We start from the raw sequence: 144,179 nt of genomic DNA, 5'->3' as shown, positions 1-144,179 counted from the left end.
GGTCTCCATACCAACGTTGACTCCGTTTTATCCCAAGGTTGAGCTGTTATATTATTGCTTGTCTTCCTTATCCAATGTTGAGAGTTCCTCGTCGACGAGCAATCCAGTTGTGTAGAAACTTTTGGTTGCCATTGCTTCATCTTTTTCTCTGTTTGTTGTTTGCCCTTGTCCGTGGATTCTTCCTTTGGAGTTGGCTCTGCTCCTTTGGTGAACTTAACTGATTGACTTTCACCTTCGTATTTGATAAGCACTGATTTAGAACTCCAGTCAATCATTGCATTATATTGCTTCTGCCATGGTTGTCCTAGCAATAATGGATGTTGTGTAGCTTGGTCTTCAACCACGTAAAACATATGAGGATACACATATTGGTTAATCTGTATATGTAAAACTGTGCATCCGACAGTTTTGATTGAATTCTCAGAGTAACTCTTTAACTCTTGCTTGGCAGTTTGTAATTTTGTGTCATTTGTCAATTGTCTATACAAACTGAGTGAAAGTAGGTTAGCTTGAGCTCCTGAATCCAATAGTGCTTTGGCTTTGATTTGGTTGGTCCCTACTTTGCATTCAATGATGGGTTCTTCTTTGTCATTCCCCATTTCTGTTATACTGACTGCGTTTATTCGTATTGCTCCTTCATTGCGCTGTTTCTGACGCAGTAGTCTTCTTTTCTCCATTCTTTCCTTCGCCTCGGCTTGAGCTTCCTCTACAATCTTTTTCTTTTTTTGGACACGCAGCTTTTCTTGATGTATTTTGAGAAGCATGTCTTGTGTTAGCGGCAACAGATACTTTTTCACTCTGCATCCACTAATCCAATTGGGCATTTCTTCTCCGTCTAATGTAGCAAGCTTGACGGCTCCACTTGGTGATAGATCTTTAATCACCAGAGGTCCCATCCCTCGCTTTTTAAGCTTCTTAGCATGCTGTTTCAGAGTGTAAACTAGGACATAGTCCCCAACTTTAAACTCTTTAGTCCGCACATGCTTATCAAAAAATTCCTTTTGTCGCCTTTTTTGAGCGTAGATGGAAGCTACTGCTTTTAGGCGAAGCTCATCTAGCTTTTCCAGGTCATCTATTCTATCAGAGAGCTCGTGCCCTGTCCACTCTAGATCCTTAGCCACCCTTAATGTTGAAATCAAGAATTCTATTGGTAAGATAGCATTTAGCCCAAAAACCATGTTATATGGGCTCGTTCCTATTGATGTTTTATATGCTACCCTATATGCCCATAATGTTGAATGCAACTTCTGGTCCCAGTCAGTTCTCGACTCAGATACAATCTTCGTAAGGACTGTGCATATGGTTTTGTTTGTTGCTTCAGCTTGTCCGTTTGCTTGTGGATGATACGGGGCTGATTTCCTATGGATTACCATGAATTCATCTAGAAGAATCTTTATCACTTCATTTATAAAATGTGTGCCTCGATCACTCACAATTTCTATTGGCAATCCATATCGTACAAAGACGTATTCATATAGAAATTGTGCCGTGGTCCTGGCATCTGCTTTTTGAGTTGCCTTTGCTTTGACCCACTTTGTTAGATAGTCTGTAGCCACAATGATGTATTGTGCATGAGTCTTATATGCCGGAGGTGAAATGGATCCGACATAATCAATCCCCCATTTTGCAAAAGCTCTTGCCCGCATCATTGGTCTAAGCGGCATATCATCTCTTTTAAGTGGTACTTTGGTCCGCTGACAGTCATCACACCGTTTAACGTATTCCTCAGCGTCCATATGTAATGTTGGCCACCATATTCCTGCGCCTAAGACAAGTTTTGTTGTCTTATCACCTGAGAAATGGCCTCCACCTACTCCTCCATGAGCTTGCTCCAGGATTATCACATACTCAGACTCTGATGCGCAAATCCTAAGGTGGTTGTCTTTACCTCTCTTATAGAGTTGATCTCCTATTAAAGCGTAATCTCTAGCTTCTGTCTCTACAGATTTCTGACGAGCTTTTGACGTTCCTTCTGGGAAAGTTCTATTTGTGAGATATTCAACAATATACTGACTCCATTCTGGAGCGATCATTATCTGATATAATGTCGAATACTCGGCTTGCGGTTTTGATGAACATACAATACATACAGTGACATATTCATGTACGCTTTCTTTCATTCCTGGCCAATAGACTCCCAATTGTAACAAATTCCTATATGTGTTCCTTCTTGAACAATGAAATGCACATTCCTGAACATGTGCTTCGCGCAGATATATACTATATTCCTCAGGATTGATGCATAGTCGTAAAACATGATCATTTCCCAATTGATACAACCTTCCTGCAACCAATTGAAGATTCTTGGATTGCTGAATAGCAATATGTTTCAGGTTGCATTCTCTTCTATCGAACTCTCCTCCATAGGTTAATAGGTTAACGACCTTTTGAGACCACTTAGGTATCATTTCTATGTTGAACAAGTACGCGTCTGGCATGTCGTCATCTACTCCTATAGGGTCTTCTCCATTCGTCAATCGCGAAAGATGATCAGCTCTAAGATGTGTTTTTCCTTTCTTTACTACTACCGTGAAGTCGAATTCCAGTAAGATAATGAACCATCTCACTATTCTCCCGGTATTGCATGGTTTATTCACTAGGTAGAGCAAGGCTTGGTGATCCGTAAAAAACACAAACTTGTTGGCTAGAAGATAATGCCGAAATTTCTTCACAGCATAGATCATTCCTAATCCTTCTCGCTCTGTTGTGGTGTAATTCTTCTCTGCATGGTTGAGCTGTCGACTGGCGTAACAGATAGGAAAATCCATGTTTCCTTCTTCTGGCTGAGCCAGAATACATCCTATTGCATATGCCGAAGCATCTATGTGCACATGGAATATCTTCTCCCAATCTGGTGATTTCAAGACTGGAGCAGTAATGAGTGCCTCTTTCAATTTCTTGAATGATTCCTCACACTCCTCTGTCCATTCAAAGTTCACTATTAGCCTGTAAAGTGGTTGGCCTATTATAGCGTACATGTAAATGAATCGTCTATAATATCCACAATGTCCCATAAAGCTCTGTACTTGTTTCGCATTGGTTGGTCTAGGCATATCCACTATAACTTTTATCTTCTCTAAATCCGTGGATATTCCGTTTTGTGAGACAATATGTCCCAGAATTCTGCCCTGTCGGACCATAAACACACATTTCTCAGGATTGAGACAAATGCGATATGTCCTACATTTCTCAAATACTTTTCTTAGGTGTTCTAGATGCTCATCTCTCAGTAGAGAATGTACACATAAGTCATCCATGTATATTTCGAGAAACAACCTTAAGTATTCTTTGAAAGCATGCGTCATCAGCCTCTGGAAGGTTGCGGGAGCATTGGTTAGACCAAAAGGCATAACCCGATAAGCATAAATTCCCCACTCCGTTGCAAAAGCTGTTTTATGTTGATCTTCCAGTGCTATGGCTAGCTGGTTATATCCTGAAAAACCATCAAGAAAGGAGTATGCTGTTTTCCCTGATACACGCTCTAGAACATGATCAGTTATCGGCAGGGGATAATTGTCCCTGATTGTTGCAGCATTCACTTTCTTTAAGTTGACACACACTCGGAGTTTTCCGTTCTTCTTAGGTACTACCACAATCGGAGATACCCAATCAGTGTGTTCAATCTCGTATATGAATTCAGCTTCCATTAGCTTATCTATCTCTCCTTGATTCGCTTAGCAAAAGTATCATTATATGTGTATGGTCTCTGTCTGCTAGGCTTTGCGTCTTGTTTCAGTGGGATTGAGTGTTGGCATATCGATGGGTCAACTCCCTTTAAGTCCTTATAAGACCATGCAAACACATCCCTGTACTCTCTGAGAAGACTCAAAAGTCTCTCTTCCTCGCTTGGAGACAAATCTGTGGCTATGTACACCGGTCTAGGCGTCTCACCTGGAGCTGCTAAATCAACTTTTTTTGCATCCTCCGGTCCGTCATAAGATTCGTTCTCCTTCCTCTCTCGAATAGGTGGGGTTAATATCACCTTCCTATCCTCTATTGTGAATTTCCTATAGTGAGAGGGAACATCCATGTTTTCCTTGATTTTGACGTTTTCGTCCTCTCCACTCTCAATTTCTGTCGTCCAAACTTCCTTCAGAGTTTTCTTGAGCTCTCTGTACTTGTTTCTACGTTCTAACTTGGACTCCGTGTATTCTCTGTTGCGCTTGTTCTTTTCTGATTTTTCTGTTTCAGTTTTCGTTCCATTCTTTTGAACTTGATTTCTTGAGCCTCTTTTGTCTTTTCGTAAGCTCTTTTGATCACTGCCTCTCATTCTTCCAGAAATCTTATCCTTAACACAATCTTCAGCCTTTACTAGCATTAGGAATTGATTTTTTCCTCTTATTCTAGGCATCGGATTGGTTCTAACCCCTTTTGTTTTTTTCTTTGCTCTATAGTGTTTCTGGCGTTGTTTAGTTTGGTTCGGAAAATCATAAAATCGGACATCCGTTATAGTTTCTTCGTTTCCGCTTGAATTGTCCGTTGACTCGTTGTCTGCTTCATTTCCCCACTCTGGATGATTGGAATGTCGTGAAACACCTCTTCTTCATCTTCTTTTTCCAGTGTATCGTTCTTTTCAATTTCATTTTCGAGTACAGTTCTCAACATGAAATACGGAACCACGTCGTACCCGTCCTTATCGCAAAATTGCGTTGTGGGACCATCTGGAATTGCACAAACATCTAGGGTTGCTAGAATGTGTGTCCATTCTAATGGTTCAAACGTGTCCTCTGGAAAGGGTTCTCCTACATAAGTTTCGTCTTCGATAGCCCTTTCTAAAACACATTCTTCTCGTTTCAGACTTCCACATTTCGAAGCTCCACACATCCATAACTCCTTGGGTTTACCTAACCAAGCTGGAAATTCGGATCCCGCCAAAGTAGCTGAATCAAACTCCTCTACCAGTGTTCGGTTCACATCTTTGTAGCTATGGTCTTTCAGGTTCACACGTGTAGTGGTTTCCATATTTCTCAGGTATATATGATCGTAGCCCCAATCTTGGACCATTTTCAACTGTCTCATGAATGGTCTTCCCAGTATGATATCATAGTTATTCTCCTTGCCAAAATCGACAATAGCAAAAGTATGTTCGTATTCAATGCCGCAAGAAGTCACTACGACTTTCTCTAATAAACCCACAGGTTTCTCCATGTGTCCATCTGCTAATTGGAGTTTCAACCTAGTCTTCCTTATTGCTGGTTTCCCCCATTTTTTCCAGATTTCTTTTGTAGCAATGGCTACCCCTGCTCCACTGTCTAGTATTGCCATCGTCTTCACTCCTTGGAATTCAACTGGTAAGGTTGTATTCCCCTCTTCACCTTCGCAATACTCTCCGACCTTGTTTAAGGGTACAGGCTTAGCGTTCTTTTGTGGCTTGCTCAGCTCCTCTATGCTCTCTTGCAATCTCGATGTTGGATCTTTTATCCCGAATTTCTCCAAGCATTTTCCTACAGTGGTCCACATATGTGGTCTTAGCCTCAAAAGCTCAGCTAGAGTGATAGTGCATGTCACTGGTGTTGACAAAATCTCTATCAATCCTTGCGAGTCCATGACTTTTTCTGATGAGATTTTTCGTGAGGGAAGTGCTCTAATCTCGGATTTTGCTTCATACTCTCCTAAGTATGAAGGTAAGGTTTTCAGTGAATGAGGTTTGCTCTCCATTGTTCTAACAGAGCCCCCATCTCCCCAGTAAGATTGCAGATCCAAGTCCACTTGAGATCCTGCCTCAAATTCCACTATGGGAGGATTCCTGATGTCCTTTTCCCAATTTGTCTGATTAGCTTGGCAACTTAGCTCGTTTGCAAAGTTTGCCTCTCTCACTTGTTTCCAAAATTCATTGTAATCCTCATCTTTTCCGTAAATCCTCTGTATGACTGGATGAAAACTCTCTATCTCCTGATCGGTTGTGTTCAATACTATGCGGTCATCCTTTTGTGTATTTTCAGGCTTTTGTGCACTGGGAGTCTTTTCAGCTACCCGTGAAACGATAGTCTCTTGCTGAATTGGGTTTTCCTTCCACAATTCATTGTTTCTTTTGGTGGTTCTAATAAGGCTTGTGCAGTCTCGATCATTCTCTGGCACATTTCAAGTCTCTGCTTTTCCAATTCCGCGTTTGGGTATGTCATCCACCTCTGTTCTTGTGTTTGGTTGTTCTTTAACCTAGCTTCGTAAGCTCTCATCAGTGCGTCCAATGGTTCGTGTACTTTGTCGACTAGCACTGATCCCCCTGAGCTTAAGCTCGTTGTTTCTTTGATACTCTTTTGTTTCGTTCTTTCCGGGCTCATCTCTCGTTTCCCGTTTTGACTCTCAAGTTTTTCTAATCTAGCTTTAGTTTGCTTTAGTTCCTCAGCTAGAATAGCGTCTTCACGTTCTTTTCTCAACTTCATGCGTGCTTTTCTAGCTTTCCATGTGTTTTTCTGACTCCGCGGTCCTTGACTAACCACTTCAGTCGCTAACTTTCCATTCTCAGGTTCTCTAGTGGTTTTCTTAGCTTGAGCTCTAGTAACAACTTGCGTTGGTATCAGAGTTTCATTTTCAGACCCACTGCTGGTAGGAATAGTTTCTAGCATATTCAATGTCGTCTTTTGCACTTTGTTTGGATTCTTTGAACAATCCTCAATGAAGTGAGTAACCCCACACTCAGTGCAATAAGCGTTAATTCTAATGATTTCCGTATGTGGGCAAACATTCATCAGATGGTCACCTCCACACTTGTAACAGGGTCCTAGTGCTGGTCTTGGTCCCATTTGATTCGTCCTTTGTGGATAGGATGGTCTTTGTCCTGTTAACCCTCCATGAGCTATGAACATCAATGTTCTTGCGTCCAAATTGTATCTCTCTTCATCAGAAGCACTTGTAACTGTTGGTGTTCCAACATTCCCCATCATGCCCCATGGTTCTGGTTGTTTTGGTTCTTCTGGTGGGTAATACACTGTTGGAGACATGTGTGCACCAATTCTTCATAATAGGCTTGAACAGGCACTAAGGCTTGTTCTTCCTGATTCTCTAAGGTTGGTGCATATCTAATGCCCACTGGTCTTGCTCCTGGTAAAGGTGGTTGTTGTCCCAATACCGGTTGCGGTCTTTCTATCCCCATAGGTCCTGGTACATTTCCCGTTGGGTATCGAGGTACTGGATGTACCTGAGGTGGTGCTAATTGAGCAGGAGGTGCATACTGGCGCTCCCTTACATACCCTTTGTTGTAATAACACTCCTCTGTTGGATGATTTGTCCATTTTTGTTCAATAGCACACCATTTCAGTGGTTTTGGCAATGGTTTTTGGTATGGTGCCATCCTTTTTAGAGCATCTTCTATCATTTGCTCTACATTTGGCATGGTTGTTGTTTGAACATTCTTTTTAGTGGTAGTCTCGCTCGCTACGGAGGAGGAGCTACTGGATGCAAAATCTGTATCCGCTGACACCTCTCCATAAACCGTACAGTTATCCACTAAGTACAATGCCTCTCTCGTTACTTGCTCGAAACTTGTACAAGCTTTCAAGTGCAAGTCCTTCTTGAGAGTGTCGTTCCTCAGTCCCTCAATAAAGAGAACAGATAGTCTGTCATCTTGTGGTCGTTCACGTACTGGACATCTCTCAATGTATTGTTTGAAGCGAAGTGAAGCTTCCTTCACTTTTTCGTGTTCTCTCTGTTTAAAAGCATATATTTGTGAGACCGTATTGTGCTTAATCCCTCGTTTTGAGAATTCCTCAGCAAACTCTCTTAGCAAATGGTCAATGTCATGGAATCCCCCTATGTTCATTGGTTGAAACCATGTCAATGCAGTACCTTCTAGAGTAAGACCAAATCCCTCGTATTGTGTATGGAAATCTGTTATCTGCTCAGCTCTTAAGACTTGCTTAAAGAGTGACACATGTGCATACGGATCTCCTGAACCACCATACTTCTTTGGCATACACTTGGCTACTTGAGATGGTCTCATACGTCTATGGTCTGCTACCAATCTCATTGCTCCTGTGTCCCGGCTAAAGCTTTCTCTAGCATCATGGACTTCATGGGTTACCCTTGTCGGTTCCCCTGCCCTGAATCTACTACTGGGAGGTAAATGTGATGGTTCCGCTTCAAACCTTGGACCTGGAGTGGTATAGGTGGGGATTGGAACTGCACTACCTCGATTCGTCTCCATTGACTCTCTGGAATGTAATGATCCCATTGGTCCGAGCTTCGAGTCCCAAGGTTGACTGAAAGAGTCAGCAACCTGAGTTCTTTGTCCTCCTGTTGTCATTGAGTTTTGCACTCCATTTGTTGGTGCTGGTCTATGTGAGCTAGAAGTAACATAATACTGATGTAGTGGTCCCCCAAAGTATGTATATCCTTCTAATTCTTTCTTGCCCATTGTTGAGTATTGCCTGCCATACTTATCGTAAGCGGCAATTTTCAATTTTCCGATCCCTCTGTGTAGGTGTAGGTAAAGACATAGAGTCTTTTTTTGTCTGTCAACTCTCCGGTGTAGGGTTCTTCACATCTATAATAGAGATTTGCTCCCCATTATTATATTTGTATAGCCCCACATAGATGTTATCAGTGTTGATCCTTGTAGTTTCATTCTCTCTTCTTAACCTCGCATTAGGGAAGTTCATTATTGGTGCTTTCTCCTCGAGTTCTTCATCTATTTTGGCTTTGGTGCCCATCAATCCCCACTTGTCCACAATGTTAGGGTTTAGGACTACCAAGTACATGGTACCCTCGTCATCTAGATATCTATCTCCGCTATAGCTCACAGGCACTAAGTCCTTGAACTCACTAGGTCTATCTTCTATCTTTACACAATAGCGGTCCATTCCATCTTTGTAGATCTTTGCACCTTGCTCATTGTCGTACTGATATTTTATGAACAATAGCTTCATTGTGGCGGAAGGGTTTGATGATCCTGCTGCCATATTTTCTTTGTTGTTCCTGTTCCAGTGTTCGGTGAAAATCTCGTAAGACCTCCGAAGAAGTATCAGAAACACTTCCTTCAAAGATCGGCTCTAATGGTTGCACCCAACTTTGGTTTACACTTCCCTCGGTTGATATGACACTTGCTGGTTCCCCTTGTTTTGGTTGATTATTCCGGAGATTCCTGCCCGATCTCAAATTCATCAATTCCCCTAAAGGACTATAACTTTTCCGTCTCGGCAATTTGTTTTCCCCAAGTTTTTGTGGTCAGAATTGATCCAAACTGATTGATACTTGGTCAACTGTTTAATCTTGTCAGTTGGACATCTTCTGTTTCATCAAGTGAGAATTTTGTTACTGTTATGCTGAAAAAGACATTATACGAGTATGATGTCTTTTTTTCACAGATTTTGACTATTTTGGTTATGCTCACTCTCAGTGGCCCCTTTATGCTCTGTTCACTCACAAAATTCAGTTTGAACTCTGTTTGAGCAAGTTATGGCTAGTTCAGGCTTTTCTTGGCAATTTTCTGCTTTTGACTTGTTTTTGGGTCAATTGTTATCCAAATGGGATGAAACTTAAAATATAACCTCTAGACAGCTATTACAATGGATCTGTGTTAGCAATGTATCAAAATATGTCCAAAATTAGGTCAAAGACATCATACGCGTATGATGTCTTTTTCATCAATTTGGGTCCAAACTTGATATTTATGCTTCCTACAGTGTTTGTAACAATCTTGTCAGGTCAGATTTCAAAAATAAGCAGTGGAAGTGCCAAAAGACATTATACGCGTATGATGTCTTTTGTCCTAGATTTTGACTATTTTTGGTTTTAAGCCTTCTCCAATGTTTATAATTGAGTTTCAAGTGTTTTTGTCAGGTTTGAATGTAAAAACAAGATTTGAATCCAAAATTTCCTATTCTTTGCGTTTCTTGGACTCCGACTTGTCTTTTTGGGTTTCTTTGAGTGTTAATGCTCTTGTTTTAAGTTGATCATAGGGTAAAACCCCCCTTCTAAACACTCTGGCAATGTCAAATTTTCAATTTTAGTCTCTGTTTAGGTCCTAAGACATCATACACGTATGATGTCTAAAGTTGCAGATTTCCAGTTTTTCAGCACAGAACTCTTCCAATAGCTCTTTTAAGTGCTCAGCAACAATCAGTTACTCAGAAAATTTTTCTGAACTTTGTTTATTGCATATTTCACTACCAAAGCGACTTTTTCAGTGATCTAACATGCAATCAAACACATCAAGCAAATAGAACACCAATTGATAGCTCTGGATCAGCATCAAATCAGGCCCTACCTAAGCTACTTCTAATCATAAAATGGATTTTTTTGCAATTGAAAATATAAAGAGATTTACTACCACACAAGGAGTAGCAAATGCTTTTTATGTCAACAACCACTTAAACACCATCAAAAACAATCTAATCTAAGCTAAACTAAAATTACTATCAACACGGAAGACCCAGGAACACCCCACTTCCTAGTATCTCTCGAGACCTTCGGAGTCCACCACTCCTAGATCTTTTCTAACTAAAGTATACAAAGTAGTTTATACGACTCACCTCGTAGGATTAGTCTAAGGTCACCTACATAGGGCTCTCGTCCCCGGCAGCGGCGCCAAATGTTAAGGCGGTTACGCCGCTAGCGGAAGCTAAATAGCGAGAACTCAACCAACAACAGAATTTGTCAGACGAGGACGGAGCTTGACCCGCAGGCGCATGGAAACAACTAGGTGGGTGTCAAATCACCTACTCGACCTTCTAATGACAATCACTACTAAGGAAATCAAATCTAAGTTCTAAAATACGCATGTGACTGAAATCTGTACTACGAACGAATGCTATACGAAACAGGATCTAGAATCATTGAATCGATCTCAAACTCAAGGGGAAGTCTATACACTAGGTAAGAACAACACCCTAAAGACTTGAACTGCAAAATCAACCTATAACCACTCCGTGCGGCAAACGCGTATGAAGACAGGCCGAAAAATACAGGTGACCGAAACTTGACCCCGATGGTACTAATGTGTAGCTCTACTCGTTGTGGTTCTATAGATATGCTGCACGCTCTATTCCGACACACGAGTTGGAAGAAAACTCACACCGAAGCTCGTAGGAACTTACCACACATAGAAGCCGATAGCGCGCACTCTTGGTATCTGTGCATAGCTCTCACCGTTGCTAACACAATGGCGGTGTCGCTTCTCCAATGGCGGACCCGTAGCTCGCGTAGCAAGAAGATAAGACTCTCTCTCTCTCTCTCTCTCTCTCTCTCTCTCTCTCTCTCTCTCTCTCTCTCTCTCTCTCTCTCTCTCTCTCTCTCTCTCTCTCTCTCAGACACAGTCACGGCGCTCCAAAACTCACTTTGATTAATAATTGAATGTCTCCCTAGGTTACAAAACTTTGGCTTATATACCTCAGCCTTGGAGGTGAGAACATCTCTAATTATTTACATCAACAGGTGAAATTACTTCGGGATTACAAGCTGGAAACTCAATTGAGTCCCGTTACTTAATGAATGGCTCAAATCAAAATTAATGTCGGAAAGACATTTATTACAATCAATGGTTACAAAATGATGGGTGTGAGCAAAAATGTGGGTGTGATCCTCTGCTGGCTCAACACCCACCTATGACAAAGTCATTTCAAGTGCTCGCCTGCACTCCTCTCGCTATGACTCTGGCTCCATGTTCCATGCATAATTTATGTGGAGCATTAGCAGCTTGTCGAGAATTCTAAGTCTCAAATGCAAGGAGCACACATGTACTCAATTAAGGGGAATGGAAAAAACGGGATGCCAATCTGGATCGTCCTCTGCACAAGATGGTGGCTTTCTTTGGTTGCAAGTCATGATGCCATTGAACCACACGTGCCCCCCACTTGCCTTTTAATTCTCGTTCAGGCTCCTAGCACCTGCTTGCTTACAGACTTTTGATCTTCTAACCCTCTTGCCCTTCCTCAATGCATCTCCAAGAATCTTTGCATGGCAATAGAAAATGCATGGAAATAAACTATTTGCACCGCCCTTAATGCCCAACATGCATTTTAGGGTCTTCAAGTCGCCACCAAGGTGCCATAGTGCAACTCTATTTCAAAGTCGCAAATGCTAGGGACATTGAAGAGTTCCCCATTTCCTTGTCATCTATTGCCTCTTCAATACTTGAACGGTTGAAATACCACCTCAAACTATCATGGTCCTTGTGTGGGAGTGCCCATGCCGCTTGCCACCATATGTTCTTCTCTGATTGTACCCCATAAAAATCTTGCCTTTGCCGCTTTCTACCAAGCAACTAGGCCACCTCTTCGCATTCTAATACCTTTCCCACCAGTGCCCTGCTCATGAGTGTGAGGCTTGTGCACTCCACCCTATAGCCTTTGACAACCTGACATTCATCTAATTTTAACACAAATATAGCTTTTCCACATGTTTCCTCCATTGTGATATCGTAATATTGGATCATAGCTTGCTGCAGTGCTTCTACTTCAACATAAACACTGTTGAACTTGTTGTAAACAAGACTCTTTGAGGAAATTGGCATGTTTCCATCCACCCACTTGTACATGCCTAGCAAGATTGAAACATCATTGTTAGCGGGTCGCCGTGACGGATGTCTGAAACATAGCTATCTAGCACTAACATAATGTCACATTGTAGCAGAAATACAGCTCTCAGTCGACGTCCAGTAATTCCCCAAGGTAATATTATTGTTTCTTTCAAAACTAAGGGTTTTGACTCAAAAAATTGGGACCCTTTTCCATGGCCATTATCCACTGTACAAGGCTTGTAGGTTTTGAGTGGGTAATAGAGAATAACAAACTAGATTACACTTTAAGGATCATTCATAGCAGAATTACAAGGCTTCTTTTGGAAAAAAGGATTGAATATAGAAAAGTTTGGCATGTATCCGGGTTTTTAGGTGACAGTCCGTTGTATCCACCAAACATTCCCCCCTTCCTATTCATTGCACATCCTCATGCAATTGCATTTGAATGTTGCCTTTAGTAGTTTATCAGTCTTTTTTCCAGCCTCCATGTGAGTCGCCTGAATTTCTCTGCACGTGCTTCGATCTCCATCCTTGTTTCCAGCTCTCTGAATGGGTTATTGTTGAGAGTGCTCTGATATGCGATATGCCTAGCCGGTAAATCCTTAGTCATGGGATTAAATATGGAGGAGTCAACTTCAAAGAATCCTTTCATGAATGCCTCCTCGAAAGCTTGCATGTAGTGTGAGGGCAAAAACATGACTCTTGTATATAATCCCGTGATGATGTTTCTGTTGGGAACTTCAGTTTCCAGATTCCAGCATAAGCCTCTGGTTCCTTCTACAAATACCTGCCAGGTATGCTCCGCTGGTTGAATATCATTGAAAGTCATTATGCAGGTGATTAGCATTTTTGCAATCTTTACAAGCATTTCGCATGCAAGATCTGGCACTTCCTTCATGGTGATGATGACTCTTTTGAGTGTGTGAATGATATACTTCTCTAAGGGAAAGAAATTATTGTCTAGATTTGTTATTACTGGGTAGTTGAGAACAGCTGGTCTCTTGCTTTTTCAAGAATGAAGCTATCCCAGGATCACCTTCTGTTGATGGGACAATAGGTCGGGTCAATCTGGAGATGTTGTGGAGCATTTTTGTAATAGGTTTCATGTGTTCGACGCTCCTTGAACCATTTCTTTTTCCAGGTTGGTTGATTCTTGATGATTGTTTGTACCTGTACAGTATACATCCCTGTAATCACCTTTGTGGTTGGGCTCGATGGTAGGCAACATTTTTCTTTTCCATAAGAGAGCCTTCTGCCTCATCAGTGGAAGCACAATCATTTCATGCCCTAGATTCTTCACCACTTCGTCTGGTGTGATCATGAGAAGGGCAGCTGACTCCAACACCTTGAGTTCATATTACAAAAACTCATTGTGTGCAGGATCTCTCACTTCTGATATCCATCGGTTGAATTTCATCTTTGGTAGTGTTGGAGATTGATGTATTGGCTGAATCTTCAAACTCGTGCATTGATGTTTCTGTGCTTGTACTTGGCATATTTGCATGGTGAGTTTCCAGATTCAGATGTCCGTGTCCTATTGTTTCAGTGACTTCTATAGGGACTGGTTGGGCTTGCTTCGGCTGTGTTGTGCTATGAGCAACCAACTCTTCCTTTGCCTTGGAAAGTTGTTTCTATAGCTCTTCAATCTCCTCATCTTTAGCTTTTTGTAAATCTCTACCCTGCTATTAGGATTTGCATGTCATACTATCCTTGAGCAAGGGCAGTCTTTAGATCATGTACCTCTTTTGTCAGCAAAGGTTGTTTAGCTGACATACTTGTTGAGGTTGGATGAGTCTTGCTCACCACAACATACGACTCTCTGAGCTTTTTGTTCTGATGCTTCTTTGTGGTCAACTCATCCTCTAGTCGTTGCTACTATACCTGCAAAGTTGTGTTTGTTTCATTAAATGCTTGAACTTCCTTGTAGTAATAAGCAGCATTCTCTTGTTCTTTTTGTAGTTTTGACTAGAGTTGTAATTGAACTGTTTGTAACTCCTCTATCCTGTTTTGAAGTTCCAGATTGCATTTGGCTTCTTTGGCTTCCTCCTTCTTGGTGTCCTCCAATTCTAATTTGTGCAGGTTGTACAGTGCTCTTTGGCATTGAAATTGGAGCTTGATTTGGCCCAAATGTGTGTCGATGTCAAAAGACCTGACCAATTGTGCCCCTTCATCTACCACAGCCTGTGAAGGAGGCAACCTTGGCTTTTGTTGATCTTTTTGACCTTGATCGGAAGTTCCAACCTCCATCATTATTGTTTCTTCTGTTATCTTTGCTTTTTCATTGTTTCATCCATGACCTTGTGTGGTATCTGGAACTGTTTAAATTTTGACAACAACTATCCCTTAAAACAAATTATTTTCCAAACCAAATACCCTTTTTTTCCCTTTCTAAGATGATTCAAGATCATCGATGGGTGGGCGTTTTCTTTCTTCTCTTTCCCTTTGTTCCATCTTGCATTTAAGCTCATTTTGAATTTGTTGCCGCATCTCATTGGCAATATTCAAATTTTTCGCTGCCTCTCTTCTTTTCTGCTGTTTGATTCTTTCTAGAGCTTTAGCTTCTTTGTGTTGCAAAGGCATGTCCTCCTCATCCTCTCTTTCATCGTCTGCATCCGTTCCAAGACTGTTTTTTTTGTCATTCTTTTGGTGGCAAAGTCTTTCCCTTTGTGCTTGAGCTTCTTCTATAGTCCTCCGTGCTTTTGTAATGAAAATTACCTTTGTGTCCCTGGTTGACCTCATCTTTAGTCTTGTTTGTCTAATTGTAAACGCATCTTTTGTCCTTCGTCTGAAGTTTGATACTCTAAGGGAGTTACTCTATCCCTTGATTTAGCTTCATCACTATTTGGCACATCTGATTCTGTTTCCTCGCTATCAGAGTTATGGTTTCTTGAGCTTTGCCTTGTTTGCTTTATCTTTGGTAGCGGTCTTGTAGATGGTCCTGCCACTGGCTTCATTGCTCTTTTGGATTTATGGATTAGATCCAACTATGCTTCAATAGGTGGTAACTCATCAATCATGCCTAAATCCTGGTAGGCAATTCTAATTAGCATTGGTCTAGCATTCATATATGACTTGCTTTTGTGACTTCCTTTGATATTTGCTTCCACTATATTGTCAAGGAGTAATTGCCAAAGTCACAACTGACCACCCTTCTTTCTGCCAACCCGGGCAATTGCCATGACCACTGCCATATGCAAAATTGGTTCCGTGTAGCATGGTGGCTTTTGCACTTTGAAATGTTGCAATATCAACCGTAGTGGCAGCTCTGTCTCAGAGTAGATCAGATCTTGATAGGTCAGTTTGTGTCCCCGCTGCTTCAAAAATGCCTCGTCATTATCTATTGTTTTGCTTTTGCACAATAAATTGTGGGTTCTGTGCTGCAAGTGAAGAGCTTCATTGATGATTTCTGCAGTGATTTTTACATTGACTATAGCTCTGTCTTCGTTGGTTAGAGTTGCTTCCCCATTGTATTGAATGGAGCTAATTAGTTCATGGGCTCTTTGGAAATCTGTTCCCCATGGTGGTAGTCTCAAGAAGCTATCCAACTATAGACATCTAGCCCCTGCTAGCACTTCTGATCTTTGGTGTAGCGTCCACAGTTCCTTTGGAAATAAGGTGGCCTTCACTATCACTCCATCTGCTGCATGGAATTTCCTGATGAAAATGTTTGCGGGTATCGTTTCCAGTTCCTGTTCCATGATGTGAGCTTTCTCATTTGATGAGATATCAGTGATCTCGTAAGGTGCCACCTCCCACTCTTTTTGTGCTTTCCTACGGGGCATCCTGTCAGATCTAGTGGACTAAGGGCTACTGTAGTAGTCGCAGCTGGCAAAAACACGACAAAATTCTCTAAGCTTCTATGGCTCTCTCTCTCTCTCTCTCTCTCTCTCTCTCTCTCTCTCTCTCTCTCTCTCTCTCTCTCTCTCTCTCTCTCTCTCTCTCTCTCTCTCTCTCCTCCTCTCTCTCTCTCTCTCTCTCTCTCTCTCTCTCTCTCTCTCTCTCTCTCTCTATGATTCTAGAAAATATAAGACTCTACATCCATAGGTTTATCCGATGGTTTGCTTTCACCTTTAGGAATCATTGACTGAGAGAATTGATTCACCTGCTTGTGATCCTGCTCTCAATATACCATCCAACCATGGCAATTGGTGGTTTTAGGTGGGAAAAGCCACTTGGCTGTAGTTGTCTTGTAAATTCCTTTTTTTCATTATAATTTTACATCATTTAAACTGGCCAGGCGTGACGGGTAGTCTTGAATGCCATTATGAATGAGAATGAGGGGTTCTTCTCAAATCTGACGCGCGCTACTTTTGGGCATTCTCTAAGTTGTATCACCGCCCGGATTCATGGGGGTTTGGTGGAGTTTGATGAGGGCTCTGCTGCGGTGAATCCTCTTTCCTGGTTAGCTGCTTTCATGGTGGGCTCCGCGGCTAGCTGGGGGTGGCTCTAGGATGAATGGAATCTTCTGCAATCTATACATAAGGTGAGCACTTGCTCACTTAGTTTTCATTCAGCATTTTTTCTTTGTTTTCTCCTTGGTAGTATCTGTTGATCTGTTTTGGCTCCCTGCCCCTATCAAGTGCACTCAAGCTTTATGGCTCCCAGCAAAAAAGCCACTGCTGAATCATCTGAGGTAGCATTATACTCGGTTACTGGTTTTTTCAAATTTGTCATTATCAATTGCCTCTTGGAAATTTCTATAGGACTTATGATGGTCATGTTGTTTCTGGATGTTTAAACCATACTGTTGTAGCAAAGAAAGAAACTCTGTCACTGCTGCTCTTTTTGAGGTTTTGGTTTGGAAAGAAGAAGATGTTACAGTAATGGTTTTTGTTAAAATCGTACTGGCCGATTGGTCCTTAGACAAAAGCTGGCTCAAATCTCTTACTAATGTTACTTTGGTTCTGATTATTTTCGGCCGGTTGAAGGTGACTGGTGTTCTTTGGCGGCAGCTAGTTCTCACTTTACGTTTGATATCTTGATGATTCCACACTGTTTTACCGTATCATGGTAATGATGGTACCACTGTTTTATGGCTACAACAAGAGCCGGTAGTATTAGGAATGAATGGAATTAAGAAAATAGATTTAGGAAATGAGTAATATTAATTTCATACTACTGCTTTTTAAGCTCTTTTCCATGAAAATAAGTTGCATGGAGGGGTTGAGTTGGGGTTGTCTTGCCAACCGATCTATTGCCAATTAACTTGGGATTATCTAACTGGTTACTAATTTGTTGGGCTTTTTTCGTCTCTGGTGCTTCTTAGAGATAATGCGAGCTGGCTTACATGCTATAGTTACTATTGATAAAACATGTCGGGCTAGGAATGGATGGATATGGATATAATATGGCAGCTGGAGCTGTGAATAACAAATTATGTTTGGTTATTGGCATTGATCTCTTTTGCTGGTGCTATTTTTGAGGTTGACCTACTGTTCAAAGCAGTGACTGATGTCGGTTAAATATCTCACCTATGCTCTTTTTATACTAGCCTTCTCGGAATTCTTGAGGTAAGTATACTGGTTGTTCTTTGGTGGATGACAAAAATGTGTTCCAGTTGGTAATACCCATTACTGACCTGATATTGGTGGCCTTTGAATATGGGTATTGGGTGGAGTAGTATTGGGAACTATGATATATTGGATAGGGCTTTATTGTTGCTGTTCAGGGACTGGGAACTAGCATCATTTGTTGTTTCCTCACTTAAGAAGGATGATACATGTGGTACTTAGATACGATATTCGGCCGGAATCTGAGAGGGGATTAACCTTGTATCCAGCCATGTTGGGTAGATTTGACCCGCCCATTATGCAGTTATGCTCCTACTTTTGGCTTAAAGGTGCTTGTGTGTACCGGTTCTACACTCCTATATATGATAAATATGGTAAAATAATTGGGTTGGGATTTGTTATACCTCCTGCTTGGTATATAAGCAACTTAAATACTTTGCTGTTGATGCTACAGCTCGTAGTGATTTTTTACTGGATGTATATGGTTAGATTTGGTCACTTTTTGCAAATATCTACCACCTATATGTATTTACATCTCCTGGTTATGGGCTATATGGGCTCATAATCAATCTAGTGTGTATTTTGAAACTTGTGTTAATGAACTACTCTCTGTTGGTTCACCTGGCTTGGAATACCAGGGAAGTATTACTCATATGTATTGGTTTGCAGGTCGGTTGGATAACTTACTCACAACTCAGATCGAAGTGAATCTCTTTTATTTCTTATCTAGGAGATATTCTCTTTACTGCTGATGATACAGCTGATTTTTTACTAGATATATATGGTTTGGTTCGGTCACTTTTCGTAAATATCTATCGCCTATATGTATTTACATCTAATTGGCTACTAATTAGTGTGGCTTTTTTCATCTCTGGTGCTATTTAGAGGTAATGTGAGCTGGCTCACAAGCTATAGTTACTATTGGTAAAACAGGTTGACTAGGAAATGGATGGCTATGGATACAATATGATAGCTAGAGCTGTATATTACAAATTGTGTTTTGATTATTGGCATTGATCTCTTTTACTGGTGCTCTTTTTGAGGTTTCGGTTAGGGCTTGACCTACTGTTCAAAGTATTGACTGATGACGGTGAAAACTCTCACCTAAGCTCTTTTTATACTAGCCTTCTCGGAACTTAAAGGTAAGTATACTGGCTGCTCTTTGGTGACTGACAAAAATGTGTTCCAGTTAGTAAATACCAATTACTGACCTGATATTGGTGGCCCTTCAACATGGGTATTGGGTGGTGTGATATTGGGAACTATGGTATGTTGAATAAGGCTTTATTGTTGCTGTTCAGATATCGGCAACTAACATTATTTGTTGTTGCCTCACGTGAGAGGGGTGATACATTTGGTACTTAGATACGGTATTCAGCCTGAATTAGAGAGGGGAGTGAACTTGTATCCAGCCATGTTGGGTAGATTTGACCCGCCTTTTGTGCAATTCTGCTATTTTAGGCCTATTATCGAACATCACCGGTTCTGACCCAATTGACATCTTAAGGATAATTGTCCGATGGTAAAATACAAAATGCCTAAAATTTGAAAGATTATTATCCTGTTAGTCTAAGGAAGATTTTGACTTCAAAAACTGCATTAACTCACTTTCAAAAAAATGTTTTTAAGGAGAATGAGCGCTTTTATAAGATGGAATGTAAGGAGCAATTGAAAAATAATCCTTTTTGGCCTTATTTCACAGTGAAGTAACAAACTCTATACTGGGAATTAAAATATACGTTTCAAAATTTTGAGCTAACACTTTGATTATATCTGGTTCTTTAAAATCAAAGAAAATTTACACATCATTATGATTTGCACAACATGGTTTTCTTCCTAGGATAGTACCAGGGTGACATGGATGACAACTAGGTCACCCCAGTTACCTGTTATGCGGTTTGAAAACTAATGAACAGTTTGTTTTCTTACTTTGGATGCAGGTAAGGGTGTCCTTTCCTTGGTTGTTGTTTGAGGGGATGTTATGTTGTACACTGATATTGTAACACTAATCAAGACCTTCTTTCCCTAATATGGCCTGATACTGTGATGTATTGTTTTTTATATTCAGTCAAAAGGAATACATGATTTGTACTATATACTGTAGACATAGGTCTTTGAAGTTTGTCTCATGTGTTATGTATATTGTAAATAGTTTAAACCCTCTCTCTCTCTCTCTCTCTCTCAAATGAATGCAAATGAGCTTAACTTGCCCCATTTTGATTATATGTTTCCTACCTACTTTGATGCTTCATTCATACTTACCTCCGTCGCTGATATCTTCATGTTCATATCACCTGCGGTTCGAACCATTTCTCATTTGGGTATTCGATCGACCAATGGCATTTAATCTGTAGTTTTGATTCTTCAGAAGTTGGCTCAAAATCCGTCCGGTGCCAAACCTTTTTATATTTGACATGTTTGAATCCCTTGCTTTGAAGATTTGGTGTTTGCTCTCAGAAGTCATTTCCAACTTTTTTGGCTTGCCTTAATAATTTTTGTTGATTATTTATCCTTTTTAGTTTTTTAGCGTTTAAAAATAAAAGAAAATTACCCACAATTATTATTAATTGGCCAAAATTATTGTAATCGCTCATATATACATATTCTCAGCTTGGCATCTTATTTTTCATAAATGGTCTCAATATGGCTCATTATTATGCCTGTTAAGAGCTAACTAGCTCTGAAAATTTGTTAAAATAAAATGAATAACAAGAAAATATTATATACAAAATAATGATTATCTTGCTGCTAGTTTTTTCCTCTTCACTTAGTGAGTCGTCCCAAACGAACATGTGTCAAGGTGCATGGGTATGAAGTAAGTGTCTATGCATACACATATATTGTGGCTCTAGGATGCGAATGGAAGATGTACATGGGGTAACAAAATGGGGTGCAAGATGTGGGTTGTGAATCGTATGTTCAGGGGCTGTTGATGATGAGGTTAGTTTGAAGCTTAGTGGTCCAAACAAAAGAAGTTGAAGAAGACGCGCCATGTCTTTGACAGTGAAACCTCGTAGTTTTGACACTGCATCTTCTTTAGATTGATGGATCTTTTTTGGATGCCATTGAAATTTCTTTGATGTGGATTTTGAAGACTTTGAGTTATCTCATTGGCGAGTTAGTTTTGGTCTCCATTTCCAAATGACTTCTTTTGGTTGTTGATGGTTTGATTGTATTGGCGTTGTTGTCTTGACAAAAGTTGTAGCTTTTTTGGTTTGGGTGTGGTTTTGGTTTGGTGTTGGTTGGTGTTGCATAGGTAGAATTTTAGTACAACATCGTTTGGGTATCCATATTTTCTTTGGATGGCATTGCATAATGGATTTTTTAACCCATATTTTCCTGATCACCTTTGTAGAATATTGTGGTAGAGGTTCAGGTGCTTGTAGAAGAGGTTCCCACAGGTGATCTGACTGTGCAAATGGTGTGGCGAAAGATGTGTCATCTACCAAGAATTGTAACGTATCATTTTTCCAATTTGGTGTGGCTTTATAAGTGCGTATCCACGGCACTCCCAGAATTACTGCCTCATTAAGGTTTATATCAGCAACTACATGAAATTGATGAGGATAAGCATTGCCATCAACAATTATTGATAAATTGACGTGACCCAGGCTGTTCATTGTTGCTTGGTTTGCCACCTTGAACCCAATATTATTTTGCATTAGAGGCTCCCTTGTTAGTTTTAAAAATCTTGAGTAGTTGATGACATTTTCTCGTGCTCCAGTGTCCACTAATGCGCGCTCGATGGAACCATCATGAAGTTGAAGTAAATTTTGTAGATCTATGCCACCTAACCATGTAGGCTCCGTTTGCACTGATGTTATTGGAGGAGGATTGATGCCTTTGTTTTGCCAGAAATTTTCCTGACGGTTTGCTTGTTCCTTCCGCTTTAATATTTTGATCCTAGCTTCTTCTTTAGCATGTTCCTGAATAGCATGGGCTCGATTTTTTCGCTAGTCTGCTGCATGAATTCTTTGTAGCTCTTCTAGTGTCAATGGGAGAATATATTTTTTTAACCTGCATCCATTTTTCCAATTAGGCATCTCCTCACTTACCAATGTTGCAAGCTTGATGGCGCCACTTTGCAATATATCATGTATTACAAAAGACCCCATCCCTCGCTTTTTGAGTTTTTTGGAGTGTTGCTTTAGGGTATACACCAAAACATAATCCCCTTTTTGGAACTCCTTGCTAATTACATGTTGGTCATGGAAAGCTTTCATTTGTCATTTATGAGCATATATTCCTGCTACCGCCCTCAGTCTAGTTTCATCTAGTTGTTCCAAGATGTCTAGTCTTTCAGATAGTTCATGTCCCGTCCATCCTAACTGTGTTGCAACTCAAAGCATGGGAATTAATAATTCCATGGGTAGAATCGCATTAATCTTGAACACAAGGTTAAATGGAGAGGTTCCTATGGAAGTTTTAAATGGTACCCTGTAAGCCCATAATGTTGAGTGTAGCTTTAAGTCCCAATCAGTTCTTAAGTCACTCACTATTTTGGTTAGCACCATGCGTAGGATTTTATTGGTACTATCGGCTTGTCCATTAGCTTGGGGGTGGTAGGGTGCTGATTTGCAATGGACCACAATGAATTCTTCGAGTAAGCTTTCAATGACGGTGTTTACAAAGTGTGTTCCTCTATCGCTCACAATCTCAATGGGTAGACCGTAACTGGTAAATATACTTTTGAAGAGGAATTGCATTGAAGTCCGTGCATTGTTTTTTTTGTGTTTCTTTTGCTTCCATTCATTTGGTCAAATAATATGTGGCTACTACAATATATTGTGCGTGCGTGCGGTATGCAGGAGGTATGATGGGGCCTATAAAATCTATGCCCCACTTGGAAAAGGCTTGAACTCCAATCATCCGTCGTAATGGCAATTCATCTCGCCGCAATGGTGCTTTTTTTCGTTGGCATTCATCACACCGTTTTACATATATCTCCACATCTCTGAACAATGTTGGCCACCATATTCCTGCATGAAGTACTAGCTTTGCAGTTTTGTCAGCAGAAAAATATCCACCTGGCTAGCCTGAGTGTGCTTGTTCTAGGATGAAGAAATCTTCACTTTCAGTAGCACAAAATCTTAATTGGTTGTCCTTTCCCCGCCGGTATAGTTGGTTTGAAATCAGCAAATAGTGATTTTCTTCCTCCTCTACAGTTCTCATTCGTGCCTTACTCCATCCCTCTTGAAAGGTCTTGGATTTTAAGTACTCGATAATGTAGATACTCCATTTGGATGCTCCCATTACTCTAAAGAGTGTAGCATGTTCCACTGGCGGTTGCTTTTTACAGGCTTCACATGATTTTATGTAATTATGTACAATGTTCTCCATGTTTTGCCAGTAGACCCCAAGTCTCATTAATCTCTGTTATATTTGTGTTTTCCCATTATGAAACCCATGTGTTGTATATGAGCAGGTTTCAGGTAGTATTCGTTCTCGTCCGGCTGTACACATAGTCTCAAAATCTCGTCCTTGCCTTTCTTGTAAAGTCGTCCAGCTAAAAGTTGGAAATTTCTTGTCTGATGAATGATCGATGGTTGTCTTTCTACTTGTAATGATCCTATGGTGAGTAGAGGGATGACCTCTTCACTCCACCTTGGAACCATTTCAATGTTAAACAAATACAAACTTGGAAGATCCTCATCAACACCATCAGGTGCTTCTCCGTGGAACAATCTCGAAAGACTATCTGCTCTCTTGTGTGTCGTTCCTTTTTTTACGACTACGGTGAAATCAAACTCAAGCGATATTATAAACTAGCGAACAATCCTTCTAGTGTTGCAAGGTTTGTTTTTGTTTACAAAAAAAAAAACAGTGCTTGGTGACCTACGAAGAAAACAAACTTGTTCGCAAGAAGGCAGTGCCTAAATTTTTTGACAGCATATATTATCCCTAGACCTTCTCCCTCCGTAGTGGTATAATTTTTCTCTGCGTTGTTTAGCTGCCTACTAGAGTAGCAAATTGGAAATTCCATTATTTTCTCTCCCGGTTGGGCTAATATACACCCTATGACATAGGTTGATGCATCTACATGTACATGGAAGATCTTGTTCCAATCAGGGCTTGCCAAATTGGAGCGGAAATTACTCCCTGCTTCAATTTGTGAAAATCCTTCTCACATTCCTCTGTCCACTCAAATTTGACAATGAGAGCATACAGAGGCTTAGATATTGCATCATAAATGTATATAAAGCGCCTGTAATACCCACAATGACCCATAAATGCATGTACTTCCTTTATCCTCATTGGCCTCAGCAGTACCAATTACCTGTATCTTATCTTGATCGGCTGAAATCCATTTTTGGACACAATGTGGCCCAAGAGTTTACCTTGCCTTACCATGAAGATACATTTTTTAGGATTTAAGCATATACGGTAAGATCTACACTTTTCAAAGACTTTTCCAAGTGTGTTATGTGCTCACTTCTCAACTGAGAATGCACACATAGATCATCCATGTATATCTCCAAAAATTGTCTCAGATACTCCTTGAATGCATGACTCATTAGTCTCTAAAAAGTGGCAGGGCATTGGTCAGACCAAAAGGAATCACCGTGTATGCAAATATGCCCCCCTCTATTGCAAAAGATATTTTATGTTGTGTTAGGAAATAGGATGTAGCTAAATAGATATTTGAGTAGCTTACTTAATGGAGAGAGATAATTTTTCACACACGAGAGATTATAGATTAGAGAGAGAGCACGATATATGTGGTTCACCCAATGTGAGCTACATACACGGGAAAGCAGCCACTTAATGGCTTTAGTACTTCAAATAAGAAGTAGGTTACAAAGGAATTATACCCTTAATTGAGCTCCCACCTTGCTTCACTCTCATCACCTCACACCCACCTTGTTGCATCCACTTCACAGTCCAAAATGTGTTTAGAAATGACCTCCTTTTATAGGCCAAAAGGGCTACCCTCTCTCATGAGAGACATTCATGTGTAGCCGCCCTTGTGTAGACAAGTCCAAATTGGACTATCCAATCCACCCATGTGTGGCTGCCTTTAAGAAGAAAAATATGCCTTTGAAATTGGCCACCAGCCATTGAATTTGGCCATCGGCCAACCGGCCAAATGAACGGCCGTTTTTTGACCACTTTCTGGCCGTCGTCCGGCCATAATATTTCAGCGAAAAGGAATATCGATGAAAATTTAGGTTTCCGGTGAGTGATTTTTCTTCACGCACAATGGCTTCTCCTCATAACAAGGGCCTTACAAATGTGCGTTTTTAATACAAAAAATTACAAGGGGTAAATCAGGCTCCATACTTAACATGTTGATCTTCTAGTTTTATGGTCAACTGGTTGTAGTCTGAGAACCCATCTAAAAAACTATAAGCCTCCTTCCCTACAGCTCTCTCAACAATAACATGGTCTGTTGTTGGTAGTGGATAGTTGTCCCTGATGGTAGCAGCATTTACCTGTTTGAGGTTCACACATAACCGTAACTTCCCATTCTTTTTGGGCACTACCACAATTGGGGACACCCAATCGGTGTGTTCAATCACATGGATAAACTCCACATCCTTGAGTTTGTCTATCTCTTCCTTAATCTTTTTGGCAAAAGTCTCATTATACGTGTAAGGATGTTGTCTACGTGGTCTGCCATCACTCTTAAGGGGTATCGTGTGTTGACAGATCTTTGGATCTATTCCCTTTAGGTCTTTGTATGACCATGCAAACACGTCTTTGTATTGTTGGAGTGTTGCTATCAATAGCCGCTTTTCTTCTTCCTTGAGGTCCATGGCAACATATTTGGGCTTAGGTTCCCTACCTGGTTTTGCTAGGTTTATACACTTGGCTTTTTCGGGCCCATCATATGAGGTTCCAGGCTCCTTTGGGTTACGTTTGGGCTACTAAACTACAATTTTTCTGTCTTGAATAGTGTACCTTTTGTAGTGGGAAGGTGTGTCAAACTTATCATTATCTGATTCATCGTTTATCTCCCCTCAATCTCCAACTCCGTTGTCCAAACTTCTTTCAAAGTTCATTGTAATTCGTTTTATTTGTGTTTGCGCTCTGTTTTTTATAAGTTCATTGAATTTTCAGATATATTTTTGGCTTGTGATTTTTGTTTGCTTTCCTTTTTTAAGTTTTTTCCTGTTGAGTCGAGTTTCATGAACCCCCGGGGCAGTCACTTATCAAAAGACCCCTATATCACGTGCGTTCAAGAGGTAATTAATAATACCCCAATATACATACTATACTTACACTGTGAGCCTATTTAAAAAACCCCCACCCCCCTCTGTATGTATACATTTTGGTCTTTTAATAATCCTCTCCAGTTAAGTCACATGATATCATACACATTCTAAAAAGTGACCGCCCTGAGCATGAACCTCTTCAATATCTCATCTTTAAGGCAATCAGTTGCTTCAACCAGCCTCAAATACTGCGTTTTGTTGTTTAAAAGAGGTACAAATTTTTATTTTCTTCTATTTAATTTGTTCATGCGTCTATTTAGATATCTTCCTTGTCTTTGTGGTTTTTGGTTGGGAAACTTGTAATAGCCGCTTGTCGATCCCTCTGTTCGATTTCCTTGTCTGAGCTACTAGAAAGCTTGTCGTCCACCACGACATCTTCTAAAGGCTTGTCAATGGAGTCTTGGAATGCTTCCTCATCAGTTTCATCAAGGTCCCTTATTGAGATCTCATACACTATGCGTCAACAATTCGTAACTCCCTCCATGTCAAGTCCTTCTGATCCCGATTTTGGATGAAAATGACACTCATCATTTGGACTATGTAATTATATCATATCCTTCCTCATCACAAAATTTATTCAGTGCTACCTCATTCACACATACATCAAGGGTGGCTAGTATCTTCTACCATCCAAAAGGTTCGAACATCTCTTTCGAAAAAGGCTATGGTACATATGCCTCGTCTTGTAATGGTCTGTCGTAAATATAATCTTCTTTTTTTCAAACTTCTACTCTCAGAAGCTCCACACATCCAAATGTGCACTTTGTTTTGCATCCAATTGGGTATTTCTCCTTCCTACTCAGTTATGGAGTTTAACTCTTCTCCTAGGGTTTGTTCAACATCTCTATAACTATGATCTTTGACACTGATCTTTGTAGTGACATCCTTGTGTCTTAAGTAGATATAGTCATAGCCTCAGTCTTGTACCATTTTGAGCTGACACATGAATGGTCTACCCAATATGATATTAAAATTGTTGCTCTCATCAAAATTCATAATAGCGAAGGTGTGTATATATGCCATCCTCGTATCCAAAGGTGTTTCAACTACCGATTCTTTTTGGTCTTTGTTTTTGATACCTCGATTCTCTAACTCTTGGATTTTTTTCGTGGATCAATACCTCAATCCTTGGAGCGATAGGAATAGGTGGTTCCATAAGAGCTTGGTCCGCCTAGATGAGCTCCTTCTACATGTGCAACCTCTCTTTTTCATACCCTAGGTGAGGATACATTAACCATCTATGCTCCTCGATTTGGTTGGACTTTAGCCTAGCTTCATAAACTTTCAAGATCACATCTAATGGATCAAAGACCTTGTCCACCAAGACCGAACCTCCCGAAGGTATAACTGATGGATTTACTACCTCAATATTTTCTTTATGGTCTCTTTCCACTCTCAATTGTTCTTATGTTTGTTGCAATTTGGTTTCTGCAGCTGATTTTTCTTTTATGCTTTTGGCTTTCATCTTGTCACTTTTTGCCTTCCAAGATTTCCTAGGGGTTCTAACCGACAAATTTTATATCTCGGTTTGGCTGGGTGGGATGTTTTTGTCACCCATACCTATGTTCCTTGATGTTTCATGTGCATGCTCTCATTACAGCATTCAATGGAACTATTGGTTTTGGAGTCTTACCAAGCATCGAGCAAACACAAAAACCAAACAAAATTCACGTGAAACAGAGAGAGAGAGAGAGAGAGAGAGAGAGAGAGAGAGAGAGAGAGCCGTAGAAGAAAGAATTATTTTTTGTCTTGATATAAATCAAGAGCTACACTCTAGTTAGTGTTCACTAGAGCTACACTCTAGTGAACACTAACTAACATCATTTCTTAACAACAAAGCAACTTACACATTTGGTACCATCAAGTACAAAACATGATAATCTACCATGAATCATAATCCTCATTGTTGAACGCATTTCTTTCTTGTGCAAAATGGATGGGTGGGAGAGAGAGAGAGAGAGAGAGAGAGAGAGAGAGAGAGAGAGAGAGAGAGAGAGAGAGAGAGAGAGACTATAAGAGAAGAAATTATTTGTTTCCGTATCCAAGTCAAGAGTAACACTTTACTGAACACTAACTAACATCATATCTTTAAAACAAAACAATTCGCGCATTTTGTTTCATAAGGAAAAAATCATGATACTTTACCATGAAAACATGTAACTTACCGAACAATGCAAGCCATGTTGCCAATAACATGGAAGAAATAATGATATTAGAAAGTCATAGGTTCATAGAAAAGTCTATACAAAAAGCACGACAAGATTAATAAACCTTTGTGAGTTTAGCTAACACTATTCTTTTATTGACACACATGTCATGTCAGGCTCCTCGTCTATCTCATGCTACTTTTCTTTATCTTTGGTCATCAAAGCTATCATGAAATTATCTCGACCATATGGATCAATAAGCCAAAAAATATATATAAACATCACCGAGATTTTTAAACCTTTGATAAGAATCATAAGTCATACACTATATGCTCATACAAAATACTATACATAAACAACATAGTAATTAGTGAAAACCCTTGTAAGAAAAGCAGACCACAAACAATATAGACTCGACACTAAGATTAGTTAATCTTTACTTTATGTTCACTCATAAATTTAAGAAAGATTGTGTTGTATCTATATTCATAAACAAAATCATGAAGAGCCACTCACATGTATGGTCGGGTCTACTATCATGTTGAGTCTCCCTATGTGTATCTCCACCTAGGGTGTCAGGAGTTGTGGAGGGATTTTTTGTCCTCCGTGCACTATGGATGCATCTCTCATGAACAAGCAGATAGTTCTGATCCATGTCTATCCACCAAGGAAAATGATCTAGCTCCCATTGTTATTGATGATGCATAGTGGGTGGATATATGCTATCCTAACTGTCATTCAATAGCAAATGCCATATAAAAAATAAAAATGGTAGCACCCAACAAACTTTCAATTCAATATACACAATTTACCCAATAGTGATCGCTACTTTCGTACATTGGAATAAAGCATTCACGTATAAATACATATTTTTTCTCTCAGCTCTAGACATGGCAATGTATTTGTCTCCTTAAGTTTCAATATACCAAGCTTTTGGCTCAATCAAGCTATCCACTCGGACATTGCCCTTAGCTGTCCTATGCCGACATGGGATAGGTAGGGGTAGTGTCCCGAAAGGACTTGCAATAGATAGAATCGATTATTGAAAGAAAAAAAAGGATAATAACATTCATTAAAGCTTAGAAAAACTTGATTTGTAGAGCAAGACAATAACTCTAAAGCCTATGATACCATTGAGGATGCCATTACTTGTCTTCACATGGACATTGCCTTTATGCATCCTGCATTGGCGCGGAACCATTTAGGGAAGTGTCATGATCATTATATTGACATATTAAGGCACTCAAACTATAAACTATTCTAATTCCCTTCATGTGCAGGTTGAGTAGCTCAAGAGCATAGCAACAGAGTGAGGCCATGCAGTAACCTATACCACGCCAATGTAGTACACCTTAGGACCATGTCTTAAAATTGAAACAAAAAGAATTTTTTTTCCTTTTCAAGCTCAACAAACAACCTATTAACCCTATCGTGCAGAGTGGTTCATGCCCATGTGAGAATTGCAATTTCACATGGCCATAATATTTTCTACCCTTAACCCTCCCGTGTCGACGTGGTACTGATCAAGGAAATGTCCCATTTGAAGCATAAAAATCTGCATCATGAGCGAACTTGATCAGATTGGATTTTTTCTTCACTTGATCTTCCCACACCGACATAGAGTTCATAGACATTGTAGAAACATCCCATTCTAAAATATGTTTCCTTGAAACGTCCGAGTTGCAACTCCCCCTCTCTTGCTCGTAACACTCCCGTGCCGACACGATACTACTTAGGGCAATCTCCCACACTATTAGAAATTTTTGCAGGATAAACACTATGTGAAGAATCAAGATTAATTATCTTTAGTAGCAAAATAGATCTACCGTTTGAGTCTCATCCAATTTTTGCAGGTACTAGACAGGGCAAAGCCCTTTCTAAACAAGGCGAGCTACCGTTTTCTAATACCGCGCCTACAAGTACTACAGAGGGAAATTCCCTTTATTGGGTTTTATTTTCTTACGTTTTTTGCAGGGTCTTACATAGGGCAATGCATTTAGGTTGCAAGTAGAATTGCCGTTTTTTGCTATAAAGCATATTGCACCAACGCGGGATGCTTAAGGGCATTGACCAAGCTTGAACGGCCAGACATCGGGCACTCATGTAGATATTGAAGGGCTACTATTATGGGGCCTATAGTGGAGTTGTCTTAAGGGTTTTTTTTTAGGGGACTGACCAGGCTTGCACGGCCAAACAGTCTATCAAACGAATTGCCATTTTCTACTATAAGACATACTGCACCGATGCGGGATGCTAAGGGCATTGACCAGGCTTGTACAAACAAACATGGTCTATCAAATTTGATGCCATTTACAGCAATACCAAATGGGGAAATTCCCATATAAAGGCTTCATATGCTTCAAAAGAAAACTACCGTTTTTTGTAGTGTTCAAGAAAAATCATTTTCATAGGCATACAAAATTCCCTTCAGGATAGATTCAAAAGGATTTTTAGCCAAGTAATTGGCATTTTTCACAATTAAATTCTATTTTCTTGAGTTTTTGTCGTAGATTTTCTCTTTTTCCCCCTCCCTTCAACCGACTATTCTAATTTTTTCAACCGGCTCACGGCTAAATTGAGGCAAACATTTCCCAAACACTAGCTCTAAGTCCTACCGCACTGACGTGGTGCTTGTTAGGGCATTGACCTAGCTTGTACTACTAGGGATGGTGTACTTCATCTACTCAGCTATAGATTGCCTGAAATGTCTCGTGCCGACGTGGTATAGTGTAGGCCAATGCCTCACCTTTATGCTATTTAGAGACAAATGAGGGAAAATGACACATGACCTATCTAAACCTTAGTTGAAAGTTTTTTCAAAGACATAATTTTTTTGAGCTTTTGTTATTGCTTTTCTCTCTTACAAAAATCGCCAAATAATTGTGAAATAGTTGCATCTATTAAAATTGCTTGAATTTTTTTGCATATATTTATTTCTTTTTGGTTGTGTATAGACTTGAGAATTAGGGTTAGAAGGTTGTACTAGAAGAGTAAAAGACAAAAAGTATGTCCTTACCCTTTTTGGTCCTAGCTTTTATCATTTTCATAAGTAACATCGAAAAGTGTGTGGCATAGATAAGAAAGCACTGTTAGTTTTTTTCCCCAAGAGATTGTCTCTTCTACCAAAAGTAGTCTCTGTTTTTCTCTTGGATTATTGTGGTGCAGCCTGTACAATGGGTCGTCATATCACTATATTTTGCTCCAAGTAAAGGCCATTTGGATGTAGATAATGAAAGACTTGCATGATTTCACTGTAGTCAAATGCATGAGTGCATCAACACTTGTCTGGAAGTTATATAATATTGTATTCCTACTACTAAAGAGATCAGAGTTACAAGATGTGTGTTACAAGATTGTATTCCTACTGCTGAAGAGACCAGTGTTACAAGATGTGTATTGCATTTAGGTTTTCATAAACACCCTGTCACATAGGGGAAGAGCAATAGTGCAGGGATGCGGGTTGCCTGCTTTCATGGGAGGTTGATATGCTGCAAAAAAATGGATTTGTGTTGCAAGGTAATAATGCAACAGTACGTTCAAACAACCGTCATGTTGGGAAATGTGGACCACAACCTAGTTTTTTTGTGCTAAATTTAGAGATGGAAAGAATGTTATATGGAACTGAAAATTAACCAAAGACTTCAATGAGAGGATAGAATTGGGCCGAAGCATGCAGGCACAGCTAGTGAGAGTTATTATATTGGTACCTAATGCATCATATGTTTTTCATGTTAGCACTCCTGGCTCCGTTCAAAAGGGGTGATGTATGTTGTGACTATTGTAGACTTCTCTCATTGTACTTGCAAGGATTTCCAAAAAAGGAACAACCAATGTCTCACATATGTGCCTTGCAAACACATGTACATTGTGTATTTCCTATCCTTGGGTTGGACTCTATAGCTCACGAGTTTGTGCATAAGGTTGCACTAACAAAAGTGGAGCTATTCCGGGGATTGGGTGGGGACAGAGTTTTAAGCATAGCATCGGTGACTTGAGCTAAGGTTTTTGATCCTCTATGGATTAATCATTTTTTGGATTCCTTGCAATTGCACCCCATCGCAAGAGGGGTGTCTGGAGTTTTGATAGCTTATGTTACTTAATCAAGTATGGATTTATACAATGATCACCTTCATGCGTTGGAGTTTTCAATCCTTTACAGATTGACCATTTTGTTGGAATGCCTGCACTTGACATTATCGGCAAGGCTTAATCAAAAAAGAAATTTTTGGTACAATTCTCTTTACTTTCACTCAAAAAAATGACATGCTCGGTTTTTTTTGCTCGGTGTTTGGATTTCCTCTTGGTTTTGTTTTTGATCCACTTGAGCTTGATACGATTCCGATTTTGTTCATGGTTTCCTTCCCTTTGTTATCAAGGTTTTTTGGACAGTATGGAATTAGATGGTCATTTGTACAACCCTCATAGTACCCAAAGAGTTTGATGCGCTCTTCTTTGTGTGGTCAACTTCTTGCCCAATGATCACCGCCCCATTCATAGCATGGTCCTATTGGTGGTGGAGAAGCATGTGGAGCCCGCACCGGTTGTCTGGTTCTAGGAGGGTATCCCATAGGTTTGTAGTTTTGATTTTCCATGAACATGAGCATATTTTCATCGACCAGGTAATGGTTTTTTGTTGGTTGTGCTATGTATGATGATTCTAACATCCCTTCAGAACCTATCCATGTAATTTTTCCTTCAGAAGCATAGGCACTACTATCTAACCCTCTCTCATAGGAGCTGTCAAGTTCTTCTCTATATGAAACTACATGTATCATACTTTGATCTGCAAGTGGCTCTATGGGTTGTGAAACTCTTACCATGGCTGTGTTTTCCCAAGGTAAAGGAGGCTGATGTCCCAACACAGGTTGAGGTTTTTCCTGCCCTTGGATTGCATTATTTTGTCCTACTTGGTATCTTGGAGGTGGTGGTAACTGTTGCCCTCCAGGTGGCCCATATGGTCTTTCTGTAACATAGTTTATATTGTAGAAACATTCGTGGGTCTCATGGTTTGTCCATTTTTGTTAATAGCACACCACTTCAATACACACTATACATTTTCTCATGGCCTTGGCTGCATGTTGCACCACTAAGTTGGATGGTCTCCTCCACAAGTGTCACGTTTTTGTGTGAGATATTGTCATGTGTTTGGGTTCATCCTGTTTCCTTGGTTCATCCTTCTGATCACTTCCTCGATCATTTGATCAACGTTCGGCACAGTTGGGTTATGCCCACCCAATTTCATCATGGATTCACTAGTGGTTGAAGAGGTGCTGCTTGTCCCTTGGTTTATATCCTCAGTCACCTTCCCATATGCCTTACAATTGTCTACCAAATACAATGCCTCTTTTGTGACTTGCTCAAAAGTAACACATGCCTTTACGTGCAAATATTTTTTGAGAATATCATTTTGCAATCCCTCTATGAAAAGGAATGACAGCCTCTCATCCTGAGGTAGCTCTCTAGTAAGACATCTTTCTATGTATTGTTTAAATCAAAGTGAGGCTTCCTTCATCTTTTCTTTCTCCTTTTGTCTAAATGCATAGATTTGGGAGATTGTATTATGCTTAATTCCTCTCTTTGAGAATTCCTTTGCAAATTCTCAAAGAAGTTTCTCTATGCTTGGGAATTCTTTGTTGTTTAATGGTTGGAACCAGGTCAAGGTTGTTCATCCTAGGATCAATCAAAATCCTTCGTATTGACTATGAAAATTTGTTACCTGTTCAACCCTCAACACTTGTTTGAAGATTGAAACATGAGCGTACGGATCCCTCGATCCACAATACTTTTTGGGTACACACTTAGCCACTTGAGATGGTCGCATGCGTCTAGGCTTTGCAACCATCCTAGCCATCCGTGGTCCTCCTGAGATGGTCTCTCTAGTTTTGTATTCTCCCCTTGGCACTACAATCCATGTCCTCTCCTCCATACATTCATCCGATCATTTTGTTTGATCTCGTGTAATAGTCATAGGGATTCTAGTTGCATAAGTCAAATCATGTGTGTGTTCAAAGAAACCTTAGGCCCATTGATCCCATGGGTCCTAAATTTGAGAAACGTTGGTGCCCAAATGAATCTTCCACTCTCGTTCTTACTGTACTCACATACCCAGTTCTGGTCTCATTTAAGTCGTCATGTGTTTAATTAGCTTGGGGTTTACATAATATTGGTGGAGTGGTCCACCAAAGTATGTATACCACTCTAGCTCCTTACGGTCTATAGGAGAGTATTTATGGTCATGCTTATCCATCACGACCACTTGGATACTTCTCCCATATAGTCTCTTGTGGTCAGTCAGCTCCTCATCGATTCATCACATCTATAATAGAGTGTATGTTCTCAATTATTGAATTTATATAGCCCCATGTAAGTGTTGCCTGTATTAAGCCGCTCCGTCTCGTTAATGCACCTGAGCACAGCATTTTGCTTGTCCATCTTGGTTGTTCATCTACTAACTCTTCATCTACCTTGTCCTTGGTGCCAGTCAATCCCCATTTGTCCACAATAAAGGGATTGTGAACAACTAGGTACATCATTCACTCCTGGTCAAAGTATCTGTCTCCGTTATAGTCCACATATACAAGGTCCTTGAACTCGCTTGGCTTGTTTTCCAACTTAACACAGTAGCGGTCCATTCTATCCTTATAGATTTTGGCTTTAAGCTCATTCTCAAATTAAAATTTTAGATACTATAGTTTGACGTCAGATGCAGGTCGAGAAGGACCAACCCCCATGGAAGTTCCTTCCTTGAAGTTCACCTTGTTGAATTCCTCAGTCATTATGGTGTATGATCTTTCTGATGAGGTATCAAAGAAACTTTCCTCTAGAATGGCTTCTAGCGGATGTAGTGGATTTTGATTCACACTACCTTCAGTTGAGTAGTTTCTCACTTGGTCTCTGATGCTTAGATTCTTATTTTGGTACAATCTTCCTGATTGCAAATACATGAAGAATTGATCTTACAAAATCCAAACCTTGTTACCTCATTGTCTAACTTGTATTCCCCGATTTGGTCTTACTTGTTGGGTCGTACTCTCTAGCACTTGCAACCTGTCAAAAAATGCTTGATGGCTATGAGTTTACAGCCAATCTTGTTAGTTCAAGCTTACAATCGGCAAAATTTTATCTCATACTTTCAATAACTTCACAATTTTGCTCGTAACATCCACAATTTCAATTTTGAAAAGACCATTAGGGTCTTGGAGACTATCTCTATCTGTGGTGAAATTTTGCTCTTATTATGTCTCAGAGGAACATGGATCGCTATCCATGTTGGGAGGCCAAACTGACTTTTCTTTGTACCAACAGAATCAACATGATTAGTAGATCATTTGGCACTAAAATTTTTGGATTGAAATTTAGGTCAATTTTTCACTTGCCCTGAATGCTTGGCAATATTGGGCTTTTGATTTGTTTTTTTTTTAATATTCCAATTCAGTTTTGAAATGATCACTAGAGCCCTTGTAATGTGTTCTAGCTATGGTGTAAGTTTGGTATCAATCTGTGACAGAGGAACATGGATCGTGATCCATGTACCTAGTTGCCAAATTGCATGGAAACTTGGCACACAGCTTCTCTTTGGTCCACTAATGTCTGCTTTAAGGTTTTTGTGGGATTTGGACTCTTTTAGGCCAACCAAAAGTCAATCCTTAGGTCTGTTCTAGGGTTTTCACCTTGAACTGTTTTTTGCCCTTTTAACCCACTTTTTGAACTTTTTTCACAATAGTTGTTTTGGGAAATGTTCTTTGAATCTTACCAATTATCCACCTGTCAAATATCAACTCAAAATCCCAATGAGATGGCGATCCATGTTGGGCCTCATTTTGATATGAAAATTGATCACCTTATAATCTTCAGTATGGTGATACTTTTCCCTAAATCTTTTTGGATTTGAACCACTTTTTCCTATCCAAAATCAAGATTTTGTGTCTGCTTTGCGGGTTTTTGCTATCAACTATTTTTTGGTGTTTTGATCATGTTTTTGCACCCTTTTTTTGTGGACTCTTTTGAAAAGTTGTTCCCTCAGCTCTCAAGAATGTACATGTCAATTATCATGTCTAGATGTCAACCTGGTACATGGATCGTGATCTATGTTGGGCAACATCAGGTCATGAAATTTGTCTTGATGGTTCCTTGCCTTTTGTTGAACCCATTTCTCACCCCTTTTTTATATTAGACAGCTACAAGGTTAGTTCCCGCAAATTTTACTTAATTTTCAAGGTTTTGTAAAGATTAGCCCAATTTATTGATTTGGATGTTCTTTTAGCAACCTATTTTTGGCCAAACTCAGGATTTTGGTGTCTGAGAGTCAGTTTTGACAAATGTGGATAGTTTCTACTCAATTGGTGAGAAGGGTACACGGATCACGATCCATGTTGGGCAGGCAATCTGGGAAAAAACTATTCAATTTTTCTCCTACAAGCTGTTATATCCCTTTCTTCTGGGTTTTGTTGAGTTTAATTCATCTTTAAATCTTTGACCGTCAACTTTGCAAATTTTTAGAGTTATGGTCATTGGTACCATAATAAGGTTTCGGACAGTTTGTACCCTGATTTTTTTGGCCTTGATTGATGGTGGAAATTGTTACTTAATCTACTCCTATAATTTGAAATGTATCTACAAACATAAATAAGTTTAACCGTGTAGAAATGACAACAAAATGTATGGTGAAACGGTCCTTTTCAAGCATAGGGAATATCAAAGAACGAAATACTTTTTGTACTTCACTCATAGCTCTCTTTGCTTATAAGGAGTAGAACTGGTTGGTCCTTGACTCCACCTTCTACTAAGCACTAAACCTACGTCTAGCTACTTTACTGTCTAAGTGTAAATAGAATGGGTGTCAAAATCTTTGGAAAGGATTTTTTGTACAACTGGGTCACTCACCACCTAAGGATCGACTTTCCCGATAGTGGTGCCAATGTTAGTGGGTCACCGCGATGAATGTATGTAGCATAGCTATCTAGAACTAACATAATGTCAGTACACAAGGAAGCGAGTCGGGATGGGGCACACAAACTCAATGAGATGGTCAATCTCAATGAAGTGAACCTAAAGATATGTTCATGCATTTACAATAGCAAATCAATCACTTCCTAGTCGAAAAATCAGCATATGTCCAGTCTCACCGCTCTAGGTCATCACCTTTTCGGTATCCAAACAAATTCGGAATTCAAACAAACTTAAGGAGGGGTGTTACAACACCTAAGGGCATAATCCTACCAAGTTTTGCAGTCATCTAGGAAGGTACATAAATCACAATCCATCCCACAAAAATGTATAGAAAACTAAAACAGAACTACACGGAAAGGTTCCCTTCAGGCTTAGAAACACTCTTCTAAGGTCAAAACATCAAAAAATAACCATTTAAGACCTCAAATCAATGCATTTAGCTCACAAACAAGACATCACGAACCACAACAGAATTGAGAGTGATTACATTTAGATTGAAGAGCAAGAGACAAGGAACACAATGTGCTATTCAAAATCGAATTTTGATTACCAGACAAGGAGAAAGGTTGATTACAAATTGTAGGAGAAATATAGCTCTCAATCGACAGCCACTAATTCCCCAAGATAATGATAATGTGTCTTTCAAAACTAAGGGTTTTGACTCAAGAACTTGGGACCCTTTCCCACATCCATTGGCCACTTTACAAGGCTTGTAGGTTCTGAGTGGGTAATAGAGAATAACATGTTAGATTACACTTTGAGAATTATTAATAGAAGATTTACAAGGCTTCTTTTGGAAAAAAGGATTGAATACGAAGTTTGGAGTGTATCCGGGTTTTTAGCTAACAGTCCGTTATATCCACCAAACAGTTGTTGTTTGCGGTTTTTCTTGCCATAGCCATATTGTATGGGGTTGTTAACATTGATCAAGCCATTCCCTTACTACTTAGATGCCCTGTTACGCATGTATACAAATGCTCTATACCCCTTATCATTGATCCCACCTGAGTCGCACATTGTAAGCATGTTGCAAGGGGGAATAATATTTTTGAAAGTCCTTCAGTAGTAGTTTCTAAAGGGAATGTCACAATGTAGCAAATCGAAGATCAGAGATCATATTTAGAATTTCTTTCTCATCAACCACAGGCCAAAGTATGGACGCCTTGACCGACTCCCTGGTATTGTTGTAACCTAGAATTGCTTTCGCACATTCTTTGCAAAAAGCAAATAGAAAAGGAGTCAATTACTATATTCTACTAACAAATTACACTCTTATAACCTGCAAATACCTTGCTTGGCGCACATGTCTCTTATGAGCACCTCCAAGGTTAACAAGGAGCCCCATAGCCTTGCACTTTTGTTGTCTCTTTTTGAATCCCATAGGAAGGTGAGTAAACAGGTCGATGTGTCGTCTAAGATTTCGAGCTGAATGCCAAGTTGCATGTAATTTTCTACAACCCGATTGATGCTTTCTTTATCGTTGTCAAGCTTCAACTTCTTCTCTGCAAGTTGCTTCCTTGATTCTGCTATTTGCACCATGAATTTCTCCTTTTTTGTCAAGGTTGATGCCCGAAGTTGTTCCTTTCAGCTAAGCTTGTGACTTGCAGCATGCCTATTTTTGTTTGAATTTGATTTCCTGACGAGATCTCTTGCAAGTACAAAGTGTAAAACCTCTGGAAAAAGCCTAACAATCTGTGGTAACCATCACCCAAAAAGCGTAAGAGCTATGTGATGTTATGGAATGGTGGAGATGCACCTGTCTGAAGATCAAGGGGTAAATTGCACCATCCATACAGAGGTCAATGGATTTCCTCCCTTGCAATCGTAGCATGTCCATCAAAATAGACCCATTGTCTCCATTGCTTCACAAAGTTGAACACTCTTGATCCAAATCGATATGTAATCTAAAATTCAAAGGCTTGTTGGTGATGTCTTGCATAGCCATTGTAGCTGAAGATGGAGATGGAGATGAAGATGGAAATGGATATGGAGATGGAGATGGAGGTGCAAGTGCATATGTAAATGGAGATGGAAATGGAGTTGGAGATGGAGGTGCAGGTGGGGGTGGAGATGGAGCTGGAGCTAGAGGTGGATCTAGAGATGGAGGTGGAGGTGGAGATACCAATGGAGGTGGAGCTTGCAAGGATGTGTAGGTCTACACCAATGCACAGTAGAGAGAGAAAGAGTTATGGTCAGCTATTACGAGAGAGAGAGAGAGAGGGAGACAGAGGAGCTTCAGATCTACAGACTATGGCTTCTAGAGAGGGAAAAAGAAGCCTACACCCAAGCATAACTCCACAAACTCATTCTAGAGAGGGTGTAGAGAGACAAAGATATTTGCAACACCTCCAAAAGGGGGGAGGGAAAAGTGACAAAAAAATTTCAAATTCAAAAGTGGGGGAGTGGTATGTGGGGTTGCACTAACACCCAAAAAGCTAAGAGGATCTGGTGACTAGATATAATTGAGACCTATTTTCTTTTTAGAGGAAATGAAAATATGTGTTTTCAAGACTATGCCATTAGCTTGGTCAAACCTTCAGTAGCATTTTAAGCACTTCATTAAGCATCCAAGAAGACCCTGAACAAGTCCTAATGGTCCAATGGATGGGTTCAAATTGCGGCATCACATTGGAATTGTGCCTAGTAATCATGAGAAGAAGATCGCGGTGGTTGATCCAATTGTCACTGTAATTATGTTAATGAGCAACTTTGAATGCGAATTCTATTCTCAAGAAGATTACTTGAGGCATCATGAGATGGATACTAGAGTGAGCAGTGTGATTGTGACATGGCATGGTAGTTCTTTGACTACTACACGTGTGAATTAACAAATCGAGGCATGGTCTATGGTGTTTGACATGCACAAGAAAATGCTATAAAAGTGTGGTTCCTGTTTTGGGCTCAATTTTACATGTTGAGTATTGCTTTGCTTCTTGTGTGGGAGCTCTGGGCACTTTTGCTACCTGCAACCTTTCATGCAACCCATCTTTGCTCTTATGCAGCTTTTAAGGCTCCTTGCAGATATAGTTATGGCACCATCAGTGGGCTCAGTAAGCATGAAGGCCCTCACGAGTCACTCCTATCAACAACAAGATGATAGAAGGCATGAAGATATGGATCAAGCACATCCATATATTAGAATACACCCTCATCAATTAGGCATATGTATAGCCTCACTTGCATACCCTTTTAATTATGTAGGAACTCCCGCCAAAGATAGCCAAGGAATAGTGCACCTTCATGGAAAATGTCACCATCTTTCTGTGCAATTGGCTTCATAAAAGTTCCACTTAGCTGCTACAAGGGTGACAGTGCCAACAGAGAAGACATCAATGTAGGATATGGTAATGGCGTATGGAAATGTGACTAGTAACAAGCTTTGGTTGCATGGGTGCCAGGACTTGGAATTCCAAGAATGTCTGTGATGGGTGCTGGAAGGAGTCTGACTGGTGGCCAAAGTCTACAACATCTCTAGGATGGCACATGCAATGATCTCTACTATGAAATTAATTAACACTAGGTATAAATTGGGTGAAAATTCTTATCAACTATAGAAGCCAACATGTGGATAGTATAATGGAATGTCTGCGATGGGTGCTGGAAGGCGTCTGACTGATGGCCAAAGTCTACAACATCTCCAGGGTGGCACATGCAATGATCGGTGCTATGAAATTAACACTAGGTCTAAATTGGGTGAAAATTCTTATCAAACAGATGTTTGCAAAAGCGAATGTGTGGATAGTATAATGGATAGAGGACAGGTAGTGAACACAAAAGAACCTAGATTTTGAGGTTATTGTTCCCTACACAAGGGTATGAAGGCCCTACTTTTTTATCTTTTGTGCCTGCTACCACTTATGTGTTGCTGCCAGCTCTTGATGTTTCGATTACTTCTATGCTAGTGACATTTGGACAGGGGGAGTCTAGCCGGTTGGTTGTAGTTGATATGGGTGGTGCATTGGGATGTACCTTTGTTGTGTCCACCAGTAACCCTATGACAATGACCACAACCTCTCAATCAATAGTCACTTTTCGTTCAGGATATGGAATCCAGCAACCCTCTACTAAAAGATTAAAATAGGAAATGCAACGGCGGCAGTTGTAGGCATTGGCAGCAAGTCAAGGTGCCGGTGTCAGAGCAAGCAGTGATGCGGGTTGAACGGTGTCAGTCCCGTCTTCTTTTGTTGTGACAACTTCTACAGCTCCAGTGCTTGTCAAGACAAGTACAATTTCTACCATGTCCATTGTGGTGTCTATATAGACAGCAACGCGCAAAACACAGAAGCAGATGCAGGCATTGGGACCGATCCCTACTTTTGTGGAGTCATAGCAAAGATCGAGAGGTTCATGCAAAAGTGTTGGTTATCCCTGGTTACATCTTGGCTACACATTGCAATCTCAACATGTTAGGGAGTGCCTCAAAATCATATTCCATGTCAATCGGCACTGGCAAGAACAAAGTCAGCAATTGCAGGTCAACATACCCGCATAAAGGCGGAAAATATTTGATCTCATTTGGTAGAACCAACTGCTGATGGAAAGTCTAGAAGAGATGGAAACGAATCTGCAACAAGTAGATTCTCATGGCTGCAAGGAGTAGGCTCGGCAATAGTCTTGTGAGTCTATGGAAGTGGCCACTACAATAGAGGAACGACAAGCGGAGTTTTCCTGAAGCATTAAATTCAAAGACATGGGACGGACTATTCTCTCAAATTTGCTTACCAAAAGGCCAAATCTAACTTAATTCCCCTTACTAAAGATGATTTGGATGCAGTGGTGTCCATCTTGAAGGATGATATCTGATTTCAGTGGGAGGGCAAAGTCAAGAAATGGCAATTGGTTGTGAGGCCCTATCAATTCTACAGAGGTCTATTTTTAGAAACCATGTGACTGATGTAGAGAATACTAACCGGTTGCATAACATGGAAATGGCACTTCGAATGATGGAGGTGGAGCTGGAAACTTTGAAAACCCAATTGATTAGGAGGGGGAGGAGCAGCTTTTGGGAGGAAGTGGCTCAACAAAAGAGCAACATGGTGAAGCATAAAGCCTTGTTTTGACGTACTATGTTCTACCTCAATCAGTGTGTTAACTCTCTGAGTGCTTACAATCCTCAATCTCCCCCTTGGTGGAATGAGGCTTCTAACTTGTTAAGGTGGCACTATTCGAATTACAAACCTTTTGTTTCCTTGTGGCCTTATCTAAACCCTAACCTGCATCCCTCTGTTCCTCTACAGCTTGATGGAGAGTAGTTTCTTTGTATGTGGGATCAAGTCCTCCGTATGTGCCAAATGTTAGGCTACCAAAAACCTTAATGTATGTATGAATCGGCAAGAGCATAGATTAGAAACAATGAGACCTTTTTCTACCATTATGTTCATGCGGAGCTATATAGCCAGATGCACTTTGTGTGTTGTAATTGTTTCAAGATAAAGTTGTATTATTATATTAATGATGATGATGATACTAGTATGGTGAATTATGTTCGGTCTCTTGTACCTTATCTGTGTATAATGATGTAGTCTTGAATTATGTTTGTGATCGTCTTTATACACGGATAATAGCTAGATTGCTAAAGAATACACATTAAGGGTCCTTTCCCAGCCCCCAAGATGTTCACTCATCAAAAGCTCTCTATATCATGTGCATTCAACAGCTTATAAATAATACCCCAATATATATTGTTATTTACACTATTGACCTATTTAAGAAACCACCACCGCCGTCTAATGTAAACATAAAAGTATACATTTTGGACTATTAATGATCCTCTCTAATTAACTCACGTGATATGATACACATCTGAAACGGGATTGCCTCGGGTCTCAAGTATCACAGTCGTGGTGGAGGGGGGCCAACCAGTGGATAGTGTAGGAATTTTTGAATGGTGAGTTGGCACAATGGGATTACAACAACTCCAAATTTTTCCAATTACTAATCACCATTGATATGGCTTGAAATAGTTGGCTAGAAGGTATCGATGGATTCTTGACAACAGTTAATATAGCATGAAATGGTTGGCGAGTGTTGTAGACAATTTCTTGGGCTCAAATGGTGGTAATCCATCGGTCACAATAGAAATTATATGCTAATAAATGACAAAATAAACGGTCCCGATCAATTGCCCCTAATTGTGACACATATTTGTAAGATTAGTATCCAAATTTATCAATGACTAGCTATCAAGAAGCTTTTTTTTCATCTTTAATCATATACCTTACTTATGTCAATAAGAGATGATATTGTTATCCTTATGCAATAATGAAGGTGCTTACAGTTGTCTTCACCTATCCTCAATGCTTCAAATTCTACATAGGGTTTAGGGCAAGACGTTGTGGTTGCAAATCTCATCCAATTATCATTTTTAATCTGCTAACTGACACCTCTATAGCACTATTACAGCTAGTCATTATCCTCTAGTGTTAATTCTAGTATATAGGAATAACACAATGTTTAAAATAAGATTTGGCAAGTCTCAAATCAAATCCACCTATTCTCGATGCTTCAAATGCTACCTAAGGTTTAGGACAAGAAGTTGTGGTTGCAAATCTCATCCAATTATCATTTTTAATTTGCTAGCTGACACCTCTATAGCAATGTTGTAGCTATAATCATTATCCTCTAGCGTTAATTCTAGTATATAGGAATAATGCAGTGTTTAAAATAAGATTTGGCAAGTCTCAAATCAAGGCAATTGGCACAATTACAAAAACTAGTACTTGTTGTTCATCATCACTCAGTGAGTCACAACCGTTATAAGTGTTGGAATTAAACAATTGTGGATACACATTTCTTGCTCTACGGACACAATCACGATGGGTAACTCCTTGTAGTGCTTATCAATTGACTCCACCCCCCCCCCCCCCCCCCCCCCCCCCCCCCCACACACACACACACACACACATGGGATATGGTAATCATTGATCATTCAATCATCACTCAAAGCTCAATCCATTGTTCCAGATGCATTCCTCACAATTATGGGCATTGTTTGAATACAAATTTACAAATTGTAGAAGCTCAATGGAGCCAAGGGTTGTTGCTACGTCATGCTTCTCATTGTTTTTTTTCAAACCTTTTGGTTTATTTGTTTTAATTGAAACACTTAGACTCATTGGTCCCACATGCAAGTTTTTGAAATCTATCATTGACAACACTTTGTATTAAATGGCTCTTTGATAGTGTAAGCTCATAAGTTTGATGGTGTATGGTAGCATTCTACAATAGGTATTCATAGTCGTACCTCAAAATCATAATGTTTGCATGCACTCTTTATGGGTCTACTTGTGTGTACAGATGTATCCAAGAGAACCGTGATGTGTTGAACCCTCTAAGGATCACCATGATTCATCCTAGGGAATCACAAAGCTTTAAATCCACAAAGAACCACCATATAGTATTCGAGAGATCCCCTCAACCAAAATATAGAATTAGATTAATAAGTGATTGTTTTACAATACCCAAAATCAACATTAAGTGAGCGGTTCTTGGGTGTAACCTTGACTTGTGTTATTTTGTGAGTATCCATCCTAAGCTAAAGGAGACTCAATGAAGTCACGTATTACAAAAGAGGCCAAAAATTTATATCTTTTCTAGTCATTCAAAATTAATCTCCTCTTTGTATGAGGCTTATATCCAAGGCTTTTTGTAATGAAAATTTGATTTGTAAACTGACTCTCTTAAGTATTGGTTTACAATCTCTATCTCTTTCTCTCAACTTTCCCTCGCTTAGATACGCTCTTTAGTTATGGAGCCTTTTGTCTTCCAGCCTCCCTAGCCTATCTATAATACTTTAATCCTTAGGAAGCCCCTATTGGCTGGCATGTTGATCAAAAAATAGGTTTTGTGATGAAAGGATCCCTTCCCCTCCCTAGCTTTGTGCAAGGATTGTTGCTATGTGTGAGGAACATTGCAATCCATAATGAAATCATTGAACATGATTTGGTTAAGATTGGAATTGATGAAAGCACTCTGTTGCTAGTATTACGTTATTTAGACATTCTTGCTTGGGTCATCCTTGGCTATGGCTAGAACTAGAGAGATTGCTAGTAATTTGCACCAAATAGAAGATGAGTATGTAAAGGAGCTGTGGAAATGGATGGAACACTTACCAGATATGAGAATTCATGGACCTACATGGGAATGCTTGAGCATTCTTTCTTTCTCTTGCTATGCATTCAATGGCCACTCTTTTCAAACATGTGTTTGAGAGAGAAACAAAGAGAAATAGAGAGAAATTGGAAGCGTGTGCATTGCAACGCCATCACTTTGTATGCTTTCTAGATAGCTCTATGTGTGTGTTTGTGTGTGTGTGTGTGTGTGTGTGTGTGTGTGTGTGCACGCGTGCGTGCATGCACATGTTCAGAGAGATGTGTGTAGTAGGAATGATAGGAGAATGCATGTGTGTGTAGTTGGGAGAGGTAGAGGAGAAGAATCGGGAGATTTTCCCTTCCATGGCTTCTCTCTTGAAGCTTTTTCTCTTCCATAATGGCCTTTTTTTCTATCACCAAAACTAGAGATCTCTCTTACTCTTGTGAGATGCCTCCATGCCCTGGCCGGATAGCATAGGTTCCTTGGATTGACAAGAATGGAATAGAGTTTCCATGCCACACAAAATAGCAAAAAACCCATCAATTGAACCTGAGGTAGAATCTGCCAATGAAGCGGTAAAAAACTATACTAGCCATAGAATTGCTTAGTATGAATCCAATGAGAGCACCCAATGAGCTAGGATCACCACCAATTGGAGAAAAGGTCTTCAATAGATACTAGTGCTAAAAAGTTGAAGAATGACGAGACTCTAGAGAGGACAATGATCAAATTCTAGCATTTCACTTGGTGTCTAGCAAACAACCACTAGATTATATATATCAAGATAAATTTGAATTTGAATTTTGGTTGTTGAGGACGGCTAACTAGTAGCTAGACCCCTCTTTAAGCCCTTGAATTAATCTCTAGAGAGACTATTATTGGAGCCATCATATCCATGGATAACTTGGGTAATCTTTACAGAGTGGGACCTCAATTTTCTCCTCACGCCTCAATGAAGTTGATGCTCAAGATATTGGTTTCTATTAATTTATATGCACATAGCCACGGTAACTCAAAGATAGAGAAAGGTACTCGATACGTGTGCCACAATAGCTCGAGCTTCAAAATAGTCATGCAACCCCACCAATCTTGCCAATACACAGTTTGAATCCAAATTGAAAAAATCTAGTGGACCTTGATGTCCCTCCTCATGTTCATAATAGTGTCGAATCTAGGAAGGAGGTTGTCATTCCACATATTATCCCTTAGTGAGAAAGAGTGCTAGATGAGGAATTAAGCCCTATAGTAATTCTATCAATTGATCTAATTCTAGAGCAAGCAAGAAAAGGGGATTTTTTTTGTGCCCATCGGATTGTAAGAGTCATCACCTAGACTTGACTCATGGTAGTTGAGCTACAGCTCCTTATTGCACAAATTTCTATTCCTATGGCAAAAAAACAAGTGTCTAGTTGTAAGGACATAAGAATAGACACATGCTCTTCTACACCCAACCTTGTCATATATAGGCCCTTGAACCTGCTATATATAGACCCATGTACTACATGTGAGTCCTGGCCCTTGGCTTGACATTACTCTCCCCTTGGAGAATATTTTTCATCCTCAAAAAAGAACGTGGTGAGAATGTCTCAAGAACACTAATGTTTTCCATAGTGGCACCTTTCATAGGTCCAGCTGTCCATTTGTTCAATACACGATTTAGTGCAAGGTTCATCAAGACCAAGAATAACATCTTGAATTTCCACATTGGTGTCCCTTTGCAACCGTTTATGTGACCGGCTTATATCAAAATAGTGTTTAGACTCTATCTATAACTGACTTAAGTATTTTAAATGAGTTACCGCAACTAAGAGGTGACTAAATAAATGAACAATTTTTAGACTTTTTGAAGGTGTTGGAACATGTAGAGAATACCTTTTCTCAACTTTCCATGAAAGTGACTAGGCGAAAAATCTTATCAATAGAGATTAAGTCCTTGACTCATGTGTAAACAATCCCACCATAACAGGTGATCAAGGTTGAAAACCTTACATAAACATGAAGGGACTAAACCTAATTGCAACATGCTTTGTATCATGATAAGAAACTCTAAACTAGAGAGGTAATTTTTCAAATTGGATTGCTTCTCACTAATGTACGGTCTTAGCATGCCCTCTAGCACTAGAGATTAATACTTGAAAGCTGCCTATCGGTCTTTGGATAAGTGGCAATACTTATATTGAGTTGTTTCTCCCCAACTATTTGCAAACAGTCCTCCAAAAATGAGTGGTAAATATGGGTCACAATTACTTCTAATAAAATTTATAAACTTTAGTCACCCTATCTATAAGAAACCATACCAAGCCATCACCTCGTATGGTGGTTGGTAGATCCATAATAAATATAATAGAGATATTGCACCTATGGTGCGAAATGCTTCATAAGCTATCAATTTCATGAATTTGCACGCCACTCCAAATCTATCTTTGCTAAATAACACCTACTATGCATGCATTTAGCAAAATCTAATCCGAACCTGCATTTTCACAACTATAGTTACCAATTCTTATGGTGGATGTTATGCTCATAACACACATGGAAGAGGATGGAAGAATATGTGTAAATAGATCTATGAAAGAAACTAATTATTTCTCATTGTAAGTACTTGAAAGCCTTTCTAAAACATTTGGACCACGACAGAATGTCAAAATAAATCACATCTAGGTAAAAATAACAAAATGTTTTCATTAACAATGCATAGCCTTGCTATATACATAAACAATCATCCATTAATGTTATTTTTAATAGTACTTGAAACCTTAACAAGTATTACTCGGTATCCAACATTTTTTTTCCACTAAAATTGTTCCTAATACTACGTGCTCAAAATGATCTAATAAACAGATTTGACCAGCATCTAGGGACTCTATCAAGACACATAATTAGAGAAACATACACCCATGTCAGTCCCAAAAAGACTCATATTCTGCACAGGTGGAATATGTCTCATATAATGATGTCGATAAATAGGACATTCATCAAGTACGAGATGTACTTGTGTGTGGAGACAATGGGAAACACTCAGTGACATGAGTGAGAGGGACCCTAATTAACTTTACTCCATAGTGGGTAAATCAAACTCTATAAGTTCCTAGACCTTGTGTGTCAAATGAAACTAAACCAAAGCATACACTGACGATGAGGTGGAAAATACCTTATACTTACCCGGAGGTCAAGTGCAATCTTCAACACTCAAAGATACACTACCAAAATTCCTTTGACCTGTTAAAGCTAAAAGTAGAGATTAGTTAGGATAAATAAATATATAATTGATAATCATGGATGTTGCCTTGGAAATCTGAACCCCTTGGTTAGATTCTGCAAAGAAGGTATATGAGACCAATATAGGCCACCATGCTACCAATAATGATTATAAGCACTTGGGAAAGTAAATTTATCTACTAACCCCTTGGTAGATTGAAAACTTCTTTCCTTGAAAGTACAACTGTGAAGAGATCCATCAGTGAGCATCAACATTTATGGAGTGATTTTTCATTAGGTGGGTCATACCCCTAAAATTACCACTCCTACAGACACAATCAATGCTATAAAGTAGTGAATCCTCTCAATTTGAAATCTTATTCACAACTAGATCTTGAAACAATCATACCTCCCCATGAAAAGAAGAAAAAGATTCTCAACACCAACAAGTAGGCGTACTAAATTTTCTTTAGTTCTTGGAGACCTCCTACAATGTGAAATCATATATAAAGCTAAAAAACCCATACAAACATGACATCTCAAACCTTATGATTGTACTCATTTCTGTCTATTGCTATGGATGGGAGAAGCAACGCTTCTTGTGTAAAGAAATTTCATCACAAACGACCATGTCCTTGTCTATATTTTTTATCGAGATCACTTTGCTGAGATTTCTTGCCAAAGTCTCCTTGCTGGTTGCATTATGCACTTGTATAGTGTCAAATAATTTTTTGAAGTTGCCAAAATTGTGCAGCCTTAAGAGCGAGGCTTCATGGGGCAAGGTAATTGTGAACTTTGATTTCTTGTTTTCTTTCTTGTGGCACCTTCACGATTAACCCTTCTTATTGCGATCGCGATGGTTCAAATTCTCACGCAGCCTCAAGCAAGTCTTGGCACCCCTTTGTATGGACTCCTTTACTTTGTAATATTTGCAATAAATCATTCTCCTCCACCCAAGCTCTCAATGGGCATATGAAAATCCAAGGAGGTTTCCTAGGTCGCAACCCAAACATGCTCAAGATCCTCCCTTCCTTGCACTTTCGTCGGTTTACCTTGCAACCCTCTCATGTTGCACACTATGATGATTGTGAGAGACCGTTTAGATCGTCTTTGTGGTGTGGGAGAGGCATGACCTAGAGTCTAAAGGCATGCTTCACATTTTTTAAAAACAAAATTGAACTTAGCCATGGCGGACAGTGACAAACTCACACAGCACACAGAGAAAACTAGGCATCCTAGGGTGTGTAGTGCCCAAAAGGGCATGGTCCAAAGACAAATTTCTCCCCTCATGGCCTCCTGACTTCAGCAATCCCTTCTATTTTGTCTTCTGTGTTGCACCACCATGGCCCTTTGCCCTCCTAAGGGTTGGTTTTTTTCATTGATGTGTCAAACCCCACCATGCAAGCCCTATTTCCCATAGCTCTTTGAGCACGACATAGCATATTGAGAATGATATATATATATATATATATATCCCTCCACGCCTCTCCTTGATGTCCTTCTTCTTTGAGCTTTGATACCAGTGTAAAGACACAAGAATATACACATGATCTTCTCCACCCAATTGTGCCATATATAGGCCCTTGGTCCTGCTATATGTAGACCCCTTGCATTGCATGTGTGTCATAGCCCTTGGCATGACACTAGTGATGAAAAAAGAGTGCCAAATACCACACACAAGGACAAGCCACAAATATATGAGCACATGTCAGTAGAAAATTACCAATCAAGGACCACTGCTGATAATAATTTGTTTGTTTACAAGATGAGAATATACAAAATTCAAATATTCTCTCTCAAGAGTGATCACTAGTCAATGATCTAGTTATGTCCAAGTATTTGCATGTGATGAGTTAATTAAAGATTCTCTCTCTCAAGAGTGGTTAGTTGATAAGCAAAGAGGATTTGCATGTGATGAGCTTCAATTACAAATACATTGGTGTAAACGGAAAATAATATGAGTTTTAACATCCACTTAGTAATTTAAAAGAAGAATCAAGTCTAAGGAGGAAAATTGTGCAGCCCTTGTATCTTAAAAGAGAGTGCAATGCTAGCATATGGATCTCAAGGACGTGGTAATAGGGTTGAACAAGAAATTGTAGACCAACCAATGAGCAAATGGCATAGTAGAAGATATCTCTTAAGTTTTCACCTCCTAAATCATCACCAAAGAGGAAAGTTTATCTCAAAAGATGATGGATCTTCTTATATCCCGAGTCGTGGTGTAAAACAAGGTCGACAAGCTAAACCGAGGAGAAAAGAATGGATGTACCCACTGTTGCGGGGTGAAATTAGATAGTGCAGTTAGCTTAGGAGAAAATTTCAAAGTAGTCCACAATCGTGAGTCTCTAGCCTCTCAACATGTCATTGGTAAGAAACATGTTGAACCTTGTCTGATGAGTGAGGCAGATACACCTCAAGCGGCTCAAGAGAATCAAGGTAAAATTTCACAAGATGTAAGGTCAAGAACCTATGAAGTAGTGCAAGTTTCTCTACAACCAATGGAGAAACAAGGGAAAACCTCAACTCTACTTAACAAGGATAAGGATTGGTCTCAAGGACACCCATGGGATTCAATGCATGTGCTTAGCCTCATTAGATGAAGATATTAGGCTCAACTATACCTAAATTTTCTAGGCCAACCTAAGCCTGAACACTCTAGGTCTTTCATTAGCTTGAAAAATGGTCCCAATTAATTATAGGCAAATTTGAGACAACATTTGACATAGGGTCTCATGTTATAGGAGGAATCTTCCATGTCATTGCACTAGGTACCTTAGAAGTGGAGATAATTTGGGGCAAGTATTGAATTGAAATCCACAAACCATTTATTTGATATATTCTCTTGTCTTCTCTCCAAGTCACTTTCCAAGGAACCAATGATACAAAAGTCACAAACGCCACTAAGACCTCAAAGTTCAACTCACAACAAGCAGGAACCAAATAGAGTTTGGCCCACTAGAACCTCTCCCTTTTAGATTTCAATTTTATTGCAGACACCAAGTCTAGGAAGCTCTGTCAAGAATGGGCCAAATGATTCAAAGCTACCATTAAGTGTGGATAAATTTTATGTTTAGCTTCCCAAAGCCAAAAGTGTCTAATGCAAGCAAAAAAAAAGGATATCCCTATCTAGGAGATGTTACACCCTCCAAAACAAAGTTTACTTAACCAAAGGAGTCTGAAAAATTGCTCGTTAAATGTGAGCTTCCAATGACAATAGCTAAAAGTAAATCTCAAGATTATATAGTGCTTAAAGGTCTTTGAAGAAACAACCGTTGAGGCATCTATAACCAAACTTCCACAACCATTGTGCCCAACTAGAGAGCTCAACTAAGAAGAGGTTCAACCACAAGCTTTATCGATAGATGATCACAAATGTTGGCAATCTCTAACACCACTATCCCTACAATAGTCATCATATCATGCTTAAATGTGCAAATGGATCTAGCATCCAATGTTTAGCTGTACTTGATCAAAAGGCAATGAGCAATAGGTTCTCTACCAAAGTTGAAGCATTCTTGGCAATCCCTTACTTCAAAAGGATATCAATATGATGGCTACTACACTCAGCATCCATAAGCACTCTAAAAAAGTGGAGTTTACAATGATCACCTTAGGAGAAAAGCTCAAAGAACTAGTTCTTTTTCAACAATGGATGGCAAAACACCAATGCTACCAAGGAATCGCGACTCTTTTTCTATCTCCACTAGGAAAAAAGAAACCAAAAATCCAAGTACCCCTAGAACAACATGTAGCTCCAAAGTCAATCGTGACTTCCTCCATGCCAATAGCTCCAGTTCTTCCAACTCCTAGCATCATCAAGGCCATATATGAAGTAGAGTTTTCTAAGGCCTCAAAACTTGAATTTTAAATAAATCAAAGGTATATTACCCTAAATATCTCTCAAATAGAGCACAACAAAGAACATCAAGAGCACAAAACATAAGTGATAGAGACAAACACTGGTGGGTAGAAGGCCAAAAATTAAAGAACAATGTATCAAAGGTTTGGCTGATTACACAGAATTACTTGACTAGACAAGATTTCCATGAAGGTAAAAGAGACTCCACTAATCATAGGCTACAAATGCTCTCAAATACTAACCAAGCAAAGAAAAAGCTAGAGTCCACACATAGGTCAAAGTCACAACCATCTAGGCACAGCATACCTAATCTACATCAAAGAGTAGAGCTTACAATTGATTCCAAGGCTGCAATCATCCTTACCACCACATAGTATAAAACTCAATACCCAAGAATCTCCTCATTCCATATGGTACTATAAATGCCATTGGCTAATTTGGCTACCAAGCATCAATATCCAAGATATAAGGAGATCATAACATCATGGAACCAAAAGCACCTATTAAGACAAAACTGCATGAAGGCCTAAAGCTTTTCAATCACAACAAGGAAAACATCACCCATGTTATGGTGGATTTCTCGATCAACAAAATTTCCTTAAGAAGCCACTCCATAACAACGTGAGTGTTGAAGTCGTCTCTTTCTTGTTGATGCAAAAATTAAAGTCAACAAAATCTGCATGAAGTCTAGTGCTAGCCAACTTTCCATCTCAATCATCAATCTTTGAGATTAATTAATTCAAGTATACTCCATGGTAAGAGCTCTTAGAAATAAATTCAAGTGACCAAGGTGCAAAGGATAACCCTTTGGTATAGTCAGAGTTGGGTAGCTGAGCCACCAAAAGAGCAAAGTGTTAATCCCAAAGATTTCAAGTCTCATAAACTTTGTGCTCAAGTTCAAATGTGAGAGGCTAATGCTCAAGTTCAAATAGTAAGCTATGTAAGTGTGTCACTCTTGTTGGAATAGGTGAGCATAAGAGTCAAACTATACCCTATTTTAGTGATGAAGCAAGGTAGAGTCCAATAATCACGGGTAAGTGCACTATGAGATGTGAGCACTAACCCTTGATTAAAAAAATCCTTCTTAAAGGTATAGTAGCTTGTGAAGCTTTGTAAGATGCTTTGATAGCTAGAAGTACCCATCCTTACTCTCAACTTGCCCAACATATGGTTTCCATAGCATTTCCATGTATGCATGTAGCCCAGGGGGATCGACCATGGAAAACTTACAATACCATGTAATAGCAAGGGAGGGAGGTTATTCAAAAAGATAGATAAGCAGATAAGTTATTGATAGGGCCCCCAATAATCTCCCCTTTCAAACTTATAAGTTGGGAGAGAGGGGGGGGGGGGGGGGGGGGGGGGGGGGGGGAAGAGATAGAAATGTACTAGAACTTGGAAGGAGAGGCACATATATTGTCACTTTGAAGGCTATATATAAAAGATATCTCCATTGACATATATAGATAGAGAGTTTGATTAATACATCAAATGCAATCATTGCTATCACATTCTTTGTAATCCATAATCAAATAGCAATTGAAAGATATTCGTTGATACTACAAGACCTAGACCTTCTCACATAAATAAGCTCAAGTTTATCCATACTCACATGTTGCCATCAAGAATTACTGAAGGATTACGTCTTGTATTTTGGTCTCCCTTATGGTTTAAAGGTTACTTGAGGCTTAAAATAAAGAGAATCCCATCAACGTGGTATGTTGAAGCAAACTAATGCAAAAAAACACACAAAGAGAGTTTTACTACACAACATATTTAGCCATAGTGTGTTTTCAAAGAACCACACTGTGAGATAGGGATTAAATGTTTTGAAAACTATAGCTCTTATAAGCATAAGAATGAGGGTCATAATTACCATGTACTAATTTCAAATAGAGGGTTTTGTAAGACTATCTACTTGCAAGTGGCATATCCCTTTTATAAAGAGCAGATCCCCTTGAGCATATAGATGTCCCATCATTGGACATTTCATTAGAGATCTCGTTCTACATTCCACCCCATGCATTCATCTTGTTTGACTACTGAACCATATCAATGGCTCAACTTGAAGATCAATGGTGAAGCTATCAAATACATATTTCACCTCAACACCCACATTGTCTAAGGCCTCATTCACCTCAATTTGATCTACACAATGGTGAAGCTATCAAATACATATTTCACCTCAGCACCCACATTTTCTAAGGCTTCATTCACCTCAATTTGATCTACACAATGGGATCCTGATCTTTATGTTCTCTTGACTATCCACATTCAGTAATGTAGCGACAAAATCAACACTTTTTGTATGTATTTTATAACTGCAAAATCCACTTATAATTGAGTCAAATGTACATAAGTGTTGGAAATACGATTGCAAGAATGCATACAAAGATGGAGAAGATGAAGGAGAAGCTCGGTAGCATACAGCACAGGAAGTAGCTAAGCAGTCTCAAGTGTGTACACACACACATCACTACCATAATGCGATAACAAATCTCCCTTGAGAGTGATGCGATGACTTGGCGCTCATGTATAGGGAATTGGCAAACCCTATGTGATCAATCCACAAAGGAGAATACGCCCAACGCTTTGAGGAAACCTCAAACTTCTCACAAAGCAAAGCTATGTCTAGACCGCCGTCTTCGTGGAGCCACATCTTATGAGAAACTTAAAGATTCATTACTTTCTTGCTCTTCGGATTCCTCCTCTCGTATGGGAGAGAGTCTCCTTTTGGGGGTCTCTTCAAGAGGCCTCCTAAGCTCTCTCTCCTCTTGGAGAGGGAGAGAAATCCCATAAGCACAAAGTTGTTGAGTAACATTGGGTTGCAAAGCAGGGTTGCCCATAGCTTGTTGCAACCTAGTAACAAGATAATTGACAAACATGGGGGCATCATCATTAGCACCTTCATGTGCAAAATCAAAGTTATCAATGTTCATTCTACTCTCTTGGTTATTGTCAACCATGTTAACAGAATTTGAGTGTTTTCTTAGTTTATTCTTTGGCAATTCAAAATCTTAGTTGCTACTCCTCTTAGCCTTTGAAAATCAGCACTTAAGTATCTACACCCACAGCTCAAATTTGTTAATTATAGAGAGTAGTGGAGTGGGTCTAATATTGTAGAATTGCCAAGGGCTAGCTCCTTTCGGACTTCTTATGGCTCAATAATGGTAAAGTTGTAGGCAAGTCTAAAAAGACCCCATTATTAGGACCAAAGCTCTCGAGGTGTGCACCATATCCCACATAGTGGGCTCAACAAAATAAAAAATAGATCCCAGTCCCACTTACCCTAATATAATTAACTTAAGGACCTCTCTTCTTAAGCAAGAAAAGAGAAACCAAATGCTCTGATACCAATGTAATGGAAATGGCCTATGAACTTTGAGAATAGCGGAATTAAGAGAATTAGAGAGAACATTTTTGTGAAACTACTTTGAGAGCATAGAGGGTGAGCTAAATTGACGGTAGCAACATAATAATAGTACTTAGTTAACTTGGCATGAACAATAATTTTGCAAGAGAGAGAGTTTAGAGAACATGACAATAGTTGAGGACCGGATTTATGTGGAGCCGTCCCCCCTCCAATAGGCATTTGTATTATAGATTCTCCCATCAAGAGAGACTTGGTACAATACAATCTTTGTGTTCCTTGTGACCTAGGTGATACAATGAAGATGGAGAACTTCATGCATCACAAGCGTAACATAAACTTTGCAAAAAGCATTAACTGTCCCAAGCCTCAGTCCCAAGGCCTTAAACATTCCATAGGATAAATAAGTAGTCCCTCACTTATCATCACTCTTCTTGCTAGCATACATAATAGCATAGTATTGAAGATGGAGAAGATGGAAAGCTTAAGCATTGAAGCATGGCTCTTGGTTCAATTTTTATTCCATAGCCAAGAGTGTTGGTGTAGGCTCTCAACTTCTCTACTAGCTTGGAGAAGGAGATGGAGTCCTTGCACTTTGCACTTCACACAATGAGACTGTGTGTGTGTGTGTGTGTGTGTGTGTGTGTGTGTGTGTGTGTGTGTGTGTGTGTGTGTGAGAGAGAGAGTATACCCCCCAAGGAGCCCCCCTTCTTGCTTTGGTCGACCCCCCCCTTGTAGCCCATGCTTGAAGCGCATTGGACCCCTCCACCCCTCTAGGCATAGGGATAGTATGAGCCTTGGGATAAGTGTCCCCCTTTCCCCTTTAGAGAGAGGACTTGATAAATGCAAAAAAAATTAATTAAATTAACTAATTTATCATTGGACCCCTTGGGAGGCCAACCAATAGGCTTTAGGCACACCATGAGGGCAACATGGGTAGGGGCATGACATGTGTCCTTGCTGCCTCCTGAGGCTTGGGCTTTCCTTGTGTGTGTGTGTGTGTGTGTGTGTGTGTGTGTGTGTGTGTGTGTGTGTGTGTGTGTGTGTGTGTGTGTGTGTGTGTGTCTGTTATCTCTCACCCCCCTAGCTTTAGGGCTCACCCCCTCTTGAGTAGGGATTGGATTTGACTTTTTGAACACGTTACCCTCAAGCATTACAAAGCACCTCCAAAATCTTGGGTCAGGTTCCCACTTCAAGCTCAGCCCTAGCTTACCTAAGGTCAAAGGACTTTTAACACTAACCTTTGGAGGTCTTTAAGCTCCATTGGCTAACCTTGCGCTCTGAAAGATCATCTCTCATTTGGGCCCCTTTACTATTGGCCCCATGTCGAGATAGATCCGTAAACACATGTCTATATTCTTATCCTTGTTCTCGTCTAATCTCCCACATTAAATTATCAGTTTAATATGAGAAAATTATTTGGGTTGGTTAGATATTAGATTTTATGACATTGCCTCTCCCTTGAAATCATAGTCGTCCTTGACTATGAGGTAGAAGCGATAAAGCCTTAGTCATTAGTCAATCTTTCTTAGCAGTTAGAGGATCCCTTTTTACCCTACGACATCTTTCCAAGATGGATGACTATTCCATTTGGTGCTTGGGAGACATAGTTGTCGCAAGCATGTCTACGCTTTAGTCCATTTCATTCTCCGAAGTAGAGTGACAAATTCTACTTGGTGTTTGAGAGATGTTGGCATCACAAACATGATTGTAAATATGTATACTACTTAAATTTGTGCACAGCAAAAGAGAACTAGTCTCTTGTGAGACAAAAACATGGGTCATTTAAAGAAATTTGTACATTTGCTTACTCTAATGTAGCATTGTAAGCATTGACAAGGTTCATACTATCCTATTGTTGTATTCCTTGTATCCATCTAGCATCTTCAAAAGGATAATTTTTGAACTTAATAAGATACCGTCAGATAATCTTACCATGTCGCAGTACCTTGTCTTCATGCCGAAGGATAGCTTCGGGTTGTAGCACCTCTTTTTGGTCTTTGATTTTTGGAGGGTCTTCAAAAATTGGTTCACTTGGTGTCTCTCCTTTGTAGGGCTTAAGTAGGTTCACATGAAAAGCATTATGTATGAGCCAATGGTTCAGCAACTTGAGTTGATAAGCCATCTCATTGATTGACTTTAAAATTTGAAAAAGGACCATAGTATCGTTTTGCTAGTTTAGCATAATACTTTTGATGGCCCGTAGGATTTTTGCCCGTCGTTTCCCAAGGCTCGGACCCAATCATTTTCTTTGAATGATAAGGCCCTTCTGTGCTTGTCAATAGTAGCTTTTTTCTATTGTTGAGAGATGGATGTAGCCTCCTTAATCTTTTGAAAATATTCTTGTCGGTCACGGCTAAACTCATCGGCAGCGAAGATCTTCCCATGTATGTTAAGTAGCAAGGGACTTTTAGGTCTTCCTTTAATGATCTCAAAATGTGCTTTTCTTGTAGAATTATGTGCATTATTGTTGTACGCATACTCTACAAGAGGTAAATACTTTTCCCATTGTGAGTGTTGATCTACTTCGATAACATATTTCTTTAGTAGATCAAGTATCGTAAGATTGGCTATCTCACTTTGGCCATCCGTTTGTGGGTGATAGGCCGAAGAGAAATTCAATCTTGTACCTAGATTTTCAAAGAGACCTTTCCAAAAATTACTGGTCATTCTAAGATCTCTATCTAACACGATGGACGTTGGCAATCCATGGTGTTTGAAAATATGTGATATGAAGAAAGTTGCCATTAAATTGTGAAAGAAAATTTTTCCACCTCATTTGTTTGTCGGAAATCTTGTTTTGCATCATGAAATACTTGAGACTTTGGTGGTCGGTTTGTAGAATAAATGGATTCCCAAATAGATAGTGCTTCCATGTGTATAGGGCATGTAGAACAACTAAAAGCTCTTTCTCATAAATGCCTACAACCGGTTCATCCGTATAGAGCCTTTGGCTCTCATATGATATGGCATACCCTTCTTGAAGCAAGACTGCTCCAAGGCAATCACCACAAGCATCACATTGGACCTCAAATTGCTTTGAGAGACCGAGAAGCATAAGGATTGGTTGGGAGGTAAGCTTCTCTTTGAGCTTGTCAAAAGAACTATGCTCCTTAGCATTCCATGAGTACTTAACATTCTTCTTTGTTAAGTCATGTAATGGTCCTACTATTTGAGAGAACTTTGCTATGAAGCGTCTATGGTATGCACACATACCAATAAAACTTCTTCGCTCATGTAGATTCCTTGGATTAGGCCATGATTTTATTACCTCTAACTTTGATGGATACATATGAATATTATCTTGAGAGATAATATGACCTAAGTATTGAATCTCTTGAAGGAAAAATTCGCTTTTCTTTTGGTTGATATTGTTCTCCCTCAATGCTTGAAAAATCACTTGGAGATGTTGCTTATGTTCCTCCAAGGACTTGGAGTAGAAGATGATGATATCATCAAAGAACACTCCGGTGAATTTGCGGTAGGGTCTAAAGATTTTCTCCATTAGATGATTGAACGTGGCTAGTGCATTAGTCAAGCCAAAAGGCATTACTAGATATTCATAAAGACCAAACGTTGTACGAAACACCGTCTTTAGGATATCTTCATCCACTATCCTTATTTGATGATAGCCACTTTTAAGGTCAATCCTACTGAAGTAGGTAGATCCTTGTAGCTTATCAAACAGACTTCTAGCCGAGGCACGAGAAATCTGTTTTTGATAGTGATATGGTTTAGTGCTCGATAGTCCACACACATATGGTATGTACCATCTTTCTATTGCACTAAAAGGATTGGAGAACAAAATGAAAAGGACCTAGGCCTCACCATCCTTTTCTCTACCAATTCTTCTACTTGCCTCATGATCTCCTCTTGTTGAGCTTGGGAAACTTAATAAGGAGGCTTGTTAGGCAGTGAGCTTCCTAGTAGGAGCTCAATTCAATGGTCATCATCCCCTCATTTTGGAGGTAAGTCCATAGGGATATCATCGATGAACACATCTTGGAATCCTTTTAGAAAATTAGACAAGTCTAACTCTTCTTGATTCCTACCATTTACATTTGATAAACATTAGGACCTTTTAGGGACTCTTTGACAAAAATCATGTACTCAGAGACTGAGCTTTTCATTGATTTATCAAAAGCAAGAGGACTTACAAGTGGTATAGTACGACCAGACTCACTAGCATCTATATACATGTTCTTTTCCCTGTAGGTGAAGTAGATTCTCCTTTTAGGGAACTTCACATTGGTAGCCATGCGGTTGAACCATGGTGCCTATAGGATAGCATCCTCATGTTGGAGAGGAGGGATGAAAAAGTCTTCTTTGTTGACATAGCTTTGGACATGAAGCCTCAACTTCCCAATCAAGGGAGTAACGGAGGCTTGCTGTCCCTTGAAAGCGGTGTCGGCCGTTACAACATCTCCCATCTCAAAAGCTTGAATGCCCAACTTGGTGGCCAACTCCGTTGATATGAAGTTGTGAGTAGAGTCAGGGTCAAACAAGATGAAGGAATATGCTCCCTTACCTTTCCCCAAGCATAGGAGAGAGGTGATCCTTTGCAATGAGCATCCTCTTTTGGAGCTTCAATGGTGGAAGCTCTAGGAGTCTTATTATGGGCATTTCTCTTGGGGCAAGAACGATAGCCATGTCCTTGCTCTCTACACTTAAAACATTTATGGTCCTTGCAAAAAGCTTTAAGCTCTTCAGGAGAGAGTTTTTGTTTACCTTTGTAAACTCCCTTCTCCTTGGACCGATTGTTATTGTTGTTGTTGTTGTTGTTGGAATTGCCTTGGGAAGAATTTTGGGCATTGGTTTTCCCCTTTGCATCACTCTTCTCTTTGTTTTCCATGGACTTGACATTCCGTCTAGCCCCTTGTAGGAAATTGATGCGCGAAGCAACCATGCTGTGGTGGATTACTTCGATGATAGAACTAGGTGGTTGAGAGTTGACGTACTTGGACATCTCTTCAGGTAATCCCGCACAGAATTATTGCTTTTTCTCGGCAAAGTCTATCTTTTGGCAGACAGTAAGTAGCCTTGTTATGTAAATCCCAAAACTTGTCCACATAATTGTGAATAAACTCATGGGAGAGAAGCTACACCATTTGGTCAGCACTTTGTCCTTTGCATCGCTTGCAAGGAATTGCTTCATGATGGAAACTCGTAGAGTTTTCCATGTCTTTGGGGCTTTGCCGCTGCCACGAAGGCTAGCCCACCATTGCCACGAGCCAATTTTTGGAAGTGTATAGCTACATGGTGTATCTTGAAGGACTATGTGAAGCCCTTGTCTCCAAAGGCCGCATCAAATGAAGGCCAATACTCTGTCAGTGGCACCATAGGTGAGAAAACAGATACTCTTTCCTCCCTCTTTGAACTTCTTGAGCTTTTGTGACCTTTGCCATGCAGGGTATGATTTATAATGTCCTCACCTCTTGTATTCTCTAGGAGAATAGCCATAGCTTTTGTCGTAAGATGAGGAATGTGAAGAAGAAGGAGAAGAGGGTGACCTCTTTCTTGGCCTTTTCTCCCTTTGTTTCGTCTCTTCCCTTTCAGAGTGATGAGGAGAAGGATTGTGGGTTGAACGTTTCCTCTTGGGAGGAGTTGGCGACCGTCTAGACCACCGTCTTCGTGGAGCCACATCCTCAGAGGAACTTAAAGATTCGTTACTTTCTTGCTCTTTGGATTGCTCCTCTAATATGGGGAAGAGTCTTCTTTTGGGGGTCTCTTCAAGAGGCCTCCTAAGCTCTCGCTCCTCTTGGAGAGGGAGGGAAATCCCATAGGTGCAAAGTTGTTGAGTAACTTCGGCTTGCAAATCAGGGTTTTGCCCATATCTTGTTGCAACCTAGTAACAAGATAATTGACAAACATGGGGCCATCACCATTAGCACCTTAATGTGCAAAATCAAAGTTATCAATGTGCATTCTACTCTCTTGGTTATTAACAACCATGTTAACAGAACTTGAGTGTTTGCTTAGTGTATGTTTTGGCAATTCAAAACCTTAGCTATTACTCCTCTTAGCCTTTGAAAATCAGCACTTAAGTATCTACACCCACGGCTCAAATTGGTTAATTATAGAGAGTAGTGAAGTGGATCTAATATTGCAAAATTTCCAAGGGCTAGCTCCTTTCGGACTTTTTATGGCTCAGTAATGGTAAAGCCATAGGCAAATCTAAAAAGACTACATCATTAAGACCAAAGCTCCCAAGGTGTGCACCATATCCCACATAGTGGGCTCAACAAAACCGATAATAGATCCCAGTCCCACTTACCCTAATATAATTAACAAAATCAACCATTAATAGGCTACTTAAGTACCTCTCTTCTTAAGCAATAAAAGAGAAACCAAATGCTCTGATACCAATGTAATGGAAATGGCCTATGAACTTTGAGAAAGCGAAATTAAGAGAATTAGAGATAACATTTTTGTGAGACTACTTTGAGAGCATAGAGGGTGAACTTAATTGACGGTAGCAACATAATCATAGTACTTAGTTAACTTGGCATGAACAATACTTTTGCATAGAGGGTGAACTTAATTGATGGTAGCAACATAATCATAGAGGGTGAACTTAATTGACGGTAGCAACATAATCATAGAGGGTGAACTTAATTGACGGTAGCAACATAATCATAGTACTTAGTTAACTTGGCATGAACAATACTTTTGCAAGAGAGAGAGTTTAGAGAACCTGACAACAGTTGAGGACCGGATTTATGTGGAGCCGGTCCCCCCTCCAATAGGCATTTGTATTATAGATTCCCCCATCAAGAGAGACTTGATACAATACAATCTTTGTGTTCCTTGTGACCTAGGTGATGCAATGAAGATGGAAAACTTCATGCATCACGAGCATAACATAAACTTTGCAAAAAGCATTAACTATCCCAAGCCTTTGTCCCAAGGCCTCAAACACCTTCGAAGGTGGAGAGAGCTAGCGGGGAAGGAGGGTAGGGAAGAGGAAGAAGAAACATTCCATAGGAGAAAGAAGTAGTTCCTCACTTATCATCACTCTTCTTGCTAGCATACATAATAGCATATTAATGAAGATGGAGAAGATGGAAAGCTTAAGCATTAAAGGATGGCTCTTGGTTCAATTTGCATTCCATAGCCAAGAGTGTTGGTGTAGGCTCTCAACTTCTCTACTAGCTTGGAGAAGGAGATGGCGTTCTTGCACTTTGCACTTCACACAATGAGACTGTGAGAGAGTGTGTGTGGGACAGTATACCCACCAATGAGACTGTGAGAGAGTGTGTGTGGGAGAGTATACCCCCAAGCAGCCCCCCTTCTTGCTTTGGTCGACCCCCCCTTGTAGCACATGCTTGACGCTCATTGGACCCCTCCAAGCCTAGCCTATCACATGCAAGAGGCATATCAAGCAAGCATGCTAGCCTTGTGACAAGTGTCCCCCTTTCCCCTTTGAGAGAGAGGATGATAAATGAAAAAAAAAATAACTAATTTATCATTGGACACCTTGGGAGGTCCACCAATAGGCTTTCGGCACACCATGAGGGCAACATGGGTAGGGGCTTGACATGTGTCCTTGCTGCCTCTTGAGGCTTGGGCTTTCCTTGTGTGTGTGTGTGTGTGTGTGTGTGTGTGTGTGTGTGTGTGTTCTCTCTCATCCCCCTAGATTTAGGGCTCACCCCCTCTTGAGTAGGGATTGGATTTGACTTTTTGAACACCTTACCCTCAAGCACCTTAGTCAGCAAGCATGACAAAGCACCTCAAGCTTGGGCCAGGTTCCCAACTGAAGCTCAACCCTAGCTTACCTAAGGTCAAAGGAACTTTAGCACTAACCTTTGGAGGTCTTTAATGAAGCTAACACTAAGGTCTTTAAGCTCCATTGGCTAGCCTTTCTCTTTGACAGATCATCTCTCATTTGGGTCCCTTTACTATTGGCCTCGTGTCGAGATAGACCCGTAAGCACATGTCTATATATTCTAACCCTTGTTCCCGTCTATTCTCCCACATTAAATGGTCGACTTAATATGAGAAAATAATTTGGGTTGGTTAGATATTAGAATTTATGACATTGTTTGCAATATCCTCAATCCTGCTTTGATGCCTATTATTCAAAATAGGATTGTAGGAATACACACAAAGATGGAGAAAATGAAGGAAAAGCTCAAGAGCATATGACACATGAAGTAGTATTTATGAGATTGCTAATACAAAGATAAGGCTTACCCTAGAGTAATGGGTGTATAAACAATCTGGGGGAGGGGGGGCACCTCTTAACGTAGGGAAAAAGTGCCCAAATGGTCCTAAGTGTTCACACACATCACTACCATAATATGGTAACATTTAATTGCAAGGAAATGGAAAGAAAAATATTGATTCTTTTTTTGGATAAGGGTTCCATCAATCGTGATATGCAAGGCCTATATTGTGCAAATAGCTCTAAAGAGGATAGAGGGGCTAGATTTTTAGCTAGGATAAGGGTTCCATCAATCGTTATATGCAAGGCCTATATTGTGCAAATAGCTCTAAAGAGGATAGAGGGGCTAGATTTTTAGCTAGGATCCTAGACCTATGAGAAAAATGACAAGTGTAATAACACTTATCTTGAAGGTCTGCAAGATGCGAACCAAAATCCCCTGCTTTGTGTCATGACCATATATAAGGTGCGCATACATGCTTTCAAGAGGATTACATGTGGGAGTGAATGCTACTTTTCTAAAGTTTCATCATGTATTTTGAAAAGTCATATATCTGTTCTAAAAAATAGAGCTAGTAAATTGAACCAGCTAGTCTTCATATGCCACAATATCAAAATTCAACCTTGGTGGATCATGGATCCCCTTTATGATACTACTTTGAATTTTCCCAGCCATGCTACCTCAAGGCTCTCTATGGACATTCAAAAATGCTATGAAAATATTCCGCACAATGGGGACTATGGATTCATCAAGATGACCAATCATATGATTTGATATGCCTTTGATCATCATCCAGAGCAATACATCTCCTTTGGGGAATATCCCACTAAATGCATAGAAGGACATCATCATCAAGAACAATACATCTCCTTTGGGGAACGTCCCACTAAATACATTGGTCTCGCAAGTCCTACAAGAACCTTGAGGGAGGTCATTTATAAGAAACTAGCCACATAACTGTCATAAGTCAATCTCAGTAGAGTATTTTTAATCTCTGTTGAGACCTACATGATGGTCCAGGATCACTTCCATGTGCCTTACTCCCTACTTGCATCCTTCACCCAAAGTCTTCACAGAGGATAAGATAAACTCCTCATCAACTCTCCTCAAAATATATATCACGTGCATTCAATGCCCTCAAATAAAAATACAAACCCTTTTTCTTAAGAAACTTACGGGATTTTTTTACAAAATGTAATAAAACCCGCCCCTCTATAAATGTAATCGTGTTAAAAGAAATTAATCCGATAATAGACCCCTTATTTTGAACTCATGTGCTATAAACGTTTTTTGGGATGACCACCCCAACACAAGAACTTACTATCATTTAACATGGAGACTACCGTTAGTTCAAATAGTTGGCTCATTTAGGGCATACACATACAATGTACATGAAGGATAAATAACAAATTCAATGCTATCCCCTTGGCACTTGCATGTTGTGCAATCTTTACCTACACTCCTTGGAGTTCAAATACATACAAGAGAGCTTACATAATCAATTAAATAGAGCTAAGCTTTGCCACCTCAGATTTCCTGTAGATACTTCGATGACATCATTTGTGGATTAACAATCAACACCTCCTTTTTATCTCTATAGTAGAATTGATGATAGATGTAGAATTTTTCAAAGTGAAGTACCAATCAACACCTCCTTTTTATCTCTGTAGTTGAAAACCCATCAAGGGAGTTTGTAGAAAACATTCATACAACCCTCCCAACCTCACCATTGTTGAAAAACCATTGATGATAGGAGTAGAGCTTTTCAAAGTGAAGTACCAAGCAACACCTCCTTTTTATCCTTAAAGTTGAAAACTTAAGGGAGTACGATAGAAAACCCTGAAAGATAAGGCTTCCACACTATTGTGTTTAAGTAATGGGCCAGCTCCTTTAACCCACAAAATTAGTGTTTTTGAGGTAACTCCCATTGTGTATTGTAATTCACACTCAATCAATGTTTTTGCTAAGGATATTTAGAAATTAATCAAAGCACTCTTCTTGGCTTTTTGACAGGTTTTGATTATGGAGGATTGTCAAAGCCTCCTTTTGTAGGTTCCAGCAAAATTCTTTCATATGTGTAATCAAAGAGGTAACTATTCACCTCAATGGTGAACACTAGGACCCCTATGGGCCCCACTACCCCCATATGTCACTCCTCCCTAGTCCTCCTGTGTAATAAAAATATAACTTGGAGTTAATTAGTATGGTAATGGTTGCACAAATTAACCAACTTAATTGATGATAAATACATTCAAGACAAAAGAGATCAACATTGACACACTATAGAGGGTCAAATTTCATGAGGTCAACCCCTCCCTCAAAAGGACTTTTCCATTATGAATACAAAGATGCTAATTATATGCATAGGAAACACCAGACTGTCAAGCTCTCCATTAATTACCACACTGTGAAGGCTTAGAATTTCATAAATTGGGATAATTTGTAGTTATATTTTGCCAGTTCTACATCTGTAATACTAGCCTCCCTATTAAAGGCATTCGACTAGGAAAAAATTAGGTAGCCTTCTAGAGAGGGAGAGAGATTAGATTTAAAAGATAAGAAATAATAATCATTATATGACTTAAACAAGAAACTTTTGAAATTAAGAAATTCTATCTTCATCATTGTGTCGTGATAGATTACTTGGTAAGTAAGAGTAAGAACAGAGAAAAGAGGAAGATGGAGCTTAGAGAGAGCCTTTTGATGAGCCTAAGCGTTTTATATGTGTCCAAGAAGGCTCCATACACACACACGATGTAACAAAATAAGGCTATAACATTGATTGTAGCGGAATTGAAGTAACAATAGTGAGCATTTCCTTAAAAGAATTCTTAAAGAGCATAAGGAGAGCACTTGATAAAAGGTAGCAAAATGAACATTATACCTAGTTAGCTTGGCATGAACAATACTTGTAAAAGATAGAGAGAATTAGAGAAATTGACAACAGTTGACCAGATTTACTTGGAGCCGGTCCCCCCTCCAAAAGGCTTTTGTATTATAGATTCTCCCATGAAGAGAGACTTGGTACAATACATGATTTGTGTTCCTTGAGACCTTGTTGATGCAATGAAGATGGTAAGCTTCATGCACCAAAATTATGCGCGTAACTACCTTGCAAAAACATTAACTTGTCCCCGGCCTCATCCCAAGATCTCGAACACCTTCAAAGGTGGAGAGAGCTAGAGGCAAGGGAAGAGGAAGAAGAAGTAGCATACGAGAAAGAACTAGTTTCCTCTCATATCATTACTCATATAGCATAGCATAGCATAGTAATGAAGATGAAGAAAATGGCAAGCATTGCTTTGAAGCATGGCTCTTGGTTGGATTTCCACTTCATAACCAAGAGGTGTCGGTGTAGGCTCTCTACTTCTCAAGCTTGGAGAAGGAGATGGAGTTCTTGCTCAACACAATGAGAGAGTGTGTGAGTGTATGAGAATGCCAAAATGAATCCCCTCCTTGCCTTGGTCTCTCTCTCTCTCTCTCTCTCTCTCTCTCTCTCTCTCTCTCTCTCTCTCTCTCTCTCTCTCTCTCTCTCTCAACTCATGCTTGATCACTATTGGCCCTTGCCAAGCCTGGCCAATCACAAGCTATGGTCATTTCAAGCAATAGGGGTAGCATTTGGACAAGTGTTCTCCTTTCCCCTTTGAGAGAGAGAGCTTGAATAATGCTTATATAAATATTTAATTAATCTAAATTTTCATTGGACCTCTCTAAAGGTCATCCAATAGGCTTTAGGCACAATATGAGGGTGACCTTGTTAGGGGATTGACTCTTGTGGAAGGGGTGACCCTTGAGAGGGTGCATGTGTGTTGTTTCTCCTCCCTTACTTCTTGGGCTTGCCCCTCCTTTTTAGCCACCTTTTTTACTTCAAGCACCTTAAGCTCCTCAAGCATCTTAGTCATCAAGCACGACAAGCAACTTAGTCAGCTCAAGCACGATAAGCACCTCAAGTACCTTAGTCAACTCAAGCACAACAAGCACCTCAAGCATAGGCTTAGCTTGCCTAGGGTCTAAAGTACCTAAAGGTCCTAGGTCTAAGGACTTTCAACCCTAACCTTTGGAGGTCTTTGATGAAGCTAACCCCCCCAAGGTCTTTTAAGCTCCATTATCTGCTCATTGCTCTTTGGTAGACCATCTTCCTTTTGGACCCTTAATGAGAGGTAGCCTTCTCTCCTTTTTGGATACATACTGAGATGGATCTAAAAGCACAATCTATATTCTAACTCTTGTTCCCTTTCATTTTCCCACATTAAATGATCATTTCATTTTTATGAGAAAATCATTTGGGATAGGTAGATATTAGATTTTATGACACACGCACACACACACAAGAGAAGATGGCACTCAAGAAAGCTATGGCATATGCTAATTTAGTTGATGCCTTGCTTGCCAAGCCTCACCCTCTACTTTTGTCTCCTTCTGCCCACCTTTTGCATGGCTTGAGTTGTGTGTGATTGATCTGCAAATCAAGGGTAGCCTATGCACTTATCACAAGGCCCCATTTGCATGATCACTTTCTCATGTCGTTCTTGTATTGCTCCAGGAACACTAAACTCAAGGTTCGGAGATCATTTTCAACCTGTTTTGATCTCAAAGAATTATGCCAGGTTCCTTAAATTATTTCTTGCATCATAATGGATATTTCCTACGTTTTTGACATCTTTACGCCCATTCCCCCTATAACTGGGGGGAAAAGTTCACGAACAATAAAAATGTTGTCTCATTGAAATTTTAAAGTTATTTTATTTTTAGAAAACTTTTCAAAAACAACCAAATCTTGTGAATGTTTTAAGGATCTGTAACCTTAGTCTTACCATTCTCGCTTACTTTGCAACCCATTTTTGGGTCAAATACAACTATGAGAGCACATCAACCATATACTCAAAATTATGCTGGTATACACCCTGATTTCTCAATCAAATTGTAGACCAATTTCAGTTTAATGTAGAACTATGTTGGTCTTACTATTCTTGCTTAGTCTGCACAACCCATTTTTAGGTCTAATACAACTATCAGAGCACATCGACCATATACTCAAAATTATGTTGGTGTACACCTTAATTGCTCAATCAAACCATAGACCAATGTCAATGCAATTGTTTAGCTTCAAAATACACTCAAACCACTCCAAAGAAAGGTATGACCTCCTCTAAAAACCACCATAGCAAAGCGCGTAATGTTGCAAGATGTCATCAACTCTCTTGATAGGTGGTCGAGAGTTGAAAAAAGAACTCCAATTTTCTCGATTGCTCCTCCCTTACTCCTTACTTCCACGAAGCTCTTTCCCCCTTCTTCTTTCTCAAAGTTGATAGTAGCAGAATCCAACAACTCCCAAAAAGAACTTCTCCCCTCCTTTTCTTGGTCATTGTGCACAAATTTAGCAAAAAGATGGTGTTAAAGGCACCTTGCCTCAAAGGGGCGACAAGGTTAGACAATTTCAAGAGGTTCTTGTTTTTATATCTTTAACCTTTCATTTGACAAATATTTCCCTGTGGTGCAAAAGTAAAGTGCTTTGACAGACATAATGAGAAGCAAGGCTTCTACTCCATGCCAAAGTACTATCCATTGACTTAGGATCAAGGGTAATGGAACATAAATTTGACAAATGGGCAATACGGATGTAAGCTCAAATTTTACGTTTGGCAACGTCAAATTGTGATGTATCTATCCCAGTAAAAATTGTACAAGGCACGTATGGCATCGAGACCTTCATTGAAGCCAAGGGCTTATTACTCTATTTTTCGATATGCATGCACGGCATGCCAATACGGTGGGATTTGTTCCACTGAATCATAGTTTATGCTTCTGCTATAGCATCGACTACTTTATTTAGGAAGAGTTGCTAGTAGATTGGCCTGTGATTGTTGTATGTATCTACAATGGCGGGCATTTTACATCATTGGCTCTATGCACAAGGTGCAACCAATATAGATTATGATTTTTGTAGGTAGCAAGTAGGCATAGTCATGCGATGACATGAATAGCTAAAGAGAGCCTACAAGTAAGTAATCTCTTGTTTAAAACACCAAGGAAAAACTAAGATGACTATATTCTTTTTCCTGTTGGGAATCTTTCTCCTCTTTTCATGGGGAGATATGATTATTTCAAAATTCAATTGTGAATAAGATTCCAACTTGAGAGGATTTTTTGTTTAATTTATAGCACTAATTGTGCCTATGGAAGTGATATTTTCAAGGGTCCTACCCAGCTAATGCCAAATTACTCCATGAGTGTTGATTTGCCCTCTTCACAGATGTACTTTCAAGGAAAGAATTCCTCAATCTACCAAGGGGTAGGTTTAACTTCTCAAGTTGATTACAATCACTTTTTCACACAGCAAATTGCATTGGTCAGAGTCAACTGCTAGTTTCAAAAATTTCCATGTAGAATCTAACCAAGGGGTTTGAAATTGCGACATCTCACCAAGGGGTTTGGATTTCCAAGGCAACACCTAGCGTTACCAGTTAATAATTGGTTTATTTCACTAATATCTAATTTAGTATTTGACAAGTCAAAGACGAAGTCGGCCTTTTGAGGCTAGATATTTTTTTGTTTTGGTAATGTACCTTTCAGGTTGTACCTTTCAAGTTTTGATAGTGCACTTGACTTTGGGTAACTGTAAGCTATTTTCCACCTCCAAGTAAACATATGATTGGTTCATTTTCGAATAAGCTTTGATTGAATTTCAAAAGTGGGATGAATCTTCTAGAATGCTTTCATCCATTTTGCTCTTTGAACACATGACAAGGTCATGTAGGAGCAAAGATTTTTGGGACATTAGTATACAAAATATATTTTTGCACCCTGTAGTTATAGACCTACATGGTAGGGTTTCGTTTGGCACATGTTGTTAGTCACAAGGATGCAACATGGTCTAAGAACTCATGGATTTTGGTTTAGCCAGTGTGTGGAGCAAGGTTTATGAGGGTCCATCTCACTCATGTCGCTGAATATTTGAAGTTACCTCCACACACAATTACATATCGTACTTGCTAAATGTTATTTTTCTTTACGTCATTATGTGAGACATATTCCACATGTGCAGAATATGCATCTCTAGGACTGACATTGGTGCCTCTTTACTTAACTATGTGTTGTGACAGAGTCCTTAGGTGCCAGTCAAATTCGTTTTGCAGACCAATTTGAGCACATAGTATCACAAATAGTTTCAGTGTCCAAAATTTATTGGGTACTTAGACAGACTTGTTAAGGTTACAAGTGCTATTGAACAACATTAATGGATGGTTATTTATGCATATAGTAAGGCTATGTATTGTTAATTTAAAAAAATCATTGTTTGTGCTTAGATGTGATTTCTGTTTCACATTCTATTTTGGTTCAAATGTTTTATTAAGGTTTGTAACTGATTGCAGTGGAAGTATCAAGTGCTTTGTGGATATATTTACTCTCTTATTTCATGTGTGCTATGAGCATCACATCTACCATCAGTATTGGCAATTCTAGTCATGAAACTATTCGGATCAATTTTTGTTAAATGCACACTAGGTGTTATGGGCCCTAGTGTTAAGCAATGGCTGCTTTGGAGCAGCATGAAATTCATAGCTTCTAAAGAATTTCGCACCATATGTGCAATATTTCATCTATCAATCACCAACACAAGTCATGGCTCGGTTTAGGTGCGTGTAACTAAGTTGACTAAACTTTATACAGTTTATTCAATCCACTTCTCCAATATCTAAAGTTAACCAAGTTGGTTTTTCATAACATTGTTGATTACGCAGCAATGTTGCAAGGAATTGTAATCCCAGTTTACCATTCATTTTGGAGGACTATCTATAAACGGTTGGGAAAGACACCATAGTAATGGGGCAGTCATCCCGAGATGGATAGGCAAATTATAAGTGTTAAGATTTTTCTAAAGGATATGCTAAGTGCGTACGTTAGCACAAAGAAATTTAATCAGAAAGGTCATTTCTCTAGTTGGATCTTGTTTACCATGAGAAAAAGCATATTGCAACTAGGTTTAGTCCCTTCATGTTTAGGTCAGGTTCTCAACCTCGAGCATCAATTATGGTGGGGTTTTTTACTAATGAGAAATGATAACAAGTCAAGGACTTAATCTTTATTGATGAGTTATGTCAATATGATACTTTTATGGAAAGTGAGAAGAGGTACTCTTTTAGACACCTCTTAGTTGTGGTAACTCATTTAAAATACTCTAGTGAGTTATAAATAGAGTCTACAAACTATGTTGGATATCAATTGGTTACACAAGACGGTTGCAAAGGGACAACAATGTGGGAAATCAAGATGTTCTTCTTGATTTCATTGTACCTCCTACTAAATTGTTCCGATCAAATGAACAGGTGGATCCGTGAAGGATGCCACTGTGAAAACATTAGTGGTCTTACGAATATATCACACTTTTGTTTTTGAGGACAAAAATGCTTCTCCATTGGGGGAGTAATACCAGGCTTAGGGTATGACGGGCCGGGGCCAAGGGCCAGGACACACTTGTGGTATAAAGGAGCCTATATTTATTAGGTCAAGGATCTATATTAGGCATATTTGGGTGGAGAGTATCATGTGCTAGTCCCCACTCTCTCATAATCAAAGCTAGATATTGCAGTACTTGGCATAACTCCTCCATTAGGAGAATCACATCCAAATTCTTAAGATAGTAAAGGTAAAGAGTCTCAAGCAAAAGATCATGTATCAATAACACTAAAAGAAATAAGTGAAAAAGGGAGACAAAAGATCTTAGAATTTCTAGCAATTAGTATCGATGGTGTTCCTATAAAAGATCTACCCTTGTTCATACCTAAAGAAAATGTACTCTTCCACCCAAGATTCTTATGAAAAATATGAAACCATTTCAAATCTAGAATACCATCTCAGAGTTAATTTGAAGTATGATAAAGCTAAAAGGATTGATATGCCATTACAATACAAAGAGCATCACATTGCAATGATTGAAGAAGGTTTTACAGCAATTATGTAGACTATGATAAAGATCCAAATACCTCTTAAAAAGTAATGCATCCTCAACAATTTGAGGCTAAATAGGTTATGACAATTAATATTGAAGCTTTAAAGAGAGCATGGTTCAATCTTATCAATAAGATAGATTTAGCAATGGATTGATGGATCCACAAGAGATAGATTCAGCAATGAAATGATGGATCCAGATAGATTCGGCAATGGGTTAATGATCCAGAAGAGCTTCAAAGCTTTGCTCAAGCAAGGATCAAATCCAAAAAAGATAATGTATACAAAGCATCAGAAAAGGTAGCAACTAGCAGAAGATAGGTGCAACCCAATGGTCACCCAATCAGGAATTCAAAAATATACAATCCTGGTTCTCATCAAACTAGAAAGGCTTTTAGAAGAATTTGGTGACATTAGAAATAGAGAATTTCACAATAAGAAATTAATTTTAGTAAAAATCAATAAAGCCTCACAAGGGTTGCAAATCATCTAGAGGAATTCATCTTGTCACGACAAGAAGAAATTTAGAAACCAATAAATAAAGACATCAATCCTTCACCATTAAAAGGAGTCTTCATTTCTACAATCTTGAATGAAGAGATTCCAAAACTCCCTCAATGACATACTGGATACAAGAGCTACCTTGTCAATGTTTAATAAAAGATTCCTTTGTGAACGGTTTTGGGAAAAGCTAGATGACCCAATCATCATTCAATGGGCTAACAAAATAGAGCAGCCAATAAAATATTGGGCTAAAATGTGGCTTCTACTTAGATCAACCAGAATACCTATTTTTGCCTACCTCTATCCCCAACCAAGTTATGATATGATCGTTGGCAATGAGACTCAAAATAGATTGCAACCTATTACATTTGATGATGGTTATCTTCCATTCAAATAGAAGGAATTGGATCCATTTTTCCCTATCCTACATCAAATCCGATATACCATTCCTTCACATGGATGGCCAAATGTATATACACAATAATTCAACCTAGCCAATGTCCCCCCCTCCCCCCCCAAGAAGCTGCAATCCAAATCCAAGCGAATCCCTATCATGCTAAAAGAAGCACTTTTTTAGCTTCACAAAGTTATCCAAGCTAGGAGAGAACCGTCACACCTAGGCTCACGAGGATCTCGACTATCAATGTCCCAACAAGAAGAGTCGAGTCATTCCAGAGGCGGGATGGGATGATATCACTGCATGTCCAAGCAAGAAGAATCTTACAAATTTTGTAATTACTTATGGCATACACCATGGCTATGCTAGCACTACCTGACTAGAAAAAAGAGTGTACGATAAGATTGTCCACCTACCACCATCTCTTGACATGTCCACCTCGTACTATGATATCCACTAGTATAAAGTGATACCCATTATTGTAAAGTGGCATCCACTACCTTGCCCATCAAGGCATTAGCATGCTCCTCAAACCACGATGCCCTTTTATATATAAAGGAGGCCACATCTCATTGTAAATCATCTCGTTGTAAGTCTAGTTGTATCTCATAATAGAACTTCCCTCGTAAGCTTAGCATAGCCTCTTGTATACATTTCCATAATGATCCCATGCACAATCTTGTATTACATGTTTTCCATATAGCATCATAATACATATCTTTCACTTGCCTCCCGTCTCCGTGTGTGTATTTTGGTATCAAAGCGAGGATGATTTCATTGCTTATCCAAGCAAGAACAATCTTACAAATGCCATAATCACTTATGTCATACACCACAGCTATGCTAGCACTATTTGACTTAGAAAATGCGTGTGATTGGATTCTCCACCTACCACCACCTTTTGACATATCCACCTTGTACAATGACACCCGCTAGTGTAAAGTGACCCGCACTACCTTGCCCACCAAGGCATTAGCTGGCTCCTCAAGCCACCATGCCCCTCTATATGAAGAAGGCCATGCTTCATTGCAAATCATCTCAGATGAGCCTAACTATTTCATGAACCCCCTTCTATCTCAGGTGTGAGCATCTCATGTATAGCCTAAGCCTTATATCTCGTAGTAAGTATAGTTGTATCTCATAGTAGAATTTCCCTCTCAATCTTAGCATAGACTCTTCAATACATTTCTATAACGATCCCTTACAAACTCTTGTATTACATGTTTTCCATTTAGCATCATAATACATACCTTTCGCTTACATGTCAGCATACGTGGTATCCTTCAAGTTCAATCAACCCTTCATGTGCATGCATTATCATTATGCCACACGACTTATGTGTGGCGACCCAACATGGCATTTCCTGAAGGGCCGTTGGTGGCTACCATGGCATGCCACGTTGCATTGGTGGACCCAAATTTGTTGCCATGTATCTCAACAAGTTATGGAGGGACTTGTAATGGTCCAAAGGGATACCATGTGGCATGGCATGTTGGTGGCCACCATCTTCATTGCCAGTGTGCTTGTCAAAGTGTTACACAGGAAGGCCACATGGTACCACTCTTTATGGTACCACTATTAACCATTACAAGTCCCTCCATACATCTTGCCAAGTTACATCGCAATCAACCAAAGGTGCATGCTATCTTGTGGATGGAGCACTTCAGGTTACTTGAAAAATTATATGGATTTACCATTTTGGCAAAAAAACAAGGTCCTTTGTTGCAGTTTCACATAACTGAGTGATTTATGAGTTGAGGTTTAAAGCGAGCTTTTTTCATATATTGCTCAACTGCCCAAAACTAGAAAAAAAGTTTGCTATGAAAGCTCGCTCCAAAAAGAGTTTTCAGAGTGAGCTTATAAAGCGAGCTTTTTTATCTCTCTCCCCTCTCTCTCTCTCTCTCTCTCTCTCTCTCTCTCTCTCTCTCTCTCTCTCCCGCTACCTCCCTATCACTATTTCTCTCTATCTCCCACTCCTTCAATCTCTCCCAGCCACAATGTGGGCTCTCCATTGCAACTCTCATCACCAAAATTTTGAAGCATCGATAATCACTCAATAGCCACACACATACTACATCACATGTAAGTTTGGGCCCATAAGTCATATTTGATCTCCGAGGATGATTATAAAATCTCTCTCTCTCTCTCTCTCTCTCTCTCTCTCTCTCTCTCTCTCTTCCTTCCTCCCTCTCCTCTTGCTTCACCTCTTTCCCTCCCTCTCTCCCTCTCCCTCTCTCTTTCTCCCCTCCCCAATACCCCTCTCTCTGTCTCTCCCCCCCCCTGAGAGAGAGAGAGAGAGAGAGAGAGAGAGAGAGGGGGGGGGGGGGGGGGGGGGGGGGGGGGGGGGGAGAGAGCAATAGAGAGAGATTAAGGAAGTGGAAGATAGAGAGAAATAGAGATAGGGAGAGGTAGACAAAACGGGCATGATAGAGATGAGAAAAAGGGAGGGGGGAAAAAAGCTCATTCCAAATACTCTTCTCGAAGCGAGCTTTTTTACAAAATTTGTTCAGTTGAGCAATATCTGAAAAAAGCTCGCTCCATTCCAATCCCCATGATTGCCATGGCAATGCCATGCAGCATGTTTATTGAGAAATGAGGAATTTCAAGCTCTCTAATGTCCTGATTTTGCCTTGCATATTCAAAGTGTATCGATACCCTTTACCTTCCAACATTTGATCTAAGCAAGCAACTTTGCAAGGTTACTATAGCACAACGACATGAGATTATATACAAATTAGATGACATGTTGGAGACTCGGTTAAAAGTTGAGCGATTTACCCTTTTCTTCTTTCAAGACTTCTTAAGCACAAAAATGAATAAATATATTTATGAGAAATTAATCACAATAAAATCATAATTGACAATCAATTTCCTATTCCATGATTGATTATATATGGACAAACCATTTTTAATAGAGATGAATGTTAAGATTAAGGAAATTGGTGCATTAGTGCTACAAGATGGTAGTTCTATCACTTTGGGAAGGAAGAAGATAGTAGAGCTTTGTTGAATTACTGTACATGAGGAGGATACCATCCATGCACTGTACATACATGGCCTCACTAGTTGTATGAGGTAAAATGTGAGGTTATATGTTTGACCAAGAAAGTAATAAGTGATTCACTAAAGCACACTCGAAGGATCGCAATGCTCTTGAAGACTTTGATGAATGAAATGTGCAAGACTAAGTCTCTTTATTAACATTTCAAAGCACATTAAGGCAAAGTGGACTCTTGCAATCCCTAGAATCCCTAATGGAAATTGCAAAAGATTTAGAACAATAATTTCCATTTTGTCTTTGCAATACAAGTCGTCAACACGATGCCTTAGGTTGTAGTTAATTGTTTTACAAAGACGTCTAAGCGTATACCTAATTAATGTAGGGCTATGACTCCCAAATGAGCATGGCTTTTTGTTGAGAATGTCTACTAATATATAGCCTTAGAACTAAATAATCCCTATCCAAGCTTTTGTTAACATATTTAGACATCAATATTCAAAGGGATCCATATTATACTCAATGTGTGTACAATAGATCCTCCTCAAGAAAAAAAAAGTTAGTGAACGTAAATCTCACTTGGACGCTTATTTGCCCATCTTAGAGAACATTGTTAACTATGATTTAGTCCGTTTATGTCCATGTACTAGTTTCTACCAAGGTCTCTTGTCAAAGTGGATTGCCCAATGACAAAATATATCGAGTCAAGAATGTTCTCAAGATCATTTGGACATGCTAAAGGTTGCTTGCATTAAAAGGCTCTTGGGAAGCATAGGACCATTGTAAGCATTATGCTCATGAAAAAGAATGTCCAATGAAGTTTAAGGAAGTTGATCATGTATTTCTTGAAGTCCTAAGCATTCACAAAGTTTCAAAAGTAAAACCATCCTAGTTGTTACCAAGGTATCATTGACAATAATCAAGAAAGTAGGTTGTGTGGCCTCAAAATTGATCATGCCACAATTCACATAACCACATAGTATTCTGTGTGCACGGATCGAAGAAGTGACCAAGTTTGCACAAAATCGAATTTCCAATTCAGCATCATGCACCAAAACATACTTTGGATTTTCGAAGGCAACATACCAGATTACAAATATCATATTTATAATGTTGAGCACATGTGAAGCGAAAGGACAAGTCTAAGGCAGGTCCAACTTGGAAACCGATTAGTGTTCTCAAAAAAGAAATTTTCCACCTTTATTTTGGTAATGAATTCTCTTTAACAAGGGTAGAGTAAAGCGAGGACCACCAGCTATAGGGTAGGTAAGGGCCGTGTACAGAGGTTCGGAGTGTCTATATAGAAATTTTGTTCGATAGGTAAGTGCTCTAGATTTTCCTAAAATTGTATGTCGATAGCTTGGATAACAACTATGTGGCTCTGCTCTTGAATCACCCGTCATAACATTGCTAATATAACATATAACAATGGCAAGAAAAGACACTGTGGTAGAAAATCCAAAGGGACCGCACTCACTATGCAAAGGAGTGAGATTATAAAAAATGCGAGGGGGGGGGGGGGCAAGCAAATATGTGAGAGAGAGAGAGAGAGAGAGAGAGAGAGAGAGTTGCTACTTGTATAAGGGCAACCACTCCCCATATGGCCCTGCATTCCAGGCTTCAGTTCAATGTATTATAAACCTTGGTCTTTATACACAATGTTCACATTTTATATGGACATCAGAGGAAAGAATAAAAACATGTGTAAACTGTGGCTTCCATGTAATCAATCCTACAACATGTTGAAATTGTAAGGGCTTCACTATCCTTGCACCAAACCAGGTGTATCCTAAAGAGGCTTACGAGTTTGATGTATCTCCCAATGTTTACTTGGTAGATGCGATTATCATACTTACTCAATCGTAAAGCTTCTTTTTGAACAATAGAGCCCCTTTTCTTCATTATGGCAAAATACTCCAACGAAGTGTCCATAGCAGCTGAAGGTATACGAGCAGAAAAACTGACAATTTCAGGTACCTTTTACATTGATAAAGAATGAGTTGAAAATAGACTTTGATATACATATATATATATATATATCAACCTTTCATCAACCAGAGCAAACAGCTCTCTCTAAACAAAAGGGCTCTGAAGCTCTCCATAAAAATTAGCCCAAGCTTTCTTCATGCCTTGTTTACATCACTCTGGCTCTGTGACTAGCAACTTTCATGCCCCAACGAAGAAGTAGACCTCCAACAAAGAGAGAGGACCTGATTGTGTAATATATACCTTCACCTTGAGTTGGTGTGAGAATACCTGGATGTGAAATTATCGAAGGCATCTACTAGATACGGGGTGAATAATCCTATGCCTCCACGGCTCTCGACCATGGTTTTGTTTGCCTCTAGCTCATCCAAGGATTTTACCCACTCGATAACAGAAGAATGCTCTCTTGTATGTTTGTGCAAGAAGAACAGGGAGTTGTATTCACAGTTTGGAAACATAAAGAATGGAAAAGATCCATTCAAGCGATACACAACATAACCGAAACTTAGCTGATCCCGAGGAGTGAACCGGTTCACTTCATTGAACCACAGGCAGCTGAACAGATTGGTCATGGGTGTATGCCATCGAATAATGATAGCCCCTTCTGGCACGTCTGCATCATCAAGCATGAAGAAGAATTCTTGATTTCACACACATACAAATTTTGTTCATGTTGTGTGGAAGAAAACCATCAACACAAACTCTCTGTTATGAAAACTAATTGCAACTCAACGTGGGATGCTCGCATACCAGGACGTCATAAAAAACACGGACATCTTACCACTAGGAACAGGAAGCTTTTCAGGACTCCATGGTTGCATTCCTTCTAGCTGATAAATCTCCACTTGTTTATCAATAAGCGGCCGAGCATACCGTTTCCTTCGTTTATTGGCATCTGCTTCTTCGTGAATGCTCTTATGATGTTTGTGTCGAGCGATTGCAAAGTGGTGTCCACCCCTCCACAAGTACCTTCAAGATTACACGGCAAAATTAAAAATTTTACCATTGGAAACCTTTTATTGCAAACAAAAATGAAAGCATACTACATAAATCTCTTAAGTCACAATAAACAGCAAAAGCCAAAAATGCAAGCAACATTGAGCAGGAAACATGAGTTAACAAAATACTACAAACATCCACAAATTGTTGAAGGCAAACTGTTACAAAGTAGAACAAAATGGCACTTTTATACAGGAAATTGCACAATTTTTACCTTTCTAGAATGAGCATAGGATCAACCAAAAGTTCCATTTTTCCATCAATCCAGATGCTATATTCAGCATTTGGAAAAAGCCTGTGAGTGAGGAGTTTTGGCACCTTCCCATTCCTACGAGGTTCATCGTAAGGAGAGTGTCGTAACAAAACAAGCCGCCAAAGGCCAACCCATTTTCCTTCATCAGTGTTGGATGTGAGATTCAATATTGTATGTATACTCTTCAAAGATTTCTCGTCCACCACCATAAGAAAGCAGAAAAGTTTTCTTGACCTATCACTGATATTGGAAGGTTGATGTGGAATATCATAGCCATCAAAAATGCCAGATGCTACTACAAACCGGCAATTCTTCACATATCTTTTATCGTCCTCATCCATCTCACCTCCAGAATTGGCAGTATAACCGCAATGTATCTACACCAAGCACATATCATCTGATCATGAAAAGCTTAAAAAGGCAAAGGAGCAACAAAGTACTCACTTTTTTTCTCGCTATATGACCACTCTGGAACAACTGTACATAAACAATACAAAACTTATTCCCAAATTTAATATGCAAGCGTTGCATCAGAAGCTTTTGCCTGATTGAATGTAAGCTCTCGAGTCTCATGACCTTTTCGCTACCCTTGTAGACCTCAACGAGACATGCCAGGCAAGGCAAATCAACTCATATTCTGCAAAACCTCAATACTTCGGGAAACTATTCACTATTGCAATGTACAAGGCCTAGAGAGAATCAGACATACGAAAAGGTACTCGCAAATCCTGGGCTGCTTACTTTAAAATGATACCACTCGAATGATTCAAAAAGCAAACCGATCACTACATCAATCAAATTGTGATGTCTATCTCGAAGTATTGGTTTTACAATGTAAATTCAAGACTTTAAGAAAGTCAATCAAGTACTACCACAGCCCAGACAAGATGCAAAGAAAACAAAATGCAACGAAGACAACCATCACAAGTAAGCAAATCCAGAATTCGTTTAGAACGTTCTGTTGACTGAAGGCACACTTGCACAACAAAGCTGCACAAGATCTAAGTTTTGTGAGGGCCATTGTCAGAAAAAAATTGTCACAAGAAAACCTTTCCATTAGTTTTGCCAAAAACGCCTGCAGGTGACATCTCTAAGATGGAAAGCACAGAAGTACAACAGCGGCATCAGCCAGCTTCAGTCACAATACACTCTACACCCATGCACATTAATGCTATATGCTACTGATATCATTTCGGTTTCTGAGTCACCAGCGGATTATAGCAACATCTCCAAGGCAGTTGATATTTTTTGCACACGGGGGCCTTTTGTGAACCTTGGGAGCCACGCTACATCCACACTTCAAGGAGGTAGCGTTATAGGGGGGTCACTTTTTCTGTAGGTGTTGCACGCTTCACCATGGGAACAGTTGCTAGAGCTAAGCCAACACAGGGTATGCAGCTTTGGCCATGCTAGAGAGACAGTGCCAAGTTGGTGGCATGGCGTGCCCAACCTGAGGAAATGGCCGAGAGGACAAGGGAGATTTGAACTCAACAAGAACGAGAAGATGTCGCCAAGGGAGGCCTAAGGGGTTAGGAATTCAAAACCTCCTACCAACTTGAAGAGCCAAATTATAAAAAGCTTGAACTCTGGCTGCAATTTCTGTAAATTGCGCTGACATGATGACGTTGTAGAGGGGAAATAGAGAACAACACCAAGGCCTCTCTATAGCTCAGGGCATTCACAGCACCCCTATCCTCTCACTAGCAAACCACCTTTGCGCACAAACCAATGCACACACGCTCGTCAAGATCACCAAACCGCAATCACACACCACCTTTTTCCGTCTCGACCCTCTCAACACACACCAACGCTCTGTCTCACTCTCTCCACACACAGACAGTGACGGTTCGGGTGGGCAGACATTTCCACATTGCCGACACAGCGGGAAAAAAACGAGAGCAGGAGAAAGAGAAGGGGGGAAGGGGAGAATTGGCACCAAAAAGGGGCAATGCATGGCCTGATCTTGATTAGATAACCCCTTTACAACATCTCGAGCGCCACTCTATGGCCGGCTCGACAAAAAGCACCTCCTTGAGGCTTCGCAATCACAGACACAACTCACTCCAAAACCTGAAAGAAAAACCCACACCATTCTCACATCAAGTTCACGGCGCTCTCTATTTCCTTCATTGGCCTTGCTTTACCGGGCAAAAGGCCCCTAAAATGGGCTCTCTTGGGCTATTTAAGAAATATCGGTCGTCCATTTTGGGCAAGACAATGAGCTCCGGACATATGTCCAACTCTGCACGGGAATTGCCCCTTTGGTAGGTCGGTGCCGACTTGGTAGACCCTCTCTCTCTCTCTCTCTCTCTCTCTCTCTCTCTCTCTCTCTCTCTCTCTCTCTCTCTCTCTCTCTCTCTCTCTCTCTCTCTCTCTCTCTCTCTCTCTCTCTCTCTCTGTGTGTGTGTGTGTGTGTGCTCGAGGGACGGGAAAAGATTTGGATCACCATGGGCACGGGAACCGTCCCTACACAAGCGCCCAAAGCTACGTCATCATTGCCGTTCGACGGCTGGCAGCAACCACCACACCACTACGACAGTCTGCACCGCCAAAACCACCCGCGAGCGCCCCGCCCTGATCCATGCGCAGCGTCCTCGGCCCTTCAACCACAGCTCACAAGAGAGCACCTTCTCTCTCTTCCCTTGTGACCATCTGAAGGGCAATGCTCTAGGCCATATACCCTTTGCCTCTCAGTCACGTCCTTACATGTGGGCTTTTTGGGAAATGTGACCACATTTCCACATTTTGGGAAATGTGGGTTGGTCCACTGCTACTCCAACAGGCCTAGGGCCCACACTGAAATCCTGAATATTAGAGATGAAGCTCAGTGAAGTCATGACATAGTCCACTGTATTGGCCCCATGTCTGTGTGGAAAGCATGTGAATCCCCCAGACGAAGGAAAAATCTCTAGACCATTAAGTATGGCCAGACCATGCGTAGTCGTCATCTCCATGAGATATCTCCCATACTCTGTGTGCTCTCTATCCTGTGAGTGTCTATCAAGCCCCATCTCCGATATATCCATCTCTCTAAGCATCTCCTCCGAGGTATCATAAAATACTGTTTGGGAGTTGGCCGTCCTGGCATTAAAGTCTCCCAAGAGAATGATATCTCCATCTCTAGAGAACTCCCATATGTCATCATCAAGTATAGAGAAAGGGGATTGCCCTCTAGGTGAGGTATAGACTGATGTGCTAGGGGGAAAGTAACATATAGCAGCTCTCAATCTCACCCACATGTATCTCGCCTGGTCATCTCTACATCCCATATGTCTCGCACCGTCATGCTGTGCGTTTTTCCAAAACCACTACTTTCCCTCCTCTATAAAAGGCAATTTTTCTCTTCTCCCTTGCTGCCTTGATCTCTGGCATCAACTCTTGCATATGTGCTAAAGTAAGGTCATCCCCCATAAATATTCCAGTTTTCTTAAGTGCTGGTCTCTTCTTCAGGAATTCCTTCCTTGTTTCCAAAGTCGGGAAACGCAAAGTAAGTGCTTTCTCTTTGACGTTTCCCTTCTCATCAACTCCCTTCTTTCCTACTCTCCAAGCACCTGTGCATAGGTTCCGGGATGCCCATGCGCTGCAAGAGTTCCTTCACTTCGTCTTCTACATTTTCGGTGTCTTTGATACCAGTAATACGCACATGGAGGGCTCTAGTCCTCCTCTTCTGTTCCTCCTCAATGGTCATATTGATGATGGTAGAAGTCTGTGCGGTTTCTGGCATCCGGGCCTTCCCTTTCTTTGCACCTTCAATCCATTTTTTTTGCTTCGTCAACCTTCTCCTGTGTTTTAAAAAGGCGCTCCGCCCATGAGGAAGCCTCTTTCGAGTTTTGTTCTTCCCCTTCGCGCAGAGTTTTCACCTGCTCCTTAATATCTTCGAGCTCCTTTAACATCGAGGGCTGATTTCCCCCTTCCGTTTTGGGCATAATTTTGCAAGCTGCAAGTTCCCCTTTAAGCTCTTCAATCAATGCATCTTTTTCCTTCATGCACTTTTCCACATTGGTTTTCCAAGATTCAAAGCTTGCAATTGCCTCATCCAACTTTTTTTGCATAATACATTCCATTACATTCACTTCTGCCTGCATTAGAGCCTGCATCTCCCCTTTCAAAGATAGATACATCTCATCATGCCTACCAAGCATCGCTTTATCTAATTCTTTCCTCATATCTGCATACATAGAATTCTTATTACTATCTACGTTTGCGTACATCTCTTTCCTGATGTCATCTCTCATAAAGCTGAGCTCAAATTTAATCATCACTTGAACCCTCTCCATCATTAAATCATCTTGGACTCTGACGGTTTTCCCTGCCCGCAGTGAGCTTGGCGAGAGTATACTATCTCTGTTCCTCCGCTTGAAAGTCGCTTTCATTTTTTGTCGGGTGGTGAAGCCACTTGCATCACCATCCTCGGCTAGTTGGTCCATCTGAGAGAGAAGAAACAAAGCGAGCACTGAGTCAAGGCCCTCACCAACAGAGGTCTCGCCTCCGGCCTCGCCCTCGTCACCAAGTCCTCGCCCTCGTCCTGGCTGACTCCTCGCCCTAGCCTTGGCAGGCTGGTCTCGTCTCATCGCCCTTGGCTCTTCTCGCCCTCGCCCTTGGTAGGCACCTCACTCTCGCCCCTGGCAGGCAGCTCGCCCTCGTCCTTCAGAGGTCACGACCCTCGCCCTTGCCCTTGGCAGGCAACTTGTCCTCGCCCTCTTGACACAGGACCAGCAGCTTGCCCAGGCTTAGCAGCTCGCCCTTGACCAGGTCCAGCAGCTCGCCCATCGCCCAGTCTAGCTCGTCCCTCGTCCAAGATCAACAGCTCGCCCTCGCCCAAGACCCTCGTCCAGCAGAGAGAGAGCTCGCCCCTCGTCCCTCGTCCAGCAGGTTGGCAGCGCGACAGTTCGCCCTCGCCAAGAGCTTGCTCGCCCTCGCCTCAGATTCCTGCTCGCCCTCGCCCCAACCTGCTCGCCCTTGTCCTCAGATTCCTGCTCTCCCTCGCCCTCGTCCAGAGAGAGAGAGAGAGAGAGAGAGAGAGAGAGAGAGAGAGAGAGAGAGAGAACACAAAAGCTAGAGAAGGTGAAGAGGGGACGATCAGTCCCCCCATGACTACCATGAGCAAAAGACCCAATACACAATAACCAGATGATGGAAGTGGGTACCCCCCTGGCCCCATAAATAGGTGCCCAAGGGTGGATAGGGCAATGCCTGTAAAAATCCCCACGACCCAACAAGAAATAAATGAAATATGAGGGCGCCCGGACAAGGTGGGCGGCCGGCCCAGAAGTGGGTAGCCGGACAATGCAATCTAAAAGCATAGGCAAAGGGTGGCCAGCCCGGAGGCACACTAGCCGTACATGTATGTCCTAGACATGTGAAGCAGCAGAGTGGTGTAAGTCTAACACCCCCTCTCAGCGCCTGATGCTAAACATACGCGTGAAGTCGAAGATGTGAGGCAAATGATGAAGATGTCTGCTGCGATGTCCACTTAAGGACAAGACTCCGGCAAACTCCACAAGTGTAGCAGTAGTCTCGAGTGTCCCGACCGCCAAGAAATCTCCGTGGTAAAGTGTCGTCACGAGCAAAGTAGCAAACTGCTGTATTCCGCCGATACAGGGTGAAGATACTGCCTGAAGGTCCCGAACTGAGTGCGAAAACAACTCCTTATCGTGAAAGAATTGCCAATAGACCTACAAGTGTCCTGCCCAATAGGATATGTGGTGTCTGTAGTCAAGCCATCGGGGAAAAATGGGGAAGCCCAGGAACCGTCATAAGAATGACCGGAAGCCTATCAATGCATGAACCTGCAACCCAGTGTGGCCTGGTGGCTAAGCTGTGTAAAACTCCAAGAAGGCCAGATGTAGCAATCTGCGTCGTAAACTTCCTCCCAATCAAGGAAAGCCAGACTAAACAGTCTGCACTATAGAAGCTACCGTAAGCTGCAGCAATCACCGAGAGACCGCACGGACCACCACCGGACGGTGTCCTGTCAGTAGGTAGGGTAATCCAAGATGAGGGGAAAGCCAGACTCAACAATCTGCGCTGTGAAGGGCCTTTGAGAAGAGGTGTGGTCAGATCAAGCTGTTTGCACCGTGATCATGCTGTATGAAGTAGGGAAGCCAGACTGAGCAGTCTACGCTGTGAAGAACCTTTGAGAAGAGGAAAGGCCAGACCAATCTATCTGCACCGTCTTGCCTGTATCTCCTGCCTCCAATCCTCCGCTGTCAACCAAAACAAAATCTGCGCCAACAACGCCACCAAACCGCAACTCGGTGTGGCCCTCAATGTGAATGAGCTGGCAGTGGCCGACTGCCCAGGTCGAGGGATAAGTCTGTTGTAGGGTTACCGAGGGTGAGTGTAAGCAACTCTGAAGGTAGTAGTCCAAATGATCAGGAGTGTAGAAGAGCAACTGCACTACCGACATCCAAGCCAAGCTTTGGGTGACTCCGAATGTAGTCGCGTAACAATGTCTGATCTCCCGCAGCTCGCGAGTAAACTCTCCAAGAGAGTCCAAAGAACTGAAGACCCACTCCAGTCTATAGATCCAAGCAATGAACCAGTCTAAGAAGAGATCCAAGATCCTCTCCCTAAGTCCATGTAGATGCACCTCTGTAAGCAAGTGATATGACATGTCGAGGTCAAGTGCTAAGTGTCTATCCACCCAAGATGGTGGTGTCTTCTTTGGGAATGTCGGAATCCCATATGCCATGAGCATTGCCATATCTCGTGTGAACTCTAATGAGAGCATAGATGTGCCCAAAGCAAACCACAAGTCACCACCCCCTCTAAAGTGCGCAACCGCCGAATGATGGTAGGAATGAATGGATCTCCCAAGGATCGTACGCCCGTAGATGATCAAGCCGATGTCGAAACTACCATGTACTGCAGCAATCACTGAGAGACCGCACAGACGACCACCGGATGGTGTCCTGGTAGGAGGTAACTTCATCCTCTGTGAAAAACACAAGCCAAGTGTCTGCTGTCCACCCAAAAACACAACTGCGAGGTGATGAAAGCGCTGCTGTCCAGCGATTTTCAGCACGCTCGTACGCTCCCGGGAGGGTCCGGACTGGTGCAGAGGGTGTAGGGAGAGGTGGTGAATCACTCTCACTGCCACAGATGGGCTGAAAACAGAGAAAACAGCAAGGGGTGATGGCTGTAAACCTGTAGATCTGAAGAGGATTTGCCCTGGCAAGGCATCGCATGCCAAGCCGATGGGGCAAAGGCAAGATCTGTAGAGCAAGGCCCAACGCCCCCCCTTTGCCTGGCTGAAAAACGCAGGCTGCTGGACTTTCCAAAAACGCAAGTGCATGGCTGCTGAAAAACGCAGCCCCTACCTGAAAATGCAGTTGGGCAGAAGGGGGTTTTGCCGATGGAAAAGCCTGTAGAGGCTGGTGCTGGAAGCCAAGAGGGTGATTGCCATGAGGGTGATGCAAAAACGCTGTTCCAGGGTCCTTTTTGGCGATGAAAATCAGCCCATGAGGTGGCGCCATCCCCCTGTAGAATGATCGCTGGCTGATGTGATCCACAAGCCAAAACGGTGGCAAATCTGCTTCGTCTTGGAAGGGATACCTGATGTTGATGAAGCGCTGGTCCCATGGAAAGTCTGAAGCTATTGATGCCATGTGAGTGCACGTGTGCGGAAGCACGCGCGCGCACACATGAGAGAGAGAGAGAGAGAGAGAGAGAGAGAGAGAGAGAGAGAGAGAGAGAGAGAGAGAGAGAGCACAAACGCTAGAGATGATGAAGAGGGGGCGATCAGCCCCCCCTGACTACCATGAGCAGAAGACCCAATACACAACAACCAGATGATTGAAGTCCTTGGCCCCATAAATAGGTGCCCAAGGGGAGGTAGGGCAATGCCTGGAAAAATCCCCCACGACCCAACAGGAAATAAATGAAATATGAGGGCACCCGGACAAGGTGGGCGGCCGGCCCAGAACTGGGCAGCCAGACAGTGCAATCTAAATGCATATGCAAAGGGTGGCCAGCCCGGAGGCACACTAGCCGTACATGTATGTCCTAGACCGGTAGAGCAGCAGAGTGGTGTAAATCTAACAGCATTGCCTTGCTCCTCAAAACTCCCAAAAGCTCCCCCAACTTTAGTCCAAACGTAAAAACAGTTTGCACAACTTTGGCAACCTGCAGTCCCCTGCTCATTTGTCAGATTCACACCTTGTAGAGCCACCATCGATCTCACCTTGCCGACTTCAAGCTTCCCAGACGTTGTTGCACTGTGACTCCTTCGCAACCTCGAACGACACGCCCAAAATTGGCAAAAAACCATCTGATGTCGATCTACATGCATATACTCCCACTTCAATTGCACCTATCTCACAGTCTGAGAGCCCGATTGATAAGCCGTCAATTCCTACTCGCTCCACATGTCACATACTACCCTTGGGAACCTTGACGAGCCTAAAAGAACTCCAAATGGCACGCCTATCGAAGCAGTCAAATTGCCACACAATTGGCCCTTGACAAAACTTCAACTGACCATAACTTACCCATTTGAGATCCGATTGACATTCCGAAAAGATCGACATGCACCACAACTCAAGCACTTCACAAATATCCACTGACATCAGCTCTGATCATCTATCTCCACCTGCCCACTCTGTCGGGGATCTGCAAAGCACTCCGACTGTGAACTACTACATCTTTCACACCGTAGTTCTGTTTGAGGAGCCGTTTAGACTGGCTCTAAAGCATCTCGAGCACCACATTCCTAGGCAGAATCCTAGCACTTTGGACACCTTGACCTACCAACTTGATTGGCCATCATGAAGCCCTTCTGGCTTAAAAAACCACATCAAGAATACATATCCGCCGCCCTTTGCCTGCCCAGGACCTCCACGCCTACTTTAGCACTCTATGAGCATTGCGAAGGAGATTGTACCGTAAGTTTGGTAGGAAAGGACTAGGTGATGGGTATTCCTGATGCGTCACAAGGTGGGGTGACGGGTACATCGGAGAGGGAATATCCACAGTCACGAGGAAATTCCGAACTGTGTTAGAATTGTGCACAAGGAAAAGCAAGCACTTGAATGAAGATGGGTTCAGAGGAAACTTTGAGGAAATATAATTGCTTTCTAAGAAAGCAGGTTGCTTTTTGGGAAAGCAGATGCTTTCCTACGACGAAGTCTATGTCTGGATTGCAACTGTGCATGTGATTTGCATCCAGGGACGCCTAGGAACTGCTGTGAAAACATTGTTTTTAACTTAAAAGGTTCTCTTGAGTGTTTGGGCAGATTTAGACTATTTTTAAAATACGCCAGCCGCCCACTTAATAAGTGGGCAGTCATCTGATAAATAAGGCAACAGATAAGCCAACGTTCTCTCTCTCTCTCTCTCTCTCTCTCTCTCTCTCTCTCTCTCTCTCTCTCTCTCTCTCTCTCTCTCTCTCTCTCTCTCTCTCTCTCTCTCTCTCTCTCTCTCTCTCGCAGAACAGCGCAAAGAAAAAAAAAAGAACGCCACGATCTCTACGCGGGCAGCCAGTGCTCTGCTATCTTTGCCGTGGCCAGGGAGCTATAAAAGCATCATACGCCCTCTCCCATAAAAAAGACCAGTTTTCCCAAGGAGGAGATGCTACTGCAGATTTCAGCCGCAAAGAAGACGTTGCCGGTGATGCCCATGGCTGCCCCAAGTGTACCCGATGTCGCCAGGACCCAGTGCGCGAGTTCCCTCGAGAAGAAATGCCTACGGAGCGTGTTTCCATCGCCACAAGCTGCTTTTTCTCTGTTTTCAGCCCATAAACATCGTAGACAGGGCTGATTTATGAGAAGGAACCCGAGAACACACCTCTTTTGTGTGTAGGATGGGAAGACAGGATTTTCTATGTAGAGATCTCTTCCGGGGAATTGCTTTTCGAGAATCGAGTTGCGTTTCGAGTGTCGAGACTCTAAAGGTAACAATTTTCATGTTATGATCTCTAAGTATTTGTTTGCAAGTGTACTTCGTCTTAGTGAGGGAGTAGGAGCAGAGGAAGGCATGAGCCTCTGCAAGAGAAAAGCACTTTGAGAAATTAGAGCCAGATCAGCCCAAGGGTTTCGTACCTGAGTTTGGGAAGTAGATCCACGGATCCGAGAGTGGTAGACTCTCAAGATGTGATCCGGAAGTTGAAATTCCCAAGGGTTTCGTACCTGAGTTTGGGAAGTAGATCCACGGATCCGAGGGTGGTAGACTCTCAAGATGTGATCCGAAAGGACTTCATGTTGGGGAAAGCAGATTTATTCTGCAGGAAGAGGACTCTGGGAACAGAGTCGGAAAAGAGTTGTTGGGATGCCATGCCTTGAGTCTGGAAGATGAGATCCAGAGGCGAGAACTTTGGTTCTCGAGGATTTGGAATAAGGAACGGAAGTTCCTTGGAATAGGGTTTTGCCCTAGGAATAGGAAGTCGAGGCTTCCGGGAACCATCAAGTCTTATTCTAGAACAAACGTGGTAATACATTTGGTTCAAGTGCTTGTATAGACTTCTCCTCAATAATAAAGATACTATTACGGGGGGGGGGGGGACCAGCCCATCTTTTGTCCCCAGTACTGTGTAGATCTTCTCACTCTATCTCTCTCTATATCTATCTATTTCTCTGTATATCTTGTGGCTTCAGTAATAAGTGATAAATCCTATTTATCCGAATATATTTTATATTGTTATGCGCTCCCATTTGTGACAGTGGTATCAGAGCATGGTCTCCTCTCTTTCTCTGTAAAGGAGGACGACTCTGGGAAGATACAGGAAGAAGCAATGACAAGCCAAGAGAGAAGCTAGCAGGCGGAACCCTAAGTCCTGCAAGAAAAAGCTCGCAAAGCTGGGAAGATTTTTCTCTCTACAAGAAGTCGACACAAGACTTGGGACTCTCTGAGAAGGCGACAAGAGCATGATGCTCAAGAACCTAGAGAATCCAAGGAGCAGAATGCTAAAGATACTTCAGAACTCAGAAAATATCCAAGAACACCAATCTAGAACCATAGCCAAGAAATCCCGTCATTCCGGGAAGGATATGCAGAAGGTCTCTAGACCTAGGAACACTTCAGTCAAGTTTGATACATTTGACGGAAGGGAAGATGCCCCGAAAGCTACCGCTTTAATTCGACAGTGTGAAGTTGCCTTTGCAAACAGCAATTTCTGAGAAGCGTCGAAGATGTGACCAATCTCCTCAAGGGGATTTCAAGTACTTGGTGGTATACCAAAGCTCTGCAAAGAACTTACAACAAGACTTGGATTCAGTTCAAGGCTGAATTTTTGGACAAATTTTTTTCCTCTACGCTTTGAGGAAGGCATCCAAGAAGATTGGGATCGGTTTGCCCAATAGGAACACGAGCAAGTCAAAGCAAGTAGTGGTTCACTCTTGCCAAGGTAGCTCCACTCTTGATCCTCTCTGAGGAAAGAAAGATGAAGAAATTAAACGAAGGACTTTTGCCTGAATTTTGTAGACGCATCCGTAAGATACTTTGCAGCGGATGGTGGAGTTAGCAATACAAGCTGAAAGTGTACACCTCAGTGTACACAGAATTGAATCCCCGTAGTGGGATGGGAACCATTGAACACAGAAACATCAAATTTTTGTTATCCCTCCGCGACGGATATGTGGCTATCCGAAGAAATTTTGGAGTAAGGGAATTCAAACTGACTCCTGAGATTTTGAACAGAAGACCCAACTTTAAGTGAGAGGGAAGGTCTTTGATCAAAGTTACACCTTTGAGGAAATCATAAAGTATGGTGCGTGTTTGCTCTTTTGCACGAGGTATAGTTATGTCTGACCGAGACTACTCACTCTCGAGTGTTTATGAGAGTAGGATCAATTTGAAACATAGTTTTCTGACATGAATTGGTTTGCTCAACTAGCCGGAAGGTCAACTATTGATCTGGTATCTAGTAGTTCTTCAACAAATTACCTGCTATTGCGGGTAGGACAGCAAAAAGGAAGGAACCTTTCCGAGATTTCAAGCAGAGTAAAAGCTTTCGCTAAGCTTGAAGCTTAATCCAGTTAATGGAAGCTATGGTAGTGCTTTTCGCACAAGTGAATGAACACTCTCTTTACGAGGCAAGGAATAAGCAACAGCTACGACCTATGCTCGAGGAATCCAAGGATTGAAATCCTAGTTTATTTGATGAGCGGGTTTTGCTCTAAGATCGAACCAAGGGATCGTCAGGTTGAGCGTCTTCGCTAAGGATCTTACAAAGGGAAGGTAATTTCCCAGGTTCGTCGAAACTCTAGCACAGCTTAAGAATTATGTACACCTTTGGGTACATGGATAACACACGCAGATGAAGGCCTATGTCAAGGAACTGGACTGAAGTTTGTTATACTCTCTTGAGCGCCTTTTTGCGTGCAAGGATATTCCGACAGGAGACTCTCTATTCGAGATGTCTTCGGTAGAAAGAATTTGAGTTTCTCTACAGAGAAGAGGCTTTCTGATGGTCGTTGATCATCGAGAACGCTACCACTAAAGTAGAAAGTATGGTAGTACAATCCGCTCGCATACTACCAATATGAGCATGAACTCTTATGTTCGTGAGTTCAAAGACGGAAAGAAAGACCTTAACCACATATGGGAGAACATCCCTGAGATCCAAAGTAGGTTTGTTCTATTGTGAACCAAGTTTGAACATACATTCAGAAAATGCTATGGCTAGAATTTTATCTGCCTAAGATTTTGCGAGTAGTTCCAGATGCTTGCTAAGTGAAAAATTCTTGATGATTTTCGCAAGAAATAGACGCAAGTAGGCGTAAAGAAAACACTGCAAGTAATAACAACCCGCTGGAGGAAAAACACGGAAAGACGTGCGGCAATGCACAAGGGATCTTCGGATTAGAACAATTGGCCTACCCAAAGCAAAGGCCAAGAATACGAACTTACTTTGGTAAGATGGCACATTTTATCTGCCATAGGAAGATTCACATGAGCTTAATGCTCTCGACATGCCCTATGCGGGAGGACACAAGAGGTTTAATATCCTCAAGACTAATAACGCAAGATTATGCGCAACGACAGATACCTAGATTAATTTCTAGAAAGATTATTCTTCTCGAGGTTGAGAAGGAAAAAGTGAGTTAACAGATTCTCGGATGAGGAAACTTCCGACCTGGTGGAAAGACACGAATGACGAGTTCTTACATGGCTCGTAAGTTTTGATGATTGGTGAAGGATATCCTCGAGGTACTAGAGAAAAGACATGAACCCATAAGGACTAGAGGAACGACATGAACTGGTAAGGTAAGTAATGAAATTATCGAATTTTTGTTTAATTTAATTTTTAAGTTCTCTTTTGAGAAAGGACTAGCTCAACTCACCATTGAGCAAGATTTGGAATCTTTCCGGTTTCTTCCCGGCAGTTCAGTTGGACCTCTACAATCGAGAACAACTGTTTACAAGTGAGAGGCATGTTGCTAAATTGGCTTTATCTGACAGGAAAATAATTCTAAATGAATTATTAGATTTATAAGTGAGAGGGTTTTCTTGCTTGGAACACCAAGAAAAATAATTCTAAATGAATTATTGAAATTTTAAGTGAGAAGGTTTTTCTCACTAGAGACATCCGAGTACAGAGTATTCCTAGTGCGTCGTTCAGAGTAATGACGGGAGCACTGTGAACGGGAATATCTGTAAGGCCACCAGGAACGAGTACTTCTGATGCGTTGTTAGGAAACAAATAAATTGGAACACCTCTATAGCGATGTCACCCAAGAGCGTTGAAAGAGCACTACAAGAACATCAAAAGCTTTGGGAAACCCCTTTGAAACACCACAAATCAACAAAAGTAGCCCCCTTGGGAATTTACTGGCCGTCATCCATCCAAGAGACTATGTCACAAAGAAGGAAGAAATCTGTTTAGGCATGGAATTACGGACGTCGCCTACCAATGCTCTTAAAAACAAAGCTTTCCCCTTCATCAAAAACCACCTTAAAAGTCCCCCTTCAAAGCATACATCACCCACAAGACGTATGGGTTTCCACAACTCAACCTACATAGTTTTGCCCCAAAGCTGCCATACACTGCAAGCTGTAGAGAACAGACCATAACTCCAAAACCCCAACTCCAAAAGACATGATTTCAAACTTCAAAAAATATCTGCAACGGAAGTGCTGAAATCCTTCAAATCGAACCCACGCACAACTATGTGCAAAATCAACGCGGACAGGATGCTTTAGCAAGAAGACTAAGTGTAGAGAGAGCTAGTCGAGGGCAAAAAACTGCATCCAAAGGCATCAAGAAGCCAGAACGAGCTCAAACCTACAAAATTCTGAAGTTTGGCTGAACTTTTTTAAGTTTGTACATGAGTTTTAGTTATACACAAGTCTCACTTCAAAAAACTCACTCATGGGGACTTACAGTAGCCCGACAGCTGTCACTAGACTAACGACTTGCAGTGCATGTACATGTGCTTGCTAAAGCAAGCTAAAAAACCCACAAAAGAAAGACCACACACCCTTTTGACATCGAGCGTCATGTCTGTATGTACAAATTTACAAAAAACGGGGTGTCAGAAATGCGCCCAACAGCGTCACATCGGATGGGTGACAGGGAGCATCGGAAAGTAGTATTCAACCATCTGGGAACGGACATCTCTGATGCGTCATACGATGGGTGACATAGAGCATCGCGAAGGAGATTGTACCGTAACTTCGGTAAGAAAGGACTAGGTGATGGGTATTCCTGATGTGTCACAAGGTGGGTGACGAGTACATCGAAGAGGGAATATCCATAGTCAGGAGGAAATTCGGAACTGTTAGAATTGTGCACAAGGAAAAGCAAGCACTTGAATGAAGATGGGTTCATAGGAAAATTTGAGGAAATACAATTGCTTTCTGAGAAAGCAGGTTGCTTTTCGAGAAGGCAGATGCTTTCCCGCAAGGAAGTCTATGTTTGCATTGCAAGTGTGCATGTGATTGCATCCAAGGACGCCTGGGAAGTGTTGTGAAAACATTGTTTTGAATTTAAAAGCTTTAATGAGTTTTTGGGCAGATTTAGACTATTTTTAAAATACGCCGGCCGCCCACTTAATAAGTGGGCAATCATTTGATAAATAAGGCAACAGATAAGCCAACGTTCTCTCTCTCTCTCTCTCTCTCTCTCTCTCTCTCTCTCTCTCTCTCTCTCTCTCTCTCTCTCTCTCTCGCAGAACAGCGCAAAGAAAAAAAAAAGAACGCCACGATCTCTACGCGGGCAGCCAATGCTCTGCTATCTTTGCCGTGGCCAGGGAGCTATAAAAGCATCATACGCCCTCTCCCATAAAAAAGACCAGTTTTCCCAAGGAGGAGATGCTACTGCAGATTTCAGCCGCAAAGAAGACGTTGCCGGTGATGCCCATGGCTGCCCCAAGTGTACCCGATGTCGCCAGGACCCAATGCGCGAGTTCCCTTGAGAAGAAATGCCTACGGAGCGTGTTTCCATCGCGACAAGCTGCTGTTTTTCTCTGTTTTCAGCCCATAAACGTCGTAGACGGGGCTGATCTACGAGAAGGAACCCCAGAACACACCTTTTTGTGTGTAGGATTGGAAGAGAGGATTTTCTATGTAGAGATCTCTTTCAGGGAATTGCTTTCGAGAACCGACTTGCGTTTTGAGCGTCGAGACTTTGAAGGTAACGATGTTCATGTTATGATCTCTAAGTATTTGTTTGCAGGTGTACTTCCTCTTAGTGAGGGAGTAGGAGTAGAGGAAGGCATGAGCCTCTGCAGGAGAAAAGCACAAAGCCCGAGGGTTTTGTACCCGAGTTTGGGAAGTAGATCCACGGATCCAAGAGTGGTAGACTCTCAAGATGTGATCCGGAAGTTGAAATTCCCAAGGGAAGGACTTCATGTCCAGGAAAGCAAAGTTATTCTGCAGGAAGAGGACTCTGGGAACACAGTCGGAAAAGAGTTGCATGGATGCCATGCCCTGAGTCTGGAAGGTGAGATCCAGAGGCGAGAACCTTGGTTCTCGAGGATTTGGAATAAGGAACGGAAGTTCCTTGGAATAGGGTTTTTCCCTAGGAATAGGAACGCCGAGGCTTCCGAGAACCATCAAGTCTTATTCTAGAACAAACGTGGTAATACGTTCGGTTCAAGTGCTTGTATAAACTTCTCCTCAATAATAAAGATACTATTATGGGGGGGGGGGGGGGGGGGGGGGGGGGGGACCAGCCCATCTTCTGGTCCCCAGTACTGTGTCGATCTTCTCACTATCTCTCTCTATCTATCTATTTCTCTGTATATCCTATAGGTTCAGTAATAAGTGATAAATCCTATTTATCCAAATATATTTTATATTGCTATGCGTGACAAAGCTCTTGAAAAAAAGACAAACTAGCTTATGAAAAGCTTAAGCCACTCTCACAAGAAGAAGAAATCAGCGAATTTCCCCGGTTATTTGGGTTAGGAATTGTTCCAAAAAGAATGAAAAAAAGCGAAAGAAGCAGAAAAAAGCTAGAAAAGCAAATTCTTGAAAAAGTCTAAAGGGCACAAGAAGCCATCTAGGAGTTCAAAGGAGGAGACCTCGTCCTGTTCCGATAGTGAGGCAAAGAACAAGAAGACCAAGGAGTTGAAGGATGGGGGTGAAGCTGTTTTGATGCTACCAAGACGCCCAATGACCCCTCGAATTCATACAGCAATTTGACATCGCCTTGTCATTTCTCGGAACGCTCCAAGGTATGAAGGGTGGCATCTTACTTGAAAGGAAATGCACAAACATGGTGGTCTACTAAGTTATGCGCAGAGAAGCACCTAAGAAGTGGGTAAAATTCAAGAGAGTTTTCAATTCTGCTTGGATAACGGAAGAAAATGAAGAGGATGTCATCACAGCTGAGAATGAATAAGGACAGACACTTTAGATGGCTAATGCCACACTGTCTGTGACATGGGAGGATCTGTTTGCATTCTCGCGGGGATTTCTTTCTCGAATCATACACCAGTTATTCTTACTGTGACAGACAAACAGAGGAGTGAGAGTGTGATGCACTGCATCCCCGCGAGGATCTTGCTTGACGCAGAGCTCAGAGATCGCATGGCAGCACGTTGGACAGAGAGCTTGGGCACTCAGGGAACCCCTCCTAGTAGAGCGGCCACTGGACTGGCTGAGCTTAGCCGCTTCTTCCTTGAGGAGGTTGCACCTTGCTTAAGGAGGAGGAGAAGCGGCTCAGACGAGGCATTGCTTCCCTACAACGGATGCAAGAGACAATCCTTGGTTAGAGGGGCAGATGCAGTAGACTTGATAGGAGTTGATTACCATTGAGGAGTTGGCGCCACGAGTTTGCCTTTCATCGACAGGCATCTCAGTGGACCCACGTGGGCGACAGAGTTACAGGTGAGTTCTTTGAGACTGTGCGGCCCCACTATGCGTGTAATGTGCAACGGAAGAGAATGATGGTATATGCTCAAGATGAGTGATCAGTGAGTGCTCGAGGTTCCTTTGAGGAAGGGATGGCCCTCCTTGGTTTACCTTATTCCCAAGGAGGGAGGTTCCTTGGATGAGATTTGCAGTGGCGACCCATCACTATTCTCAACTCAGCTTACAAAATCTTAGCAAAGGCTCTGAGTTTGAGAATTCAACCACTACTTGAGAGCATTATACATGAGACTCAAAAAGGTTTTGTCAAGGAGCGCAGTATCCTTGACAACATCTTTACCTTCTGGGAGGCATCGGCCCTCGCACATCTCCGAGGAGAGGATCTTGTGACACTCCTCCACTTTAAGATGGCTTACGACAGAGTTGATTGGGATTTCCTGGAGGGCACTCTACGCACGATGGCTTCTCAGACGTTTGGACTAGAGGGGTGTGAGCTCTTTACACGTGCGCACAGCCAGATGCTCTTGGCAAGGGGAAGAGGGGAACATTTCATGCTCACGCATTCAATTAGATAGGTTTTCCTCTTGCCCCCTTCCCCTTTCTCTTCTATGCTAAAGCGATGAGCAGATTTTTGACTTCACAAGAGGTTGGTTTGCGTGGTCTAGAGCTCCCTATTAGGGGAGACAAGTTGCTTGACGTTGAGTTTGTTGACGACTCAATCATGTACTTGAAGGAGTCTGCGCAAGTGTGAGCAAGCACTTGAGGTGTTTTGTTGTGCATCAAGGGCACCGATTAACTGGAGAAAAAATGTGGCTTTCTGGGTTGGCAGTGCTCCTACGCTTGATTGGTCGCCAGGCAAGGGCTTTACATGGATCCCCCCAGGGGGACTTCTATACGATATCTACGCCGCCAGGTTGGTCTGGGTATGTCTCTAGAGCAGCAGACTGCTCCCTGTTAAGTATGGAGCCTGATTTACCCTTGTAATTTTCTGTGGTAAAAGCGCACATTTGTAAGGCCCCCATTATGAGGAGAAGCCATCGTGCGTGAAGGAAAATCACTCGTCGAAAACCAAAATTTTCACGACCAAAAATCAGGGGCAACTTTAGGGGCCTCGGGGGCTCTGCCCCCGAGACTTTTTTTTTCCCCCGTCGAAATATTCCTTTTCGCCGGAATATTATGGCCGGACGCCAGTCGAAAAGTGGTCGGAAAACAACCGGTCGGTTGGCCGGTGGCCAGTAGTCAATGGCCGGTGGCCGGAAGTCAATGGCCGAATTCAATTGCCGGTGGTCGAATTCAAAAGCGGACTTGTCTTCTCAAGGGCGTCCACACATGGACGGATTGAAGGGTCCGATTTGGACTTATCTACACAAGGGCGGCTACACATGGCTGCCTCTCATGAGAGAGGGCAGCCCTTTTGGCCTATAAAAGGAGACCATTTCTACACACATTTCATAGTGTGAAGTTGATGCAACAAGGTGAGTGTGAGGTGGTGAGAGTGAAGCAAAGCGGGAGCTCCATTAAGGGTATAATCCCTTTGTAAACTACTTCTTGTTTTGAAGTACTAAAGCCATTGAGTGGCTGCTTTCCCGTGGACGTAGCCCACATTGGGTGAACCACGTATATCGTGTGTACTCTCTCTCTCTCTCTCTCTCTCTCTCTCTCTCTCTCTCTCTCTCTCTACTCTATAATCTCTTGTGTGTGAAATCTCTCTCTCTCCATTAAGTAATCTACTCAAATAGCTATTTAGCTACGTCTTATTTCCTAACACCCCGCTCCTTCTATCCATTAGGAGGAAGCTGCTACATTAGAGTTATGCACCGCTCTCTTTGGCTGGTAGAGTGGTTGTGGCCAACCAGGTGTTGTTGGCTACTATGTGGTATATCACATATTGGATCTTCTCAAGTTCCTGTATCAGCCAGCTAGAGAGGCTGATCAGGAATTTTTTGTGGTCAAGGCGCGACACTCAGTCAACCAATGCCAAAGTGTGCTGGCAAGTCATCACCTTACCATGTTCTCAGGGAGGGCTAGGGATCATCGACCCAGCACGGCAGAGTAGAGCCCTTCTTGGGAAGCTGGTGGTCAAAGGACTTCTTCCAAGGGAGGAGCCCTGGCAGGAGTTGTTGCTATATCGGTTTCGTGCTCGAGTTCCTCATGCGGGCGGCCCTTGGAGCCCGTCCAGCAGGTCAATTTTTACAGAGATGCGTCGGGTCGGCCTAAGCACGAGTTGGGAGGACCGCTTTGCCGCGAGTCTCCTTAGGTCTTAGGAGCAGCTGAGTGGCCTGGAGCAGCACCAGCCCACTTGCATGAAGGAGCGCTTGAGACAGCCACTCGTTTGGAACCTCATGGTTGGCACACAGAGAGGCCACTTGGTGGGCAGTAGGCCTCATGTTTCCTGGGGTCCCATGGCAGAGGGTCCAGCTTGCACATTCAGTGACTAGCTACAGTTTTTAGACCTTCCCGAGGAGGTTTAGAGCATCCAGTTACGAAGCATGAGGGGGGTGCAGAGCATGTGTCAGGATATTACAAAGGCTATCCCAATTGAGTGGCACACCCCTTTAGAGGCCGCAGCTCCCAGGTGGATGGGGACCTTCACGCTCTTGGAGATCCTCATCGTCGTTAGGGCTTGCTCAGAGATAGTGCCCCCCATGTTTTTCGAGATTCAGGGTGAGGGCCGGCTTCACAGAGTCTCAATAGAGGCGCCACTGGTTGCAGAGTGTTGTTTTCAGAGGATTAGAGTTGTGGGCATCTGTGGGAGGAATTGTGTCATCAATCCTGACCCAACAGATCTTGAGTCAGGACGCTGGCGGCTTTGGGCTTGGGAGAGCCGTCCTCTGGCACGAGTGCAATTGGACCAGGTTCGGCGGGATCCTTTCTCCTCAGCAGACCACCCAAGGACTCCCTTTTTCTAGTGCACAGCTCGTTTGGGGCGACACATACTAACATCACAGAGTGGCTCGCCCAGCTGCTACACTTCACTGGTAGGAGGAGAGTCTCACAACTGAGTTCTTGTCAATTTTTTGGGAGCGGTTGTGGGACAGCAAGCAGCCGAGGAAAGTTACTATGTTTCAATGGTTGGTAGCGCACAGGGCTACAGCAGTTGGGAGTTGGTTGGTACATAGCGGCTTCTCGACAACATGTGCAGCCTGTGGCCATCTTGTGGAGAGTCAGCGACATTGTTTGTGGGGCTGCCCCGTGGCACAATAGGGTTGGCTTCGGGTTCTCCAGCTGATGCCAGTCTTCTCTACAGCCCGACAGTACACTTGGGGTGTTGCAGCTTGGTCCACTCTCACGGGCCCAGCACTCCACTTTGAGTTGGCTTCCACCAACAGGACGATAGTGATCCAGAAGGGTCGACAGCTTGCCACATAGCTCATCCCTCAAGAGTGGTGCAGTGACAGATAGGTGTTGGAAGCTCATTTGGCGGGCCCGCTACTTCCGCATCTTCAAGGGTCGGCTTGTTCCACCGGCAAAGACTCTTCGGGACATTTGGCTGGAGCTGATGCACACACTCAGGGGTCAGTTAGAGAGATTTCACCGTAGCTCCGACCACATGTGGAGTGCCAAGAGACTTTCTTGCGAGTATGGCACTCAAGGCCTTTCTTCCCATGGTTCAGGGCGCCTAGATGGCACTACTGGCCACCAATGTAGCTTTTTCCTCCTCCCATCTCACAATTTAGCCCTCATTGTATATATTTTTTCTCACTCAGAGAGTCTCCCCATGTTTTTGTTGTAGCCCTCTCTCGTATAGGTGGATTGTAGCCTTTGGGCTGTTATCATTAACTAATGGATCTCTTTTCTTGGGAAAAAAAAAGATATGGATCTGATAGTAACAAGATTTGGTAGATCAAGACATCCGTAAAAAGATCAGCACGGTCTGGATGTGATTGCTAAATAGGTTACAATGATCATGATTTGTATCTAAGACCATCGACAAAAAAGTGATTGATCAGTGATTGATGTCTTTGTGGAAGTGTTGGATTTGTGAAGCCTGGTACCTGAGTACATAAGTCAACGTCTAATAAAGAAAATTTATGTCCTTTGGCTATTTTGCAAGCATAATCGAGGGCGATAACAATTCTTCAGGAGGGGTATCACGTGCACACTTCACTTGCGCTACGTGGACAAGCTTCTGCTACAGTCTAGCGTCAATCTTAGTTAGCTTAGGATCTAGCTTGGCATTTTGTGAGCCTCTAGAAGGACATGCATGATCAGGCAGGACATAATTGCATACCTTCACTTGTACACTTAAGTCACTTAAGCATATATGCATATGAACAGTCACTTAAGTCATTTACTTATAAGTGACTTTGACATGACATTTATTAAAAATAGGTAGGGCAAATAGCTAAAAGACCTAGAAAAGAAGCCCTTTGGGCCCCAATAGAAGGCAGAGGAGCAGAAGCAGAGCCTCTCAAGAAGCAAGACCAACGTTTTTGCACAAGCAAAAGCAGCGTTTTCCTTCAGCCCTCCCATCAGCGTTTTCAGCCACCAGAACGCCAACAGTCCATAAGCGTTTTTGGTCAGTTTTCAGCCCTTCAGTCATTGCCAGCAGTTCCCCATTGCAGCAGTGCCCTCAGCGTTTTCAGTTTTCAGCCCATAGCCTCTTCAGCGATTTCAGTTTTCAGCCCATCGCTGTCCCCGACAATAACAGATCAGCCCACAGCCTCGTCGTCGTCACCGTTGCAACACCAAGCTTTGATACTTTTGTCATTACATCATTGATGTATGCAATGGTAGTATGGCCAATAGGCTCAGGTGCTCACTTGTTGACGCAGATGGAGCAGCCACACATCATTAAGATGGCGAGGATGATATGTAGCAAACCCCAGTACTGCTTGATATCATCAAAGGTGCAGGCATTGTTCCAGACCATCTGCCTCATAAACAGATTCAAAAAGATGTCTCCCGACTGCCTCTCCTATAGAGCTTTCGAGACATCCGGACAGCTTGATGAGACAAGAGACGGGGGATAATGGAATGCACACGTGACACAATGGTTCACATAGCATGTGCTAGATATTGACCACTTAGTAGCCTACCACCAATCCAGTTCCTTTTTTTTGGATAGAAAAAGGAATATTCTGTGTACATATAGACCAGTAGGCATGCTCATGTCAGCCGATTACCGAGAGGCAATACAAGCTATAAGGAGGTTCAGTGCATAGGAGCCCAATATACATCAAGGGGACATATATGGAGTGCAAGATGAACCATCAAGGGGGTGTATATGCCAAGTGATATAACTCTTGTTTAGGTTAAGCGCGAGACCCCCATCTTAGAATGAGTGGCCGCATTCCTACACTACCCTAGAGGAGCACGTTCATACTGCAAGGTCACTTATATGAGTGAATCATGGCCCCTCATTCTCATTTATCTAGTTGTATTAACACACTCTTGAGTTATTGAATTATTGCTCTCTCTCTCTCTCTCTCTCTCTCTCTCTCTCTCTCTCTCTCTCTCTCTCTCTCTCTCTCTCTCTCTCTCTCTCTCTCTCTCTCTCTTAATGCCGTTTTTTGACCTAGTAGACAGCAGTCCACTCTTTTGATCATAACTTCTTCATTCGAACTCCGATTTGGGTGATCTATAGCCTCAATCGAAGAGCACGAAGTCCTCTACGTATTGATGTAAAGACAGAAATTTTCAGAGTTATGGAAGGCGTTTCTGTAGCAGCATTTCCGAAGTGAACAGGTTCAGCAAAATTGATTCTCATCTCCTATTTTACATACAATGTCTTCCGGCACTCGCAAGGGTTCTTCTTCTTCAACAAGGTCCACAACCATTGTGGAAAATGATCCAAAATCTCTTAAGTGTGGAGATAGCAACACAACCACCCAACCAACGACATCGGAAACCATGATCATGGCGTACTTGGTATCATTGCAAGAGACCGTAAACAAACAAGGCGAAGAATTACGAGCACTTGCAATGGAGAATGGCACACTAAGGGTACTTGTGGTTGAGAATGAGAATCTCAAGAGGACACTTAAGATGCAAACAACACGTTTGATGCAACTTGAAGAGGAAGTCAAGGAATGTAAACGCTCTCTTGTGGACTTGAATGCTTTGAAGGAGCGGATGAGCAAAGTAGAGCATGACCATGTATTGAAAGAGGAGAAATTTGACACTATGAGCCGGGATGTATGCGACATGAAAAATGTATGCACAAACAAGTCTTGGGCTGATGTATGTGGTAGCAATATGGTTTCTAATTCCTCACTCATGCAAGCTATGGTTCAAACAAAGAATGTTGAGAATGTGGATGTGGAGGAGTTGAAGGAACGGAAGCGACGTTCCAAGAACATTGTTATTCGTGGAATTCCCGAAGAGAAGTTAGAGACACCTCCTTCTCTTGCCATTGTTATTGAAGATTTCTTTAAAACCCACTTTGGCATGTCCGGAGTTATGGTCTATGGAGCACATAGAGTAGGGAAGCAAGGAGCTCCTCGCTCGGGAGAACGGCCAATTGTATGCACCATGCCGGATGAGACCAAGCGAAAGATTATCCTTGATAATAGTTGGATCTATTTGAGGGATACAAAATGTTTTGTATGTGAAGATCGCACTATTAAGCAACAAAATATGCGTCGCAAGGCATATGAGGAAAAGAATAATAAAAACAAGGAGATCTCTCATGAAAAAAATGTGCCCAAGGAGGAGGCAAGTCTCTCAAGCAAATAGGGATGCGTGACCTATGAGACCGAGTTACAATTGAAAATATGCTTTTGGAATTGTAATGGATACCCATGGAATGCGAGGGTTGGTATTGATGAACTAACAAGCAAAGCCGATGTTGTACTTCTTGTTGAAACTTGGGAGCATGATACACAAAGGATTAACGGCTTGGAGGATTACAATGTACATTCATTGATGTGGTCAAAGAATCTCAAGCAACGAAGAGGACAAGGAGGGTTAGCATGTATGGTTAAGAAAGGATTGGAAGATTTTGTATCAATTGTGAAAGATGACAAGTACAAACGTTATGTATGGCTGAAAATTATGACACCAAAAAGAGCACCCATTTTTGTAGCCGGTTGCTACATTCCTCATCATGATTCTCCCTTTTATGCTTGCATGGATAGAGATCAACCATTTTCTGATTTGGAAGAGGACATTGCTTATTTCAAAGGTGAAGGTGATGTTATTGTATTTGGGGATATGAATGGTCACACAAAAACATTGCAACATGATACTCAACAATTTGATATGCCGTACATTTCAAGGGAGTTGGAGGAAGTTCACTTGTATGATCGTACTTCAATGGATGAGAAAGAGCCGGATCACTATGGAAAGTTACTTTTACACATGTGTAATAGCACGGGTATGCTCATTGCCAATGGTGTATCTTTGTGGAGTGGAACCAATGGATTTACATGTAGGAGACATAATGGGGATAGTGTGATTGACTATATGCTACTCTCTGAAGCCATCATGTATCGCATAAAGAGTTTTATGTTTGGTCAATGGACCCCGGAATCCGACCATCGCACCTTATGTATTGACCTTTCATGTGGAGAAGCAACTAAGCATGATAATCTCAGCCAAAGGAAAGAGAAGTTATCACTATGTATGGATTTCAAACGGGCACCAATGTACATTGAAATGGTTGAGCAAAAATTATGGATGACAAAGCTTCAATGTGATGCACCATTGGAAACTAAATGGGAAGCTTTCAAGAAAGCTATTTGTTCTTGTGCGAAAGAATGCTTTGCCATAAAGCATCTCCATGGTATCAACAAAGATAGATCACGCAAAAGGTGGTTTGATAAAGAATGTCAAGATGCTCGAAAGTCCTTGATAAAGCTTGATGCAACTATGGAGAAAGACAACTATCAAAGTCATTTGCATACATACAAGGCATTGATTCAAAAGAAGAGAAGAAGATGGGAAGTAAAGCAACAAGAATTTCAAGTCCAAGAAAAGGCACATGCATGTGGAATATTTTGGAGAAACTTGAGAGGCAAGCGGGTTGAGAATTTTGGTAACTTGAGTCTAGTGGATATGTACACACATTGTAGGCAATTATATGAGCAAGCAAATACTGAAAAAATGCCATTTTATGGTTCACTCCCATGTATGCCGTCTTTTTTTACTATTGAGGATGTATGCGGTGGGCTTGAAAAGTTGGCCACTCGCAAAGCGGGAGATCTTCAAGGTATCAAGCCGGAGATGATCAAATGGACGGGAGATTTTACCCATGAGTGGATGTGTGATATGTTCAACCTTGCACTTTAACATGGTATGCCTTATGATTGGAGTACTAATTGGATTAAGCCTTTGCATAAAGGAGGGGATGTAAAGAATATAAGCAACTACCGGACTATAATGATTGGGTCTCTTATGGCAAAGTTGTTTGGGGAGATGAAATTGAGTGATTGGGCTGAAGAGAATGACAAGCGTGCAAAGGGACAAGCGGGTTTTCGTCGATGCCATAGCACCATTGATCATCTTGTCACTCTTCGTGTTCTCATGGAGGAAAGTCGGTTGAAAGGCAAGCGATTGTATTGTTGTTTTGTGGACTTTAAGAAAGCCTTTGATATGATTCCACGTAACAATTTGTGGAGAAGGATGGAAGAACTCCAAGTGCCAAGTGAGTTTATGTTTGCGGTTTCTCGAATCTATGAGAAGGTGATTTGTCAATTGCGCATGGGAAGAGAAATTTCAGAAATTTTTGTAAGCACTATTGGGGTTAAACAAGGATGTCCATTGTCACCAACTCTCTTTGGTCTATGCATCGATCAATTGGAACAAATGGTACTTGACTTTATACAAGAAGAAGGCATTGAAGAGGTCACTATTTGCAATGCGGTAATCATGCTTTTGTTGTATGCGGATGATGTAGTGCTTCTAGCACACACTTTAGAAGATGCACAAAAGCTTATAGTTGTCCTTGAGAACTTTTGCTTGCATAGTGGGCTGATTGTAAATGAATCCAAAACAAAGGTTATGCTTGTGAAAACCAACCATAAGGAGAAGCCATGCATTGTGTACAACAACGAGACACTTGAAGTTGTTGAGAGCTTTAAGTACCTTGGCCTTGAGGTTCCATCCAATCACAAGTGGCATGAATGTGCTATGCGTCGTTTGGAAGCGGGAAAGAGAGCATATTATGCATTTGAGAACATGTGTAATACGGGAAACATCAAGTGTTGGGTTCTCAAGAAGTATCTTTTTGATGCATTGGTGACACCGGTTCTTCTTTATAGAGTTGAAGTGTGGGGCGGGAGCATCTCAAAGTCTACTTGGAAAGAGTTTGAGAATGTCCAAAAGCGTTTTCTTACAAACTTTCTCCAAGTTAAGACACAAACACCATATATGCTCCTACTTCTTGAGTCGGGATCTCTTCCAATTGAGGTTATGGGCATGGAAAGGGTTGTGGAGTACATGATAAAGATGCGTCAAAACCCCTCACATCGACTTCCTACAATTGCATGGGAAGCAAGCAAAAAAGTTCAAAAGACGCATAAAAGCAAGATCTTGAGCACGGGATGGACGCAAGACATAAAGAAGTGGTTTGGGAGATGGGATGCATTACACTTGCTACATGATGCTTCAATTGACTCTCAAGTGAATGAAGCTTTTCTACAACGCCAATGTATTACGGCTTGGGAGAAATCCGGTGGGTCACGCTTCATACATTACACCACCTATATTGCCACCAACTACAAAACCATGTTCTTCGCTGAGAGAGGAAACCGTACTCACACTTACATGCTTGAGCCTATTCCCTTGTCCGCGATACGCACTATCGCAGCAATTCGGCTTAGCTCCCATTTCCTTCGATGCGAGATAGAGCGTTGGGGCAATGGAGAAGAGTCAAATCGATTGTGCACATTATGCTCACTGCAAGTTCGAGAGTCTGAGTACCACACACTACTATCAGGAGTACGAAAGAGATATATGAACTCTCTGGACGCTTATTGCGAGATATTTTGGAGCTCTTTTCTACCATCCTCTTCATTTAAGAAGGTCTCGTTTAAAGAACAGATTGAGCGGTTTTGCTACGGACTTCCTACAGAGATCCGAGACTACTGCTTGGAACAAAAGTCAAATTCTATTCAAGAATTGATGGGTCATGCGAAACGGGGTTTTGCGATACATTCGAGCAATTTGACTTACCACACAGATGAGATTTTGACTCAGAGAACCCAACAGACTTCTAATAATGAAAGTAGAAAAAGAGAGAGTTCCCAAGAAAAGAAAGACAAGGACTCACGACCCCGACTCACTCTTCGAGAGAGGGCCAACTACATCAAAGAGCGGAAGTGTTTTGAATGCGTGGAACATGGGCACGTCTCCGCGAAGTGCCCTAAAAAGGCACAGCAAGAACAAAATGAAGACAGGTCAGAGAGTTCAAGAGCAGTTGAGGAACGTGGCAAAAAAGGAAAGATGAAAGCAGGACTGGTTCCAGATTGCATGGGTACTGACCCAAGCATGATTGATGAAAGTACAGAACTTTGCCGAGCTTGGGCAAAGTGAAAGATCAAGAAGCCCCGATTTTCTTTGATGGAGGAGCCAAGGCCAACTTCATTTCACCTGAATTGGCGGCACGGCTCAAGATTACACCCGATCGGATGGGGCACAAGCAAAGGCATTTCTAGCGGCACTCGGACGGGACATAGCCATTAGACCTGTCATTGGCAAGCTTCGGTTGCATTGTCAGGGGTATTTGGGGCACGAGGACTTTTACATAATGCCATTGGAAGGTTGTGATGTCCTCCTTGAAGTCCCTTGGTACCATAAGAACAACGGCGTGGTCAATTATCAGGCGAAGAAAGTGACTTTGACAAATTAAAAGGGCCGAAAAAATTGTACTTGATGTGAAATTGAAGGACGTGTCTGTCCCTATGTATCGGCTTCGGCCATTTCGAAATTAACGAAATCCAATATGTTTGTTTACTCGATCTATTTGAGAGATGATGAACACAAGACAAATATGTCTGAACTTGATAAAGAACGCCAAGATTTTCTCCACACTCATGCCGATTGCTTTTCTGAGGGCTTGCCAGGCGAGTTGCCACTATCTCGTCCTGAGGATCATACTATTGATTTGATACCTCGAAGCACACCACCAAACCGGCCACCTTACCAAGTGAGCTGAGCCCACACTGAAGAGATTATGAACCAAGTGAAAGACCTCTTGGAAAAGGGTCTTATCCAGCTGAGTACTTCACCCTATTGCTCTCCGGTGTTGTTGGTTTTAAAGAAAGACGGATCGTGGAGAATGTGCATTGATTACAGAGCTTCAATAAAATCACCATCAAGAACAGATTTCCAATTCCAAGGATCGATGATATTCTTGACAGATTACATGGATCTTGTTTCAGCAGGATCGATTTGAAAAGCGGATATCATCAGATCCAAATCATGCCAGGAGATGTCTACAAGACAACTTTTCGGACGGGCTTCGGTTTATATGAATTTTTGGTGATGCCTTTTGGCCTTACCAATGCTCCAACGATTTTTAACCGAATGATGGATAGGATTTTCAGAGAGTACAGATCTTTTGTTGGCACTTTCTTTGATGACATTATAGTCTTCTCCAAGGATGAGGCAGAACATAGACAACACCTGATCTGCTACAAGCCTTTCAGGCATTGCAAGATCACAAGTTAGTAATCAATGCCAAGAAGAGTGAATTTTTCTTACCAGAGATACACTTTTTGGGACACATCGTCTCAACAGCAGGAGTACAGATGGACCCGGCCAAGATTGAGACTATACGTGATTGGCCCAATTTGAAAAGAAGCTTTTTGGGCTTATGTTCTTAATACTGGCGGTTCATTAGAAAATTTGCAGAGGTTGCTTCCCCTTTGCATATCTTGACACAGAAAGAAGTGCCTTTCTCGTGGGGACCCACATAGGTGACTGCCTTTTAGACTTTCAAAGACTTTGCCGGATTTACAAAAGTCATTCGAAGTATATCGTGATGCTTGTGGTCGTAGTTTAAGTGCGGTCTTAATGCAAGAAGGCCATGTCACTGCCTATGATGTGAGAGTGCGCGTGTGCGGAAGCGAGAGAGCGAAAGAGAGAGAGAGAGAGAGAGAGAGAGAGAGAGAGAGAGAGAGAGAGAGAGAGACGCAAGGTATGGTGGAAGAGGGGGCGATCAATCCCCCCATGACTACCATGAGCAGAAGACCCAATACAATCAGATGTGTGATCTCTGTGAGATGAGATGTGGAAGTGGGTACACCCCTGCCCCTATAAATAGGTGCCCAAGGGGAGGTAGGGCAAGGCCTGATAAAAATCCCCACGACCCAACTGAAAAATGATATATGGAAATATATGTGGGCAGCCGGTCCCAAACTCAGGCAGCCAGGACCAGGAGCAACCTAGGCTATGGGTGGCCAACCCGGAGTCATACTAGCCATACATGTATGCCCTAGACCTGTGAAGCAGCAAAGTGGTGTAAGTCTAGAACCCCCTCTCAGCACCTGATGCTGAACAAACCGTATGAAGCCTAAGATGTGAGGTAAATGCTGAAGATGTCTGTTGCGATGTCCAGTGAAGGACAATACTCCGGGAAACTCCACGAGTGTAGCAGCAGTCTAGGGTGTCCCGACCGCCAAGACATCTCCGGGGAAAGATGCCGTCACGAGCAATGTAGCAAACTGCTGTACTCCACCGATACAGGGTGAAGATACTGTGTGAAGGTCCCGAACTGAGTGTGAAAACAACTCCTTGTGGTAAAAGAAGTGCCAATAGACCTGCAAGTGTCCTACCCAATAGGATCTGTGGTGTCTGTAGTCAAACCGTCTCGAGAAATGGAGAAGCCCAGGAACCGTCATGAGAATGATCGGAAGCCTGTTAATGCATGAGCTTGTAACCCAGTGTGGCTAGGAGGCTAAGCTATGTAAAACTCCAGGAAGGCCAGATGTAGTAATCTGCATCGTAAACTCCTCCGAATCAAGGAAAGCCAGATTAAACAGTCTGCACTATAGAAGCTACCGTAAGCTACAGCAGTCACCGGGAGACCACAAGGACCACCACCGGATGGTGTCCTGTCGATAGGTAGGGTAATCCAAGATGAGGGGAAAGCCAGACTCCACAATCTGCACTGTGAAGGGTCTCTGAGAAGAGGAAAAGCCAGACCAATCTGTCTGCGCCATCTTGCCTGTATCTCCTGCCGCCAATTCTCTGGTGTCAACCAAAACAAAATCCACGCCAACAACGCCACCCAACCGCATCTCGATGTGGCTCTCAATGTGAATGAGCTGGGAGTAGCCTGCTGCCCAAGTCAGGGATAAGTCTGTCGTAAGGTTACCGAGGGTGAGTGTAAGCAACTCGGAAGGTAGAAATCCAAACGATCAGGAGTGTAGAAGAGCAACTGCACTACCATCCAAACCAAGCTCTGGGTGACTCCGTATGTAGTCGCGTAATGCATGATCAGGCAATCTCGCGGGTAAACTCTCCAAGAGAGTCCGAAGCACTGAAGTCCCACTCCAGTTCGTAGATCCAAGCAATGAACCTGTCCAAGAAGAGATCCGAGATCCTCTCCCTAAGTCCATGTAGATGCACCTATGTAAGCAAGTGATCTGACGTGTCGAGGTCAAGTGGTAAGTGTCTGTCCACCCAAGATGGTGCTGTCTTCTTTGAGAATGTCGGAATACCATACGCCATGAGCATGGCCATATCTCGTGTGAACTCCTCTGATGAGTGCATATGTGTGTCCATAGGAAACCACAAGTCACCACCCCCTACGGAGTGTGCAACCGCCGGATGATGGCTGGAATGAATGGATCGTACGCCCGTAGATGATCAAGCCGATGTCGAAGATACCATGTACTTCAGCAGTCACTGAGAGACCGCACGGACCACCTCCAAGGGGTGTCTTGGCAGGAGGTAACTTCATCCTTTGTGAAAACCACAAACCAAATGTCCGCTGTCCACCCAAAAACACAACTGCGAGGTGATGAAAACGCTGCTGTCCAGCGATTTTCAGCGTGCTCGTACGCTCACGGCAAGGTCCGGAGGGGAGAAGAACCTGACGCGATGTAGCACCTCAACGTTGGCGATTGATACCATGTGAGTGCGAGTGTGCGGAAGCGTGAGAGAGAGAGAGAGAGAGAGAGAGAGAGAGAGAGAGAGAGAGAGAGAGAGAGAGAGAGAGAGAGAGAGAGAGACGCAAGGTATGGTGGAAGAGGGGGCGATCAGTCCCCCAATGACTACCATGAGCAGAAGACCCAATACAATTAGGTGTGTGATCTCTGTGAGATGAGATGTGGAAGTGGGTACCCCCTTGCCCCTATAAATAGGTGCCCAACGGGAGGTAGGGCAAGGCCTAATAAAAATCCCCACGACCCAACAAAAAAATGATATATGGAAATATATGTGGGCGCCCGGACAAAAGTGGGCAGCCGGTCCCAAACTCGGGCGGCCGGACAAGAGCAACCTAGGCTATGGGTGGCCAACCCGGAGTCATACTAGCCGTACATGTATGCCCTAAACCTGTGAAGCAGCAGAGTGGTGTAAGTCTAACATATGAGAGCCGATTGTTTTCAAGGCCGGAATTGACAGCACAGATCTATGAGAAAGAGCTTTTGGCGGTTATCCATGCTCTTACTCAGTGGCGACATTACCTACTCGGAGCCGATTTTACGCTCTTCATTGATCATCAGAGTTTACGCTACTTCTTGTCACAGAAGTAGCTATCGGAAAAGCAGATGCGTTGGGCTTGGTTCAGAAACGGTGAATCTGCAAAACGCTGATATGCCAGGCTGATGCAAAAACGCTAGGGCTGAATATTACCCTGTTGCAAAAACGCTAGGGGTCTGCTGGTCTTGCTATCGCCGAGGCTGATTTCAATGCAAAAACGCCAGGGCTAGTTCTGAGTGAAAACGCTAGGCTTGCATCTGCAAAAACGCTAGGTCTTCTGTTGGGGGGCGTCTTGCTTGAGAAGGTGCACTATGGATGTCTGGGGTCTTGCTTGAGAAGGTGCACTGTGGATGTCCGGTCCCTACTGCCTCTTCCGCCAGAAAGTGCTAGCGCCAGGTTTACTTATATACATGCTTGGTAAATTTGCCCTACCTAGTTCCCAACAAAAGTCACTTAAAAATAATAAGTGAAAATTGGCTAAAATAGGGAAAATAAGTCTATGCACTGTAAAAATGCTCCTGATGGGATCTGACTGTAATCTGATGATCGTGCTGTGTGCAACCAGAGGATATGCATCTCCTCTAAAGTGTCTGGACATGCACGGTCTGCGAACAGACTCACAAAAGTGCCAGAACACTTCCTAATCTAACTGAATTGAACCCATGTCATGAAGTAGCTTGTCCACATACACATAGGTTTAGATGTGCAAGTGACAATAGGTGCAGAAGTTTGGGTCGAGTAATGCCAAGTTGAGCCCCCACGATTTTCTAAAATGATGCTAATATGTCACTCAATAATAAGTTGGATGAACTGCTAATAAGAGGTGCTTCATATGCAATTATTACCTAGGCTTGGTACTAATGGTGTTATATGGGAACACTCCTGTGTGCATGCACGTAGCACACACTGGTTTGTGCTCAACTGCAATCAGAGGGTATGCCACTACTCTATAGTGCCTGGACATGCACGTCTTGCGACAGACTCACAAGGGTGCCTGAACACTTCCTAGGTTGTCCTAAACCCTATAAATAAGAGTTAGCTTGTCCACATGCACATAGGGTTAGATGTGCACATGACAAAACCTCTAGGGAGGTGCATAATGCCATGTGATGTGACCATAGTCCCTACTGAAGATCTCGGCCATGTGTAAAGAAAGGAGCATCTATGTTGCTCCGCTACCCGAGAGGTGCTTGTCGAAGTCTCCCACTATCTATCATGAAGTAGCTTGTCCATGTACACATAGGGTTAGATGTGCAAGTGACAATAGGTGCAGAAGTTTGGGTCGAGCAATGCCAGATTGAGCCCCCACGATTTTATAAAATGATGCTAATATGTCACTCAATAATAAGTTGGAACGACTACTAATAAGAGGTGCTTCATATGCAGTTATTACCTAGGCTTGGTACTAATGGTGTTGTATGGGAACACTCCTGTGTGCCTGCACGTAGCACACACTGGTTGTGCTCAACTACAATCAGAGGGTATGCCACTACTCTATAGTGCCTGGACATGCACGTCTTGCGACACACTCACAAGGGTGCCTGAACACTTCCTAGGTTGTCCTAAACCCTATAAATAGGAGTTAGCTTGTCCACATGCACATAGGGTTAGATGTGCACATGACAAAACCTCTGGGGAGGTGCATAATGCCATGTGATGTGACCATAGTCCCTACTGAAGATCTCGCCCATGTGTAAAGAAAGGAGCATCTACGTTGCTCCGCTACCCTAGAGGTGCTTGTCGAAGTCTCCCACTGTCTGTCAAGCAACATGGATAGGTACGATAAATACCGTGTAAAAAAGCCGTAAAAAAAGTTGTACAATATAGGTAATCACCACAAGTACGAAGAATACGTTAAGTATTGATTGCAAATAGACGTACTTAGGCATGGTTGCATACATGTAAATATGCATGCATACACACCAACATACATGCACACGTATGCATATTGTTGCTAAATGGACTATTTTCTTAAATTTTTGAGTAATTTCTTTTCATTGAGATTAGGATAGTTGAATGTGTGCACTTGAAAAGTAAGGTAAGGAACTGCAGATCTACTGGAATTATTAAAAATCCATCAGGAACGAACAACCCTAATGTGTCATATGATAGGTGACATTATTAAGCATCGCGAAGGGATTGTGCAGTTAGTTCGGTAGGAGAGATCGGGAAACGGATATTCCTAATGTGTCACGTGATGGGTGACGGGAGCATCGGAAAGGGAATATTCCTTTGGTCTAGCAAGAAACCCGAACTGGAAAAAGGAATACGTGTAAAGATGCAAGCACAAGAATAGAAAGGGTTCTCAGAAGCTCTTTCTAAAAAGCGGAATATTTTTAAGTATTTTTCGGGAAGAGCAAATGCTTTCCCGCGAGGAGTCTGTGTTTGCATTGCAACTATGCCTGAGAACTGCATTCGGGGACGCCTAGAATGTGATTGCATAGCATCAATTTTCAACTCACTCAATTTCATTGAGTTTTGTCGAGGTTCACATTTATTTAAAAAAAAACAAGTGACCGACCGCCCACTTAATAAGTGGGCAGCCCTCTTAAATAAAAGCAAGGATTTATTAAAAAAACCCAGCGCTGCCCATCAGCTGAAAATATAACGCAGAGTGATTTCTCTCTCTCTCGCAAAAAAAACAGCCTGCAGCCTCTCTCTCTTCCTAGCGCTATCTGGTCGCTCTATTTCAAGCCGGCTCCGCACCGGCTATTCGTGTCAAGTGCGGGTGCCTATAAAAGCGACCCATTTTCTCTCTCAGTCCCCCAGAATTGCCAATGCTAGAGCAAAGGGGTGCTTCCGCCGGAGAAACTACAAGTGATCAAGTGACGTCAGTACACGTAGTTCGTATCCCCGTACTCGAAGCGACAAGTACCAATTGTGAATTTGCAATACGAGTTGTTTCGCTTTTGTGCTTTTGCAGGTACTTCAACACGAAGAAGGGGCAAGAGGGCCTCGGCCTATGCTCAGAGATTCTAGAAACGGAATTGGGAATGGTCTGTAGAGCTTCCTGCTCTGGGAACAGACGGAAACAAAATTGAGAGCTCGTCTCTTGGGAATCTCCCGCAAGGGAAGAAATTGACCATCGAGTCTGAAGAATTAGAACAGAGTGGTCGCTCCAATTCTTGTGCTTGTAAAAATATTCTCCCTAATAAAGATTCTCTTTAAGGGGGAAAGGGGTGGGGGGGGAAGGGGGACCAGCCCATCTTCTGGTCCCAAAATACTTTGTCGATCTTCTCCCTCATCTCTTTTGAGTTGAAAGATTACTTATTTTTAGCTTGTTGATTATTCGTGTGCCCTCCCGTTTGTGACAGTGGTATCAAAGCTTAGATTCCTCTCCTCTACAAAGGAGGACGATAAACGGGAAGAACCATGATGAGCCACGGAAGAACCACTGAAGACGAACTTTAGCAAGCGCGAGTTCAACTCGCGGAATTGCAGCGGCTTATTTCATTGCCGGCTGTCCAAAAGGTTTTGAACGGAATCAAGAAGCCGCAAGGAATAGATGCTGATGGGCATCAAGAAAATCTTGCCGGTGGTAGCAACCCGCAAAAGGATGCTGTGGAAAGAGGTGCCAAAGCGCACAAGGGATCTCCAGATCGGCACAAACGGCCTTCCAAGAGCAAGGGCAAGGACAAAGAACTTTCTCTGCTTAACGAAAGCAAGGATGTCTCTATCTCTTCTCCATCATACTCTTCAGACTATACTACTACATCTACTTCTCATACAGTATCTAAATCTTCTCCAAAGAAGAAAACTCCTACTATTTCCCTACGTGATACTAAAGAAAAGCCCCAGTTCAAGAAGGATAACCGCAAGAATCACCGCAAGATGTGGGTTTCAAATCCGGTGACAAGGATGTGAAGTTCGACAACTACACAGGACGGAGAGATATCTCCAAGGCACTGTCTTTCATCAAGCAGCTTCAAGTTGCTTTTGCCAACGGGAACTTCACCAAAAAATCCAAGTTACGTCATGTTGGGATGCATCTCAAGGAGACAAGCAATTGGTGGTTAGCCAAGATTCTGGAAGGTACACAAGCCAGAACGTGGGCTCAATTCAAAGCTGAATTTTATGAACAATTTCTTCCGCGAAGGACATTCGGAAGGAATGGCGATGGCTCGCATAGAAGGAACATGAGAAAGTCACGGCTTATGTTGACAAGTTTTGGTCGGTTCTTTTGAAAGTTACGCCTTTCATGAAGATTTCCAACGAGGAAAAGATGCGAAAGTTCGAAGCAAGCCTTCAACCACCGCTTCGGAAGAGGAAGGTGTATCCACACGACACCCTTCAGCGGATGATGGAGTCAGCAATCATTGCCGAGGATCTACATTCCACCGGTACTCCCAAAAGATAGGAACATAGCACATACCGTGCGAGGCAAAGAGTGGTTTATGATGACCATGGCAACCAAGGAAAAAATCGTCCCCCAAAGGACATGGTTCAGCCTAAGAAGCCAGAGGATACCGGAAAACCGCTCAAGTATCTCACGCCGAATCAAGTACAAACCTTCAAAGAGCAAGGACGATGCTTCTACTATGGTGAGAAACAACACATGAAGACCGACTGCCCAGTTCGACAGCAACAGTAGGAACAAACATCTTCCAAGAAGGAACCCGCTCCACCAAGCTTGAATTCCATTCCTGATGTGCAAGGGAATACAGAAACCGAAAAAGGGAAGCGTCAACACCTTAGAGGCTGGGGGATCTGTGAAAACCAGCAGGTGTCGATCCTTTACGACCCTGGATCTACGGACAACTTCATCTCATTGGAAATTGCGAAACGCTTGGGCCTCACACCGGCTCAGCTTGGAACTCCGGTCACTTCCGGATCGGCATTCGAGGGGTTGACCACAAATGCAACTCCCGTGCAAGGACTGCTCAATCTTCGGATTCGCGAGTACAAGGACTGTGAATGCTTTTTTATGGCACCCATAGAGGGATATGATATCATCTTGGGTATGCCATGGCACTACCGTATGCAATCGGTCCCCGATTATGTAGAAAAGACCCTCGCCTTCGAGCATGAGGGGAAGAACATTAAAATTTTTGTGTGTGTAAGCCATATCTCCATTAAGAAGGAAATAAAGAAGTGCGTTTCTGCTTACTTGATTTTCGCACGAGAAAAAGATAAAACTAATGAGGGTTCACTCTCTAGTTTGGAAATTAAACGTTTTCAATTTCTTGAAAAGTATAAAGATTTTTCGCGGCTACTCTGCCATATAAGCTACCTCTGGAACATCCAGAAGATCATTGCATTGATCTTGTACCGTGTAGCTCTCCCCCAAACCAACCCCAAGCAAGTCAAGGAGCTTCTGGAAAAAGGTCTAGTATGACCAAGGACTTCGCCTTACTGCGCTCCAGTCTTACTAGTGCAGAAGAAAGACAGCACGTTTCGAATGTGCAAAACTATCGATCTCTAAACAAGATCACTATCAAGAATCGCTTTCCGATTCCTCGGATTGATGATATTCTCGATAAGTTGCAAGGTGCAAGCATCTTTAGTCGCATTGAATTAAAGAGCGGGTATCATCAGACACATAGCCCCTAAGATGTTCATAAGATTGCCTTTCGCACAACGTTTGGACTTTATGAATTTTTGGTAATGCCTTTCTGCTTTGACCAATGCTCTTGCCACATTCAATCCAATGATGGATCGAATTTTCAGCCCGCACCGAGATTTTACAGGAGTGTTCTTTGATGAAATACTCATCTTTTCAAAGATTGAGGAGGAACATCGGAAGCACTTGGACATAGTGTTTCAGGAATTGCAAAAGCATGAGTTGCATGTGAATGCAAAGAAGAGTGAGTGAGTTCTTACTGAGATACACTATCTCTGCCATATAGTCTCACTACCCATAGGATATTTGGTGTCTGTAGTCAAACCAGTTTGGAGAGAATGGAAGCCCAGACACCGTCATGAGAATAACTGGAAGCCTATCAATGCAGGAACCTGTAACCCAGTGTCGCCAGGTGGCTAAGCTATGTAAAACTCCAGGAAGGCCAGATGTAGCAATCTGTGCCATAAACCATAGAAACAAGTGACCCAAGGACGGATGCTCGCCGCGTTTTTACCGCATGTCATATTTTGGTATTTATGAGTGCAAAACCCACTTTTTCTTTGCAATCTTGTGCTCTTAGTGTTGTCTAGTATAGAATAAGTGTTTTTTAACACGCGTCCCCTGGCCCATCACCCGTCCCTGTTTTGCCACATCCTCGTCCCCGAGACCCATCCCCATGTGACTATGCCGTAACGTCCTCTGAATCAAGGAAAGCCAGACTAAACAGTCTGCACTATAGAAGCTACCATAAGCTGCAACAGTCACCGAGAGACCGCACGGACCACCACCGGATGGTGTCCTATCAATAGGTAGGGTAATCCAAGATGAGGGGAAAGCCATACTCAACAGTCTGCGTTGTGAAGGGCCTCTAAGAAGAGGTGTAGTCAAACCAAGCTGTCTGCACGGTGATCATCTTGTAGTAGGGAAGCAAGACTGAGCAGTCTACGCTGTGAAGATCCTCTGAGAAGAGGAAAGGCCATACCAATCTATCTGCGCCGTCTTGCCTATATCTCCTGCCTTTAATCCTCCGGTGTCAACCACAACAGAATCCACGCCAGCAATGCACCAAACCGCATCTTGGTGTGGCTCTCATTGTAAATGAGTTGGGAGTGGCTTACTGCCCAGGTCGGGGGATAAGTCTGTTGTAAGGTTACCGAGGGTAAGTGTAAGCAACTCTGAAGGTAGCAATCCAAATGATCGGGAGTGTAGAAGAGCAACTACACTACCATCCAAGCCAAGCTCCGGGTGACTCCGAATGTAGTAGCGTAATGATGCCTGATCTCCCGCATCTCGCAGGTAAACTCTCCAAGAGAGTCCAAAGCATTGAAGTCCCACTCCCATCTGTAGATCCAAGCAATGAACCTGTCCAAGAAGAGATCTGAGATCCTCTCCATAAGTCCATGTAGATGCTCCTGCGTAAGCAAGTGATCTGACGAATCGAGGTCAAGTGGTAAGTGTCTATCCACCCAAGATGGTGGTGTCCTCTCTTGGAATGTCGTGATCCCATATGCCATGAGCATGGCCATATCTCATGTGAACTCCTCTGATGAGTGCATAGGTGTGTCCATAGCAAACCACAAGTCACCACCCCCTCTGGAGTGCACAACCGCCGAATGATGGCCGGAATAATGGATCTCCCAGGGATCGTACGCCTGTAGATGATCAAGCAAATGTCGAAGATACCGTGTACTGCAGCAGTCACTGAGAGACCACATGGACCACCACCAACTTCATCCTTTGTGAAAAACACAAGCCATGTCCACCCAACAACGCAACTGTGATGTGATGAAAACGCTGCTGTCCAGCGATTTTCGGCGTGCTCATAAACTCCCGGCACGGTCCGGAGCGGAGCAGAGGGTCTGGAGATGGTGGTGAATCAAAGTCATTGCCCCTGATGGGCTGTAAACAGAGAAAACAGCAGGTGTTTATGGCTGAAATCTGAAGGATTGAAGAGGAATAGGGCCGGCGAGGCACCAGATGCCAAACCGGGTGTCGAAAGGCAAGATCCATGGTGGGCCAGAAGTAGTGCTGCCCCCCTCTTGCAAAAACGCTGCTGAATCTGCCCCAAAACGCAGGTTTTCTCAAAAAACGCAGGTTTCCTCAAAAACGAAAGCGACGAAAAGCTCTCCTGCTGCTAGCGCTAGGTGCGGGGAATGCAGATCTGCAGGGGAGTAGCTAAAAAGCAAGTGTTCATCCTGAAAACGCAACCAGATGCCCCAAAAAACGTTGGTGAACCTCCAAACGCTAGGGCTGAGGTAAAAAACGATGATGGGGTGTTGATGATCGCGGGCCTTCTGAAGAGTTTTTGCGACGGAAATGCTCTAAAGGCTGATCGCTGGCTGTGTGTGTGCTCCCAAAATATGGCTATTTGCAGAAACGCTGGTTGAGCTGATCCCTTGGGAGGAGAACCTGATGCGGAAGCACCCAGACCATGGAGAGCCTGAAGCTCTGATACCATGTGAGTGCACGTGCACGGAAGCGAGAGCGAGAGAGAGAGAGAGAGAGAGAGAGAGAGAGAGAGAGAGAGAGAGAGAGAGAGAGAGAGAGAGAGAACACGTTGATATGAGGAAGAGGGGGCGATCAGTCCCCCCTCACACCAGAGCAGAAGACCCTGTCTATACAATCAGATGTATGTCCTGTGGGTACCCCCTGGCCCCATATATAGGTGCCCAAGGGGAGGCAGGGCAATGCATGGAGAAAACCCCACGACCCAAAAAGGAAAAATAACCCATGGTGGCCGCCCAATACAAGTGGGTAGCCGGCCCCAAACTCGGGCGGCCGAACTAGGTACAACCTATGCTACGGGTGGCTAGTCCGGAGACACTAGCCGTACAAGTGCCCTAGACCTGTGTGAAGCAGCAGAGTGGTGTAAGGTGTAAGTCTAACATTATTATGGGCTGTTTAAGATAATTGACCAAGTGAATGATGTGACAATTCGATTAGATCTACCATCTAATTAGAAGATCCACAATGCTTTTCATGTTAGTTTACTCCGGCCATATGTGAGACCGCCTCCAAATCAACCTATTGTTGAGGAACCTCCTGAGGTTGACGAAACGGAAAAAATACTCCAACCGGAGTAGTATCTGCAAACACCCTCTTCACAGCAGTACTTCACCCAGCCATGGCATTTTCCCGTAGCCTCTCCCACCAGCGTTTTTCAGCCCTAAGCACCCTGAATTCAGCGATCAGCCTTGCGGATCAGCAGCGTTTTCATATCAGCCAGCAGGACCAGCATTTTTAATTTTTCAGCCATCGCCGTCCTTGGCAATAGCAAATCAGCCCACAGCCTCATCGTCGTCCTCGTCGTCACAGTACCAAGCATCTCCAGCAGTACCCATTAGCACCGCAGCACAAGTACCCCTCATCGTCATCGTCGTCGACGCAGTGCCCCAGCATCTAGCACCCCTTGCATTTTGGCTTCGCCCCTGCCTAGCTCAGCATAGGGATCATCAGTACCATCAATACCTACGGTATCCAGCAGTGTCCCGCAATACCAAGCACCAAAGTATCTTCCGCAGTACCCTTCAGTATCTTAGCAATACCAAGCAACTGCATCAAGTACCCATTAGCATCTAAGCATCTCATCATTTAGCATCATTGTATCAATATTTGTGCAAGTAATAAAGAAGGTACTTGCTCTGGCAACAGAGTAAGGGGGCCCTTGAGGGTGGTTGGGACCCAACATGCCGTGTCGTCTCTCTTCTCTCTCTCTTGCGTCTCTCTCTTTCATTCAACTCAGATCAGTTCTTTCAAGTAAAGTAAAGTAACCTTGTGTTTGTGCAAACTAGATCCGAGCTAAATCCTTAAACTCTTCTGGTATCAGAGCTTTGTGCATGCTTCGGCTTCACGAACTCAAGGACCCCAAGCAGAACCAAGAACCCAAAGAACCTCTCTCAGTTTTTTTCCCTCAAAGAATCTTCCTGGCCCGATCCTGGAATTATTAGCAACTCCCACCCTTAGTCCATCGTGCATCGGGTGCTCCCATCTTCATCGCTTTGTCTTTGAACGAGGATCGACATCAGATACACGAAAATCCAGATCTTGAATACCAAGATTTGCTTGCCTCTTATGCGGGTATGGAAGGAGTTGCAGCAAGGAGCTCTAACCCTCTTCTGCATTCGCATGTAGCATGCATCCACTTCCGTCGACAAGAAAACCTTGGAAATACCGTCGAGCACCCTTACCTTTCATCTTCACCTACAATGTTTTCACGACAGGACTATTCGAGTGGTCATACTTTCTTGCAAGGCAAAGTCAACATCAAGGTTGGTATTCTGCGACAGTAGTAAGGCTACCTAGTAACTCAATTGGTCAGTGTTTATATCGCAACAGTACCTACATCCGCAGTATCCACGATTTTGGAGGAATTTTTATCGGTTTATGCATCCACAAGCATCAAAAGTACATAGAAGTATCCAAAGGTAGAAGTTCGGTAGTTGTGCTCGACAGTTGTGCCTTGCACATGGTCCGAAGAGTGACATTGCAGATCGTAGTAAAAATTGTATCCCGTTGATAGAAGTCGAACTATTGACCTGCATATCATTTGTAGAGTACCCATGTCACAAAGTGATGACAAGGCTACGAACAACAGAAACCCTAATTTCTGCCAGAAACCCTAAAATTCTTGCAAACCCTAATTTTTGAAAATCGCGGAGGCTATTAAATTTTTTTATTTTTTTTTATAATGATGAGCGACGCAAATTTTTCTTTTTCTCTACAATATGAGAAAGAGAGAGAGAATGCTTTTGCTTTCAAGTTTTGACTCTCTGTGAGAGAGAGAGAGAGAGCAATTGCTTTTGATTTAAAGCTTTTGGGGCTCTGCTTTTGGGCATCCCTTGTAACCTTTAAATTAGTGGTGAGGGCCTCACTTCTCAGAGCATCTGGACGCAAAGTCTGAGAGTGAAACCCTAGCCACTCTCTTGTACTTTGAACTGATTAATATAAAAAGAAATACCGAAAGCGGCGCCAATCTTTGGGGCCAATATCTCTAGGCACGGAACTCCGCCGGGCAAGTGCAAATTTATTGTGATCTGTGAATTGTTTTGAAGTGGTTATTTGGTGCTATCGCGGTTGATTCTTGACTTGGAGTGTCCAAGTCTGTTGCAGTGGTATCAAAGCACGGCCGATTTCTCTTCTACGGGAAATCCGATCCCCGAAATTTTTTTCCGCGGCACCTATGGCTTCACGCAAGAATCAATCAACTCCCTATACATCCGGAGATGCGGGCAGGGATCACAACGAAGATTCCGGCAGAGAGTATGGCCCGCCTCGGCCTACTCAGGCGGAGCGGCGAGAGCTGGAGCGTCGCCAATTGATCGGCGATGCAACGAAGATGATGCTCAATTTTGCCAAGGACCCGAAGATGGCAAAATATATGAACCAGACCTCTCTGGAAGAGGTACAGACAGAGTGGCAGAGAACCACGACACCACTCCCGAAACCCGCTCTCAAGAAACCTTCTGCCTCCAAGAAATATATGGAGAAGGAACTGGAGAACGTGGTTGATGCACGGATTGCTCAGCTTTTCGACGTGCAAAAGAAAGACAAAAAGCATGGCAAAAAGCAGAAGAAAGGCACTGACTTCCTGGGATATTTGGGTCGTCGGTCGACTTTTGACAAGGCAAAGAAACAGAAGAAGAAGGTTCGATTTGAAAGAGTACCTAGTTCTTCTTCTTCTTCTTCTGATAGTTCTTCTAGCTCCTCGGATTCGAGCGAAGAAGACAGAAAAGGTAAAAAGCGAAGCAAGAAGCAACGCTTCGGAAAGGGCGAGAGAAAGACAAAGAAGGCTAAATCTCGCCCAGAGACTGACACTTCTACTGAGGACTCGTCTATAGACGGCTCAGATTCCGATGACGGAAACTTTTATGCGAACAAGAAGAATTTTTAAAAAGCTAACCAATATGACTTTCTCGAATATAAAAGCAAGAAAGTCCGAGAGTTTAAGGAAGGTGGCCACTCGATCAAGTTTGATACTTTCTCAGGATACTTAGATGCTTCGAAGGCTTTGTCTTTTATACAGCAGTTTGACATCGCTTTTGCGGGAGGACGCTATTCAGAGCACTCCAAGATTCGAAGAGCTACCTCTTACTTTAAGGCGAATGCTCGTACTTGGTGGTCCACTCTTCTTTTAAACAAGACTACGCTAGTTAAATGGCTGAAATTTAAGAAGCTTTTTATTTCTTCTTGGTTGACGCAAGAATATAAACGAGATGTACGAGCTGCTTGGAACCATCTGCGGATGACCAAGAAAGGTACAATCAATGCTTATTGTGAAAGATTCTGGAGCTCTTTTCTACCCGCCTCTTCATTCAAGAAGATCTCGTTCAGAGAACAGATTGAGCGGTTTACCTTGGGTCTACCTACAGAGATCCGAGATCACTGCTTGGAACAGAAGTCAGCTTCTATTCAAGAGTTGATGAGTCATGCAAAGCGGGGCTTTGCCATTCACTCTGGCAGTCTGACCTACCCCACAGATGAGGCCATGACACAACAAGCCGAACAGACTTCTGGGAATGAAAGTAGAAAGAAAAGAGCAACCCAGAGAAATAGGATGCACGACCCAAGCTTACTCCTGAGGAGAGAGCTGGCTTCATTAGAGAGGGAAAGTGCTTTGGATGTGGGGAACATGGACATATCTCCGCGAAGTGCCCTAAAAAGGCACAGAAAGAACAGAATGATAAGAACGACGACAAGCCTGAGAGTTCGAGAGCAGCTGAGGAACGTGGCAGAAAAGGCAGATAGAAAAGCAGAACTTGTACCACATGGCGTGGGACTTGCACCGAATCAAATGAATGAAAGTACAAACTTTGCCGCTTTTTGGGGCAAAGAGAAGGATCAGGAAGCTCTTTTGAAGGAGCCAAGGCCAACTTCTTTTCACTTGGAATTGGCGGCTCGATTTGGAATTACGCCCGACAGACTGACGCCATAGGCGGAGGTAGTTCGACTGGCACCCGGATGGGATGTTGCCATTACACCAAGCATTGGCAAACTTCGTTTGCAATGACAGGGGTGTTCAGGGCACGCGAGTGACGTTCTACTCGGAATCCCTTGGTACCACCAGAACTATGCCGTGGTTGACTACCGGGCCGAGAAAGCGACTTTGACAAATGAAGGGCTCAGAGATTGTACTTGATGAACTTCAGTTTCTTTACTCATTCTTTTGGGAGAGAACTGAACGATGGATAAAGGTTGAATATGTTTTGACCTGATTAAAAGAACGTGAAGATTTTTCTCCACACTCATGCCGATTGCTTTTTAGAGGGCCTGAAGATCAAACCATTGATCTGATACCTGGAAGCACGCCACCGAATCGGCCACCTTACCGTGTGAGCCGAGTACAGAATGAAAAGATTATGAACCCAGTGAAAGACCTCTTGGAAAAGGGTCTTGTCCAGCCTAGTACTTCACCGTATTGCTCTCCAGTGTTGTTGGTTTTGAAGAAAGACGGATCTTGGAGAATGTGCATCGATTATAGCACTCTCAACGAAATCACCATCAAGAACAGATTTCCGATTCCTAGGATCAATGATATACTCGACAGGTTACAGGGATCCTCGTGCTTTAGCAGGATTGACTTGAAGAGTGGATATCATCAAATCAGGATAGCGCCAAGAGATGTCTACAAGGCAGCTTTTCGGACGACTTTTGGGTTATTTGAGTTTTTGGTGATGCCTTTTAGCTTAACCAATGCTCCTGCGACATTTAACCGGATGATGGACAAGATTTTTCGAGAGTACAGGCTATTTGTTGGCACTTTCTTTGACATCATTGTTTTCTCCAACAATGAGGCAGAACACAAAGATCATCTGCTTCAAGTCTTTCAGGCATTACGAGATCACACGTTAGTGATTAATGCAAAGAAAAGTGAATTTTTTCCTACCAGAGATACACTTTTTGGGACACATTGCAAGAGTGCAAATGGACCTGGCCAAGATAGAGACTATCCGTGATTGGCCCGATTTGAGGAATGTCCATGAAGTTAGAAGCTTCTTGGGACTGTGTTCGTACTACAGGCGGTTCATATGAAAGTTTGTAGAGGTTGCTTCCCCTTTGCATATCTTGACACAGAAAGGAGTACCTTTCTCGTGGGGATCCACAGAGGTGACTGCCTTTTAGATATTGAAAGAGAAATTGACTACGGGACCAATTTTGACTTTGCCGGACTTGCAGAAATCATTTGAAGTATATTGTGATGCTTGTAGTCGTAGTCTGGGTGCGGTCTTGATGCAAGAAGGCCATGTCATAGCTTATGAGAGCCGATTGTTCTCTAGGCCGGAGATGACAACACAGATATATGAGAGAGATTTTGGCGGTTATCCATGCTCTTACTCAGTGGCGGCATTACCTACTCGGAGCGGATTTTGCTATCTTTACAGACCATCAGAGTTTACGCTACTTCTTGTCATAGAAGCAGCTTTCGGAAAAGCAGATGCGGTGGGCGAACATCTTGTCACAGTTTCACTTCCAGATTGTCCACGTGCAAGGACAGAAGAATGTGGTGGCAGATGCTTTGTCTCGAAAGCCGTTGGTTCTAGCTATTTCCACGATACATCATAGGAGCTTCGAGGATATGGTCGATCAGTATGCCACAGACATAGATTTTGCAAATATTTTCACACGGATACGAGATGGGGAGACAGTAGCTAGATACTCCCTTCGGGAAGGCTACTTGATGAAAAAAGACTATGTTGTGCGTTACACAACCGTTGAGGGAAAAGGTTATGACCGAATGCCACTGTCCACCTTTTACGAGTCACCGCAGCATTGCTACCACCATGAAGGGGGTAGAGAGATACTTCTTTGGGCCGAGACTCAAAAAGGATGTGGAAGAGTTTGTGCACAGTTGCTTAGTATACCAGAAGGTCAATTTTGACAGGCATAAGGCACAGGGATTGTTAAAGCCTTTACCCATATCCACCCGCCCCCGGAAAAGTATTGAAATGGATTTCATTTTTTATCTCTCGAGAACACAGAATGATCACGATGATTTTTCGATTACATGGCACGTCTGTCTGAGACGATTGTCTCCGACAAAGACCCAAGATTTATGAGTTTGTTTTGGAAGGCAATTTGGGAGAACACTGGCACGCAGTTGCAGTTCTCGTCATCGTTCCACTTGCAAACTGACGGGCAATTTGAGATTGCCAATTCAGTGATTTTAGATTTATTGAAGTGTTGTATCTCAGATCAGAAGACTCAATGGAAAAAGAACTTACCTTTGGTGGAATTTGCCTACAATAACACGATACACTCTTCGACGGGGAAGACGCCATGTGAGATTGTTGAAAGTGCTGCGAAGGTTCCATCCTTCCTGAGCACGAAAGATTAGATATTTGAAGCGGATGAATATTTGAAGCGGATTAGATCGCCATCGTCGCGACATGAAATTGAAGGAGGATGATTGGGTGCTCTTACGTTTTGAGAAGGCACGTCTACGAAAGAAAAAGGGAAAGGAGAGGCTTTTTTCCAAAGCTTAGTATGCGATACTACGGACCTTTCTAGATCACTGACAAGATAAATGATGTCTCCTTCTGATTGAAACTGCCAGATACTTCGAGGATTCACAATGCATTGCATGTGAGTCTCTTGAAACCTGTTAAGGGTGATGTGCCTCATGATGGGGAGCCTGATGAGCAACCCGAAGTGGAAGAAAACGAGGAGATCCTTGTTCCTAAACAGATTTTGGCACATAATGATACAAAGAAAGGTAAAGTCCGAAGGCGGTTCTTGGTTAAGTTCAAGAACTTTCCTGCATTTGATGCGAAGTGGATGGAGGAGGACCTGGCAGATACTCCTCGGATTGTGAAACTTTACACCGATGTTTTGGTTTAGCATAGTCTACTCCAAACAGAACCCAGAAATTCAGCTTGGCCGAAGATCTGGTGCAGTGGGATGCACAAGAGGAGAGTTACTCCACTCCTTTGTCAACAAATGCCTTGATTTTGATACTAAAGTCACTGATGTCTCTTTGAGCTTCAAGGATACTGAGAGCTGACAGTATTCTGCTGGATGACTATGAAATGGAATTCCTAATAATGATACTGATTTGTTTCTTCACTTCTTTTGAGTGCAGGAACTGATAGACGAAATGACTGCAGCATTTTGGTCTACTTAATCTCGAATAGACATGGTTGCAATAGGGGTTAGTCAATCGGACATCGATGAGGTTCCGATTGGACCTAGATGTGATTGCTAGCTACATTGCCGATAAATCATGGTCTAAGATCCGAATGAATGTTGAATGTCATGTGATGTCTTGTGATGTCTGGTGATGTCCTGCGATGTCGTGTGATGTGACTGCGATTTTGTACATGTGCTAGATGTGTGTTCCTAGTACGTAGGTACTAACAGTCAGTGTCTGCTAAGACGGTTTATGGCTTTTGTCGGTTTTGCAGGCGTAATCGCGATCAATTACAATGCTTTCAAGAGGGGGGTATGTCACAAAGTGATGACGTGGCTACGGACAGCAGAAACCCCCTAAAATTCCTGCAAACCCTAATTTTTGCCAAAAACCCTAATTTCTGAAAATCGCGGAGGCTATTAAAATTTTTTTATTTTTTTATTTTTTTATTTTTTTAATTTTTTTTTAATGATGAGCGACGCAAATTTTGCTTTTTCTCTACAATATGAGAAAGAGAGAGAGAATGCTTTTGCTTTCAAGTTTTGACTCTCTGTGAGAGAGAGAGAGAGTTTTGATTTGAAGCTTTTGGGGCTCTGCTTTTGGGCATCCCTTGTAACCTTTAAATTAGTGGTGAGGGCCTCACTTCTCAGAGCATCTGGACGCAGAGTCTGAGAGTGAAACCCTAGCCACTCTCTTGTACTTTGAACTGATTAATATAAAAAGAAATACTGAAAGGGGCACCAGTCTTTGGGGCCAATATCTCTAGGCACGGAACTCCGCCGGGCCAGTGCAAATTTATTGTGATCTGTGAATTGTTTTGAAGTGGTTATTTGGTGTTGTCGTGGTTGATTCTTGACTTGGAGTGTCCAAGTCTGTTACAACCCAGCTATATCCAACAAAGTAAGCATGAAGATCAAATATGTCGGCAAGCCTTGGAAAAGATTGTGTGGCCCCGGAAGTTGCAAAAGCCGTGCAACCGCCCCCACGTCACAAACCCGTCATGCATGCCCACTCTAATCAACAAAGAACAAATTGCCCTCCACACTAGCTAACAAACCCAAAAACAATGCCTCAAAAGACTCAAGCTGTATAGTATATATCTCTGACAAATCGGATCATGAACACTGACTACAGCCCAAGTGCCAACAGGCAATCCTGCATGTGCTATCATCCACATGAAATAACATATGTTGCGGCTAATCTTGAGGGTGGTCCGCATGCATAACCAAAACTATGTTTGAAAAACGCATCTACCATACCTCTAATGGACGTGAGCGGTGAGGTGGGTGTCGTGTCCGCAAAATAAGCCTCCTCCCAAGAGAGACAATGTGCGCAAAACAAGAAAGAGGAGCCCCATCAGCGTGTAAAGAAGACCCTGCCATTGACTAGGATCCCAGTCCAACTCAACCAAAGGCTTTCCCTACCATATCCACAATCTCCAACACAATGCCTCTGATGTAGTGAAAACAGGGTCAACCCAAGAGCCCTTTCTAGAGAGCCTACCACTCAACAAGCTGCCAATCATCGCACCTGCCAATGAAATGGCACCTCACCTTGGAACTCCAATCTGATGTGATTGCCATGATGGCCAGCCCGTGCAATGCCAAACACAAGAGTCCCTTGCTGTGCAACGTGGGGGCTCTCGAGCGAGGGTCGAAGTACACCCAGCAGCCCTGATGAGAAGGTAAGCTAGTATGTCTCCCAATGTAGCCATGCCAATGAGCAAGAACAGCCTCGTCAATCTCTCTCGTGCAGGCAGCAACCCCTCTGAAGATTCCGTAGGTAGCACCAATGGCGTATGCTCCAACCAAGATGCTTGGTGTAGCTTTGGACAACATGTATTCAAAGTGTAGTTTACTTTTTTTTTTTTTCCGAGAAAAAGATCCTTCTATTAGTTAATGAAAGCTGCCCATAGGGCTACATCCACCTCTGCAAGAGAGGGCTACAACAAGCATGATGGGGAGACTCTCCCAATGAAAAAACAGCATATATACAATGGGGCTAAATCAAGAGATGGGAGGAGGGAAAAGCCACACAGGTGGACAGTAGTGCCATCTGAGCACCCCCTGGACCATGGAGTAAAACGGCCCAAGGCGCCAGAGTCGAAGGAAAGCCTCGCGGCGCTCCCGCATGCGGTCGGAGCTGCCCTGTAGTCCCTCAAGTTGTCCTCTGAGAGTATGGATCAGCTCTAGCCAAAAGTCACGAACAATCTCTGCTGGTGGAACAAGGCGAGCCTCAAAGATGCGGAAACAACGGGCCCGCCAGATGAACCAGAGAGCTAGGCCGCTGATGAGCTCCCAACACTCCGCTCTCTCACTGCTCCACTCCTGTGGAGTAAGGTCTGTAGCAGGCTGGAGTGTAGGTCGACCCCCCTGTATCACTATCATCCTGCTGGTGGAAGATAGCTCAAACTGAAGTGCCGGGCCCGTGAGGGTGGACCAAGCCGCCGCCCCCCAAGTGTATTGTCGAGCCGTGGAGAGGGCAGGCATCAGCCGAAGAACTCGTAGCCACACCTGTTGGGCCGAGGGACAGTCCCAAAGACAGTGTCGCTGACTCTCCACCAACTGGTCACAGGCTGTACATGCGGCCGAGAGACCACTATGTACAAGCCAGCTCCCTACTGCTGTGGCTCTGTGTGCAACCAACCACTGGAACAAGGTGACGCGCCTCGGCTGTCTGGAGTCCCACAGCCTCTGCCAAAAAGCTGCCAAGAACTCAACTGTGAGGCCCTCCTCCTGCCAATGACGTGCTGCAGCGGGGCGGGCCTCTCTCTGTGCTGCAAGTATATGACGTCCAAGCCGAACAGTGTACTGAAAGAAAGGGACTCCTGGGCGGTCTGCAGAAGAGAATGGGTCCCTCCATAGCCACTCACCAAGATCCCACTGTACTCGTGCCAGTGGACAGCACTCCCAAGCCCATAGCCTCCAGTGTCCTGTCTCAAGAGCTGTTGGGTCAGGGTCTATGACGCAAGTCCTCCCACAGATGCCCACAACTCGGATCCTCTGGAAACAACACTCTGCTACCTGCGGGGCCTCTACTGCAACTCTCTGTAATCGTCCCCCACCCTGAAGCTCGAAGAACACGGCTGGGACAGTCTCTGAGCAAGCCCTGACTGAAATGAGAACCTCCAGTCGTATGAAGGCTCCCATCCACCGGGGTGCTACTGGCTCGAGAGGCGTGAGCCAATCAGCTGGAACTGACTCTGAGATGTCCTGACACATGCTCTGAACCCCTCTCATGCCCTGTAGCTGGACAACCTGCACCTCCTCTGACAAACCTGTGAACTCTAGCCAGTCACCTAGCGTGCTGGACCTGCTGCCATGGGACCCCAAGAAACATGAGGCCTACTCCCAACCAAGTGGCCTCTCTACGTGCTAACCATGGGGTTCCAGACGAGGGGCTGCCGTAGGCGCTCCTCCGTGCACGTCGGCTGTCGTTGCTCTAGGCCACGCCACAATAGCTCCCAAGAACGAAGCAAACTCACAGCGAATCGGTCCTCCAGTCTCCTGCTCAAACCAACTCGGCGCAACTCTGTAAAGATCCATCTGGTCGAAGGTTGCCAAGGGCCTCCTGACTGAGGCACCCTGGCACGAAGCCTCTGCAACAAGAACTCCTTCCAGGGCTCCTCGCCTGGAAGAAGTCCTCTGACGACGAACTTCCCAAGAAGGGCTCTGCTCTGTTGTGCTGGATCAATGATCCCAAGCCCTCCCTGAGAACAAGGAAGTGTGATGACCGACCAAGCCACCTTGGCTCAGGCAATCTGAGTGTCGCGACCTGACCAAAGGAAGTTCCTGATCAGCCTCTCTACCTGGCTGATGCAAGAACTCGAGAAGATCCAGCAAGAAGTGATGTACCACATAGTCGCCAACAACACCTGGTTGGCAACTACTACTCTACCAGCCAGCGAAAGTCGTGCTGAGCTCCAATGTAACAGCTTTCTCCTGATGGGCAGGAGAAGAGGAGCAATCTGCTGCTCGGGGGACAAATCCAAACCAACCTGACAACCCAAGTACCGAACTGCAGTCCCTGGAGGAATCCACCTGAAACCCTCTCCTGGCATCCAATCTGGCACAGGAGCACTACCAACTGAGAAAGCCACTGTCTTTCTCCAGTTGATCAGTGCGCCCGATGCACAGCAGAAGGTCTCCAAAGCCTGCCCACATCTGTGTAAATTGGCCTCCTGGCCCTCTAAGTACAAGGCTCGTCGGCAAACTCAGCGTCCAGAAGCTCATCTCCCCGTATAGGGAGTGCTAAGCCCCTCAAACCAACCTGCTGTGACACCAAAAATCTGCTCATCGCCTCCGCATAGAACAGAAAGAGAAAGGGGGCAAGAGGACAACCCTGTCTGACCGATCGTGTGAGCATGAAGCGCTCACCTCTACCTCCTGCCAAAAGCACCTGACTGTGAGCCTGTCTGTACAAAGCTGACACCCCTCTGATCCAAGCCTCTCAGAAGCCCATCCTGCGTAGCGTGCCCTCTAGAAAGTCCCAGTCAACTCTGTCGTATGCCTTCTCAAAATCGAGAAGAAGAATCACAAGGTCCTCCCCACGGAGCCGTGCAAACTCCCAAAAAGTGGCTGAATCCTCAAACTCAGGGCCTTGGCAAGAATTTTGTAGGCTGAGTTGAGAATGGTGATGGGGCGCCACTGTCGAATCTCATCCAAGGAGCCACCCTCCTTTGGAATGAGGTAAATCAGGCCCTCACTCATGCTATCCGGCATCACTCCTGTGTGCAGAATGTACTGAAAGGCACTACAAAGATCTGGGCCAAGCAGGTCCCAGTACTCCAAGAAGAAGCTGAAAGTCAGTCCATCCTCACCTGGACAACTACCACGAGGGAGGGCCCTAAGAGCCGTGTGCAACTCCTCAAGCTGAAGAGGTAACTCAAGCCTCTGCCGCATCTCCTCAGTCACAAGACAAGGCATCTGTGCCCAAACCTGCTCCCTGCATGCATCCTGTCTCTCTGACTCGAGCTCAGCCGACAGTAACTCACGGTAGAAGTCAGTAGCAACTGCACGCATATCCTCTGGCTCACAAACAACTGACCCATCGGGTCTCCTCAACTGATTGACCTTGGTATGCGAGTGCCGAGGTCCCACTGTCTCAAAAAAAGCACCTGTCACTCACCTGAGTCCACTGGGATGCCTGTCGGTGAAAGGCAAACTCATGGCGCCTCTCCTCTGTGCAAGCAAGCTCCTGTCGAGCCTGATGTAACTGCTCCTCCAACCATGGATTGTCTGGATGCTGCTCCTACATCCTCTGTAGTGAAGCAATGCCTCGTCTGAGACGCTGCTCCTCCTCTCTCGCTGCAGCCCGTCAAGCCAGAGACTCCTGGAGAAAGAAGTGGCTAAGCTGAGCTAGGCCTGAGGCCACTCTGTCTGCAGGTGGAGCCTAGCTGTCCATGCCCTCTGTCCATAGAGCCTCAACCCTCTCTCTGAGTGCTGAGTCCAACAAGACCCGCTCTGGGATGTGAAGCATCGTGCTCCCACTCCTCTGCCTGTCTGCCACTGTGAGGATCACTGGTGCATGGTCCGAGAAGGATGTCCCTGCCAGGATGCCCACTGATCCCCCCAAGTCACTGAAGTGGTCACTAGTGTAGAAGCGATCTATGCGCGATAGATTCACTCCTCCCACTCTGCGGTCCGATCTAGAGAAGGCAAGACTCTCTGGAGGCCTCACAAAGCCAGAATGCTGCCATGTATCCGAGACCCTCAACGTCATACATAACCTCTCCCAAGCTGCTAACTCGACTCCATGCAAAGTAGCATGGCTGCCTCCGATCCTGTCAGAAGGGTCCTCCAACATGTTGAAGTCCCCTCCTACACACCACTGGTCAACCTGTGGCAAAGACTCAACAATCTGTGACCAAAACTCTGCACGAGCACTCGCCACATTGGGCGCATAGATGTTCAGGAAACCCACAAGGCTACCCTGAACCGGCATAGTAATCCACTGAGCCCTGCCTGGTACAATAATCCCTCTGCCCACAATGGCCTGCTGTAATGAGTCCGCAATAGTCATACATACCCCACCCTGGATGCCTCAAGGTCCAAAAGCAGCTGACCAAAGGTATCATAGCGTCCACACAAAATCTGACCACATCGCCGAATGCGGCTCTCAGACAAATGGTGCTCCTGAAGCATAAGGAGATCAATCTCTCCTCCCACAAGGCAATGCTGAAGCTCCTGATGCAATCGGCCCCGCTGTCGCTGAAACTGGGGCCCACCTAGTCCCTACACGTTCCACGAGACGATCCTCATGGGGAGCGAGAGAGAACAGATGCTGCTGCAGCAGCAAGACGAGCTATCTTCGAAGCAGGCTTGGATGGGGAGTAATCCGCATCCGAGCGTCCTCTAGATAGGCGAGACTGCAGTGAGTGCCTGGTCTAAGCTTAAGTAGAGCGAGCCGTGCGTAAAGCAACCTCCTCTGTCCAGGAGTCCTCATGAATGAATACATAGCAAGGCAAACACTGCGTATCAGCAAAAAAGTACACCACAATGTGTCTACATCCTGCTGAATCTGGGGGTGTCACCGCAAACTTGGCCAGTGGCCACAAAGTCTGCAGCAAATCTGTAACGCCAAGTTCTCCCATGTGGTGAGAGAACTTGAGAACCTGTGTATGCAACCATCCCACCACTGAGTCGAGGGACCACTCTGTCTCAGTCCTGCCACAGAGGGGGAAGGAGAAACCAACTGCTGAGTCCAAGGCCTCTGTCCCCCTAGCGGCGAGGAACAAAGCGTGGACTCTGAAGCAGGTTGCCTCGTGGTCTGCTGCGGAATCGCCAAGAAAACGAGTAAACCCGTAATCAAAGAAATCCTAGCGACGGCGGAGGTCAATGCTCGTCAAACCACGAGGGATAGCTGCAAGAGGAGATGTCTGAATCTGCAGAGGGGGCCGCATGAAGGGCTGACCCTCTCTCGCTAGGCGACTCGTGGCGAAGGCGCTGCCAAGAGATCTCCTAGCCGCCGGCGAGGGTCCAGTCTCCTGAGCCGACTGTGGTACTGAAGCAGGAGGAGGGGGAGAGGGGGCTGGGGGAGAGGAGAAGCGGGGTGGGGCGGCAGAGACATGGGGGGGGCGAGGTGGTGGGGAGTGAGCGGTAGCAGAGGGCGGGGGAGGGCATGAGGAGGAGGGGAGATCGGAAGGCGGAGCGGCTGGCGAGGGTGAAGCGGAGGTGGTGGCTGGCGTAGGGGGCTCCTCTTGCTCAAGAGGACCAAAGCGGTTCCTCGTGGGAACCCACTGCTGCTGAGTAGGCACCTGGGGGCCACTCTGAGTGCCAGGCTGTCGCTGTGGCCCCTGGCGTCGACGGCCACGGGCCTGCTGCCACCCCTCCTCCGCTGGAGCCCCAGGCTCGGAGGGTGGCGCTGAATCTGTGCTCTGTGTCGCTGGCTGTGGCTGCGGCCCAGCCTTGGCAGGCTGGGGCTGAGGCTGAGGCTGGGGTGCGGGTCGTGGTCTCCTCCGTGGGCAGGCCTTCGCTAGGTGGCCCATCTGTCTACAAATGAAGCACTGGTTCGGGAGACCCGAGTACTCCACACTCTGTCTAAACCAACCCCCACTCACCCGAGGCAGAAGGATGACCTTCGGGAGCGTGTGGGTATCTCTGACCAAAACTCGAACTGAAGGGATGCCAGCCGCCTTGGCAGCTACTGATGCTGCCGTACGAGGTGTCTCCAGGACAGTTCCGATGGCGGAGCCAATCCTGGAGAGAAGTGGAAGGTACTCCCTCCGTAAACCCGGAAAGCATACTGAGATGGGGATGTCCGCCTCCTCTACTAGCACATCCGAAGACGGGTCAAAACCATGTCGCCACTGTCGAAAGTGGGCGCGTGATGCTCGGATGGCCAATGGACTCATAGCTATGACCTTGGAGGCCATCTCGGAAGTCTCGAACTCAATTTGGTAGTACCCCCGTCCGAGAATCTGGACATCCAAGATCTTGCCCACCTCTGCAAGGAGGCGGGCCTAGAGAAGGTCTCGCAGCTCTCCTCTGCTGGGACGAGTGCCGAGAACCTTGCAGATGACAGAAGTCGCCTGCAAGCGTTCTACCTCTGTGGCAAGGCTCGCTTGCTCTGCCGGCGTAAGAGCAAGTCGAATGGTGGGCTCAGCGGGGTCGGGCGAGGGGGCTTCAGGCGAGTCCCTCTGAGGTGAAGCTGGAGCCTCCATCTGTGTCTACTGCTGAGTCGAAGAAGCAGGCGGCGAAGAAGAAACCTGCAAACAAGTCAGCCAGGCACTTTTCCGAAGAGAAAGTGCTGCCGAGGCAGGTGCAGAGGGCCTTCGGGGCGAAGAGGATGGGGGGGGGGGGGGGGGGGGGGGGTGATGAGGAGACAGGGAGGGCGAAGAGGGCAGCCGAGCAATGTGCGGGTGCACAAGCAGCAGCGAGCGGGGGGGATGGAGCGGGGAAGGCAGAGCGAGAGGAGGGCAGCGGGCTGCGGCAGCTAAGGGGCAGCGCGCAGACAAGGGGGGGCAGCGGGCTGCGGCAGCTAATGGGGCAGCGCGCGCAGATAGGGGGGGGCAGCGGGTGGGTTGAGAGGCAGTGCGCAGGGGCTGAAGGGGGTGGGGGGGCAACGAAGGGGCAGCGGGGGGAGGGAGGGGGGGGGAGGAGAGCCATGGCGCAACAGCAAAGGGGGGGGGCGAGCAGCAGTAGCGGGCCTCAGATTGAAAGATTGCTGTGTAGTGTAGTTTACTTTTAAAAACACAGCAAGTTTTTGACATGCTTCTAGAGTGGAATGTTCTCTCTTGATTTGCCAAGAAGTATAAGATGTTTTCAGCAAATGTGGACCCGCGGCTTCTCTTAGGATACAATTTCGGCTCAACTATGCTTGCATTTGCAATGCATGTGATGTCTGATGTGGGCAAACAAATTCATGATGATGATTGCAAAGGAGACCTGCTGCTTTGGACCCTTTCAAGTTCAACAGCACTGAACTTTGAGGTGAGATGCTTTGGGCCCTTTCAAGTTCGACAGCACTGAACTCTGAGGTGAGATGAGCAAGTGAGAAAATTGCCATATCCTATAAAGAGATCAGCATCCCTGGCTATAGAATCACCTATTGCATCTCCTCCAAGTTATCCCTGCCTATAGAATAACGCGTTGCATCTCCTCCAATTTAATCTTGGACTTTCCAGGATCCAAAGTCCGCAACTATAGCTCAAGAGAACCCCTCTTCAGATCTGCCTACATGCTTGTCGAGTATAATTGAGAAAGATGAAGGAGCGATGTCCGATACAAGTGCGAAAGATGAAGGAGCGAATCTAAGCATTCAACAGATCCCATGAGAGTAGAACCTACTCAATATGCTCCACCTCCTGGAAGCATGTGTCTCTTGCAGCATTCAACAAATCCCACGAGAATTGATCCTGCTCAATATGCTCCACCTCCTGGAAGCATGTGTCTCTTCCAAATCTCTACATCACCAATCTTAGTATGCACCATCAAGAAAAGTATCATAGGTCTCCAACATTGCCTCCATATCCAAGTTCCAACCTTGATAGTTGGTAGGGTCAAGCTTTCAATCTCAACAAAACACCGGTAAAAACGGAATTTTCCTGTCAAGTAACTCTTGCAACTCTTCATCATAAATAAACTTCTTTAGTTTCTCGAAAGAGTAATCCACTGTGTCGATGACACAGTTGCCTCTTGTGGGGACTCTCCGCAATGGAGTGACCAGACAAACTGAGGACATCTCCTGAAACCTAACAATAGAGACTACCCTCACAAGGTCACGTACAGCCACAAAGATGCCTAGAGCTAGGCAAAATACCCCGGAGATGACCTGGAAATTCTAACTACTGCACCATCCCACACTGAGGATCGGGTGTAAAATGACATACATAAACCAGCAAGGTCTCTCTCACTACGTTCCATCACTCAAAGCTTATTTAATCCTCCGAAACCATCTCAAGATTTCATTGTTGTGAGTCCTAGGTGATAAACAGAAATAGAAAAAGGGAGGTGGTGGTGGTGGTTGGGGGGGGGGGGGGGGGGGGGGGGGGGGGGAGGGGGGGGCGGGGGGCGCTGACTTCATTACAAGAGAGAAGACAAAAGCCTTCACAGGGGCACCGATGATGAATTTTCGAGACAGATTCTTGCATACAAAAGAAGGCTAAGCAATAAGGTTAAATACATAAATGCTGGTGGTGAGTGTTCCAAACATGGACTGTTAGCAGTAGTTTGGTACGATTTGTGGATAATATGCACAAAACAAGCTGAAAGTCCTCACAAACTCAAAGGCTTCACCCGTACCTTCATGTTAGGTTTCAACTCGAAACTTTCTTCGCGTTGTTTCCATGTTTGATAGCCCCCAAACAGAGGTGGCCCTGAAAATCGAGCAGAATCTCTAGTAATGTATGTCAAATTTAGAGGGTACTGCCCATTCATATTCAAATATGAAGCTGGCACTTGAATAGCAGTAGGATCCTTCCGAAGAGGTATTGCACAGCCTGTTCGGTAAACAAACCAGGTGGAGTATTTTAACAATGCATAGAACGAATAGCAATCTTGCTGAACACTTTGGGTAGATTGGGAGCATACTGACGGTGCACGGGCCAGGAGACAAATCCCAAGGACCCGAGAAGCAGGTACAGCTTGTTTTTTTTGCAGCTAACTGCAATCCATTAAAGGACAGTCATAAGTATACCATTTGGGGGAATGTGGGTGGCTCTGCAGCGGGCGGGCGGGCGGGCGTGTGTGTGTGTGTGTGTGTGTGTGTGTGTGTGTGTGTGTGTGTGTGTGTAGGAGCACGGATCAGCACACATAGAGGTACCTGTCGGGGAGGATCCGCATGTCCAGAGAAGAAAGAGGCAGGGAAACATGAGAGCGCATGCCCATAAGAGGCCGCCCACCAGCAGAATCCGAAGCCTCCATCCTTTGCGCTGCTGCTGTGCGCGGAAGCTTCTCCACCTCCATGTTCCCTTACTCATCACCTCTACTCGATCACTGCGCGAAAAATGAGGAGAGCTAGGCCTACAGTCTCGACGAAACATTTCGTTTTATGAATATGAGTGGACGATTCTGAAAAAGTCCTTAAAAAATGGCAATCTGGTGGAGCGAAGCTGGCGGCGAGGCAAGGAGTTGGGGACAAGTGGCGCGTGCCTCCCTTTGGACTAGAAACCGACCACGGAGATCTCTCTCTCTCTCTCTCTCACACACACACATCCTCTGAAAGGCGGTGGGCGGCGGCTCTTGAAGACTTAAGCCACGAGCAGGGAGCTTTTTCAAGCAAGGGCAGGCCTAATCAAGGTTTGGAGAAGGGAAGCTTGATGCTCGGCTTGGTGCTCAGAGACGTAGACCTCTCTCTCTCTCTCTCTCTCTCTCTCTCTCTCTCTCTCTCATGTGTGATACGTTTTCTACGTAACAATTTAAGGGCTTCGCTCACAAGTAAGGTATGGCTATGTCGTTTCTTATCAACCTATTGCTTCTGTTAGATCTTGATCGTGCCGATTCATGGTATTATGCCAGAAATTCAAGGTTGCGTAGCCCAGAAGGAGAGCTGGTGAAGGCAACGAGGGAGGGCGACAGAGCTGTGGGTGGACCACACTGAGGGAAAGGGAGTCGTCGTTGCGCAAAGCTCTCTCTCTCCCTCTCTCTCTCTCTCTCTCTCTCTCTCTCTTCGAAGTTTGGTCGAAGGAAAATATGTGGGGGTATCGGAGAGGGTATTTGAGTTTCTTTAAGAGTATGCCAGTAAGAGTAGGTTGTACCCATTAAAAAGAAAGAAAGAAAGAGTGAATCAACAATGATACTGCATCATCACTAGTGTATTATCTAACAATAGTTTAATTTCACCAACTATTGAACCATACAATGGGACTAGAGACCAAACAATGGGTACGTACAGTCATAAAATATAATATCTAACTTTACCAAATGATTTTTTCATATTAAACTGATCATTTAAAATATGAAAATATAAAAGGGGAACAAGAGTTAGGATATAGATATGTGCTTCTAGACCTATCTCAGCAGGGGAACAAAAGGAGAAATGGTTACATCTTAATAGGGGCCCAAAAGGAGACGGTCTACCAAAGAGCAATATGCAATAAGTGCTTCTATACTTATCTCAGCTGGAGACCAAGAGGAGAAATGGTTACATCTCAATAGGGGTCCAAAAGTAGGGATCACTAGTTATCCATAGACGTATCAGCCATTCTAACTCCTCAAATTTTCTCTCACGTGCAAGTCTCTCTACCAAATCCCATTCGCAAGAAAGTACAAGGTAGCAGATGTGAAACACTTGAGAAAAATAAAAAAGGTATCTTTCGTCAAAAATAGAATTGCATGCCTCTGGTGAACCAGCCATCTTTGAGAATACAAATAGATTTGGTTAGGTCTTTAAAACATAAGAGTTGTTTTTGTGTGCTGCTTGATGTGACCTGGTGAATTTGGACTTATGTGTAGGATCTGATAGGGTGCTCTCTCGTTGCTAGTCGCTCTTGCTCTTTTACTATTTGTTATCTTTTTTTGTTTGTTTGCTAGAACTAGTATAAGGCTATGTATATACAGTCCCTCAATTGCAGACTTCAGATGTCAAGGAAAAAAATTTAAGAGGATGGGGATCCAAAATATTGACGTGAGTGAGGACTCCCCCCTTCCTTGGGTAGGTCATACTGTTTGAAATGTGCTTGTCACCCTTTGAAACCAATTGTTCCAATTGGTAATAGGTGATGATTTTTGCCAGAAGTTTTCTATTACCTTAGGTGCATCATCGATTTGCAAGGGTGGTAAGGTACTCTCCCAGGATCGAACTTGAAGTGGTTCATCAAGTGATTCTTTAACACTGGGAGGTGTGGATTCCTTTGTAGCTTCATGGATGTTCACTATTGTAGGTGGAGGCTGTGGAGAAGCTTTTACCTCTATGGATGCATTACATGAGGAGTTAGAAGCTTCATGGGACTCCCCCCTTCCTGATCTAGGTGGAATAATTTGGTTTTGCCTTGGAACCCAAACTAGCTCTGGAATAGGTGTGTAGCATTCTATGATCTTTCCCTTTCCACGGTCTGCCATTGGCTTTGGAGTTACACTGATTGACTCACATGGTTTTGTAGGTGATAGGGAAAGACACATTTTACATTTAGGTACCCAAATTTGATCATTTCCATCATAGGAGCCTTGGGCTTCTAATAGTCGTTTTGGAATCCATCGTGATTTGGTCTGACTCTCCTAGAGCGCGCTCTTGGTTTTCCATGAGAAGTTTTTCTTGAAATGGATGGAAGGGTTGAGGTATCTAGAAGTAAGGCCTTGGGAACCCATTGATATGTACTCTTAGGTCATGCAGACTGAGTACTTGCAATATTACTGCTTGCTGCAACTACAAGGGTTGAAGTGCTAGGTTCATGGCCAGCCAACAAGGACGAGTTAACCACTTTTGAATCTTGGCTATCCTGCAACTTCGCTAGAGTCTTCAACGTAGGTGACTTTGCTTCAAGGATAGGGGCAAGAGTCAATGGTCGCGTCGTGACACTTGATTGCCAACATCCACGTGCGTCCAAGGTTTATGTTGCCCTCCATAGTTCCAGCAGGCATGACCAAAAAGTACAACCCCATTGTCATAATAACTGACAGAAGTATGCCAGATACCAAAACTCGCAGTTTTTTTCTTGTTGACACCCTTGACTTGGATAATACTCTCAGATAGAGGTGGCTTTCCCAACTGACACCATACTCCATATAACAACAGATTATACTTAGCACCCGTGTCCAATAAGGCGTTATATAGCACTTTTTCATAGGTGATATTTAGCTCAATAGGGTATCGTAGAGGTGTGTCAGAGTCCAACCAATCCTCGTCAGTTTCAATGTGGAATGCATGTGTAACTCCAAGGTTAGACTCTTGTTGGCGTCTTATGCATTGTTGTCGCTCCTTAGCCTCAGCTTAAGTTTATATCTTCTTCAATTCTGTTTGTGGCTTGGCTACCTTTTTTTTATGGATGGCATGTAGCTCTTCCTAGCTTAGAGGATCATAGTACCTTTTGAATCTACTCCCATTGAGAAATCCAATGGTTTCAACTCCATCTAGAGTCTCCACACGAATGGTTCCTTGTGAGGTGATTTCACATACTCTATATGGTCCTTTTCTTGCATATTTCAACTTTTTCTTTTCGTTACGCACTCCATACATAAGGGCTTTATCACCAACACTGATATCTTTGTTCTTTAGATGACAATCAAACCATTTTTTCCTCCACAAGTGCATTTTGCACAGCTAATTGCCTCTCTTCATCTAGCCTTTCAAGGATATATAATCGCTCAACTAAGGGGTTACCATCCCAACCTTCTTGAGAAGCTACTCGAAGACTAGGAATGACAAACTCCCATGGCATAACCGCTTCTTGGCCATACACAATCTTTAACGGTGTGCAGTTAATGGCAACTTTGTACGCATTACGATAAGCCCATAAAGTTTAAGTCAGCTTTAAATCCGAATCTGTGCGATGAGCTTCCACCATTTTGGTCAAAATAGAGATCAAGGTCTTGTTGGTGCTCTCAGCTTGGCCATTACTTGTGGATAATGAGGTGTGGATTTATTGTGAGCTATCATGAAGTTGGTAGTGAGTTCTTTTATCACTCCATTTATAAAACGAGTACCATTGTCACTCACAATCTCAAAAGGACAACCAAATCTTGTAATAATGTTCTCAAAGAGAAACTTGGCAATTGACCTCGCATCAGCCTTATGTGTCGCCCTGGCTTTTGCCCACTTTGTCACATAGTCAGTGGCAATGATAATTTTTTGAGATTGAGTGCTACGAGTTGCCGGACTAATTGGGCCTACAAAGTCCAAACCCCATTTTTCAAATGGTTGAGTCACTTTAACAGGATGTAAGGGCATCTTATCCTTTCGTTGTGTGATCTTGTAACGTTGTCATTCATCACATCCTTTTGCAAAAAGTAATGCATCTTTGAATAAGGTAGGCTACCAATAGCCTAATTGCAACACCTTTCTAGCTGTTAGTTCCCCTGAGAATTGTCCTCCGGCTATACCCATGTGGGCTTCTTGCAGTATGTATAAATACTCATCCACACGGGCACAACGTCTAAGAAATATCGTCCTTCCCTACCTTGTAGAGAGTTCCTGCAATGAGAGAATAAGGTTCACATTCTTTTAACAGTTTTCGAGCTATGTCCTTACGAAGCTCTTTGGGTGGAAAACCATTAACTAGAAAGTTCACAATCATCTCACTCCATTCAGGTGTAGTCTCGACTAGGAATAGAGAAGTATTAGGCAATTCATCATCGACTCCAGTAGGGGCTTCACCATTGGGTATGCGAAACAAATGATCCGCCATGACATACCAGGTCTCACTACAACAGTAAAATCAAATTCAAGGAGAATTAACAACCATCGCGTAATTCTTCCCGTGGAACAAGGTTTATTTACTAGATACAACAAGGCTTGATGATCCACATAGAAAACAAACTTGTTGACAAGAAGGTAGTAGCGGACTTTCTTTACTGCATAAATCATAGCTAAACCTTCTCGCTCTGTAGTGGTGTAGTTTCTCTCGGCATCATTCAATTGACAACTTGCAAAGCTAATGGGGTAGTCCAATTTATGTTCTCCAGGTTGAGCTAGAACACACCCAATAGCAAAGTTTGATGCATCAATATGCACATGGAAAATTAAATTCCAATCGGACACTCATAGAATAGGAGCTCTAGTCAAGGTCTTTTTCAATGACTCATAAGCCTGGTCACACTCCGTGGTCCAGTGGAACTCAATAAGAAGCTTGTGCAAAGGACGAGCTATCTCGGCAAAGTTTAAAATAAAACATCGATAATAACCAACATGGCCCATGAACCTTTGAACTCCTTTATAGTTTGTAGGTGGTGGCAATTCAGCAATGGCTTTAATTTTGCTCTTATCTGTGGAAATCCCATTTTTGAGCACTATATGCCCTAAAATGACTCCATGTTTAACCCAAAATTGGCATTTGAAACGGTTTAAGGAGATGCGATATAATCTGCATTTCTCAAACACTTTTCGTAAGTATGATAGATGTTCTTTCCAAGAGGAATAAACACAAAGGTCATCTAAGAAAGCTTCGCAAAACTCCCTCAAATATTCTCTAAAAGCAGTGTTTATTAATCTTTGAAAGGTAGCAGGGGCATTGGTTAAGCCAAAAGCCATAACACAAAATGGGAACACTCCAAATTTGGTTATAAAGGTTGTTTTAGCTTGGTCCTCTAGCGCAATTGTGATTTGATTGTAGCCAAAGTACCCATCTAAAAAGCTATAAGCTTCCTTCCCTGCAACTCTTTCAAGCACATGTTTTGAATATGGCAAGGGGTAATGGTCCCTCCTCATGCCGGCTCAATAGGGTATATGAATCCGCATTTCACAAGCTTTTTAATCTCTTCTTGAACGATCTTTGCATATTTAGGATTCATTGGGTAGGGTCGTTGTTGAACTGGTTTAGCCATGCTATTCATGGGGATTGTGTGTTGCACCACGGAAGTTGAAACACCTTTCATATCATGATATGTCCAAGCAAATATATCCCTAAATTCCTTGATAAGTTCTTTAAGCACACACTTCCGTCTCTGTCAAATCTCTCCTGGGTCTACTAGCTCTATTTTCTTAACTATCGCTGGACTATCATAGACTCCAT

General features: G+C 42.8%; 1 protein-coding gene across 1 annotated transcript; it reads right to left on the bottom strand.

Moving 5' to 3' along the window:
• Positions 1 to 78,429: 78,429 nt before the first annotated feature.
• Positions 78,430 to 138,568, bottom strand: LOC147427706 (Sept9 (DUF616)). The gene is made up of 8 exons (XM_086497512.1): positions 138,338 to 138,568; positions 138,110 to 138,178; positions 137,818 to 138,014; positions 80,010 to 80,425; positions 79,578 to 79,765; positions 79,067 to 79,409; positions 78,855 to 78,898; positions 78,430 to 78,747 (listed from the first exon to the last, which is right to left on the bottom strand). Exons 1-8 carry the CDS (start codon positions 138,555 to 138,557, stop codon positions 78,491 to 78,493), a joined length of 1,734 nt encoding a protein of 577 aa, XP_086353638.1. The 5' UTR covers positions 138,558 to 138,568; the 3' UTR covers positions 78,430 to 78,490.
• Positions 138,569 to 144,179: the final 5,611 nt, after the last annotated feature.

Source organism: Adiantum capillus-veneris, chromosome 23, assembly GCF_014529385.1.
Source record: "Adiantum capillus-veneris isolate H3 chromosome 23, ASM1452938v2, whole genome shotgun sequence".
In the NCBI taxonomy this organism is placed as follows: Eukaryota; Viridiplantae; Streptophyta; class Polypodiopsida; order Polypodiales; family Pteridaceae; genus Adiantum; species Adiantum capillus-veneris.
The sequence above is the reverse complement of the archived record's forward strand: the minus strand, read 5'-3'. Positions and strand labels throughout refer to the sequence as shown.

What these genes read in the sequence shown, in the direction of transcription:
- LOC147427706 (XM_086497512.1), bottom strand. Translation starts at nt 138,557, where the DNA reads ATGTTTCGTCGAGACTGTAGGCCTAGCTCTCCTCATTTTTCGCGCAGT. An exon ending in ATGCGGATCCTCCCCGACAG is followed by an intron (nt 138,179 to 138,337) that starts GTACCTCTATGT and finishes AATGGATTGCAG; the next exon opens with TTAGCTGCAAAAAAAACAAG. An exon ending in TTTGCTCTGGTTGATGAAAG is followed by an intron (nt 78,748 to 78,854) that starts GTTGATATATAT and finishes GTATACCTTCAG; the next exon opens with CTGCTATGGACACTTCGTTG.